General features: G+C 40.7%; 1 protein-coding gene across 1 annotated transcript; it reads right to left on the bottom strand.

Annotated features, from left to right (window-relative positions):
• Positions 1 to 23938: 23938 nt before the first annotated feature.
• Positions 23939 to 105480, bottom strand: tnfsf10l (TNF superfamily member 10, like). Its single transcript, XM_050066565.1, has 7 exons — positions 104932 to 105480; positions 63602 to 63751; positions 30477 to 30513; positions 30281 to 30388; positions 28426 to 28589; positions 28084 to 28194; positions 23939 to 27989 (listed from the first exon to the last, which is right to left on the bottom strand). Exons 1-7 carry the CDS (start codon positions 105178 to 105180, stop codon positions 27804 to 27806), a joined length of 1005 nt encoding a protein of 334 aa, XP_049922522.1. The 5' UTR covers positions 105181 to 105480; the 3' UTR covers positions 23939 to 27803.
• Between the last annotated feature and the right edge of the window lie 3692 nt (positions 105481 to 109172).

Genomic DNA, 109172 nt, shown 5'->3' with positions numbered 1-109172 from the left:
TTTGTAGTCATTTTGTGTCTCTTTGCAGTCATTTTGTGTCTCTTTGGAGTCATTTTGTGTCTCTTTGTAGTCATTTTGTGTCTCTTTGTAGTCATTGTGTCTCTTTGCAGTCATTTTGTGTCTCTTTGCAGTCATTTTGTGTCTCTTCGGAGTCATTTTGTGTCTCTTTGTAGACATTTTGTGTCTCTTTGCAGTTGCTTCGCATCTCATTGTAGTCATTTGCTGTCTCATTGTGGTTGTTTTGACCCTGTATTTAGCCGTAATGCATCTCTGTCTCTCTGTAGTTGTTTTGTGTCTTCATAGTCATTTTGTGTCTCCTTGCATTTCTTTGCAGTCATTTTGTGTCTATTTGTAGTCATTTTGTGTCTCTTTGCAGTCATTTTGTGTCTCTTTGGAGTTGCTTTGCATCTCTTTGTGGTCATTTTGTGTCTCTTTGGAGTTGCTTTGCATCTCTTTGTGGTCATTTTGTGTCTCTTTGTGGTTGTTTTGCCCCTTTTGTATTTGCAGTACATCCCTTTGCAGTCATTTTGTCTCTTTGGGGACATTTTGTGTCTCTTTGCAGTTGCTTTGCATCTCTTTGTAGTCGTTTGGTGTCTCATTGTGGTTGTTTTGCCTCTGTGTGTAGCTTTAATACATCTCTTCATAGTCCTTTTGTCTCTTTTGTAGTCGTTTTGTGTCTTTGTAGGCCTTTTGGGTCTCTTTGTGGTTGTTTTGCCCCTAGTCGCTAATGCATCTCTTTGAATGCATTTTGTCTCTTTGCAGTCATTTTGTGTTTCTTTGTAGTTGCTTTGCTTCTCTTTGTAGTCAATTTGTACCTTTTTGGGGTTGTTTCCCCCCTTGTTTTTCGTAGTTGTTGAGTCTCTTTCTGTCTCTGCAGCTGTTTTCCTTCTCTTTGTAGTCATCTTGTGGTCAAAATTTGTGTGTGTTTGTAGTTGTTTTATGTGTCTTTGTGCTCATTTTGAGTCTCCTCCTTATTGGTACATGTCTCTTTGAGTGACAATTTGCAGGTATAGGCCAGCTAGGGAAATATTTACCATCATACTTATCCACTATGGTAATGGCACTTCTTTGTGGTCCTTTCTTATAAATAAATGCAACTTCATTTTTTGTGATCCTTTATTCTTAGTCATCCCATTGTGAAATCATCTTATTCCCCAAACCCTCCTATAATCTGTTATATTTTAATCAAAACGTCTCTGGGTATCTTGAATGTTCCTCAGCATGATCCCACAGTAGGCAGTACAGTTAATTTATTTCAATTTTATTCTACCTTCTGGCCAACTCACTGCGCTACTCAGATTACAGCTACCAGTCGTATCACATGTTTACATCTCAGTCCAAATGCTGTTTAAGTGTTTTGAACCTACCGTGGAATACAGTTACAAAAACAACCAGTGGACTTTATTTGTAGCAGAATCGGTCACGCTTGTCACTCAGTGCATGAACAGTGCCACAGTGATCCACTCCTTTACTTGGCATGTTTTCCACATCCATTAAGTTTCTGAACACACCCCACATTCATACCGTAATAACTGTCCATCCAAGTATTGACAAGAATTTTAATCACACTTGATTTGTTCCAATACGGCGAAAGTCTACACTAGAGCCGTTTCGTGCGTCACATATTTTTCAGATTTTCTCAAATTTTCCATAACTTGGCCCAGATTGCTATCGCAGTGACCTCCAGTCAAGTTTATTTTCATATCTAACGCCACGCTACAGACACTTTACATGTTCCCCACATATTTATCCCATTCCCAGTCTGGGTGTTATTCGGCCTCTCCAAAACCCTCTGCAGATGTGTGTTTTATGATCCCAAAGTCTAGTCGATATTTGACAAAGGGTTATTATACTTGTCATGGATTTATAGAACCCGTATGGCTGGTAAAGTACAGTCCTGTGCAGTCATGCATGTCCAACAAAACTTTCATCCATCATATTCATCCATCTCATCAGGAAAATCCCCCGCTGTCTCTTTGATGGAAGATAATGTGATTTAAAATTTCTCTGGGGAGTTGTTTGTTTTTGTAAGCAGCACCTGTTATATATTTTGGAGTGGATATTTTTAAGCTTTGTTAACCTTGAAAAAATACAATCAAGCACAAAAGTTGTTTTTCTTCCTGTGTTGCACGTTGGCAGCAGTAGTGTGGCTCATACCAATCCAAAGCATAATCATTATTCTTTCTTTTCTTTATAGCGTAATCAATACTGGATTACCAATATTTGATTTATTAGCCACTTGGGGGCAACACAACACTGACATCACCTTTTTAAAAAGTTGATATGGCCAACATTGAAACAAACAGTTGCCTTCTTACACACTCAGCAGACACAGAGCAACACTAGCATTCACTTGAGCCCCGTTCCCACCACACTTTCGGTATGGTACCTTTGGAACCAGCAGTAGCCCTTCAGACATGGTACCTAGACCCTAGCATTTCCACTGCAAACAGTACCCTTAAATGTGGGCGGGGTTGTTGTCACTCACTGCTCCGTCCAGCTCTCGTTGTATTTCCTCATAGATGGAACATCTGCACTTTGTTTATTGTCCGCACAACAGGGCTGCACGCCGACATTTTCAAAATAAAATAAAACAGGCTGCAGTGGGAGCGTCTCTCCACGGGATATTTAATGGGTTTGTGCATTTAGTCCTTCTCAGGCAAGTGCAGCCGGCTGTGGCCCACACAAACGGCGCTCTGCAATGCTTTTTTTTCTCCAAGTGAGGATGAGAATATATGCAGTTCGTATAATCTGGTCGAAATTAATATATATTTTTAAACGCATATGTCATCCAAGAGAGACAATAAAAGCTAAAGTGATGGTCAAAGTTGTCACGGATTCACGTCGTCAACTCATACATTGAGTAACATTACAAGTTAACATTCGCATTGCATTCGCTTTTCTGAATTTTAACAAGATTTTAATTTTATTAATTATTAATTAAAATGAATTAATCAAAATTAATTAATTTTTCACTCAAGTGAATGTATATGCACTGTATCTGTAGAGCTTTTTGTTTTTGTTTTTTGTTAATTTGTTTGCATTTAACAACTTCCTGCTGGGTCTTTGAAAAAAAGATTGATTTTGAGGCCAGAACCAATGCATCAAAAGAAAATCAGTAAAACTAAACTAAAACTACTAAAACTTAACTCCTTGTCACATTACACACACAGTTATAAATCCCTGTTTTATATAAAATATGGATTAGTTCAGCTTTAAAATATCTGATAATGATACATAATCACACAACATAAACATTTTTGATTAAATTAGTTGTTTGAAGAATATTGATCTTGATTGTGGACTGAGTGGGTTTTACAGTTGGGAAAATAAATGTGGCAGTTCTCTCTCATGGATAAACTACAGCAGTGGTTTTCAAACTTTTTGTGCCCAAAGCACACCAAAGGACAAGCATGTAACAAGAGTATAACGTGTGTTATCACTCTTATCATGGCATAAATGTTTGAATTTATTTGCTGATATAAAATAACAATTGATCATCAATTTAAATGGGAAGCAATGTAAGATAATGTGATGTGTCACACACTTATAATTCCCTCGTGCAAACAGCGACAGAGAGGTTCCCAGTGAAGGTTTCCAAATTAAATTAAGTTAAATTACATTTTTTAGCTAGAGTTTGCCTCTTTATTGGGAAATGGGTGCACACAGCATACTGATACAGTCAACTAAATAGTCTTTCATAACTTTTTGTGGAGGCCCAGTTGAATATTGCTATAATAATGCGTGGTTATCACAAAATCCCACAGCACACCTGGACTAGCATCATGGCGGCACACCATTTGAGAGCCACTGAACTACAATATATAATTTGCTTTTAGGACACTTCACTGTTTATTAACTGGTAACATATCTAAAAGAATTTAACTGAAATCAACATCTCCCAGAGGGATTATTTAGCTTCTGTTCAGTGTGAGACAGTATCCACTCAGTGAAAGTGTTATTTTTGCTCACCAGACTGTCTCCGTTTCCAAATTGGTTGGTGGAATTTTAATTTCGACGACAAACCTCTTCAGACGTGTGTGAAAAAGCGACCGCTCAGAGCCACACGGCTTTTCTTTTTCTCATTCTCCACGGGTTGTTTCCCTCGGCTTCCTGTGACAAACCCCCTTGTGTGCCAAGTGGGGGCTGCTTTTAAGACCTTATCAAAGGCTTAATAATGTTTGTTGCTTTATTGCAGGAATAACCACATTGTTTAGGTGCCCTGCAAGGTATTCTGATCGCACCACTCCCACTGATTCTGAAATTCCCATTTCCAATGGCCGGTAGTCAGGGCCGCAGGGTTTAAACAGTAGTATTGTTCTCCTAAAAAAACTGTGTGTGTGTGTCAGGTTGAGCGCTAGTCTGGCCCCACTTAGTCTCTTCAGGATGTTTTGGGTTTTGTGTGTGTGTGTGTGTGTGTGTGTGTGTGTGTGTGTTTGTGTGTGTGTGTGTGTGTGTGTGTGTGAGTGCTTTGCAGCTTTATGAAACTAATTTCCTGGCTGGCTCTAAGGAAAACAGAGAGTATGTTGGGTAATAATACAGGAGACATGGAGAGAACAGCAGCACTGTTGATATGAGGGTGTGTGACAGCGCTATGATGGATGTGTGTGTATGTATGTGTGTGTGTGTGTAGCATGCTTGTGAGAAAGGGAGACGGAGGGAAAGCGGGTGCAGTATGAGGAGAATGCTGATAAGGAGATAACTGCTGTATGTAGGTGGCTGGGTGGTGGTGTGTGTAAGGAAGGGTGGTGGTGGTGGTATGGGGGGGCAGGTTAAAAAAAACCAATAGGACTTTTGTTAACACTCTTATGAAAACACAGCGGGTCAGAGAAAAGTAGATAACGTGTGTAGTATAACCAATGGCCTCCATTAATCAAACCGTCAGTCTGGGTCCTTTGTTACACAGTCGCATGCGGTGTTTCTGGAGGTGATGGTTACGTTTGATTACAGTGTTGTTTCTTTACTTGCGTCTCTAAATTAACGTCATTCCTTATCATATTAAAGGACTAGTTCACCCCAAAACAATATAAACTGTATCCACCTTTCTCGTCTAAGGTCTAAGGAATAGTAGTGTATTGAATGGCGTTAAGGAAAGCTCAAACAAAACTCTTTTAAAGTTCCTGGGCAGCATTATCCAAGTGTCTTGTACTCATTGTGGTTTCGTGGAAATCCAAACACAGCTATGTTTACTCAACTATCGCTAAACAAAAAGAAGTTTACAGGAGGATAATCCCAAAATGCTCTGTTTAGCAGTAGTTTACCAGCGGTTTATAACCTTTTTTGCTGTCTTCTGTTCGGCCACTGTCAAAATGTGTTTGCACGAGTGCTTTCAATTTTCAGTTGCTCCTCTCACTTAAACTAACCAGACACTCCAGATGGTTCAACCCGTTCTCATTCTGAAGTCAAATACTGCTGCTCGGTCAGTGATTTCTACATCAGACACTGGCAAGAAAAGCCATCCTTTTGCAGCGGCATAATACACGACTGGGCAGCATCAGTTTGAAACGCCACCAGAAAACAGCACGACTTAGGAGGAGCTGGAAAGTCCCTATAGGGTGGATATGATCCAACAACCACTGGACTCTCACTTAGGAACCCAGTATTCACTCCCCATATGAATGTTAAGCCAAACCATGATGTTTTTTTTTCTAAACCTAACCGTGTGTTTGATACAAACGTAAATACAAGGTGTTTTACCAACGTTGTAAGTTTATTTTGAAAAAGGCCGGTTCCATCTAACGAGCGGAAACTGTACATTTCCTGTGAAAACTGAAGTGTATTTTGAAAAGACACAATGCATGTAACAGGCGTAAATCTGACACAGCGTCCCAGAACGTCAACCACAGATGGACCCAGGATACCTAGTGGATTATATGTAGACGGCAAAAGTCCACTGAACAATGCGCCGTTATTGGAAACCATTATATAAAAATACTTGGCAGGTGATTGGATGAACAATCTGTGCATAGTCGTCTATCACGGGCTAACTTCAACCAATCAGATCAAAGAAGAGCGAAAACATCTTTTCCATCAAGAAAGGCCTTCAGTGCCATTCTTTGCTTGTTTCTCAATTAAGAAATATCCTCCAGCTCTGACATAATTGTTGCTATTGCAGCATCTACGCCAGCCTCTTTAGGAGCTGCCATTGATGTTTCGAACAGCCGCCACTCTACATCATCACACGGAGCTACACCTAGACCACGCCCATAGATGCCTTTGTCCAGACACAAATGCTTTATTTTAAGCCTGACAAAACGGATTTCCATGTGATCTCATGACCCTGCAATTCTCGCATAACCTCGTGATATCACAAGGTGACTCCTTACGTCATTCAATAGAAAATAGAAACCCATAGAGAGCCTTGGGAGGTGAGTTTATATTGTTTTTGGGCGAACTGTTCCTTTAAAATGCGACATGTAGCACCTGTAAACAGTTAAGATGTTGTGCACGGTACTTTTTTTTTGTGTATCCAACCATAGCTGTCCTGCATGTGGTGTTTCCTCCTGCTTATTTTCAGCGTTAGCAGCAAAGATAACACAGAGCAGGGTTAATAAAGACTACTTTTAGGGCTTGGTCACACCTGCAGCTATGATGGTGAAACTTGGACCGTAATAATTTCTTTACAGTGGTGAAATACATTTCAGAGATTTTATGCATAGTTAGCTTCAGTGGACTTTTCCCCATTGGCAAACTACAGTAAGAGAGATGAGAACTAGAGAGCACTCATTCTTGAGAGTTGGGACAAAACCTTATTTTTGGGGGTTTAGATATTTGCTCTTCAATTAGGCTGGAAAATATATTTTTAAAGATAAAAGACTTGACTGTTAAACCTTGTAATGGGCCAACCCCTGAGCGATTCAGTATTTACTTGAATAGCATACATTATAGATTTTAGCTGTAAGATCTGACCGAGTTGATGTCTTTTGGGAGCAACCGAAAGTTATATATTTATTAATTTCACAGCAGTCGTAATGAGTAGCCATTTTACTTTTTAAAGTCACCAAGATATCTCTTAGTGCTAATCAAAATACTCATTTTTAAACCAGAATTCTTATTTAGTTTGGATTTAGAAGAGCTACAGAGTTGACCTGTTATGGTTGAGACACACCTGATAGCAATATATTATGTAATGAATTTATCAATAAAAATAAATCTTACCAGTACTTACCCACCTTTCTGGAAAACACGACGTGAGACAGGAGTCCTGAAGGTATAGCCAACCCCTTTTGTGTTTTTGTAGAAATCTGACAGAGTTGATAAAAAAATCTGGGATACATCTTTAAAGGGCCAACATTTTCACAAAAAATATAAATTTTAAAACAAAGATAATTATAACAGTCCATTTTTGTACAGATGTTATCAGTTAGTTTTAGATTTTGAAGTCTTTTAACATGTTTTTTAAAACTGTTTGAAGTTGTGAATTCTTGTCTCTGACGAAGAGCAGGTTTCGAAGTGAAAAAACAAAAAAAAAAAAAAAAAGATTAACCCCAGAAATGAAATTCGCATGTTTAGTGTGTTAAGGTTTTTTTTCTCTCTCTTTTTTTTTTTTTTTTGGTAGGACATGATTTGTCCCAATTCTCAGGAATGAATGAGAGTTGAAATGGCTCCTACTGGGGCTGCTGTGACATTCAATTTTATATAAATTAGGGCTGTTAAGCAATTAAGTATTACATGTTCTATGATTCATTTATCTAAATTAATCGCATACATCAACTTTTGCTGTGAAAGTATTTTTAAAAATTTAATTCAAATGAATTTAGGCAGATGTGTTGTAGTACAGCTGCTGGATTGTGGAATTGTCCACGCATCAGAGGCTGTGCTAGCTCGGACCTCTGGGTTCGCTGCTAAATGCTTTCCATTGAGGTGATAGCTCAGGCTTTGAGTACTCTGCAGGTACGAACATTCCTGACTGCAAAAAATGCAGAATTGTGCTCTGGGCACTTTTATAAATGTAAATGTTCCCTTCAAGGGGCCAAGCAGCGTGGTCTCATCTGCCCCCATCATGTGACAAAGCCACTGTGGCCTTCACTGACACACCAGGTCAAAGGGCACCACAGAACGCAATTAATCAGCGTTAATTTTGCAACACGTTATTTTTTTTGTGATTAATTCATTGTAATTAATGTGTTTTTTGACAGCCCTAATATAAATACAATATGACACGTTGAATTAATTAGATTATTGCAAATGTTTTCTTTTGCACCATGTTTAAAGTCTGCATCGTAAAAACTGAGTTATCACAACATGCACGAAAAGGTTACCTCAAGTGAAAAAGTAACATAGATATTTGGCTACATTAACTGTCTTGAATCACGGTTTAAATTGTGAATCATTCCTACATTTTTAGTGATAGACATAAACCAGGAACTACATACATATGCCAGTTTCATCAAAAGAAAAGGTCTTAATAATTACTAAATTTGAAAAAAAAAAATCCAAGCCATGACAGTTGCTTTTGCACTTTTCGATCGGAAATTGAAAAGACCCTCTCTTCCCTGCATTTTTTTGTCATAGTGATTAAAATATAATGTGTTTAATAGTAAATATTAGGTGTATAATAAAGGCACAAGAGTGCATAAAATGTCAAACACATCCATCTCGTCCTGTAGTGTTGATTCAGAAGGTAAAACTAATCCTGAGCTAAATCAGTCACTTAACTGTAATGACTATGAGACCTTGGCAGAACAGCAGTCACTTTCTCCAGTCGTAAAAATCTCATTTATAAAAATAGTAGCAGTGAAAAATGTAATGTAGTCATATGTCATCTCTTATTTAAACGGGCATTTCCCTCTTTATGCTGCACACACACTTTCCTTGTTCCAGATTATGTTTATAAGTGTTATCATGGCTGTATCTACACGGTGTCCATGCGGCTGAGAGGACACGCACACATGCACATACTCTGCTTAAATTACACACATTCTTACCCCCTCTGCACGATAACGAACCTGAACATTCTTTACGTACACTGTCCCTTTGTCCGCCACATCACGAGGGAAATCACTTTCACAGCGTGTTTGTGAGACTCTCTTAGTTATCTTTCTGTTGGTGTGTTCTGCTATTAGTTGTGTTGCAAGATATGACACGCAAACAAGCCTGTCGTTGTTGGTTAATTTGAGAGGTTCCAGTCGTCCCTGTGTCTTTTTAATGTGGCTGCAGTGTCTGTTAGTGGTCCAAGAGCTGCTTCAAGTGCTAGGTTCTGGTTTATGATAGTACCCAGTCCAGCATCAGCAAGACATTAAGTTAAGCCTCAGCTAATGTAAACTGAATGTGGATCAGCACGTACAATATCAACATGAGTGTCCTTTCATGACCCTGGTGGGCAATATGGATCCACATGGCATTCTTTTTTTCATGAGCAAGAGGAGATGAGAAGAAAGGTACAGGAGGGAGACGGACAGTTTCATCATCGTCAACCTGGCAGCTTTTGTTTATTCTGAATAAACCTGTGGAACATTTGAATTCCAGCACCTGGATGGATCATGGAAACAGATGATGCATTGACAGCAGGTGTAAGGGCAAGAGGCTAAGGGCCTTTTATCTTTCGCTGTCACTTTAATGTACATGTGTGCATCCAATGGAAACCACATTTCACAAAGGAGAAACACCCAGCTGTTTCACAGTTTTAGTTGTAATTTTTTATCCAAAGCTGTTTGTCGGTTAAAAACAATTCATTTCAAATTTTATGCTGACAGTTTGTATTTTTTTATGTGTCCGTGCTGGCAACAGCTGTGGCCGGAGGCATTATGTTCTCAGGTTGTCGATCTGTCCCATTCTCACGAACAAGAGCACCCTGAGGGAATTTATTTAAATTTGGCACAGACGTCCACTTTGACTCAACGATGAACTAAATGGATTGTGATGGTCTATAGCCCCGTTTCCACCAAACACTTTCGGCATGGTACCTTTTGGAACCAAAAGTAACCCTTCAGACATGGTATCTATACCCTAACGTTTCCACCGCAAATAGTACCCTTAAATGTGGGCGGGGTTATTGTCACTCACTGCTCCGTCGGGCACTCCTCTTTTGTCAGTCTGCACCTCGTTTATCGTCCACAGAACGAGGCTGCACTCCGACATTTTCAGAACAAAATATAACAGGCTGCAGTGAGAGTCTCTCTCCATGGGATATTTAAAAATAACAGGTTTGTGCATTTAGTCCTTCTCAGGCAAGCTCAGGAGGATTAGTGTTGCCAACAGGAATAGATTCATTTGTGTTTTAGTGATTTGTTGAATCCAAATTGATTCTAAAACAAAATCTACTTTAATCAGAAGTTGCTCAATTTGACACTTTTTAGGCTGACATATTGTGGTTAATGTTATTAGACTTGCTAATTCTACATCTGGCCACAGGACAACAGCTGGAAATATCTGGCTAACACCAGCACATTTGCAGAAATGTTGATGGATGTTCATTGTCAAAAATAAATAGATGCATCAATCTATTTTCATCCGCTTATCAGAAGCTGGGTCGCGGGGGCAGCGGACTGAGCAAAGTATTCCAGAAATCCCTCTCCCCAGCAACGCTTTCCAGCTCCTCCTGGGGGACCCCAAGGCGTTCCCAGGCCAGATGAGATATGTAATCCATCTAGTGGGACGTGCCCGGAACACCTCTAACGGGAGGCGCCCAGCAGGCATCCTAATCAGATGCCTGAACAACCTCAACTGACATGAAGGAGCAGCGGCTCTACTCCGAGCTCCCTCTGGATGTCTGAGCTCCTTACCCTATTTCTAAGGCTGAGCCCAGCCACCCTACGGAGGAAACTCATTTCTGCCTCTTGTACCCTCGACCTCATTCTTTCGGTCATTACCCAGAGCTCATGACCATAGGTGAGGGTTGGGACGTAGATGGACCAGTAAAACCATAGCTTTGCCTTCTGGCTCAGCTCTCTCTGCACTGTGGCAGTCCAGCACAGCTCCTGGGGATCACTGACTTAGGTCAAAGGTTATCACCTGCATCTGCTGCATCTAGGATAAATGTAGATATATAATCAGTGTTGTATTTAAGCATAGTTTAGCCGCAGGAGGCTGAAAGAGTTAAAGAGTTATAGTGACCGAGCAGGACTGTTTGTTTACAGAGTTAAAATTTTGGATTAATTCATAACAACATCTGCTCTGATCTGCAAACCAAACCCATGATGTCAGCGTTTAAAAGTCTTTGTTAGAGAGAAGATTGCACGTTTTCATTGCATGAGTGAAACTCTTGCAGATGCTTTCCGATCAGTTCACACCCACACACACCCAGAGCAACACACCTAAGAACACACTGACATTGTTAAGACCACTGGACATGTGTTTGTGGCATCAGTCCAGAGAAACACAGCTGCTGGTTCCTTCTCCAACATAATACAGAATTTGACCCATAGACACTTAAGTATTGAGTTTGACAGGGTGATGTCGAGACGGTTTTGGCCTCTGAACCCACTCTCCATCCCTGCTTCTTCCCATTGTTGTTGTCTTGAGACAATTTGATTTTAAACTTAATACTGAAAATTTCAACGTAGGAATTTGTTTTTTTTCAAGCAAATCACTTTATGGAGACTTAAAGCTAGTCTGTGTCTGTTTTAAATGAGGACAAATACCATTCTCTCAATTAAAAGTTGATTTTATAAGCAACCAAATGCACCCATGTTCAGTCCAGCACACTCCTGCTGCTGCAGTCTTATTTGTTTAGGTTCAAGAGTAGCTAATGTTAGCCAGTGCCAAATTCAGCTTGATATTTTTGTCTGACTGTTAGAAGTAAAATACCCATATTTAAAATGTTATGTAAAACTACAGAAGTCTTAGCATCCAAGTATAAGGTGGAGCCAGTTTCAGCTACTTTATATCTGGCTGGAATTGTAGCTAGTAGGTGATTTGAGGGTGGGATACCCTTCCGCTTGTTATAAAAACAACCAAAATGAATCCTTCATTGTTAACCTGCCATTCCTTTCCATCCCCTGGGTCCCGACCAAAACACTGTCCCATCTGGACCCGGACCCACAACCAATAAGTTATTGAGAAGAATTCAGTAATGACAAAGTGTTTAATATTTTAACCAGGTGATGCTACTCAGCCAATGAAATCTGTGCATTTTGACTCGAGTTAGTGATATATACACACATGGGGGAGACATGACAAGAGACAACAGTTTGAGAAAGTCAGATAAGTTAGTTCACATGACTTCACATGACAAGCGGCAACATCCAGAGCTGAAGAATGAAGCCAACATATACCAATGTACCAAGAACTGCAGTTCTTTGAATGGCTACTTAAGGCTGGCTCCAGAAACCAGTTGGTCCCCATAGACCCTCATGTTAAAATGCCCAACTTAACAACAGAAATAAACACGTTTACAGCATGGTACAAAATCTGGTTTCGGTCGCCACAGCTAATTTCCCCCTTTTTTATATAACTCACCTGTTTACATTTCATTAAGACTTAAAGTTATGCATAATAAGGGCGAGCCACTTTAAGTGACAGGTTGTCTGCTGATAGTGTCCTCGGCTTCTCAGTCAGATCCAGATCTCGCTCCTCCAGAGCGCCAGCCTCTTGCCCAACTATGGTCACTTCTGGCTCCAAAAAACCAGGATAGCAACGGCCAAAATGCCAAACTCAAGGCTTCAGAATGGGAGTCCACAAACCAACAGGTGATATAAGGGTAGCTTTTAAGAATTAATAAACTGCCTACTTAAATACAGTACTTGAGAAAATGTTCCTAGTTACATTCCACCACTGATTGTAGCCCAGATCTAACTCAGTGACTCCATATTCTGTTTATTTCACCCAAAGCAAGATGGGAATTGTAGTACCAAAACTAAAAACATGTACATCCCAATTGAAAACAACAACAAAAACGCTATGGGGAATAAAATGCTTTGTTTTTTATTCTCTCTCCATACATTTTTTTTATACAGTACTACTGCATATTGATTCTTACATCTCTGAAACACTGATTACACTTTCCGCTATCCATTCATATTCAGATATTTGCTGTATGTTAAGAACTCATGGACATACAAATCAAGTTTTATCTTTATAAAAACTACCCTTGAACATGCATAGTACCACTGACATACCAACTGATGCCATATCTATGTAGTCAAACATTCCTTAAATTATCAATACATAGTGAGCCTAGCTAAGATATGTAGTGACCATTCCCTGAGCTTGTAAATAAAGTGAGTTAAAACCAGAGAAAAACAGTCCAGGGTTCTAAGGTTTAAGACCTTTAGGAGATATTTATGATGTTATAATAATGATGAAATACCCACTGAACCTGTGGCAGCTAGTTAAAATGGAATAAAGTCTGAAAAACACATTTCATACAGATCATTTGCTTCCAGAGTCATTACAACAGAGTGTTATCCTCTAAGATTTAATTTTATTTGTTCATTGATTTAACATTCTCGTCAGTGGTAGCCATTGTGAGGTGAGGCAGTTGTGAGATTTGTCAAGTAAAACAAAACCCTCCCTCATTGATTTCACTGCTGCTTCAACATTACACAGGATGAAAATGGAAAAAATCCTGCCAAAGCCAGATTATAGCTGTAGTCACCGTGAGCTCAGTTTGCACAAGATCAGTATTATCAGGAGACCTCTGTCCTTCCAAAATTATGGTAGGCAGTTTGTGCTGGAATTTTTTCTCGACAAATTACAGACGCGGTACATTCACATCGGGTCAAAAGTACTGACAGTCTCTGCAATTTTCGCAAATTACTGGATTTCCCCCGATACTCCAATTCCTGCAAGACACAGAGCAAAGGTAAGCTTCAGTTCTGGATTAACCTTTTAACCAGGCAAACTGATTAAAAACACATTTGTTAGTTTAATGGCTTGGGGGAGTAGTTGCAGGTACAGTAACACACGTAATGTACACGTGTTAGTGTGTGATTATGGTGCCAACATTTAAGTTGAGATGGTGTCTGCAGTCGATCACAGCTGCTGCCTAGATCGTTTTAGGAAGCTTGGTCCATAATAAATATATTTAAGATTAAATGGGCTGCTATAAATGCTGCTATAATATATACTATGTAAACAGTATAAATTATAGCTTTAATAAAAAAACTTATTTAACCCAAATTCAGCATTTTATGGCCTCTTGGCAGTAGAGAAAGCCCAATTTTAAAAGTTTAGTTTGCTAATAAATTCCCAAGCTAATGAAACCAAAACATGAGTGTTTAAATCTGGTTTAGTCATGACCTAACTACCTGCAAGTCATTTTAAGGTTATAAGATATTGTACGTACGGACATTTCCAGTCAACTCTCTGTCAGCTCTGCTAAATTTGTGCTCAATTAATGCTCATATGTCTAATTTTCAAGTGTTGGTAATGCTTTTTGAGGTTGGCTTTGGACGGTGGTGGCGTGTGACTGCGAGTCACTTACATAGACTGTAAAAATAATGGACGTAGCTACCATTGGTTTGTGGACTCCTGTACTGAACCCTAGAGTTCGGCATTTCGGCCATCGCTGTCTTGTTTTTGGAGCCAGAAGTGATCATATTTAGCCAAGAGGCTGGCGCTTAGGAGGAGCAAGGGGTGGGTCTCATTTCAGTGGCCTGCCCTTAATCATACGTAACTTTACCATTGAAGGGCGGTGCCAGAGATACCGATGTCGTGTTGGAGGCGATGAAGGAGGATGTGGTGATCAACAGTATCAAAAGCAGCAGAGAGGTCGTGGGTCTCATTTCAGTGGCCTGCCCTTAATCATACGTAACTTTAGAAAACAAAACTGTTTTTTTGTACCAGGTTGTAAACATGTTTATTTCTGCTGTTAAATTGGCCATTTTAACATGAGGCTTTTTGGGGATGGACTGGCTTCTGGTGCCAGTCTCAAGCGGCTGTCCAAAGACCTGCAGTTTTATTTTTATTTTCTGTGCTGGCTTCATTTTTCAACCCTAAATGCTGCCGTTTGGTCACCTATCGGGATGAGGAAATCAACACGCCAGTCTATACACATTTCTTTCCTGCGACTCTGCTACCTGGCCAGGTCAAGGTTTTCAAATGTAAACATCAGTAAACAATGAGGAAAAGATGGTAAAGATGGGCACCAGCTACAGTCCCAACCACATGGACAAGCAAGACTACCTCTGCATCCATAGGCATTGTGGCAAGCATGGATCTTTCTGCCAACTAGCATCCTGCTGGCCCGCTAGCCATTGTACAAGGGTTGAAAAAATACACTGGACAACCTCTGTGCTGCATCAGTTTTCAACGGGATATCAAGATGTGTAATTTGTTTCACCTAAACTTGGCCAAATCTTGGACAGTACCATTCGACCAGGTGACTCTTTTTGTATATACTGACCTGACAGAGGACAGAGGTGCTTTAAGAGTGCTTTATGGAATGATGGTGCCCTGCACCACAAGAGGAATAAAACCTCTGGATCTTGCCATTCAGAGGTCACTGCAGAGGCAGCAGAGCAGTGCTGCATGTGTTCAGGAGCAGCAACCATGTGGCCATCTCCAGGTCAAGATACGTCAACAAAGTACAATGCATGCCTGATGCCAGAGATGTAGCCAATCAAAGTCTGGAGCATGTTCCAGCACACCACCGTCACACAGATGACATTGTTGCATTCACTTAGTCTGTGTTGGATTGAACTCGTAAAACAACAGAAGCAACTGAACCCAAAACAACAATTAAACCAACCAGAAACCATGGATTACCAGAAGCATCCGGAATGCCATAAACATCCATAAACAGGCACTGCAGCCTGTCTGGAAAAATGAACGGCTGTGAAGCAGCAACCTGCAATGCAAGAAGAGGCCAAAAAGGACTGACTTGCACTTCGCAGTTTGAGGGAGCTAATAAGATCGCATTCACTGGAGTTGTACCTTGTAAGATTTCATGTGACAAATAAATGATTGATCTTGAAATTTCTAATGCAAGTGATATTTTCTTTTAGGTTTAATTCAGGCGAAAATAACTGACTTGACACTGACATCTTCGTCTGTTAGGCAGTTTATTTGAGCACGACAAAGGACAAATATCTGCATTCATAGACAGTGTTTTGAAGGAGTGATAAAAAAATGTACAAAGACCTGGAAAAATATAAGGAAGGAAACAATATAACAGCATTATGGCAAGTCTAGATGTGGTGAGAAGATAAATTAAGTGAATTGTGAGGTGGAATTATGCTCATGAAGGTTGTTCATTCAGACCCATGGAACAGCTGAGAACCTTTAGGAGGCCAAAATTAAATCATGTAGTAAAATAGCAGCAAATAAGGTTTGGATGTGCATGCCACAATGGTTTAAAATTGCATTTGTGGCATGTGTTCCTACTCGTTGTGCACTGCACACCAGTCATGGTTTGCCTGGTCTTGCGTCTTAAAGGATGTATTTATGCTTTGGGGCTTGACTTAAGTTTAAGGTTAGATTCCTCACAACTCAATTATGTTTTACTCATCTGAAATAAAAAGTTCTGAAGGGCTGAAGGTCTGGATCGCATTTTCTGTCCCTCGGTTGCTGAACTTTATAAGTTAGCCAAATGTTATTATTCTGCTGCAAACATTGTTTTTCATTTAGTCACGCTCATAAAACTGGCCACAGAAACACATTATTTTCAGGGGAACAATGTCACTAATCTGGTCCGGATGAGTTGATATGTTCATCCATATCAGTGACAGAAGCATGATGTTACAGCATACTTGCTATTGTCCAAGTGTATTGCGCACCACCAACAGTTGGGGGCTGAGTTTTTTACTCACCAGCCCTTTTTACTATTTAGTGACCATAAGTTTTGTAAACCACAGACTTCACAGAGCTTGTGTGGAGGCAGAAATAGTTTAATTGATCCAGTTGCTGTTGAACCATGATGGAGAAAGAAATTTAGCTAATAGGCATACTAGAACGACCAAGCAAGAACTGTGATTAAATTGTAAATACAATATAGTAGTGAGTTTTTAATCCATCCATGAAGCTGGTTCATGTAATTTTAGGACACTAGCTCACTTCCTAACTTGGACAGGTACCAACCATTTTAAACTTGGAGTAAGGCTCGTTAGCTTGTCCCACTTCCTCTGCTCAGCCAAAACTACAATCTGCCACCAAGCAAATGTTGATTAATGGTACCCTATAGAGTTTTTGACCACTTGTGGCACTTGGGAGCAATCTTTTTATGAGTGGGACCAGAACTGGATATTGTTGTACCAATACGCATACCCTTAAAGTGATACCAATACCATAGAGTACTTTAGTCAATACCCATGATGTAAATGCAGTGGCATATAGTATGGCAAATACATCATGCTCAACTTGAAACACCAGACTGCTGCTGCTGTTGTGCCGCGCTGGGGACAGCTGTGAGAGTCCACACACAGTGACAGGGATAACTGTTAGCATCACAGGGCTAATGCTACTTAACTCTTATTAACATGCTCCAACTAAATTTGTTTTCATTACTGATTAATCTGCAGATTATCTTCATGATTTATTATTTCCCAGAGGAAAATGTTGCTGCTCACAATAGTCTTTTCATTGTCTCGACAGAAATAAATCAGCCTCCAAATTTCTGAAATTGTGCAGGCTCATTTATAAGCCAATCAGGTTTTCATTTGGATCTTACTGTTATCTCTAAACAAAGATTACTGCAGTGAGAGAGGAAAAAGAGCAATTTAAGATCCTAAATTTGGATTGGGCTGAGACAAGAGGAGGGCTATTTCTCAGGAACTGGTTTAAGGTCAAAATCTCGTTGATGTTATATTGAGCTCGGTTATGTTTAGGAGAAATAGGCAGGACAAAAAGGAGAGCTCATTATGAATTTTCCTTTCTTCTGGGTTTGTCCATAAAATGTAGGAAAAACTGTGTCTTTGTCCACTCAACAGTCCAAAAGCCAAAGACTTGTCACTGACTATCATAAATGACAAAGAAAAAACGCAAATTATCACAAGAAGAAGCTAGGACCAGCAAATATTTGACATTTTTGCTTGGAAAATTACTGAAAATTAATCAATTGTCAAAATAGTTGGCGATTAATTTTCTGGCAGTCAGCTAAATAATAGACTAATCATTGCAGCTTTACAGCGTAAGTTTGTTAGGACTATGTCATAGCTCAGTGTCTGATGTTAGCTGCTGCTGCTGCTGTATTAGCGCATGCTAACTAGGTAGTCGTAACTGATTGTTCATTAGGAGAAGAGCAGTTCCAGAGATGGCAGCAACAGAAAGTTTGCGGATTCAGCCAGGAGTCGAGACAGTCCAAGAAAAAGAAAAAGGATCGAATGCAGGGTTCAGGTGACTGAAGATGCTATGATAAAACTTGGTACTGAGTTATTTCAGGCGATATCGTAAAGGTGTCGAGTACCAATCCTTGGCCTTAAGTGGGACAAGTGGGGCCACAAACTTCTCTAAAGCTTTTTGTCACTGCCCCCTGCTGCTGCCACTTGATCTTTTCCCCCACAATTTGATGCAGTACACAGACGTGCCCATGGTTTCATTTCATTCAACAACTGGTGGTGCTAACAAAGGAAGGATACTTGCTAGCAATTCAAGCTAGCATACGTGTAAACTTTGCAGGTTTACAGTGTTTCAAAAAAGCTGACTTTGCCAATATTTTATAAAGATGGACAGATTCAGTTTGTCTTCAAAGATACACACAGTTGGGTTAGATAAGAAGCATTAAATTGAAACATAACTTTTGTTTCCAAAAAATCCACAGGGTACCTTTAACAGTTAAAGTATTACAAATAAACTTTGGCAGACAAATCTCTCAGATAAATTTTTAGCACCAGTAACCAACAGTGGCTCGTCGGTGTTTTATTTCCCAGCCTCTCCAAAGCCGAAGCAAAAGAAAGTATTTCTTTTGGACAACCCGTCTGTCAAACTTATAGAGGGCTTGTGATGTATTTCCCTTGGAAATATATAATTATGTTCAGCAAGCCGCACTATTATTCAAAATATAAACACAGCATGGATCCTGGATGGAAGATCAGAACAGAGCAGAGCTGGAAACTAGTCTCAGTGCTGATTTATGTACGATTCACAGTAACTGCTCAGCATCTCTCTCCAGGTCTAATGGAGAACAAATGATGGACAACGTGTCCGACTCATGGCTTGGCAATTTCTAATGTAACGCTTCAGATTGTAGAAATGGGAAAACCACTTTTGTGCAGAGCCACACACACAAGACATAATGACACAGAGAATAGAGTATTTTATAGGCATTATTCAATAAGACAAACAGAACTGCCAAGTTCAGCAGCAGTGGGCTGTGCTCCCATATTGGATTCACAGCAGACCACTAACTAAGTGTTAGTTTCAAATGTCAGTGCGCACACACAAACACATGCACACACACTCCCCTTAACTAACAGAAAAATACACTTCTATTGGCTGTTTTGTCCAGCTGACCTGATTTTAACTGACTAATTAGTTTAGACATGCATTTTTAAGAGCAGCACTTACATAAAAGGAAATCTAATTCGATCACCTTTGTTGCATATATTTTCTTGGGGCTGTACAGTCGCTCAGCGGTTTGCAATAAGAAAGGCTCTGGATTTGGACCCGAATGGCTGGGAAATTTTGGTGTAGTGTTTGAATTTTCTTCCTGTGTCTTTGTGGGTTTTCATGGAAACTGGAGACTTGAGTTCAGTCAGAATGTTTTTAGTGTGTTAACTCTGAAGTTCAGCACACTGAATCTGATATAAAACAGTGACTGACTTTAAAGTCTCAGCTTTAATTTGACAGTGTTTACATCCACATCGGTTGAACACTGNTTGCATATTTTATCTTTTCAGATTCAGATCTTATTTTTTACAGTTTCAAATCTTATTTTTTCACTTTCAAATCTTTTTTTCACTTTCAGATCTTTTTTTTGAGTTTCAGACTTTTGACCCTGATGTGGCGTGGGGTTGCATGGCATCAACTGACAGGGGTGTGGAATCATGAGTGACAGTGTCTTCAGGGAACGTAGGAACTAAAAAAATTCTGACTCAACACTTACATACACCATATTCATGTGATTGGCAGTGTAAAAATTGATGCCAGTGACAAACTTCCATTTAGAAATCTGTTTTAGACAGTACTGAGCACCAATTGCGGTATAAGAGCCATAAATTATGCCAGATTTTGCAGACAGCCACATTTTAAGTGCTGATATGTCCGATTTCCACATAGCACTGTGAACGCAGCGTAGTGTCCGCTTTGCTTGCGACTCAAAAAACAGATTTGAAACTGAAAAAAAAAAAGATCTGAAAGTGAAAAAATAAGATCTGAATCTGTAAAAAATAAGATCTGAATCTGAAAAGATAAAACATGCAACTGAAAAAAATAAGACCTCAAATGTTAAAATATATATGGAAGTGAAAATAAATTATTAATTCAAAAGAATTACCAAAGTGAATCAAAATTATATTTAACCTGAAAAAATGTTTCATATACTTATTTTTATTTTGAATACATTGTTGTATTTTTCAAAATTCAAGATCAACACATGAATTTTCAGTTTCAAATTTTATTTTTTCAAGTACAAAACATTTGACCCTAATGTAGCTCCATACTAAAATTCCAACAGTGTTCAGCCGATGTGGATGTAAACACTGTAAAATTAAAGCTGAGACTTTAAAGTCAGTCAGTCATTTTTTCAAGTACAAAACATTTGACCCTAATGTAGCTCCATATTTTAGCCATATTTATAGATAGTACCTTAATCTTCGCAGACTGAGAGAAATTGGACAAGTTAATATAAACTTAAATGAAGTAATTCCAGCAAATATTTGTTTGTAAATTCTTTCAGTGACTCCCTGAAGTCTCTTACCACCTTGGTGATACATTGCATTGCAGCCAGCTTCACTTTTGCTTGTTTCAGTGGCTTATTCTCTTCACTCTGGTCCTCCGAAAGTACAACACATGGTCAGTTGAACTGGTGTTAAACTGGCACTAAACTGGCAAATTGACCCTTCGCTCAGTCCCGCCCCTGGACACAGACAAGTCAATCATAATGTAGCATCGGACCAACCCAAACCAGGGTCCGACAACAACACATAGTGCTCCTTTGACTCTAATGCAGTTGTTTCAGATTTCCTTCATTTTCAGGCTGGTTTTGTGGATTTGGAGCTAAATGTTGTGCCTGGGGCACGTCGTGTATTAATGATACTCGTTACCTGGAGAGGTTGGAAAAAGATATCGTTTCGTCCCTGTTCCAAAACCAAAATCAAACCCTGAAAAGTGTAGGGTTAGCTAGCTAGCTACTGAAGATATAGCCTACTGAATGTATACACATGCTGCTTTTGCTTTTTAATGATTGTAACAGTGAAACAAAGACCGACCCTGCTGTACAGGAACCAGTGAAGGGAAGCAGGGAAACTTTGCTGATATTGAATCAGCTGTGTGTCATCGGTGAAGCCAAACACCGTTCATCTGCACACACTGCAATGCCACACAGCTGGTTCAATATCGCCTAGTTTCCCTTTATATTCATTGTCTTCTGTGGCGATCAGCAGTGATGTGGTGGTTCATTTTTACCCTGTGATCTGTAGCCTATAGTTCGGCTTTAGCTTCTAACTATCTTTGTCTTTTTAACATGTTGTTGCTGCTGAGTCAGTTTGACTTTTTTCCAAAAATATGATAATATTTCTTCAGGGAGTGCAGTTAGTTACAGTGTGGGCTCCATGCACAGCTTGTTGGACCATCACAAAGGGGTGGGGCTTAGCGAAGGGTCAGTTACCCACAGAGGTCTCGTTCTCTCTAAAACAAACAAAAAAACACTGAATAAAGCAGATTCACAGTAAAAATCTGTGTTTTTCTGACGCTGTTTGCCTCACTGCGGAGGGGCTGCTATCTACTGTGGCCGATGCAAAAATGCAAAAGGCCCTATCTAGAGCCAGTGTTTAATTTTGTTCATTCTGGGCTGCTGTAGAAACATGGCAATGCAACATGGCAGACTCTGGGTGAGGACTTTCTCCCTGTGTAGATAAAAACAACTCATTCTAAGGCAAATGAAAACACAATGATTCTTGTTTTCAGGTGATTATACACTGAAGAAAACATAATTATCATATTATATCCCATTTCTGCCAATATATCCCATAAATCCTACACTCCCATTTAATCCAACTCATTGTTTCCTTAGAAAGCCACCCAATATGCTGGAGTAGAGAGCCAAAGCAATAAAAACTCTATTTTTTATACTCTACTATATATTTTGATGACTGAATTGGCTTAATGATAAACTTTGGCCTTTGCAGCATTTGATTTACACGTCTCCAATTATTGCGATGATTTGGAATGACACGGCTACATACTTTATGTGTTAAAGCGCTAACAGATCGTGGCACTAAAGCAGCATGTGTGCCTGTTGCTTATTTATTTATTATCTAACAGAAAGTGAAGTGTTGTGACAGTGCTGTGGGATGAGGAAGCTCTCTCTGCAGGGTGCTGCAAATGGAAAGCATTTAAGCTCTTAGAAATTTCATTAACCAAGCAGCGGGAGTCGTGACTTGTGTTCCCTGCAAAGAAATGCGAGCTAAATGATCTTTGGACTGAATTCCAACAGAACTGACAATTATTTGCAACACTGGGATACTTTACGGTTCCCTGGAGGTATGCTTTTGCCTTCTGGGCCAACTGCTACACAGGGAGGTCAAAGGTCAGGAGTCAGCTGCAGACCAGAAACTGTGGGGTTCTTTCACTGTCTTCAGGACAGTGATAGTATCCTGGTGAGCATGGACTTAGGCACTGGAGGTCCAACGATGTCTAGAAGTCTAGGTTAAAATAACGTCTTTATAAAGACATTGAGATTGTTGTTCTTTACATTTTGGCACATTACCACCTTAAATTAAAGCAATGTTTACTTCTAAACTGTTGTCACAGGTTAATCCAATATTTCATCACAAAAGTAAGGAAAAGATTAGTGAAAAATCCCCCCAAACAAATACAAGATTGTCTAGTATATGTTCTCTTCTTTCCTTAACCATTTATCATTTTGTAATGCCTCAGATTGATCTTGTAATCTGTTCTGTCACCAGAAGAAAATGTCAGCATTCTAAGTTTCTGCAAACCATGGATATGTTACTTTTGTATGTTTTATACGTAATAAATCAATGTTTCTAAAGTGACGTAGTTCTGATCACATGTGTATGAGCTGACTTTGTCATCAGAGACGGCTGCTAAGATGCAGACCACTGCTCCCCCAACAAACAACAAAACCTGGTGACATCAGGGGCATTTCCAGCTTTGATAGTGGCACCAAAATCATGTGTTCTTTGGTGAGACATTTCCAGCTGCAATTGTGCTACCAAAGTGGGTGGTTTGTTTGCGAGACACCAGCTGCATTTCCAGCCGTGACTGAAGCGCTGAAACTGGGTGTTGTTTAGCAAGACATCGGCAGTATTTCCAGCTCCGATTGTGCCAACTAAACCAGGTGTTGTTGAGGAAGACATCGGCAGCATTTCCAGCTGTGATTGAGCACCAAAAGCAGGTGTTGTTTAGCGAGACATTGGCGACATGTTCAGATGTGATTGTGGCACCAAAGATGGGTGTTTCTTAGTGAGACATCTGCAGCATATCCAGCAGTGTTTGTGCCCCTTGTATTTTAAGCCAAAACATGGTCTTTTCCCAACCATAACCAAGAGGCTTCTGTGCCTAAACATAATCGCACATTAACACATTAAAGTTTCAACATATTGGATACATAATATTGTAAAAATGTTGCATAGCCGTGGTTTGCAGAAATAAAAAATTAAAAAAAAAATTCTGGTGACTGGGTTATTGAAAAACCTGAAACTTTTAAGACAATTTGAGCCCAGTTATAACAGTACAACTGTTGAGCTGTAGATTTCAGCTTGTCCCCAGGTTGGCCCCAAGATTTAGACGCCTACTGTGGACGTCATTTGACCTTCAGATGATCTGTACCATGCTTATTGTGAAGCTTTCACTGGGATGAGTAGTTGAATGTTGTTCTCTTTGCTCACTACATCACCACATTGCGACACTGTAAATCTACACATACACAGGGAAAGTTTAAAAATTTGTTTATTGTTTTAGCAACAATGTGCTACACATGTTCACAGCTACAAAACTGTCCAGTACAAACGCGCCTCAGACAAATTCAATGCAAAAGTTTTCCCAGCTGGACCAGGGATTTAGTGTATGCTGTTGTGATATGAGTGTGTATGTTGCATTACCGTCGCTGCTGGACCTGCTTCAGTGATCTGTTTGTGTTGGTCGGAGTGCAAGAAAGAAAAGGCCGTATGATTGTTGAAGTTTACCCTGGATAACACACTGGCTTAAGCTCAAGTTTACAGAGTGAGGGCAAGCTGTGATGGAGCGTCGGCGGGCTGAGAAACAGAAACGTGACCAGGTGCATGCCACCCAGCAAAAAAAAAAAAAAAAAAATCTAAAACAGCAATCAAACACAAAATGAAATTTGCCCTCAATTTTGCGCTTTGCACAGAAAAATAACCAGGATGTGTTGTTGTATTTTCATAGCTTCCTGAAAAACCTGAAAGCCTAACATAACCTTGCATAGAGTATATACACAGGTGTGTGTGAACCACAGTGTGAGAAGGATGGCCTGGATGTCACCTTCTTAGAGGTGTGTGTGTCAGCGTATGAATCCTTTCCTCTCAGGGAAAACAAATGAAGGAACACAAACAAAGAAATGTCTATTTGTGTGTGCGTATGTTAGTTTAACCTCGTTTAATGAATAGTCCATGTGAACCGAGCCCTTTGAACAAACACAAGTGCACTAACACACACTCCCTGCATGCCTCCTGACTAATCACTGACAGCTACCAGATGGCACAGGGAGGCTAGACAGCGTGGATAAATGAGAGTGTGTATTTGCGCCTTTACATTGGACGTGACATTGGATGATGTGTGTGTCTGTGGAGCACAGACTGGCCTGTGGATGTGGTGTGAGGTGATGTGTGTATCTCCTTTATGTGTGTACATGTGCATGCCAGAGAGGAAAGTGTGCAGGGGTTGAGTCTGTGCTAGTCGGTGCATGGTTTATGTCTGTGAATATCCACTCTGGCTGTCTTAAAAATTTTTCTTTATGTGCATCTGTGTCTTGTTACTCAATCTGCTCTGCACCTTTTCTCTGCCTGCTTGATAAATTTGAAGAAAATGAATCGTGTGAATGTGTTTCCAGCTGCCACACAGGATCAGAATGGCACAGAAATGTTTGTGTGTGTTTCTGTGGGTGTGTCAGTGCCTACAGGTGACTGGCAGCCATATTGGAGCTGTACGTCTGTTGGTCAACGGTTGTTGGAGTGTCTGAAAAGCAACTTGACCATGATTTAGACAGTTTCAACATTAAATCGCCAAATTTATTATGTTCTTCTTGTTAGCCAGATGAAAGTTATTTGCTAACTACTACTATTATGTTAAAAGGCATCTTATTGGCACCTAAATAAATGGCTGGTGTTAGAATATTAATGGGAAACTTGAGTATTTTTAAACTTGGACCCTATTTTCACATGTTTTGGTGTCTAAGTGACTAATGGGAACAAGTTTTAAAATTGCTCCAGTATTTCTCAAGAATGCTGCACAGGCTGCAATGTTACCAGTCTGGGGATATGCACAGTCTATTTACATTCACTGAAAGTGCTTGTTTTTGCCGCTGACAGGCTCAGATTATTCGTCAAAGTGTCTGACAACATTATGGAAAGGATCCCTACAGAGATAGACCTTTCACTTAAAGAGGAAGATCCTTTTTGTGTAATCAGAAACAGCCCCAAAATCACTATCGCCTAACTCACCAGGCTCCATATAAATAAACAGTAATTGTATCATTGTAAAACAACCTTCATTAAAAGTCGACAGAAACAAAATAAAACCGTTGTCCTTCCACTGTTCCAACAACAACCAGCTGTGGTTTGGTTGAAATACACCCTTAAATTACCCAGTTAGACGTGAAAGTATGCGTTTACTTAAATGGGGTCTGGTGGATTTGGCGATAGCGATTTCGGAGCTGTTTCTGGTTAAACAAAAAGGATCTTTCTCTTTAACAAAAGGCCTATCTCTGTAGGGATCCTTTCCATAATGTTATCAGATACTGAGGATAACAATCTGAGCCTGTCAGTGGCAAAAGCAAACACTTGAGTGCAGGTAAAGTGATCGGTCTCACTCAATACTGGACCAGTTTTAGAAATTTTAGTCACGTAGACACAAAAACATGGGAAAATTGGGGCCAGGGTGAAAAATACTTAAGTTACCTTTTAAAGGAATAGTTCAACATTTTGGGAGATAATGCTATTTGTTGTCAGGTAAAGAGGAGGGCTTTAATACCAAATAGATTAGCTTAGCTTAGCACAAAGACTGGGAGCAAGGGTAAACAGCAAGCCTTTAGGAGGATTTTGTCTCTTAGGGACAGAGCCCCTCATTTCTAGTCTTTGTGCTAAGCTATGCTAACTGTCTCCTGGCGTCAAGTTGGTCTTTCCCAAAATGTCACACTATTTCTTTAACTGAAACTAAAGGTAACATTAAAGTACAGCAAGTCTGTTCCCATTTTAGGTCAGATGTTACTTTGGTATTTTTGTGTACCATCAATTCTCCAGTGGACCAACTTTCATTTTCTGGTTTGTGACACTGACGAAAAGCACCGACACCTGTGAATGTCTTTGTGTTTGCGCAATTAGCCTCTTTGCACGTGCTTGTTCCCACAGGTGTTTTCTGGTTGGTTGCTTAACCTTAAGCCTTTTTAAAAATAAAACTGAATGCAGCTTCACAGGGTAGACAAGAAAGACAAGATATTAAAATACTTTACAAGACAAAAGATTGCGAGGGAAAGTGAAAGAGAGAAGAGAGATCAACAACACAGACAGGTCGGGCTGCATGCCGCCCTCAGCCCCTATAACTCTCTTTCCTTTTATCTTCTGCTGGGCTCGTTCTTATTGGCATATATAAGAGTTCTGCCTCTCCTTTCTCCTTGTTTTCATTCGTCCTTTGTTTGTTCATAAGGCACTCTATATTGCTTCTCACAGTCTTATTACTGTATCCAGTACAAAGAAACAATCTCCTCTAAAAATGTCTTTGCATAAAATCCACAGCTCTAGTGTTGTAAATAGTCCTCAGCAAAATCCAAGTGGTTTTAAGTCCAGTCAAGGTAAAAATACATATGAATTACTTTAAAAATCACCACAGTTCATTGTCTACATCTCATTCTCCGCCATTCATATGTACAGTACTCTCATCGCACGCTTTCAAAAAAAAGTTATATTCCACAATTTCTTTGCTTTGGTTTGATCATTTGACTTTCTTCTGCTCCCGTTCCACAGTCCTTCCTCACATCTTCGATGCCGAGGATTGAGTTTTTATTGCGTGTACATTCTTCGGTCTTGAATCCAAATCCGAGGGGTCCGATTGCTTCCCGCAAAAAAGCTGCTGACATGCGAGATATACTGAGAGCCATGTGTTATTTTGGGGTACAGGCAGCAGGGTGGCCTAATTTTGTGGGCGAATCTCGTCTAACAGGAAGGTTTTTTTTTAATGTTTTTTCTGTGGTTTACTTCTCTTTTTGACATCCAAAAGCAATTTCCTTCCCCGAAAAATCAACAGAAAATTGATATCCTCACATTTAGTTTTGTGTGATTGCACATGTATCTTTGTATATCTCGCTCTCGATGGTTGGGGTTGGCTTTGCGGAGAGTAAGGAAGACAAATCCGCTCTTTTCCCTTTCACTCAAGCGAAGCCTTTCAAACCCCAATCCTTCCATCCTTCAGTGTATCCGTCCCAGGAGAGGATCCAAGATCCCGGTCAATATCCCACAGCTCTGCCTAAATGACACTTTTTTCCAATCAACGGATATTCAAAAGGCCCCTAACTCACTGTCTCCAGCCCACCCATTTATCCATCTTTTCCTTTTCTCTCCCATCTTTTCCTCTCAGAGGTCCAGACGGAAAGCGCCGAAGTAGCTGGAGGAATCATCAGCGTTGACCATCGTCGGGGAAGAGACGGAGACAAAGAGCTCGTCGCCGGCCCTCAGCTCAAACAGTCCTCCCTGGTAGACGGAGTGGAGGGCGTACTCGGCGTCTGGAGCCCAGCACTTTGTTCCCACCCCCTTCAGGAGCTAAAGACAGGTGAAATCAAGGTACGAAAGTTATTTAACAGTTCGTATCACTCAACATGACCTTATTATCTCAAGTGGAAAAGGGATAATATACCTGTATGGGGCTGGGGTAGGAGGTTTTCTTGTAGACACACTGCACCAGCTGGTGGCTGACACTGCGCTGGTCTCCGTCACTGGCTGCTGGGGACGGATAACGAAAATACACCTGGAGGCAGGAGAGCAGAGCAGGGAAAGATGATCAAAATAATGCAGTGTTAGGATTGTTCCACTCACACTGTAAAGGCTCCAACACTGAGAGGCACTTTGGATCAAAGCTGAAATAATTATCTGATTTAGATACTCGAAAGTTCAAAACACTGATTGATCGAAAACTTGAATGCATTTTTCCAAAATGCCAACATTTTCGGTGAGGATTGATTGATTGAGGATTGATCACCTGGGAGTACAGGTAGTACCGCCCATCCTGAGGCACTCGCAGCTTCCCATTGGACAGGGTCATGTTGTGCAGGTGAGCTCCGAAGCTCTGGTTGGCCCACGTGCGGACCACATGGCGACAGGACTGGTGGAGACCCGGTGTGGGGATCGGGTAGGGAGGGAACCCTGTTGATGGGAAGGAGACAGGGGAGGTGAGGAACATTTGTAGAGAGACGTAGGAAGGATGATGAGTAGTACACCGCCAGCTCGCAGTCTGTCGCCTGGCTCTGAGCCAGCGAGTCTTTCCTTCCATATTTAACATGCATCTTTTCCTGTGGACGCATGCATCACATCCCATCTTCGTACTTGACGCCTTTATCATTCATACTGTGTAGAATGGCGGATGCACATTTAACAAAGGAACACCTACAGGAGGTAGATCCTGCAGAGGAGTGTGGTGTCGCTTGTATCGCAGCTACGTCTTTGCCGTGTGTGTGTGTGTGTGTGTGTGTGTGTGTGTGTGTGTGTGTGTGTGTGTTAATGCTCTGGCTTGGCTAACACACTATTGTTTCCTTGTCATTTGTTAAGATATTGTTTTTTTTTTGTGTGGAAAAAAACATCAAAAGTCAACCCTCAAAGTTTCTTGCTGCCGTACTTCCTTATGAGAAATCCAGGCCGAATGTGTGAACCTCACCCTCTCTTCCTTCTTCCACACACACACACACATACAGCACCATTCCTACCCTTTGTCAACTCAATGGAAATAGCATCAGTCGGCCGTTGCCAGATTGTTAACACCCTTCAGTTTGCACGCCAGCCTCAGATGTGACGATACAAAAGTCTGGTTAACACACACACACACACACACACACACACACACACACATTCCAACATTTCAAAGTCCATGTTTAACAACACACATATGCTCCATTATTCTTATCGGTGCCGCTGTCCTAATAAATATCCGTTTTACTGCTGTATGAATTGATATACCTCGCCAATCCGGCCGGTTCATGAAGGTTGCTGCTTGTTTTCTCTCAGGAAAAAGCCTCTGGCATGCAGAAGTGATATTTATTTGAGGAGGAATGGTCAGACACATGAATCTGAATCCTTTAATGTACAACTTAATACTTTATATTTGAGATTAAGGTGGAATGTGCGCAGGATAAGTAACTTTAATGGATAAAACAACTGAAGTGATCCTTAATACAGCAAGTTGGAGTCTTACGCTCCTCAGCTTGCCCTTATATTAACGATTAAGGGATTTATTACAGAAAGCAGCCTGTTCCCTGAGGTAAGATAAAAGGATAGAGCTCAATGATCTAACATATCCCGAGTTTATGTTAAAGGGCATGTGCATAGACAATAAGATGACGCAATTTAAAGAATATTTCGGACTTAACATTAGCAACAGCTGCTCCCGCACTTCATGCTCAAATGTTTGCTTTCATGTGTCGCTGTTTATGTCTGATATCCTCTTTTCTTGCAAAAACAAAAAGCTTTCGGCAAAAGTTTTATGACATTTTAGCCATTTTGCTTCTCATTAACAAAGTCCCACCCCCCATAACTGTGATTTATCAGTGCTTTTCCGCCTTCATACTGAAATCTGCATGGTTTGTGCCTTAACGTCCTTCCGTCCAGATGTCTGCATCATTCAAATAGCAAGGAATAAATATTTTTTAGTGTCTCTTTTTATGGTTTTATTGCTTAGCACGCAACAAAAAAGGTGTATTCCAGCAGTCGTAAACATACAGTGATAAACCTCTAACCCTGACATTTATGATAACACACACAAACTGTTTTGATATTCAGTTGACTTTCCTTTTCACTCCTCCTTCAACCCTTGACCTAAAGTAATAGTCCCAGCACTGCCTCACCTTGAGAGCTGGTGTCTCTGAGGGTCAAGTGGGCAGATGGCCTCTGGGCCACCGAGGTCATGAACTTTGACCCCGAGTTGTTGAAGGAGCGAGGCATGGTTCTGGCCTCTGAAGGGGAGAGGAAGTGAAAGAATGTCAGACATGATGTTTGTGGCATTGTTTTCTCTGTATGTGTGTGGAAGAAAGAGATTCTCACCTATGAAGGTTTGTTTGGAGATGATGTTCTCTGTCACCTGGAAGAAAGTGTGAAAACATACAGGTCACTAAAACATATTAAAAAAAGAAAACAGTAACACTTGTTTCTCAGATGGCTCGACCTTTTAGTATTTTTCCTTTCAGTTCGTTGTAGTTCAGAAATGTTGACCAGATTTGTTTGTCCTCTTGTATATGGCTTCACTTTTATGAAAGTGAAGTTAATTATTACCCTGCTGTTGTTCTGTCTTTGCTGTGGTGGTTAAACAGCCAACACTGGCTGTGAGTGTGGTCTTGCAGACTGAAATGGTTGTAATAAACATGGCCGTATTGTGTGATAAAAGTTTTGGAATACAAAGTCCTTCTTAGATAACTTTAGACCATTGATTTGGATAAGAAAATATGCACAAAAAACCCCTTTATATGTAAAAAGGGGAGGGTTCTCGAGAGATCACAACAGACATGCAACAGTAGAGGTCGTATATGCTAACAAGACAGAAGTAGCTGTCGTAAAATCTCACTATGGTGAAGCCAAAAGACCGTATTAGCAGTGTTGTTGTCAAGACCACCGAAACCAAGACCAAGTTGTGACCAATACCAAAGAGTATTGAGACTGAGAACTCTTCAAAGCCAGATTCCATCGAGAAAGATGGTGTTTAACATTGCCGAACACAGGAGCTGCTGGTCTACCGCTGCCTCAGTCAGTTTTGTTTGTGTTGTTGTGTGACTTTGGCATTTAAAAGGGTTAGTTTGGACTCCCCAAAGACACACAATAACGCACGCTAACTGATCAAGGCAGCTATCGACCAGCAGCTTAGTGGTGTTGTTGTCAAGACCACCGAAACCAAGACCAAGTTGTGACCAATACCAAAGAGTATTGAGACAGATTCCATAGAGACAAATAGTGTTTAACATCGCCGAACATGGGAGCTGCTGGTCTACCGCTGCTTCCATCAGTTTTGTTGTGTTACTGTCTGTCTTTGGCATTTAAAAAGGGTAGTTCGGATTCCTCAAAGACACACAATAACACTAACTAACTAACTAACTGATTAAGGCAGTTGTAGACCAGCAGCTCCTGTTTTAAGTGAGCTAAAATGACTGTTTTCGTCAATGGAGTCTGGTGACTGCAAGTGAAATCGTGTTGGAATGAATCTATTATTTCTATGTTTTCTATGTTATTGTTAGACGAGGCTTGATATATTATAGACGACAAAGAAGTCATCAGTATAAGTGTGTCTAAACTCCGTGAAGATTGTTCTTAAAGCACAAGAAAAGTGATGTCGCTCCAGGTTTTAAAGAGTTAATGTTAAAAGCATATGGAGTACTATTTTGTTAAAAGGAAAGACATTACCACACAAACAGGAAGTGGATCAAAGAGCTTTTGCAACATTTTTTCTTTCGATGTTCTTGCAGCTGTGCGTAGCTCCCCGCTTTCTGTTATGTGTTAAATTGGTCTCTGTCAACACCATTCTCTGTCACTTTGGTTTAAAATGTGGGATTTAAAATCTCTTTGTCTTTTTTTTTCCCCTGTGAAATGGGCCATATCATACTCTAAACAAGGTTATAATTAAGTCGCAGATTGGTTTGAAGTTGAAAGACAGGCTGCATCTTCCTCCTCCTCATCTCCTGCCTCCTTCAGTCATCACAGGAATTAACTTTCTCTCCTTTCCTCTCGGCGGCACACATCTCCTCTCCGTCCTGTCTCTGTTTTATTTCCTCCTCCTTTGTGTCATCCCTCGTTCTGTTTCATCTTCCCCAGATGAAGACGCAGCCAAGCCATGGAAATTCAGATGTCAACACACACACACATACAGATGCATTTTCTCAGTCTCACACACTCAATAATTTCCCTTCTTTCACACACTTGCATGTTCTTGCTTTTTGTGCCAACTGTTGCGCCTTGTTTTTGTCTTCCTCACTTTCTAAATCAAGCCTGTCACCCCTTTTATATGTTTTCAGCAATAACTCTAACATCCTGTCTCTCTCTTCTCATCCTTTCATTTTAACTGTGTGGTTTAGCTTTTATCACTTCATCACCCTTCATTCAGATTGGACCAAACCCCAATACACCCTTTGCCCCTATCACTTAGCTCTTACCCCTACGTGTTGTGCCTTCACGTCTAGGGGTAGAGTGTCCTGATTGTTGTTGTTCTTGTTGTTTCAATGTATTTTGGTCCTTTTCTTTATAACAAGCACAACAAAAGATATCACTACTATGCCGATAATTAGCTAGCTAGCTTGTTTCCGTTGCTAAAATTGGTGAAATCTGTCAGCATATCAAACTACTAATGTTATTAATCATAAATAAACAAGTTCCAACCATCAAATGTGATCAGGTTTTGTACCTCGTCCAAGTTTGTGTCGGGATCGGCTGCAGACTGACTTGGCAGAGATGGCTGCCATCTTGTTTTTACATGGATTGGTGTATTGTCGTCTTAATGCCACTAGATGGCACAAAAAAGTGTCTGCGAACGAGGACAACAGCTCTAAGTTAAGCAGAATGAAGTATAAGGTGCAGTAAATCCAAAATGTGATGTCCTTGTATGAGGAAATAGAGTCTCAGGTGATGCCCAAAATATACCTAAAGTCCAGCGGCAAAGGTGCTTAAGTTGTTACAGCTAATCTAATATCGTCTAACATCTAATCTTGTTTCGATCTTGGTTGATTGATCGATAACGTGACACCTAAGTTGTCAACGAATCGTGAGCGTCAATTATAAGTCTGTAGCCCACTCAAGAAATATCACCACTGCAAAAGACCTTATTTGCACTTGTTGCTGTTTACGTAAATGCAAACATACCATTGTAGTATGAGGGTCTTGAAAGGTTGTCCTATTTAAGAGGGGACGTATTCAACCATTACCCCTTTGAACTCTGTTTCGAGGGTCAAGGTGGCATTTGAAAACGTGGGGTAGGTGTAAAAGTTAGAAATGGGATTTGGCATTACTCTCTTTACACGCTAACCTTTCACCGTCTTTGTTCCCTCCTTTTTTAACATTTTTTTCTGCAGTCTGTCTCTTGTCTTTTATATTTCTACCTTTGTCTGTGTTCGTTAACCTTGAAAGCAAAAGGTCAGAGGTTTAATCACCTGTTACTAGTCATGTGGCCTGCCTTAAGTCCCCACAGCAAGGCACTGGAACCCCCTGTGTAATAATTTTCCCTGATTAATTTACCAAAATGCCACAAAATCCTGAATATGATTAATTTCACCGGTGTTTTTAATGGTCATCCAGCTCTAACCATGGTGTTATTCTTGGCAATGGGGCCTTGTTTCTCCTGCATCAAACGCTCAACCCAACCTGCAAATTGGACATGATCGCTCTGGGGTTTGGCGTGTGTGTGCCAGTGTGTGTGCCTGTGTGAGTGTAAGCATGGGCCCCCCACTCGTGTATACCCTATATACTCTGAGGGGAACCCAATACAGTAAAGTATAGAGCATGAAGCGGGCCGTGTTAGCTGGTCTCACTAGGCGTGTCGGGCCTGTCTCTGCCTCACGTTCCTCAAGTCCTGAAAGCAGAAAATTACCCACATGCACACGCACACACACTTAAAGAAAGGGAAAAAATTGGCAACAGATTTCGGCCCTGCATGTGGCTGTAGTTGAACAAGAGAAGTCAAAAGGAAAAAAGATGTGGGGGGAGTTTTCAGACGCTTCGACTCACTGTGAGCTTTCAGGCCTCTGTCAGGGGCCTTCAGAACAGCATGTTTTCAATATACAAGTTCAACATGTCTGCTGTCTTTAATGCTTAAACGCTCACATGGGAAACTGGTGGATGCCTAATGAGTAAAATCAGCTGTTGAGGCTTCATGCATAATTTATGTTCCACACAGCGGTGGAAGCTTTCTGTGGCATCCTTCGAGACTCTGACCAGCTGCGTGTTTAAAGGTGAATGTCATGCAGAGTTAAAGTCCATTTACAGTGTTTCTTTACTCATTGTTTGCATCTGGTTTGTGTTTAGAGCACACTGTATGTAGTTGGATATTAACACATTTAGAGTAAACCGTGTAAAAACCTGCTTGAAATCAATTGAAAAGACACTAAATTTGAGAAAATGAATGTGACACTTTGAGAATTTCTTTCCTGGAGGAGACTTTAATCGAAATACGCAAAAAAACCCTCAACACAATTAATTTAGATAAAACAGACACTCTGGCTGTGGCAAATTACGGTAAGCCGTCATGCAATAAATTGTTGTGGTGTTAATGCTGATCAATAGCAAATGGCTACAAACAGACAGCCTCCTCTAAAGAGAGGAAAATGGTTCCTGATATTCAGAAACAAACATGCCTGTAATAACCTTAAAACATATTTTCAGCAGCACCACTGCACATGGGTATTTCCAACAGTGTACATATGTAGAAACAGTGCACTCTTGATTCTACAGTGTGAAACATTTGGTTCGAAAAATAGTTCAAACTACTTTGTGAAATATTGATCATATTGACAATGTACATGTGATATGAAATTAAAGCACAATGTAATACAAAAAAGTCACAGCAAAGCAAAAAGGTGCCCATTTGCTCAGCGGTCATACACAAACCAAATATATATATGTATATCAAACCACTATTCATGGGAATGTGCAAACGTGGCAAGGCAATGGTAATAGAACCCGGTCTCTCTCCAAACTCCTCAAATATCGGTGCATGGCCAGTAGCCCTTGACGTCCGATACAGATGCACCGAGGCACCCTTTAGTAGCAGTATGAGTCGCACCAGGCAGAGGCATATTTGATGCCCAAAACAATGGAGTGAAAAGATCAAGAAAGTCCACATAGGGTGAGTGGGAGTGGAGGTGGATGGGTCAAACAAACGTTGGTCTTTTAACTAGGAGACCGCTGTTCCTTTCCTGTGTGAAACCAAAAGTCAGTGGAGTTATTTTAGTAACGATGTAGTTTGCTAGTATGTGCAGTATACTACATTGGTGATGTTTGTCATGAAATTAATAGCACACTAACCATGTGCTTTTGTCGCCTACACCTAAGTAAGTAACTCTAAAAACAAAGTTGTTTCAAACTGATGCCGGAGGGGAACCTAGAGTGCCATATTTTGACATGTAGGGCCACTGAACGATTGCCAGGATTGACAAATTGGCAGTGGCATTCTTAAGCCCTGTTTCCACTGAGCAGTACGGTACAATTCAGTTCAGTTCGGTGCACTTTCTTTTTGTTTCCACTGTGAAAAGTTGCGGATGGTACCAATGGATCGATCCATACTGTCCCCATTTTTGGTCCCCCCTCTGTTGGGGTACCTAGCACACAGATCTGGTACTAAAAGGTGGAGCTGTGAACACTGCAGTCTGTTGATTGGTCAGTAGAGGATGGTCACTCTGCTCAGGGCTGCGTTGTGGCTGGTTTTGAGGCTCATGTAACCACTGTTCGTACCATGCTCCTGCAAAACTACCAGCTTTGTTACATGTAGTTCACTACTACTCAGCACTGGGAGCCTACTGGTACTTTTTAAAGTCTTGCCTTGTTTGGGTGATTCCAGCTTGAAGTCATTACTCTGGCCTTTCACTGAAAGGCCAATTACAGCTGACATCATGGGATAATCCCAGATAACAGGGACTTCATTTTATTGCTTGTTGGTGCAGTTTGCTAATTAATGACAACAGCATGAACCAAATAAAACTAGTGTCGAGGTAATAACCTTGTTTCATCTGATGCCACTTATCAGAAATGTGTTCTCTGAGCTCCATAAAAAACAAACCATAAATGTCTGACTAAAATGACTTTTAATTACTTTTTATGTAAGTCTATACAAAGTCTGATAATGTCAAACTTTCAGATGATGCAATAATGGCAAATCACTTATTCATACTGGATATTAAATCGTTGTCTTTGGAAAGGGGAAAATCAGATGGTCGATAGATCAATCAAAGGATGCGTGACAGTATCAGATCCGGCAGTAAAATGAAGACGACAATGGAATTCTCGGTGAACACAAGACAACTTCCTCTACAGCTTAAGAGCATCTTTAGTCTGGAGGGATTACCGGAAAACAGTAATTGGAGTTATACACCACTTCAGTAGATCCCTGCACATGAGCTGGAATTAATGAACGCTGCATGCACTGTTTGTCAACATTTTTCAAGACTTCCTCGTCTCAGTTCACGTTTCATCTTAGATCTCTTACACCTGTGTTTAATATGTAGGTGTCTTTTATTGTGAAGCCTGGAAGCTGAATAAGTTTATGACTCTGTTGTTGGATTTCTTCAGAATGATGTATTCTTGTGTTTGATGCATGATGTTGACGGATGAGTCTTTATAGTTTGCCGTGACCTTTGGTATGGCCCAGATAGCCCAAAATGGACTTAGTGTATCAATCACATATCTCACACTTCGTTATAAAAGCAGCAGCACTGTTGGGATATACATATACGATAAGTCTCTTCAGTGCTTACTGTAAGGATTTCTGAAATCATTCACCTCTTGTTTAAGGATTTCTCTTAATTCCAGCAAATATTTCTGAGGTGCTTCTTTTCTTTGAGACCAAAGAGAGGAAGTTTGAAAAGGTCATAAGCTGGACTGCATGGCATGCATGCCTGTGGGGCACCAAGATGGCCTCTGATAACATCACCACAGTCGCTTTACTTGCCCCTGACGTGTTTCCCGAACACATCTAACTCTCCGTCCTATCAGCAAGCATGAAGAGTGAGCCAACAATAGATTGGAAATTTGATGTGACCTTTCGCTCCTGTAGTTTGATTGAAGCCCTGTCATTGCTGACATCAGTTGTGTCATTGTTCTTGTCTTCATATATGGATGATTTCACAGTGACACCAAGCATGATCCTGCAGAAATTTAAACTCTAACCATAACCGTTACACAATAGCCAAAAGTTTCTTCTCGGTAAAATGTTATCGAACTTCTCTAAAGCAATAAATTCTGCACATCAGACTTTGCCACAGGGTTAATCGCAGTGTGCTCCCATGTAGAGAAAAGTCTTCTTATCCTGCTCTCCGCTACCAGGAAGTAAGTCAGTAAGTTTATGTGTTTTTGAGCTGTGCCCCAAACGAGGGTTTTGGCGATTGTCACATGGCGGTTTTACTGTTTTACTGTGAAAGACTACACCCCTGCCCTCGTTAAGTGGGCCACTTTTGTTTCCAGTAAATCAGCCTGTAGCTTCTGATGTGACAAGCTTCAAAGACGAAGGTCACTGGCAGAGTAACCTCGGAGTGATCTTTATGTGTTGCATCTATAGACTGACACCAGGGCGCTGTCAGTGTGTGTGTTGCTGACTTTATGACTTTATGGCAGCATGTAACACCACAAGTCCAACAGCAATAACACCAACAACAAATAAACTGTGGACTCTACTCTTTTGCCCTGTTTAGCACGAGAGAGTCTGATTTCTTCACATTTTGTCTGGCCAAAAGCTAAAATAAGAAGGCATAAATGAGAGAAACAGAAGGGAAACATGGATGTTTACTGTACAAGCAGAAGAAATATGAAAGTATGATGAGATGGTGTGAGTAAATCCCTGAAAATTCCTTTTTGGCAGGCCTTATCCACTTCTTCATGTCTCCACTCCAAAATACTGATGTCATAGCAGGTGTTTTAAAGATGCACTCTGGAAATTTTGTACATTTTGAAAAGACAAATTTATAAAAGAGAGATCAAAATTGAAGCAGCAGAGGCTGAGATAACTTGACTTAGGGTGCTTTCACACCTAGAGTTGTCTTGCTTTGGTCTGAATCAGGGACTAATTTTGTGACAAAGTTGCATAATTGCCTAGAGGTGGTTCATGTTCTCACAGCAGCATTTACAAGCGAGAAAGCTTCTCTTGATTGGTCAGAATTTCGATGCGGGAAAAGCCATAAAGTAAACAAAACGTTGAAGAAGAGTACACTTGCAAGATAAATGTGACACTTTCTAATGTCACAATGGAGGGACAACTACGCAGGTTGATTTTAGTGCTGGTCATCGTGGACTATATAGCTGTCATTGTTCATTTTAGGCAAACCATACACTGTACAGTGCTAATTGTGCATATTAAGGCAGTACAGGAGGAGGCGTACATCAATAATCCTCCGGGACTGTAACATGCTCATGTTTAACTCAAACAATGCATAAAGCGACTGCAGTTGGTTCGGATTGAGGTCAGAAGACGTTCTCACCACAGAACCAGAGTTCATTTGTTTCAGGACCGAGACCACCTCTTCAAGAAGGTCTCGGTCCGGTTGTTTTGGTGCGCACCCGAGTGTGATTGCTGTGTTCACACCTGCCCTAACGAACCGCACTTCGGGGGCAAACGAACTTGAGTTCTATTGAAACTAACCAAATAGGGCAGGTGTGAAAGCACCCTTAAGCTTCAACTCAAGGTGTCTTTCTTCTGACAAGATCCTAATTGAAATTGGCAATTGAAATCAAAGGATCATGTATCAAATGTCATTGATGGATCAAAATAAACTCCGTTATTTTGCCTTTGTGTCGCAGTTCAAAGTTTAAAAATATCGTACAGAACTTTTCGACTGATAAAGTCATTTTTCCGGAAGAATAAACACAACAGTCAAAGCATGCAGGGTACGTGAGACTGCAGTACCAAAAATCAGATGTTGGTGGGAAAACCAGAGAGCCAAAGATGGACAATTATGGGAAACAAGAGAAGAAGAGGAATGAGGATAAAAAAAGTTGGGGAAACAGAGGAGAGTCAGAGTGGACAAGTATGGAGAAAAAAGAACAGGAGGAGGACTGAAAGAGAGGATTGAGAGAGGAAAAAGAGGGACAAGTATGCACATGAAGGAGCGTTTCTTCTGCAGATTAGCAGTAGCTGCAACCCAATACTTTAATATGCTGCTCGACCCCGGCAGGCCAGGACTGGCAGTGTGTGTGTGTTTCAGTGTGTAGTTCTTTGAGCTACGGCGACAAACTCTTATCGGCACTAATCTGGTCTAAGAGGCTACTCATTCTGCACTGTGTGTGTGTGTTGTCCAGTTCTGGTGTGCATGCAAATGTGATTTTTCGGAAGAAAAGCCACAGCAGTCACTTGAATGTTTGAGAACATGTTTACCAAAGATGAAGATGAAATACCTGCGGGTTTGTGTGTCTAATGGCTAATGTCGCTCGTTTTAAAGCTGGGCCAATGATTAATCAGTAACTCCGACTTTGTTTAAAGCTAGATTGGTATGTAGATGTGAAGAAGGAGGAATGTACACAAAGTTTTTTTTTATATTAGCTTTGCTGTTCTTCCTGGTAAGGCCGAGTCAAAAGGCGCAGTTCTGTTAAGGAATTAGACATCCATCATTTTAGGAAAGAGGCACCAGCTCCGAAGTGATAACACCGTAGCTTAAAACCTTACAGTTGGGTGATGGAAGGGTTATCTACATATTTGGCTTAATTTAAACCAAACATCTCTGTAACAACAATCTGTCTTGCTTTCCTTCTTTCACTCTCTCCTTCCTTTTTAAAATCTCTCCACAAGCCAGACTGGTAACTGATGCTTGACTGGGTAAGCCCCATGGAAAATTTGACCAGAGGTAATTCTCCACGCACACGTCTGCACTGATAAGGCTTATTGTGTTAAGTTTGGTAAGCTCTGTCTACTTTGGGCTTAGAACAATGTTCCAGTATCATTTCATTGACCGACAAGGCTCCAAGGGCTAATTTATGCTCCCTTTTCTTCCGAAAATGGATACATCTGTTTCAGATATTGTGCCCTCATCCGTCAATGTGTCCTTTATGACAGCATAGACATAGATATAGATGGCATCATTATGTACTTTTCAGTGGAGGACAGTGGTGGTCCATGAGGCCATTAAATACATTGTGACACGTAGATGGATGATGCCTTTAACTATATTACTGATTTGTTTCGTTCAGTCATTTTTGTCAAATGACAGAATGAACATTGTCAACATGTTCGTTGTCTCCTATGGTCGTATTTCACTTGAAATACGCTACACTGCCCCCCACTGTCATTGGGTTTCGGGAAGTGGAGAGGATGGTGGATGGCGTGATACCTAGGCCACTGTTTGAACAACAACAACAAAAAAGAACACAGGTGTTATTAACAAAATATCGGTGGCATTTCCAGGGTTAGGGTTAGGGTTAGAACTCTAAACCAAAACATGATCTTTTCCTGACCATAACCAACTGGTTTTCATGCTGAAGCATAACGATAATGTTCATAAGTGCTACATCGTAGGCAACTGGACTTGCTTGCGTTTCTTGAAGACGTTTCGCATCTCATCCAAGAACTTTCTTCGGTTCTGAAGTTGAACTGAAGAAGCTTCTTGGATGAGAGGCGAAACGTCTTCAAGAAACGCAAGCAAGTCCAGTTGCCTACGATATAGCACTTACGATTACCGTGACCTGGCAGACTGAGAATCTTCACCAACAACCACAGTGTTGTTGAAATGTAGAAGAACGTAAAGTTGCAACATATCCCCCACATGATAATGTACAAAAGTAACATATCAGTGGTTTGCAAATCGTACAATGCCAACATTTACTGTGGTGATTGGGTTTATTTTTAAGCCTATCAATGTTATAAAATACTCAAGAGCGCAACATATTACCTTTAGATTGTTTGCTTTGTCTGAACAACCATCCAAAACCCAAAGAAATTCGGTCTGTACATATAAACGGCTCATTCTAAGGTAATGATTTACAGTAAATGGACCTTGTGCTCAGAATTTAAAAAACTGTTTAACTGCTTCATCTCCATAAATGCTTGGACTGTGAAAAACCTTGAAATTTTCTGTTATACCATTGTGTCAAGATGGCAACCTCCTTCTCTTGTTTCACTTATTTTAAGCAACTCTAAAAAGCACAGTTGTCTGAACATATGAAATACAAGATGTGTTTTATTTCCCTAAAACATATGGATCTTATATATTAAGCTTAGAGCGATACAGTCAGTCGCTGTGTGTGCATGACTGTGATTCACTCACTCGGAGACTAAACAGGAGTCGGTCATTAGAGATTTATTGTCGAGAAACAGCCAGTAAAGGTTTTATGACAGGTAACGCACCAGTGGCCGACCCGATGCCAGTCACTGATAACTGACCTGTTTGCTGTGGGAGTTTCCTGCCAGACAAATGTTGTGTACAGCTGAGGAAGCAGTTGGTTTCACACACATGAGAAAGAACAGATTGGTATCACCCCTTTCTTGCTTTTTGACTTCAGCTTCAGATGAGACTTTGGGTTATTAGCTCAGTTCTCTTCCTCTGGCTCTTTTATCGATTCCACCACACAGGATAAAACTGTTTATACACAACAAACAGCGCTTTATTGAGTCGATTCTCACATGTACCTTCCTATATGTGTTTGTTTGTGCTTCTTTCTGCATTGTTCTCCCTGGTTCCTCCGCAGGAGGACACAAACAAACTGCAGTCGACGAGGCCGTTTCTACATAGCTGACTGTTGCGTTAATTCTCAGTCTTTCTCTTCCCTGTCTCTGTCTTTTTATGTGTCTCTGTCTGTCACCCTTAATCTCTTTCACAACATGGGTTTTAGTCCTAAGAACACAAACAGCATGAAACTAGGCCAGGGGCAGGGTTGTTTTACAGCCTTAGTCTTCTGTTCTATGGACTCTCTGTGATTTAAGTTTCGTTTTACACAAGCTAATACCAATAACAATACAGATACCTGTATGTGTATGTCATAATAAACGCAAAGATGCCTATAGATATGTAATTTCTTTTGTCAGTCACGTTCTCTGGTAGATTCTAATGCAAGAATACATGAGTACAGATACCCCTTACACCAAATTAGTGCTTCAAAACCTGGGTTAAATTGATCAAATTGCTAAAATAAGTTGTTCTATTTCCGTCAGACAGCTGTGCAATAAAGCTGATGTTGTAACTGAGATATCACAAAGGAATAACAATACATAATTTATTGCTCATGTCCTAATCTCGTCAGAATACTGTGGCATGCAAACAACTCTCAGTCATCAGTGCTGAGTTTTGCATCGATCAAATTCTGTTCCCAGAAACACATACATAAAAAAACCTTTATGATTCCTGTGTGATCTGTCATAAAAACAAAAGCATCCCAGATGCTTGCCTCAGCAGTGCTCATGTGTGCATGTCAGCGCAATCACTGGCCTCCGTCATACGCTCGCACACTATCGCCAATCCCAATCCCTTTTATTATTTCCTGAAGGACTTTGGCTGTGGCGGTTGGTGCCGACACATCAAAACATGACAGCCGTTACAGGAATGATGCGTGAAAACAAAACCTTTTTACAAGCCTGAAGTGTGGAAAAATTACACTACTTCTGCAGGTCAAGCATTGTACAAGCTTTGCAGTTGCATCATGATATTGTAAACGTGTTCCTTGTGTGCCAGAATACAGGTGCATATATTTTCTGTTTCTGAACATGGTGCAGGGGAAGATGTGGAGAAGTCTGTAAATCAAATCTCTTGACCATGTTTAATGATGTAACGTGGTGCATCATATTAAACAGTATGTGATACAGACATAGTCGCTAATGCACCAGTCTGAGATGTATAGTTTCATTCCACGTTTTATCTTTGTTGAAGAGTTTTGGTTCCTTTTCTGGTTATAAAGTCAACCTCCTAACTCTTCTAACTCTGAAACCCAATCAGAAATCCCTTATATCCAAAATATATGCACAATTAACGTCATTCGATGGTCACTCAGTGACTAAAGCTCTAATGTCTTGGGAACGTGAGTTAGGCCTTGACTTCACAGACCAGATGTGGGATAAAGCTGTTCTTAGTATTCGGTCCAGCACACCTTGTGCCAGACTACAACTTATCCAATTCAAAGTGCTTCATAGAACCCATTTATCGATATCTCGACTCTCTGAAATCTGCCTCTCCCTGTAACCTAAGCCACATGTTTTTTTCCTGTCCTAGATTACAGAAATTTTGGGGTGACTATTCTATGATCATGACTAAGGTTCTGGGGGAAAATATTACTATGTGCCCTTTTATTGCAATATTTGGGCTCTCCATAGACTCCTACTTTACCGTATGGAGTTAGACATATTAACCTTTACATCCCTCCTTGCAAGACGTCGCATCTTATTTTCATGGAAGTCCCCTAAACCTCCATCTATATCCCTCTGGCTTAGAGATGTTATGTTTTTTCTTAAACTAGTATGTGAATATATGAATGTATATATTTCTTATTTATTTATTTTATTTATTTTTTTAAATTGATTTTTTCTTATTTAATGTCTGCTTAGTTATTATTCTCTCATATTACATATTTGTCACTTTTTGGACTTACGTAATTCAGTTATTACTGAAGAGAGACTTTGTTCCACTATTATTTCTGCTGTTGGCCCTCCCCTTAGAAGGCCCTGGGGTTGTTCTGGGTACTGGGATAAAAAACAGAAAAAACAATGTACAATATGTGTAATTCTATTTCTATGTATGTATTGTTGCACTTCTTAAAAAGATTAATTAAAAAAAAAAAAAAAAAAAAGGAGAGGAGGAAGCTGTGTCCGTAGGCAAAGAGAGAAACGACCTCTAAAGGGAACAGCCGAAAGAAGAAGAAGAAGAAGTGATCCAGCATCTCTGAAATTCCTGTACTGCTAATATAAAGATCCTATCAGACCCTGTGGCCTTCAAATTTGGGATTTGGTTAAATGGTCAGTTCATTAACTTTCCAAGCATCACCACATGTCAGCTCATATATATGTCAGACATATCACAGTCCCTTCTCAGGTTGGTACATGCTAGCAACTTTACCCCGACTGCTTTTTTTCACCTGTGAATCACGTCCCATGCCCACACCCCAGGCATCAAATGACACAACAGTCCATGACGTGGCCGGCATATGTTGCACATACAGCGTAACCAACGCTAGCTTCTCTTAAAAATATGATCTAGTGAGTAAATCAGCTGAGAGTGATGAAGTGTTTTAAAGGAGCTGAAATACTTGGCTGCTAAAGAAAGAACAACATGATGATTCAGGTCCAAACTGTATTAGTCAGGGTTAAAACAGAGAGCGAGCACTTATAAATCAGAGTCGTTATTCATTTTCTTTTTTTTTACTAGGGTACTTTATATCCAGGTGTTGGGTGTCTGCAGTTTAGTGTTTCATATCTTTGCTTTTATTTTGTTTGTCTATAAGTATCCTTATGTAGAAATTGTATTTTTAAGGCATTATATTTTAATATTTATTATGTTATTTTATGCAGACGAGATAGTGCAGTGTTTGGTTTCGTGTTTTTCTCGTTGCTCCAGCTTGACTCTGGCAAATGCGCAAAGGAAAAGTGTTCCAACGCAATAAAAAACGGATTAATCTGCAAAATAAATTTTATAAACCTGTCTTGACTTTCTGGGTTATCCAATGACTCCACCCAATCTGCTGCATCTGACAGGTCAAAACAAACTCTAGGGTTTAGTTTGGCCCGGACTCGCCTGTCTGTGGTTCATACTAAATCATCTCCAAGACCACAGCTTCTTTTGCATTTACTGTAGAAAAAAAAAGTGCAGCTTATGAAATATCTTTAATATAAAAACAAATATGGGAGTCTTTCCAAAGCCTGCAAGGTGGTGAGTGTCAAACACTTATTGTTTAGACTGTCAAAACGAGCCCATCTATCACTGGTTTGAGACTCTCTGCTTACAGTCAGTGTGATGACTTCATAGGAGTTGTGTGTTTATTCTTTTATCTCACGGCCGTGTTTATGCCAGCTCTCCCGTCTTATTTTTCATGCTGACAGCAGAGGCAGATTGTGCTCCAGGAAGTTGGTGCACATCGAGGGAACGGCTATAAATAAAAAGAGATAAAAGGCCGAGCCAAGGAGACAATGTGGTCAAGAGATGTTATTAGACATGAACACAACAATTTAAGGATTCACAGAAGCACATCCCGCGGCCGGGGGTGTACAGCAGGGACTTTTTCCCCCAGAAAAGAACTCAATAAAACTCTAATCAACAAAAACATCCTTGATTGTGGTAACGGAGCCATGACTTCATCAGACGCAACCGAAATGTCACATTTTCAAGGTTGCATAAAAGCCTTGTTTTAACCGAGACAATGTTCGGCCTGTTTATTCCAACAGACCTACTGTTGAGTTTTTATCTAAAGCTTGAAGCCAAATGTGACAGTATAACAATATTCCGTCTGTAAATGCCACATGTACAAATATGTCCATGCTGGGGACCAGATCGTTTCTCATCCTTTTAAGGGTTTATTGCAGCAGTGTTGCCTGATTTAACTGAGAAAATCAACAAAATAAAAGATGTTGTGGTAAAAAACATTACAAAATAAGATGATATAACCACTTATGAATGATAACATGAGGAAAATATAAAAACCCAGAGAAGCCTTTAGAAACATCTGAATGGATAAACATTTTTTTCCCTGCATTTCTAAGTCTTAAAAAATAAGAATAAGAATAATAACTCCCTGACAGAGGAGCATAAATAAAAGTGGAAATACGCTGCTTCATCTATTTATGACCCTGGCTTTCATTCCTAAAAAACATCTCTCTTTCACCTATAAGAAACAAAAACCTTAGACACTGGAATTATTTTCGTTTTAGCAGGTGCTAACCGAGTGTGTCGCAATCTGCTGAGGTTTGTTATTGCTCACACGTGTATCGTCAGGTTTCCTCAAGAGCAATTAGACTCTTGTCTCCTGTTTTTTTCCTCCTGTTTTCCACTTTCACTCCGCTTCCCTCACTTGGGTTGTGGTTTCACCCTCTGCACACTCTCAATCCCTTACGTTCTGGCTCCCTCAGCTCTCTTCTCAGTATTTGTTGTTCAGCTATATCCATCTTCTATGTTTTTCTTTTCTGCTGAAAGTATCTTAAACATCCAGAACACAGCAACTTTACAAGAGTTTGAGGGGAGTGTAAGAAACCCCAGAGGAGATGTGAAAAAAGGGCTGATGTTGAAGATAAAAGGAAAGAATAGTGCTCGATGGCAGATTTCACAAAACGCCCAAGAGACGTATAACATCTGGGTATCAAAAGGGAGAGCAAGTTCTGTGTCCTCATGCAACAAATAAACATTAAAGGAACAAATTATATGGTCAGTGGTTGGCAAAAATTCAGTTCATTCAAATTCAGTTCAATTCATCTGATGGCGTTTCAAATGATGTTGCCTGCCCATCGACTTTCGGTCGGCTGGAAAATGCAGACAAATTGCGGGACTTTTGAAAAATTGCAAGCCCCCGCAAATATTGCAGACTTTTGTTGAATTTGCATTAATTATTGCGATTGCAAGATCGCGATTTTCTGATAAAAGTTTCTGTCCCTTCCTTGCTCAGAGTTGCACTGAGAACTTTCCTAAATCACTCCTAAGCTAGAAATTTTGTACTCCCAGAATGTTTGTGAATACGGCCCCAGACTTTCTTTGGCAGGTTCCAACTTCTTAAATTGTTTGGAAATTTTGACTTTGCATATGATTCACAATTTGAAAGTTAAATGAAAATCAATTGAGTTGATGTGGTCAGCAGACAAACCAATAATAACACAAGGTTGTCTACGGGTCCTTAAAAAGTCTTTAAATTTCTTAAATTAAGTTTTCTTATTATACGGCCTTAAAAAGTCTTAAATTGTCTCAAATTCAATTTGATGGGTCTTAAATATTTTTGGTCACATTACCGGGAACATTTCTCCAGCCTGACAGACCCAGTGACTGTTAATAAGTCTTAAATTTAACTTGGTTATATCTGTAGACACCCTGATAACTGTATTGAAACATTTTAAGAAGGGTGAACACCCCTTATTTTAGGAGCCAAGAACTCACCAGTTCACTCAAGGCTACGTTTTATCTTCCAGATAAAATAATGTTTATGTGTATCCAAAAACAAGTGTGTAATATTGGGTACTTGTCATTGAGATGAAGATTAAAACGTCAGGTCAGTATGGGAGTCAAGCAAACATAATAAATCTTGCAACAAGCTAACTGCCAACGCCTGGCCTCTGTTGGTACATTTCCATCTCTGCAGTGCTTGTTCCAAACCAGCAATACATTATAGGACGAGGAAAAGTTGTGGAGAATCATAGTTGCATCAGGCTTTAAGCTGGAGTTAAAGTCGTGTAAATTAAAGCTTCACAGGTGCAGTATTAATGCTGACTGTGAGCTTTACTATGTGTTCTGAAATACCCTGGGAATGTGCCGTGTCAGGCGAAGAAGTTGTGGTTCTGATGGGAGCTTTCAGCTTCGTGGGAATTCCCCAAAGATCATATGAGTCTCGCGTTTAATAAAAGTGTCGTGACAGCAGCACTGAAGCTTCTTGTCTGTTGTATTAAACAAACAGCTGGTGTTAAAGAAGCTGGAGAACGTATCGCAGCGAAGGAGTCGGGATGTGAAGATGGAGGTAGAGGAGGGACTTTTTTTGGGACAGGAACTCTGAGCCTGAGGGATGAATGAGGAGAGGGAGGGTGGTCGACGCCAGACACAGAGGTCTTTTGTGTTTGTGTATCAGCTGGAAATCACTAACACTGCAGCCCTCCACCCCTCCCTGTACGTCGGGGCGTGTGTGTGTGTGTGTGTGTGTGTGTGTGTGTGTGTATACACAGCATGTCAATGACTGACATTTGCTTTTGAATAGCCCACTGTAGAGCAGAATGAGATAAGGAATTGCTGCTCACAGGCCGACTTCTTTCTTTGGCATGTGTTCGTCACTCTGAATAACCATGTTACCACGGTTACGTCACTGCATCTCGTCATCATCACCCGAGTGTGATGACCTTTTGATGAATTTTGGTTACACCTACATTTAGAGTCTGTCCTCACAGGATGGATACATCATTCATTCCTACATATCATGACATATCATTGTGCATGTTCCATTTACTATCCTGCCATTCTTTCAGACTGCTTATTTGTTTGTCCCATGACATTCAGATGCAGGTGTTGTTCATCTGCCGCCTGCATGATTCCATGTGAACGCTGCATAAGTCCGGTGATATTTTATATACTTTTCTTAATACTGTATCAACAAATCCAATGCAAACACCAAAGCTAACAATTAATTGATCCTATTAACAAGTATTGTTAGTAACACATTCTCATCCCTACAGGTAAAAATATGACATGCCAGGTACCATCCTGTTAGTTTTGGACACTCAGGGATGGCGTGTTTATGTTTGTTACTGTACATGCATTGTGTCCTTTTAAAATAAACTTCTGTCACAGAAAATGTACAGTTTCTGCTGATTAAATGTGCGGTAAAACACTTACTTCTTAATGTTTAAGCAATGAAAGCATATGCCGATTGAAACCCCCCCAACATAATTTGGCTTAAAATAGTACAGTTATTACTAATACAATGTAATATCATGTGACATTTGTCATTAGCGTACCATGCTACACATACTAGCGCATTACTTTGTTATTAAAATAACTCAATTGACTTTTGGTTTCACACAAGAAACGAACAACAGACTCCTGGTTGAAAGTCCGGAGTTTGTTTGACCAATCCACCTCACCTCCCACTCGCCTCAAGCAGACTTTCTTGCTCATTATATTGTGGTAGTTGCCCGCAGCGTCTGAAACTGTTGCTACCCAGAGCGCATCATACCGCCACCAAGGGTGCCTCTGTGCATCAGTGTCTGATGCCAAGGGCCACTGACCAAGCATTGGTATTGAGTTGAGTTGGGAGTGAGGGGGTTGTGTCTGTACTGTATATCCTTTTCTAAGTGCCATGGGCCTCTCTTTTTGTCAGTAAACTATTTAACACATCAGTGAGGCATATCTCTATGATAGATGGCATGTTCTTCCATTATCACACTGTAGTTTATTTTGAGTCCCATAACAAGTGTCGTCAAAAGTATGGCTTTATCGATACACGATATTTGAAACAATTTTAATTATCATTTTCCACTGCATCAATACATCAGTGCCAGCTGTGATTTCTCGCTCTCTGCTTTTTTCTCCTACTAACCAAGAAAAGAAAAGTCATATTGTCATGTTTTAATATTTATATTTTAATAAAAAGTTTAAGTGTATTAAAGTTGGTAATTCCAGTATCGTGACAACACTAATCCCAACATCCTGCTGCTGTAAAAGTGTTTTGGTCTGCCACTTAAAACAGCTCCCAGCAAGTGCACATGGGATGGCACTGCTTTTTGGTCATTTCATGAGATTTGCCGACAATAACAAAAATATAGAATAATGGCTGCACCACATACAAGTCTTGTCTGGAAGCAATGGAACTCGTGATGTACTTTTATATAGCACACACCACACAAAAGTGATACCATAATTGCTTTACTTAGCCTTGCTGTGTGTTAACTATACACTGCATTAAAAAATAATGGACGCTGCCACCGTGATGTGATCCATTGGTTTGACGACATCGATGGTAGTCAGGACACCACGGGTTTGTGGACTTACATAGAAAGAGAGGGTGCTGGTGTTCGGATGTATGTTATACTGTGTGTGTTTGCCTATAGTTATGAAAATCGAGGCCTTCACTCTACAGAAATTATGTAAAAATTTGTCCTTGTCAATCTATTCTGTAGTGAGATGGAAAAAGATTGAGAAAAGGGAGACACCACTGTCATTATGTGGAACACACAGTCAAACTAGTGTTTATAGAGAACACTGGGTCAAAGGCAAAGTCAAAGTTTAGATTTGTAAACAGAAAGGTCTTTCATATGACAAACAAGACACAAGCAGAGCAGATGACAGGGACAAAAAATCCACTCAGATTCTTACTATGCAATGATGATGATGATTGTACTCCGGCAGAGGAATGACCCTAAACAGACCCTCACACATCCAAACGCCTCCCCTCATTACGGAGCTCAGTGTGCATGATTTTGCTTCAAAGAGCAATTTCATACTAAATTGCATGGGGCGCTGCTTTCTTTGAAGCCTGCTGCATGTCCGTCCACACCCTGACCGGTGATGTCAAAACAGCTGTTTTGCATCAGCAGTCAAAAGCCCAAATATTTGCTATGACATCACTGCTTCGACGCGGCACAGATTTAGAGATATGGCACCCTCAAAACATCTGGGTTGGACAAAGAGAAGCCAGAGGAGCTTTAAAGTAAGTGACTTTTTGATTGGAAATAACTTACTGGAGCACGACAGGTCAGGAGTCTAAAACACAGATCATCCTCATCTTTAATCATAAGCAGCCGTGACAACGTCCCAACAGCCGGTATTGCTTTAACCTCCTGAGTCTGTGTCTGTGTCTGTGTCTGTGTGTGTGTTGTCATGGTGAAATGAGGTCCTGGTGACGCCTGTTGTAGCTGGAACTACCGCAGAAGCCATTTTGAGAACTATGGCAGGTGTTTATATGTCTGTCTTTGTTTTCAACACGTAAACAACCGTGCAAGATGCAGAAACGAAACTTCACAGATGTGTAGTTGAGATAAAAAAAAAAAAAAGAAAGCCGAGTTCGAAGACTGGTGTGATCTGAGCAAAGGGGCCGGAGGTACAAGGGTAGGAAGTAGGAAAGGGGCCATAAAGCAAATAAGAAATCTGTTCTCAGAGATGTAGAATTGTACGTTGGGAACTTAGGAGTTGAACATCAAAGTTTATTCTTGAACTTGGAAGTAATAGTTTGACGAAACAAGTGGACCTTGAGTTGGGATTGACTCTTTTCAAGATCTGCTAAGGATAATGTACGGTAACGTCAATGTATGTCCACTAAAAGTGCTTTTTTTGTTACTAACAGGCTCACATTATTATTCAAGTGTCTGACAGGCTTATGGGAAGAATTCCCACAGACAGAGATTTGTTTCTTAACCAGAAGCAGCCCTGAAATCGTCATCGCCAAACCTATGTTTAAATAAACAATAGCTTTATTATCATAAAACACACTTTATTCAAAGGTAATTCACACAGTTCGATGTGAAAATTTGCTGGGTCAAGACATGCTAAAATGAGCCTGTTTCATGGCCTCCAGCTGCTGCACTCTTGCTCAATACTGGACCGATTTCAAAGCCTGGTGTTCTCATTCATCATATATACACAAAAACATAAGAAAATAGGGTCCAGGTTTAAAGATGGCGAAATTTCCTTTTTTGTGTCCACGGTGGCAAGGACACAGTATTCTCCTGTTCTGCTGACTGAACAGTTTCACTTCAAAGTCCATTGAGTAGCTGAGGGCTTTAAATAGCATATGGTCTTCATTGACCGATTCAGTTTTTGTCCGTTTTTCATGGAAATGTAGATGTGAAAATATCCTTTATTTCTACGCACTTTAAATACTTATCATTCATGTTGGCCCACGATGAAGATGATGACGATGAAGCTCATTTGATATGGTAAAAGTTCTTGCATCAGCTACTGAGTGAACCTTGAGGCTGGATTTCCAAGGCTAAAGCGGTATTTATACTAATGTGTCGAATCGACGCTGTAGCTACAGCGTAGGCTGTGCTTTGACAAAGACGGCTGAAACCATTTCCCTCAGTGGAAACGAAGCTTTTATTTACTGTAATTTCACAGATAAGAAACAATAAATTGTGAAGACAATAAAGCCTTCACAAAATATCATTTTAAGTCTTGTGTGTGATTTATCCTGGCTTCATATGAGCAGAGGAAATCTCCACTGGTCGCTAGGCTAATTTATACAATGTAAAATGCCATAGGCTTGTGCTAATAACGTTAGCATGTTATGTTGGAAAACATGTTTAGTATAAGACAGTTGTTTTGTCAGTAAACCTTGTGAGTTGTAATGGAGCCGAATTTGTAATGTTACCTTTGTAAAATGTTGCTGTTGTCCCTGGCTTCATATGAGTAGAGGAAAAGTCTGCTAGCCACTAGGCTAATTTATACAATGTAAAATGCCATAGGCTTGTGCTAAAAACATTAGCATGTTGTATTTGTGGGTAAAATGTGTCCCGATAAAGACAAGTGTTTGTCTGTGAATGCTGCGAGTTATAGTGAAGCTGATTTGTGTACTTGTGTTGAAAATTGTCTCTATTAAACCATGTTTAATGTGTGTTTAATGTGTGTTTTGAACATCTACTGTCCCGTAACAACTACGTTGCTCTTACCTGCTGATGAAGATCATGTGATATGGTCAAAAATCCTCCTTAAAATGTACTAAATGGACCTTTAGGTGAGACTGTTTTGCTGTTTCCTTTAAAACTCAAGTGTTAAAATTTATATATTTTATGACATCAGTTGATAAAATACAGACATTTCAGCACGTTGCAGAGAGAATAATAATCCTTTTTATTTTGCTCCGAGGCAGAAAAGTCTTACCTAATAAATTCTCAGAGCTAAGAGCGGGCATGGTTTGGGTTTCATCTGCTATGTCTAAGCCTCATCTTATCCCGGCCTCCCTTAAACGAAAGGTAAATCCCTTTTTTGTGCTTGGGAGCCGGTTTTCAACCTTTGACCTAAACCGGACGAAGGAAAAACATTCTTCTTCAAACAAAATAACTCCTGTTCACTGTGGCATCACGCCATTTCACACTCCAGTACATGTGTTAAGATAGAATAAAAAATCTCTGCCATCTCTGCCAAAAACAAAAACTCAATTTTCATTCAGACAAATACACACGCAGCCATTATTTACCATACTGATCTGTAGGTAAAACAAACCACAGCTGAGACCCAGGAGAGAACATTTGATCGAGCGCTAATATGAATTCCTGCTGTGGATGTTTTAACCCCGACCCCGTCTCAGAGCTTTATCCGTCACAGCAACTGGAAGCTGAGAGCTGATGTATTGGCAGTTTGTCTCAGCAGGTGCAGATGTTACAGTGCTGTCTCTTAAACTGACAGCAGCAGCGCAGAAGGAGGAAAGTTACTCTGGTCTCCACAGGGGCTGAGAGCTTAAGGCTTGAATACCTGAGCTTAGTCTCACGCATGCCATCCTAAATCCCCCCACCGTGCTATCCCATCTGCTGCCCTCCCCCCTGCTGGTTTCCGGCCGTCCTCGTACCCTTGCATCTACCCGATACAATACAATATCTGTACACGTGCAAGAAGAAATGGACATATGTCACAAACATGCGAGCAGAAGATCAAAAGCTTCAGGAGGCGAATCTTTTAAGACCAAACAGAGGAAAACTCCAGGAGAGCACAGCTTCGTCTTCCTCTTCCCGTCTCTTTCTTTTCTTCCCTAAAGCCCCATACTGGTTGTTTTCTAGTCTGAGTCTACCCCATTAACTCTAAACAGTTACTGTTACAGCTACTTAGTAAATTGATGTTCCACCTTGAGTGCAGCATGGACTTTAAATCACACGTGTTTACATTGCTCTCATGCAGGAAGCTACTGAAGTCAGATAAACTTTTGCACAACTTGCAAACTTCGCTACTGGGTTTGATTTCCTGTAGCATACCAAAAAAGTTTTCTACTTTGACGGTGTAAAAATAAGCAGATGTCCATCATGACAGATTAAATCTGCAAGTTTCAAGTTGTCTTTCCATATTGATTTGTAAACTATCATAAAATGAACCGAATCCAACTTCCTCATTGAGCTGCAAATCAGTTGTAACGCCTGTGATTCACAGTTGATGAGTTTAAAGTGTGCGAAATCATCAGTGTAGTGCTTTAAAATGAAGTAAAATCACATGCACAGACACGCAGTGTGTCAAATACAATTAATCAAACTTTATTTTAACTTTAGGATTTGCTTTTTTTGGCGGGGATGTTTAGTTTAACTCAGCCAAAAGGATTTTTTCCTGCCCATTTTGCCTCCACATAATTTTTATTATTAAAACCTCATGGTGAGGAATTATATTCTTTGGTGGCCACTCTTCTCATCTCTCTACTTCTTCTCTGCTTCCCGTCTTTCCCATCATATGTGTTACATGTCGTTCTTTTTATTTTTATTTCTTTACAGGTGCAGTATGTAACTGTGGAGATAGTTGATTGTTGAGTCTCATTCCCACGTCATCAAAGGCCGACGCTTTGAGTTGAGTGCGGTTCGGTCGGACTACCAACCCAAGGTTGTCAGTATTTGACAACATGGGAAAGAGACTCAACAATCAGCTATCTTTCTCCAGACTTACATACTGAACCTTTGATGTTTAGCCAAAGCTTACATGAAATCACGTGGAGTATCTTCTGCAGTTGAAGTTGTTTTTAAAGTTTCTTTTTGTACTTTGTTGTGTCAATGCATGTCAGTACAGTTCCTTGAATTTTCTTTGGGGCTGCCATCGACCATACAAATAATAATGATGTATAAACAATAAGGTAGATGCCAGTAAGATGTTACAAGTCCTAGTCTACATATCCATTTATATTGACTAGGGAAAAAAGAATATATATGAACAATTTGTGCAACACAATTTCATAAAACCTCTTCTTTAAACGTGTTTAATGTTTATCTATATCTTTAAAGATCAAAATCAATGTAAATTTTAACAGGTTAAAGGCAGAGTTCATAGTATATCTATATAGAGCCTGAATCGAAAACCGTCTAGTAGTCGACCGAACATTAGTCGACCAGAAGTGGTCATTAGTTGGCAAGATTTCATTGGTCGCTTAGTTACAGAAAAAAAAACCCAAAGAAATGTGAAACTCTATTAGAAGCTGCAACTTGTCAAAATAAATTAAACCCTATGTGACTGGACCATGTGGGAATTTAATTTGAAAGGACAGACACAGGAAGTGGCCACGCTCAGCAGTCAGACAGGAGTCAGGTTAATTTCCAGGGCTGGTACCTGCGGTTATTCCACAGGCTAGTTAATAACATGTCGGGCAGGAAATCCAAAGTGTGGGATCATTTTGAGAAGGTGAAGGACGAACCCAAGGTGATATGTAAACTCATTTTCATTGGTCGACTACAAACATGACGTATCATCTGAAACATGGAAGTAGCTACATGCCCATTAGCCGACAGCGTCATTAACAGGCGGCTCGCTCAGTGTGTGACGTGACATTTAATAATTAAATTGATATCGACTAGTCCACGAATGACCCTAAATGACGATTACTGGTCGACTAAGAAAATTCTTAGTCGGCGGCAGCCCTAAATATTACGGTATTAGAAAACTAGGAAAACATAGCCTTGTATCACAGTATCAATATAACAGTATGTTGCCCAATCCTGATGTTTTAGAACAAAACCTCTCTTTCTGTTTCCCTGGACTCTTTCACTGTACATATATATGTACAGACTTGAAAACATGAGCCTATCCATTAAGAGTCCATCACACTGAACATTTTATCAGTTATATTTGTATCATACTGGCAGACAAACAGCAGTATTTTTTATTTCACTTCAACTTATTGCCAGTTTGTCTACTGGGTTTGACATTCTCCAGCGTACAGTGGAACCTCAAACTGATGCAAGATAGTGTTCTAATAGTGTAAAAATAAGCAGACTGACTGCTCACTGTGATGGATTAGGTATAGTCCAGACAAGTCTTAAAGGTCTGCAAGTTTCATTCATTAATGAAATGGTCTGAAACCGATGGCTTCCTGAAGGGAAACAAAATCAATCCCCATGCTTGTATGGTTTGGTAAATACTCAGCAGGTTACATAGATCTGATATTTGGTTCCAATTTATTGGTAATAACGTGTAACAAAGCAAAACCACCACTTTATTTAATAAGAATCATTTAATTTTTATTTGGGCATAAACAAACATTGCTTGACTTGCTGAGTTTCTACTCAGCCAACACAATGTTTTCCTTTCCCCCCTTTTTCTCCACCATAATTAAAACCTCATTGTGCTATTTTCTTCACGTTCCTGCTTCATCTATCCTTTCTTCTCCTGCAGCACCTTTATTTTCTGCTACCCCTCTTTCCCTCCTCATCTCTCATCTCTTTCTTTTTTATTTGTTCCTGTCCAGCTGGGCTTCTTTCCTTCTCTCTTCCCCCCTCCGTTCCTTTTCTTTCAAACACTGTTTCCATTATTTTTCCGTTACACTCCCATCGATCACTCCGGTCTACATCTTCATCGCCACCCTCATCATCTCATGCCAAAACCGCTACCGTCACCCTCTTACACACACATCTTTCACATCATTATCTTTATCACTCACTCACTGATCCTATTAGGTACAGTCTGTGTGCCCTACAGAGGAATCTACATGCAGAGCCAACGCACATTTGATAATAATTTCCAGCAGATAAACTGCCAAAAGTCTGCTAATGCTCCTCTTTCTCTTCTTCTATCTTTATCAGTTTTCCATCCTTCTCTCTCCACCTCATTCTTTATACTCTGCGCCTCTCACACTCACTACTTGTCATTCTCAGTTTTTTTCAATAGCTGTCACATGAGGCCAAGGCCGAGCGCGTATCCAAACCACATAATTTTAGTTTATTAGTGAACCAAATGGAAGCATCTGTTTTGGACTTCATGGCCGTCAGTTTTGTGAGCCAGAGCTTGAAAGCACAGAGACAGTGCTGATGTGTGAATTCTCTAATTTATTCCACAGAAGTTCGATAAGTGTGCTGCATTCATGTAGGGTAGTTAAAAGTTCATTTTCACCTTGGATTCGTCAGATATCGTAATCTGAAAGCATTGATACATCCATTAGGAACCAGCCCTCATGCGGTTTGCCTCTTTTTCCTCTTGACTTGAACATACGTTTCACTGAGTCATGATCCTGCCAGCATTTGGGGCGTTGCATTTCCATCCAAGTAATCTAAGTCGAAAATATTCTAAGTTGTTGCAAAGAAGCACTGGCGCAAATGGCTTTAAGTAGCTGATTGAGGAGCTGTGATCGGCGCCTCCGCCCGGCACCTGTTAGCTGCAACAGCTGGGATGCCTGACGTAGAGCAAGAGGCTGCAGCAACAGGCCTGTACAAGTGGTTTTGGTCAGGCTTGACTCAGGAATGTTGCTGCTGTCATGCCAGTGACCCTCCAAACTATGTTCAGGGATTTTCAGATGTTGATTTATTATCTTTTAGAGAAACCTATGGTTACCTCTGTGACCTGGATGTATGCTAATACAGGACAGGCACAAACTGGGGGCTAGGAGATGGTTAGCTTAACTTAAGATAAAAATCCATGAGGAAAGGTGAAAGAGCTAGCCTGATTCTCTCCAAAGGTAAAACTAGAATTCGTAAATACTCATGGAGTTTTGCTCGAATCTGCTGCCATAGCTTTTCATAGACATTACAAGCCACTGCTTGGTTTGTTTCCGGCGTAAGCTTAGTGAGCTGTCTTGTGGCTCCAGCTTCATATTGACTGGACAGAAATGAGCAACACGTCCGGGCAACCAACTCGTCAAATACAGAAGCTTGGTCAGTGGTCCTGGGCACCAATTTGGGACGTGTCAGTCTCCACTTGTTACATCTATAGCGTCCTCTCAAAATAAACTGTTTACAGAAAACGTAGGTTTCAGCAACAAAACTACTGGTTAGGTCTAAAAGAAAACAGATCTTGGTTTTGGGGTTAAAGTAAGTATTGTGGTAGTTACAAAAACTCAGTGATCTCCTGGGAAAAAGTCCTGTGCTTGTTTGACCCATCCACCACCCTGATCTTGTACCTACGCAGTCTTGTTCTTTGTACTACACCTTTTTTTTGAGCATCTGATATTGGAGTACAATACACTGGGGTTAGTCAACAGCCTCTTGTGTGTCATAAAGATGCTAAAGGGTGCCTTGTTTGTAGGTATCAGACGCTGACAGCCACGGACCAAAAAGTCCTATTTGATGACCTGGTAATAAAAAATGGGTTAATCGTGTCGACTGAGCTGGCCACTGTCAGGCCTGTGGTGGTGTAGCAGCCGGGTCCTTCCTTTTGAGCGAAGTTACTCACTCTCCTACAATAGTCACATGCCAACCACATAGAGCGAGGAACCAGCCAAGGAATGCCAGTTAAACGCCAAGTCAGGAGCCAATCCAGTGAACCTGACAATGCGAGTTACAAGGCTCAGCAAATCAATCATTTTCAGAAACTGTCTCTGAGTGGTGCCAGCTTATCAGTGGCTGACTGCCACAGTTGTCGACTTAACTAAAGGCATATTGCAGGCTTCAGTGGCCACTTGGAGGAAAGATTTTTTAATACTTAGACATCTTGAGCTCATCTCAGACCTCTTGTAAAAATACCATCGGGGTATGCGGGGGGATTTTCTTCTTTAGTTTTGTACATTTGTGAGCATTTTAGACTGTAATTGCTATTCATGTGCTTCTAGATAAGGACTTTGAGAAAGCATTAGTTTTTCAACTCCATGTTTGTCTGATTAATGGGAATGGAAAAGTCCCGATTGAGGCCCTGACTGCTACATAGGCTATTCAGAGTTAAACCTTATAGAACTGGTGTAATTCAAACTGCGTAATTGTTGTGCAGCTTCAGTAATTATTTGTGTAAAATGTAAAAAGCCATACAGAACGGTGCCATGGTTTAAAATCTGGATCAACTGTACTTTCACTGAAACATTTTATATGGAAAGAAATGGCGTCTCCTTGGTCTGCCAGCTCGACCTAACCACTATTTTGGCATTTTGACCCAATGGTTCCTTTTTTTGAAAACCTTAATCCCCTGAAATTCGCGGACAATTTTTATAAAATCAGCTTGGAATAATCCCTAAAAGTGACTTTTTAACTGCTAACAGTTCAACCACAGTGTTGTTGATAATCTACTGGAGCAGATAGGGGTTAAAGTGTCTTGTGTAAGGGTGGTTTGTCTTTTTGCCTTCTCTTTTTCAAGCAGCATTAGTTGGAAAAAGAAAAAAAACAAGGTGCTGACATGGAAATGAATGAGATTCGGATGAGCTTGATAATACCGCATGTGTGAATGTTTGGAAAAAAGTAATTGGATGCAAATTTGTTTGGACGATGTGTCACCAGCGAGTGCATTCACTAGAGGAAAACGAGACGTTCGTGTTCCCGTCCACTGAGGACCACAGGGGCATGCAGCAGCTCTCCGATTGTATCACACAAGTAGAGCAGAGAGACAGAGAGGGGTGAGGAGGTGAGGGGTAAAGGAAAAAAAGACTGGGGGAAGAGAAAAGTAAGCCAGAAAGAGAGATGGACTCGAAGAAAAGAGGACAAGAGATGTTTAAACAAAGACAGACGGTGGTTTGTGAAGGAAATGAGGGGGCTGACGATATACTGCTGTAAGCGTCCAGACATTCAGACTAAGCGGGAAAAGTCCTCTTGGCAATGTCTGCAAGAAGATGACTTATATCAATGGAGTGATTCAGTGGGCTTGTGAATGTGTGTGTGTGGGTGTGTGACTGTGCGACAGGGGGATTCTTGAACCACAGCCTCCTGGAGTCACTGGTATTTTCATGCTGATTCATCCAACATATGCACTGAGCGGAGTGTGACCTTAATCTGTGTAAATCTGTTTACTCACTGCAGGAGTGTGTGGGCAGAAGTAACGTGACTTACTTGTGTTTAATTAGTTTAAGTTTGTATGTTTGTGTGAGCATTTCTCAAGCCATGTGACACACGTTCATCCCAGAGACAACCACATATACACAAGCTATTTATTTTTGTGTGTAAAAACACGTCTTTATATGCAATATGAGATATAAAGTCCTGCCTTGGTACAAAACAATTCACATGTCTGATCAGATCCTGCTTATCAATGCCAAGTGATACCAGGTGGTTATGAAGCAGAACAGATGGAGAGGCGCCCTGGGGCTTAAGTGTTTCAACACAAAGATATTATATTCACACTTTTGTCCAAATTGGTCATGTTTTTCCCCCAACACAAACACACATGGGTTCAGTGTCCTGCTCAATTTTCAACCAGATATCTGTGGTTGTTTGGGCCTTATTGAGCGAGAGAGGGGTGAGGCAGAGATACTGTATGAGGTGTGAGGGAAATGTATGCTGGTGCTGTAAAAACAAAATGAAGTCAGTTACTGTTTTGGTTCGCTCTTGGAACTGCTGTGATACAGCTCATGGGTGCAGTTAAAGGAATATTTCACCCCAAAATGAACATTTTTACAATTATTCACCCCATGTTACAGTGAATTTGTGGAGAAATCTTTGTTTTTCTCACATGGCTCCACGGTGAACGAAGAATCCAAAAACTGAGAAAAGTCTTGATGAACTGAAGTCATAGTTGAGCATGTTTAACAACAGCAAAACTATATCAAAACATCTGTTTACAAACTCTCACACAACTTGTGCAGTATAATCCACGTCCCATTTATTCGTCTAATCCTTAATACTTCCTAAACAGATTCAGATTCAGACAACTTTATTAATCCCACCAGGGGCAATTTGTTTGAACAGCTTGACTTGCACACATACTATAACGTACAGTAACATATAGACACATAAACAGTAATAAATAAAAATCAAAGAATAAAAAATATGCCAAGGAGTTCAGTGGAATAAAGGAATCTGTAATAATAATAATAATAATGATAATAATAATAATAATAATAAAAAAGTTACAGACAGATTATCAATAAAAAAGATTTAAAAAAAAACAAATGTAGTAGAATAATAAAAAATTATATAAAATAATTACAGAGAATTTACAAGATAAATGACAGAGGTAAAAAAAAAAAGATTTTGATTGACTGCAAAAACTGGTCAAGTCATGTTGTGTCACTCCTGTGATCTTAGAGCAGATTTTAATAATGCTTTTTAGACCGTTTTGACCGTTTCTGTCAGATGGGACTGATGGAAAGGGAATTTAGTTTGCAAAGGTGAATTCTCTAATGCCCTTGCCTCACAATATCTACAGTATCTACAACAAATTTAAGATGTTCATCAAAAAAGGTACCTAAATATTTGTAAGAGGTAACCCTTTCCACATTATCATTGTGAGTAATGCTTTCTTTGGCTGTGTCTCTGTTATACAGATCAACAGACAGCCCTTTCGAACTTATCTATGCTCTCCTCAAAGCCAGACTCCATCGACAAAAACAGTAATTTTACCTCACTGAACACTGGAGATGCTGGTCTACTGCAGTTTCAATCATTTAGTTTGTTTGAGTTTTTGTGTGACTTAAGTATTTTAAGGGGTTAGTTCAGATTCAGCAAAGTCAAACAATAACACAAACAAACTACGGATAAAGGCAGCAGTAGACCAGCAGCTCCAGTGTTCAGTGTAAAATTACTGTTTTTGTCAATGGAGTCTGGCTTTGAGGAGAGCATAAATATGTTTCAATGCATGGAAAATTTTCTCAGTTTTTGGATTCTTCGTTCACTGTGGAGCCATGCGACAAAAACAAAGTCTTCACGAATTCAACATAACACAGGGGGATTCACTGACATATAAATGGTCATCTTGGGGGGCGAAGTATTCCTTTAAAGTACTTAAAAACATCTCCAATTTGTGGTGAACCTCCTCCTTGTAGTCATTACTCAGCTAAATCTGACACATGCAGACATGACAATTGAGAGAGTGTATTCAAAGTTTCAAGTGGTTCAAAGACAACTTACTCAGAACATGGCATGGTAGCTAACACTGGAGTTTCTCGTAATCCTGCAATGACTCAGTGCCATCTGTAAAATGGGCGTCCACCTTTATCTGAACTGTTTCTGACTGGGTCTGGCACAGCTTACCAGGCATCAGCTTTACAGATAAAGCTGGTAAATGTCAAGCGGGTTCAACCCAAACACCTGGCATGCACACAACAGCTTGTAAACACACACACGCACACACAACTAGAAGAGTATATCCCAATCTCAGTGTGTGTGCCTAAAAGCACCCCAGGGCAGAAACCTGTCTCGAGTACTGACTCATGAAATACACAAGTCAGAGCACATAAATGTAAACATGTAGTGAAACAAGCTCAGTGGTTTTTTATGCTCTGAGGTCTGAGGTTACCGCTTCTCATTAATTACTGATGTATTTTGTGCCTGCTGACGGCCAGAAAGTGCTCACACATGCACAGACCCTCACAGGCTGCTGGGTCAAAGGTCAGGCGAGCCTACAGAGCCATCAATAACCCACATTTTTCACAAATTTGCAAATTTCTATCGCTAATGTTCAGCAAGTCGGGCTGTTAACTGTAAACATCTGTCCGCAGTAAATAGGTGTGAGCAGCTGGCTGAGGTCAACAGTGCTGTGTACAAGTGGAGAAAAATGAGGTGTCCATCTTGTAGCTCTCACATTTTTTGTACTAATAACATTTCTCTTCCACCCAATCCATCATATATCCCAATTTCCAAGGACAGATATACATTCATATGATTAATACTCACTAATACTGACGTATTACGTGTTTCATTAAGTGGTGTCTCGATGGTATACTAAGGGTCATGGCTAGAATGAAATGACAGGCCATAAAGTTAGGATTGGAAAGCGGTGGATTTACTCAAGTACTGCACTACAATTCTAAAATACTTGTACTGGAGCATTCCCATTTTCTGCGTCTTCCTTCTTTTACTTGGTACACTGTGAGAAGTTGTGGATGGTACCAATGGAACCGTTCCCTGCTGTTCCCAGTGTTGTTAACTCCTCTGTTGGGGTACCTAGCACACAGATCTGGCACTAAAAGGTGGAGCTGTGAACACTGTATTCTTAGATCAGTACCCGAGTAAAGTACCAGAGAGTTTCTTCCACCACTGATATGAGTGAGAAACACTGTTACTATTTATATACTATTATTATTAAAACCAGCACATTGGCTGTTTTTAATAATAAGAATGGCACTGTATCTTTTCAATAGCCCATCTGAGTTTGTGTAATGTAGCACATGTGCCGCTCTGTGTATGTATGTATTTATATGATGAGTGTTACTCCCTTTAAACTGAAGGTTTCTCCATTACGATGACAAATATGCCCAATTAGTCCCACCCCAGGAGTTCGGCTCTACGTCAGTCCTCACACATGTTTCTCAGCTCACTGTAACTGAGCAGATTCCTTCACGCCGCAACCAGTCTCCATCTGTTCCTTAACCCGGGGTCAGCAGAGCTGGCCGCACACACTTAATTTAATATCCAAAGTATATCGTTTAGGGATTAGAAATTATAGTCTGAATTATCACTGTTGAGATAAAAAGAAGTTTGGTTTGGTATTTGCTCGGCAGTAATGTGTTTATTTTACCTTCTTCTCTTTGTGTGCAGTTATCTGACATACTGTCAATCATTTTTGTCATCTTCAACAAAACTGCCTTTAAATGAATGTATTTAATCCAAACTTTAGTTTAGAAAAGGAGCAATCCCTTTGTGTGAGTGTGTGTGAGTGTTTCCTCCCAGAATAACCTACCTACTTTACTGGAGACTGGATTACCAATAGCAATACCAATACTCTTATGGAGGTTAGTTATAAATAACCAACAATATAAGGGGGATTTCATCATAAACCCATAGAAATCAAGTAGGTTTTCTTTCTCCAAAACAGATATAAATGTACTGTACCTACTCTGAATTTCAGTAATCTAGTTTCAAGTAGTTTTTTCCTTACCTTGGAGATGTATGCTTTGATGCCTTCGGCCAGTTTGATGCAGGACTCTCCGAAGAGCTGGGCCAGCTGGTCGGGGATGTCCTGGTCCTTATCCAGAGCGTTCAGTAAACTCAGGCACTTCAGCTCCTCTGTGACACCCTGGCTACGCACCTACAGAACAAACACACATGAAAACAATAATTAAACATTTTTACTGCCTTGTAAAGAAAATTGTCGATGTACGTAAGATGTTATAGGGTTGTTAGTCAGTATCCCTGGATTAATTTATCTATCAAGTGCTGAGCTGTCTGGCTTTCAAACTGATATGATATACCGTAAAACTACAATTAAAAGCCCAGTCCCTTTTACTAGCCCGGTGTGGCTATACATTTTGACAAATACAGGCCTGTCTCAATTAGAGGCCTGGTCTGGTTGCCAAGCAGTTCATTTTTACAGAAGTTCTTTGGATGTGTACAACCAGGTTGTTGGCTACCAAACATTATGTGTCCATTCCTTGATTACCCTTCAAGTTCTTTATATACCTTTCGTCCGTAAGGGTCCTCAGATTCACAGCATTCACAGAGATTAAAAGAGCCAAATTTCAAGTTTCTGATCAGTTTTGCATTGTTACAGTGTCCCCTAAGGACAATCATGGCACAAAACATCAATAGAAGTGAAAAAAGCCTGTTAATTTATGAGCCAAATTAGATCAATTGCTGAGTGGAACACCTTTAGATAAGACATATTGCTGTTCTTCTGCAAATATCACTATATAACAATTAAGGATTTTGCTCTGATGATATCCACCAGGGTGGCATGGTCGCAGTGGTTACCATTGTCGCCTCACAGCAAGAGGGTTTCTAGTTTGAACCCAGGGTTTACTCCGTGTACTCCAGCTTCCTCCAACAGTCCAAAGACATGCAGGTTAACTGGTGACTCTAAATTGTCCGTAGGTGTGAATGTGAGTGTGAATGGTTGTCTGTCTCTATGTGTCAGCCCTGTGATAGTCTGGTGACCTGTCCAGGGTGTACCCTGTCTGTCGCCCAATGTCAGCTGGGATAGGCTCCAGCCCCCCCGCAACCCCTAACAGGATAGGCGGTTACGGATAATAAATAAATGAATGAATGATATCTGCCTGCTCCTTTTAGTTCATGCACGTCATTTATTCATTTTAAAACAAACTAGTAGTCCTCTAGTGTGCCATCAGTCTCTCTGCACTTCTCTCATACAGTGTGCTGCAGTATTTCTCAGTGCAACAACTCATTTTGCAGTCTGCTTCCTCCTGCATGAGTTTCTTATTTTCTCTGTTTTTCTTATTTGTTTTCTAGCAGCTTGTTCCTTTTGTCGCATCTGTTTACCTTTTCTGTCCATGTTTTGCCATTTAGTTCTGGATTCGGTGCACATTTCCCAAAAGTAAAACGTGCTTTCACTCCCGCAGTGTAACCGCCCCAGGGGGAGACACTGTATCTTTGTCTTCAAGTTAGTTGTCGAAAGAAAATGAAAGAAAGGAAACACACTGTGGAAACGGGGAGTGAAAGAAGCTGAAACCAAAATGTTTTGGCACGCAGACTGCTGGCTCTGGCAGCTGTAACACAAGTACTTATGTAACACCGAGCACATGCAAAGTCTAAGAGAAGAGTTTCTCCAGGAAATACACTCACATGCTGTGCATCCATATCAAGACGTCTAATAAGAGACAATTACATCCACAATTCCGAAGGGGAAATTGTGTTATTTCCCTTTTGCTACGCCTCCTTTTTGGCAGCGACTTCCATCTGACTTAAGAAATGTTTTCATGTAATTTTGGGGCAGCTCGGGTCGAATAAAACATCTTTGGGAACTGAAAAGTAGACCGAGGCTTCATGTAGCTCAGTAATGTGGGTGTAAGTGTGTGTGTACCCTTCAGGGAGGTTGTAGCGTCACGGTCTGAAAGCCCTGCTAATGACTCCATAACAAGCACTGATGAGGAGGGAGAGATTACTGAGCTGCACTCCTTCACCCCTCGTCTTTGTTTTTATTAATTTATTTCCGCTTGACCTCCGCTTTCTAATGAAACCTGGTTCTTTTGTCTCTCTTCCTTTTCTTTCCTTCTCTTTACTTCCTTTGTCTCAGTGATACTGTTCATGACTCCCTGTTACCAGTAAAGATAGCAGTGTGTCATTGTGTGTGTCTAAGTGTGCATGCAAATTAGTTTAAACCGAGCGAGAAGGACAGGGCGCTTACGGTAAAAACTGGGTTTCGTGGAAAAGAATGGGGCCACATCTCAACCGTCTCAACGTGTCCTGACAAGGATGACTCATGTCTTTAATGGCTTCACATGCATGGCCCAAATATCATAATGAGTCTAATTAGACACACATGTAATCTTTCCAGTCGCTGCATAATTTGGTTACAAGCTTCCACCCAGTTGAGGTCAAAGTGAAATGTCAGATAAGGTCAAATATACAACGTGAGTCAAGATGAGGGAGAGGCGTCCCTTACTGCCTCTCTGAACTGAACTCTCCTCGCTCCAAAAATCTAGAAATAATCTGACATGTCATAAAACTAAACTGTATATGATCCTTTCCAACAAAAACAATGACAGACAAAAGATGTAACCATAAAAATGTTTGAAAAGTTTTCTTACAGTATGAAGATTTGATTTATTTCTTCCTGATAGCAGGAACATTTCTACAGCTGGGATCATGAACTTAAGTTGGGAAAACATTTCACATTTAAATCTTATTTTAGTGTGGATGGAACTATCTTCTCCATAATATTATATCTGATTTGAAATCTTATTACAGTTATGTTTTCGGTTCAGTCTGTTTGTTTACTGGCTTAATTTTTTTATGAAACTCGGTGAAAGGGTGCAGCATGGGCCCAGGAAAATCCAGTAAATATTGAAGATGATCTGAATCACGAGGCAGATACACAAATTATTTTTCATTTTCATTTTTAAATAAGAATCATAAAACAAAAACACAACATTACAGGACGAGGCAGTTGGCCTTGACAGAGGTCTGCATCCTCCGAGTGCACTGCTGGTTCTAATAAAGGACGAGTGGTGTTAGCGTGGCCGAATTATAAGACAGTGGACCCCAGGTCACAGATATGCAAAAGGCTCCACCACCTCTCCTATACAGGAGCAAGACACACAGACTTTGTGGTGGTTTTGCCTCTATATTTGTTGTTTTGTGTCTCTTTGTGGTCGTTTTGTGTCTCTTTTTAGTCGCTTTGTGTCTTTGTGGTTGTTTTAAATTCTCTTCCTGGTTGGTACATGATCAGTTGAGTGACAATTTGCACATGAAGGACAGGAGGGCCCTCTTACACTTTGGGCCCCTGGGCCTTTGCCCTGTAGGTCCGTTTAGTTATCCATTGGTGTAATTTGTATTACATATTGGGATTTGGGTTTTTCTTTTAAGTAATGATACATAATATGTATCATGACTTTTTTTTCCCCACAGTATTGTGATAATATTGTATCGTGGGGCCTTTAGCGATTCCCTGCCTGAGTAGATGTTAGCCCTTGTCACACAGCAATCTTTCTCATGCCACCTTTGCATTTTTATACAGAACCACACAACAGCGGCAGTGTGTGATTTCAGACAGCATGCCGGTATTGCTGAAGCAAAAGAGCCGCGATGGGCGTGACATATAACTCCACAGCATCTGCCTCTAGCATGACAAATAAGATGTGGTTAGCAGCACCTTCTAAACAGTAACAATGTGGCATTAACATGGCATCAACAGTTACTTATCGTCTCTGTTATATGGCAGCTGATCTTGTCCTCTGCTCGGAGGGTAAGGAGCTCCTGGATCTCATTGTTATCTCAGTTTGTGTTCTTCTTCTTTGAGTTAGCTGCTAACTGCTATCAGCTACATTTTCCCACAGTGGGCTGCACGCATAATATAAAAACGTCACACCCATGCTGCCCATCCTGCTGGCTTTACCGTTTAAACAGATGTCATTTCGGTGCTGTTACTACCTCTGATGCCAGCTTGAAGGCGAGACAACTCTGTACCCCTACTCTGCAATTGTACCTTTTATACAGAACAGTGAGGCGGCATACCGGTGCAAAATCCCCGCCTTGAGGAGGCAGTGTTAAAGGGGCTATAAACAGCTCACTCTAAGGTAATAAGAACACAGAGAGTCTTATTTTTGGGTGATTATAAACCAAAGAAAACACAGTTATGAACATTATGTACCGTTTCTGCCAATATATGTCCCCAAATCCCACACATTGGACCTGTAACATATAATATTTGGCTATTATTACTGATGTTTACAAAGCATTTTCTTGTGCTTCTGGTCAGGGTGAAGCTGATTGTAACCACTTTATATACTGTTGGGTAGTTTAAGCATCATATCCTATAGCTCATCCTGTTTTGGATGCACAGTTTAATCTGAAACGAGAGTGGAGTCAAGTAAAAAGTGTCACACAAGTTCTCAAGTGAAATACCTCAAAGTATTTGTCTAAATATATTCAGTTACTTTCCATCACTGCCAAAGACTAAACTAAAACCTCCCTATACTTGTCATTGTCTTTCAGTTTTGCGATGAGAGAGAGAGGGAAGCTCAGCAGGTCATAATAGTTCATCTGCATACAATCAGAACACATCCTAACAAAAACTGCTGACTGTGGCGTCTGGACAGAGACAGTTTATCTATTGTGAGGTGGCTTGTGATTGTGATGACAGCTACCACTGGCAGAAGCATTGGGGAGGTTCACACATGGATGAGTGGATCTGAGCCCGTTCACAGCAGCAAATGCAGTGAAAATAGGCTTCGTTTCTTCCCGGCGCCTCTGCCAAAACACACTCCCTGCTTTGGTGGTTGTGGTTGAAGGAATTGTTATTGAGGAGTGTCTTTTGTATGTGAGAATGAAAGGTTAGGCTTTATAGGGCATTTGTGTGTGTGTGTGTGTGTGTGTGTGCATGAGTGTCCATTAAGTTTTGACAGGGTAGGTAGGGAGTGTCTCATCCATGTTAGTGAGGAGATAAAGCCCATACACATCACTGCACTGAGCTAAAAACAAGATTAGGAGACAACGTTCTGCTCCATTAGTACATGGAGACAAGGCCAGAGGCTAAACCCAGCTATGCAGAGAAACATTATCATCCCGTTGATACTCTTTCTTTTCTCAGGGTTTAGGCTGCACAAAGAAACATCTCCCAAGAGGTTTTGAGAGATAGTTTAACTTCTGAAAGTTGTACATTTTGTTTGGATTTGTTGCTGGTTAGGATCCAGTTTTTTGTTTTTTCCTGCCAGTGACAAAAAAAGCCATTCAAATAAAATAATTTAATTCCAGTTGCATGAGAACATTCGGATATTGCTGAAAAGAAGCAAACATGATTAGCAAATACCACGTGTTAAATGAACTCCCAAATATCTGAACTAACTGGACAGGACTATTTTAGCTCTATAATTTTGATTTAATTAGCTGTACTTGTAAACACGACTAAGAGTTCACGGTCATGCCAACAGCTCTGAGCTAAAGTCCTATGACAACATGCTAACATACTGATTTTAAGCAGATATGATGTTTGCCATGTTTGCCTTATTAGTTTAGCATGCTAGCATTTGCGAATTGGCACTAAACACAAACGTTTTGTAGCTAATTTGTCTTGGAAATGTCAGAGGATCGTCAAGTTATTAGAATTCATCCTGATGGAAACAGGAATGTTGTTAGTAAATTTTAGTGGCAATCCAAGAGTTGTTGAGACGTTTTGCTCAAAACTACAAATATTAAATGAATACTTTAACCCCTGAATGACCATTTGTATATCAATAACTTCTCTCGTGTTACATTGAAGTGATGATGAAAACTTTGAACAAAGAATCCAAAAACAGAGAATATTTTTGACTAATTGAAGTCAAAGGTGAAGTCAGACTTCCAAGTCAGAAACCAATACTTTCTCACTCCAACTGTGTCACATATCGACGTTTGGTCATGGACTTTCCACGTCCAGATACAACTTGCAAGGTACCAAGGGTGCATTGGTTGTTGACGTTCTGGGACGCCGTGTCAAGTTCTGCCTGTTACATGTATTGTCATCTTTCAAAATACACTTACGGTTTCACAGGAAATTTACCATTTACATACAGTCTCTTTCAAAATAAATGCACTACTACCGCAAATTGACTTTTTTTTCCTTCAACAAACGCATGTGGTTACGTTTTGCAAACACACACACGCCCTCCTGGGGTGAAAGTTGGTGGTTGTTGGACCCATCTACCATCCCTCCCACATGCCCTACTCAGAACTGCGCTGCCTTTTTGTTCTTGTCCAAAAGTCATTATGTCGACGTGCAAGGACGGCTTTATTTCTTCGGTGTCTAACGCCAGAAGTCACTGCCAATACAAGTGCCGGACTTAGACGACTTCGGAGTGAGACCCGGGTGCAGGGGCTGCTGGTCTACTGCTGCCTTGAACAGTAGTTTATGTCATTGTGTGACTTAAGTGTTTTAAAGAGTTACTTCAGTTTACAAACATTACATAATGACACAAACAAGCTACAGATCAAGGCAGTGGTAGACCAGCAGCTCCTGTGTTCAGCAAGGTAAAATTACTACTTTTGATAAAGGAGTCTGGCTCTGAAGAGAGCATCGATAAGTTTCACTCTCAGTTCAGTTCCCTGTTGGAAAGGTCTGTCTGTTAAGGAAGTACTGAGCGTACAACTGGATAAATGAGATTTGGACTATACTGCACGAGTTGTGTGAAAGTTTGTAAATGGATGTTTTGATATAGTTTTGCTTTTACTTCGATTCATCAAGAGTTTTCTCAGTTCTTTGGGATTCTTTGTTTACTGGAGGCATGCAGGAAAACAGGAAAGTGTCTTCATGACATGGTAGACCAGCAGCTCCTGCACCCTGGTCTCACTCTGAAGTTCTCAAATCCGGCACTTGTATTGGCAGTGACACCAAAGAAATAAAGCCGTCCTTGCACGTCGACATAATGACTTTAAACGTCACACAGGAAGAGTAACAGATGGTCATGGGGGTGAAGTATTCCTTTAACCTCATGGTGGTGCTAGACGAAAAGGAGAGTTACTTAAGTCATTAGGATTCATCTTCTGGGCACCCTGGACACGTGTACCAAATTGAATGTAATCCATCCAATAGCTGCTGACATATTTAAGTTTAAACTGAAATGGGAGGCAAACCGACACACAGACATCACCTTCCCTAAAGCCAAACAGACTGTTTTAGTTTTATCATGAACCTACTCCTGAGAGAGTTATGGCTAACAGAAACATGTCAAAGTGCATTTGGTTTAGCCTCTCTCTGCAGTTGTTTCTGCTTCAGTAGTGATGTACATCAAAAATCCCGAACTGGATGTAAGCACAACTGCAGAGCCAAGATGGTTCTTCCCTCTTCTAAATTTGGTCTTTTCTTTCATTACTTATCTACCAAACCCTGTGGGTCAAATTCCACATCTTCTATGCAGTTAGCCTTGTCACATTTCGTTGCATCGTCCTTTCATTGCTTTGAAAAATAAGGCCAAGGCACAAAAGCAGATCCTCATATAAGTGATTATATCAGTTATTTCTTGTGTTTTTGGTTTCGTGAAGCTGTTGGAGAGCAGAGAGCAAAGTGTGAGAGATTCTGTAGGCCAGTAGAGACATGTAAGCCTCCAGAGATGGGGGACTCGACATCATTTTCATGCCCTGGGAGCATGCAACTGGAACTGCTCCACAGGTTTTCAACATGAACAGTTATAAGATGACCATCCCCCTCTCCTGAGTGCTCCTTTGACAGCAGTTTGTCTTTGCCAAGTCCTGACTCCACTCCCGAAATTGCAAAACTGGCCCCTTAAGCTACAGAATCATATCAAGAAAACGTTACATCCCAATGATTCAACAATAAAAAAAATCAATAAACTACAGCCCAGCCTTGGCTGTTAGATTCAAATACTTTGTTTTATAGAGATTACTTTTGACAAAGACCTGATTAATTACTTTAAATTCCCAAACAGAAGTCTTCAGAGGAATCGTAATCTTACTAGTAGCCCATAATCGGCTTTGCAGTTGTGCTGTTTTTCCTTTAAAACAACATACTTCTCTCTTCACAAAGGGCATATATCCTTTTTTGGCAAGAAACTCCTAAATTCTCGTCTCTGTAACTTGTCCCCAGAGCGGCGTATTTTCTCCGTGTGTTGACATCGATGACCTTCGCTTGGCTCTTGAGCAACAAGTCCGTCGGGCAGGTTCAGCTTCCAAATGCAGGCTAACACATGCTAAAAACATTCAGCAACACACAAGATCTGACGCAACTCTCTGTTGTGTTGTTAAACTAGACTGATTGCCTGTGTATGATTTTGGCTCAGATGTCAGAAGAAAAGAGGAGTGTGATTATAAATAAGATTTTTAGTGGACATTACTTGTGAAAAAAAAATTTTTTTCAAAGTATCTGCCTTACAGTCATGTCTTTTTATTCACTGACAGAACCGCAGAGCTTTCAGATGATTTCATAGGCGGCCATGTTGGTGGTCTCTGAGGTGAAACAGCTGGCTGAATGTACGTTTTATTAGTCTTTATACCTCAACAATAAAATAGACTGAGTTTCATAATCTTACACAACAACTATACGACTGTTCCAAAACACTTTCTGGTGTGCCATTGATAAGGTCAGGGAAAGATCGCCGTCATGGTTAAAAGAAACCAGCCCTGACTTTTGTTGGCAGACATGATGTGGACTGTGGAAGTCGCACACATACTGTACTATATCCAACCATATCTAATCTCTCTGTAAAGGTATATAGATTTTTGAAGTGGGGTTGTATGACATACTTATCCATAGTAAGTGTATTACCTACAGTAGATATCGAACGGCACAACCTCAGTTTGGAGAAGCAGGCAGGTGTACCGACACAGAAGCTAAGCAATGTACTGCTGTAGATGGGGGCAGCAGCAAAACGTATTTTAGCCACCTAAAAAAATTAATATCGGTTTAAGTGTACGCTATATATGGAATATTTCCATGTCTTTACCTTGCTGTCAGACGGCCCTTTCAGACAGGGAACTGAACTGAAACTGAAACTTGACCATGCTCTCTTCAAAGCCACCAAACTCCATTAACAAAAGCAGTAATTTTACCTGCAGAACATGGGAGTTGCTGGTCTCCTGCTGCCTCAATCGGTTCGTTTATTTGTGGTATTGTGTGACTGCAGAATCCAGACTAACACCTAAAGACACCAAAGTCAGACAGTAACACAAACAAACTAGGAGATTTTCTCGCTGGACTTAGCGACTTTTCAGACCCTCTTTGGGATTTAGCCACTTGCTGCTGCACATATAAACTCAGTCAGCGGGTAGCAACACAACCTCTTACTCTCTTCCTCTTGTCAGCTCATCAGCTTTGCATAGTCGTGGTTCGTTAGCTGCCATTCACTTTCCTTCCAGCAAAGTAAAACTGAAATTCAGGCCACCAAAGAGTGCATGGCAAGTATTTGTAGTAGACAACGTTTCACAAAGTTCATAACGTTTCCCCTAAAACTTTCTGGTATTCATACACCACATTTACATCTGAAAAGTCTGCTTTCTTGCCAGATTGTTTTGCGATGAAACTGCAGAGCTGCTTTAGCCAAAAGAGCGAAAAATTAGACTGTTATTTTTGGGCTTTGAACCCAAACTTTAATCATTTATAGCTAACTACTGCTCTCCAAATACAAGAGCTAAACTGGGATGGTCCCCGTTAGTCTCATCAGCGCGGCAACAAAAGGAAACACTTTTGAGTGATCCGCGCACTTAATTTATCCCTTCCCTTCTTTCAGCCGGAGGACATGTTCTCTCATGGTTGTCCACACTGAAGTGGATGACTGGGCTCCAGAGAGAGGAAGGGTCCAGGCTGACAGAGCTCCTGTGATCCTGATGCCGGCTCTCTCAGGAAGCAGTGAACAATGCTTCACTGTTCCCTCCCCTGTGTGACTGTATGTGTGTGTGCATGCACATATATTATGTGTGTGTATCTGTGTGTGTGGCCTGCCCTGCAATAGAGTGTGTGTGTGTGTGTGTGTGTGTGTGTGTGTGTGTGTGTGTGTATTTGGCTGGCCCTCACTGGACACCAAACCCTGAAAAAGAATATCTCAGAGGGCCACTTGGAAACCCGGCTACAATTTTGTGTGTGTATCTGTGTGTGTGTGTGTGATTGTGTGTGTGCTGGTCTGGGAGTTCCTTGGCAGTCCAGAACTCTCATTTGAAGGGATTAGGAAGAGGAGAAGGTGGCCACGTAACTCAAATCCAGCAGGCCAGAGGTCTGGACCACGAGTGTGTGTGTGTGTGTGTGTGTGTGTGTGTGTGTGTGTGTGTGTGAGTGTTGGGGGATGAACAGCGGACACGGAGGGAAAGAAAGAAGAGAGCTGGCTGTATTTCAGAATACTTTCTCTGCTTTGTGATGAAACTGACAAGACAGGAGAGCAGGGGTGGAATAACAGCTGAGACCTCGCTAGCAGTGGCACTGCACATAAATCGGTTTAACCAAACACAGAGGCAGGGAGATACACAAGTGCAGGAGTGAAATAAAACATGCTGAACGTACAGCACGGTGGAACCAGCTTCATCATGTTGAGTTACACCTCACAGCTCATGCCTCACTGTCTGTGTAAGCAGTACAGGAGAAGGGGAGAAGGGTAAAGAAAAGAAGGTTCATACCTGACTGCATTTTTAAGTCCTGACAAAAACGTATGTGCTCACAATTTGGAGTTCTTAACTGAGTAAATAATGTCTGGTAATGTATGTGCTCTTGTTACATCGTAGCATCTGTAGAGGTGCAGCCCAGGCCCACACACGTACGTGAGATGGCTGCCAAGCAGCAGACCGATATTCGAGGCCACCAAACAACAAAAGCGGGTATTTTAATGACACATCTGGACATTTCCAGGCATTTTTAATGTGACAAAACTGAGTATTTTTTAGTTTAATGGCATATCAGGACATCGTCAATATTGTTTGTTGCGACAAATCCAGATATTTTATGTGACACATTTCCAGCTGTGTTTATTAACACAATACAAGGTACTTTTTAAATGACACATTTGGACATTTCCAGCTGTGTTTGTGGCGACCAAATCAGGTAGTTTAAGCCAAAGCATCACGTGACAACTTGGCGAGATGACTGCCAAGCGACGGACAGCAGCAGACTAATGTTCGAGGCCAACAAACAACAAAAGCGGGTATCTTAACAACACATCGGGACATTTCCAGCCATTTTTAATGTGATGACACACACATTTCTTGCTATGTTTGGGGCAACCAAACCAGATATTTTTTAACAACACATCATCACATCTTCAATAATGTTTGTTGAGATGTAGCCAGATATTTTTTGTGACATATTTCCAGCTGTGTTTGCTTCAACAAAACCAGGTATTCTTTAAATGACACGTCTGGACATTTCCAGCTGTGTTGGTGGCAGGTATTTTAAGCCAAAACATGGTGTGCCAGCTAGACAAGATGGCTGCCGAGTGACAGACAGCAGCAGACCACTGTTCAAGACCAACAACCAAAAAAGGCGGGTATTTTTAATGATGTGTCAGGACATTTCCAGCTGTGTCTGTTGCAACGAAACTGGGTGTTTTTTAATGGCACGTCGAGACATGTTCAATCATGTTTGTTGCGACAAAACCAGATATTTTAAGCCAAAACGTAATCTTTTCCTAACCCTTACCATGTGGTTTTTGTGCTGAAAACTAACCACAGCGTTGCTGGAACATAAAATTGAAAACTGAAATGTAAAGAAACATAAAGTTTAAACATATCTGCTGCATATGAAACGTACAAATGTAACACATCTGTGGTTTGCAACAACATACAATGCCATCATTTACTCTGGCGATTAGGCTCAGAAGTGCACAGTGCAAACTAGAACCAGGGATGCACTCCCGAATCTACCACCCACTTGTGTCGTATGTGGCTCTTTGTTTCTTACGAACCACAACCAGCCTGCTAAACAACAAAGCTCCTCCGTGGTGATTTTTAACAGCACTTCTGTCACTAATAAAATGAACATAAAATTAGATGACATAATATAAAATAAAACGAGTTTGGTGCGTGAGGTGTTTAGAAAACAACCCCCCAACAAAGTGCAGGAAATGCCAAAGTCAAAGACACATAGCCAGCTAGCTACATCCATTAAAACAAACAACTTGCAAATGGTGACCAGAATAGACGAAATAGATGAAACTGTACAGATTATTGTAAACTGACTCAGAAATAACAACCCTGCATATTTCTTCAATCTCTGTGACAAACATATTAACTGCTCCAAGCTTTCAGCAGCCTGCGAGTTGCAAAATAAGGCCCACTCCCACACGGAAATCGGTAAACATGAACACGATGCCAGGTTGAATTAACGTCATGAAATTAAACAACAGCTCGGTCTGATCATTAGGCCCCAAACTATGCAAAATAAAAAATAAGTGCACCACATGTTACCACTTTAGAAGCTGCCACAGGTTTCCTAACATGTAGTGATTATCATGTATGTGAAACATGCATGCTGAACAGATTTAGTTAAAGTCATACAGTCATAAACACCGAAACATTGTATTTGTTATGAAGTGGGTGTGCTGGTAAAATTTATGACCTTTGCACTTAAGCTGCAACTGTTAAGACGAGACTTCGGCGAGTCTGTTTGGCTCTTTGTCTGCACTCTTTTTGAAATCTGCCTCGAAGCAATCGTTAAAAAGTGCACTGCGTGAAGTTTGTCTCACCTGAACCAGAAGACTGGCGCGTCTGCATGAACACACAAGCTTCTGGTAATTGTGTGGGGTATATGTGCGAAGGTGAGAATGAGTGCTTTTGAGTTTTTATTTGAAGACCTGTGAGTTTATGTACTTGCTTTTAAATGTGCGCGCAGTGGGATTATAGCCCTGATTTGTAAAGGTATTTAATGTAAAAGCATGTGCGTCTTTCCCAGTTTATCATCCCTTCAGGGCTCCGGCGTATCTGGCAGAGAGCCAGCGCCATGCCGACATTGATTTATTCATTAAAGCCGTCCGATTCATCCCCGCTATACTTTTAATGATCAACAGCTTTCTCGGCGATCCATCACTTTAAAGAGCGATAAGGTCGGGAAACTTTTTTCACTGCCAACCATAAACAAAGGTATTTACAAGGAAAAAGCAAAGGGCCATTTTGATTATGAACAGTGGATAAACTGTGAGTGTCTACCTCACTTCACGTTGCGGGCCAAGTTTTTGTCTGCACTGAGAAAGACGGACACTCCCCCACGAAAGGCCTGCCAGAGCCCGGCACACATACAGAACAGCCTTCAGGGGAGTATTTTTGAAAATCCGAGCCAAAGGCGCAATCATTAGAGGATTGGGGAACAGAACCCACCATTTTTAACATGAGTTCATGAAACCACATGCGTCCTGGCCTGGCCTCACATGCCAGCATCGGTTTGCTTCAAGGAGCCACACTGCAGACAATGACAGAGACATTATCAAATGAAAAATGTGTACCAGCGTAACTAATAACAGTGCGTACTGTGGGTTTAACTCGTTATACTCCTCACTAGTGATTGCTTGTGACACAGAACTTAAAGGTCCAGTGTGTAGGATTTAAGGGGATGTATTGGCAGAAATGGAATGTGGTTTTTTTAGCATATAATCACCTGAAAATAAGAATGCGTTTTCATTACTTTAGAATGAGCCTTTTAGGGCCAATCCCAATTCTCTTCCCTTAACCTTACCCCTTGGTTTCAAGTGCACTCGCCACTCTAGACCCCCCTCAACAACGAAGGGGTAGTGTTGAGGGGTAGGGAATTTTACCTACGAATTGGGACGCCACTTCATGCAAATTAGCGTAACAGACGTGTTCACCTACGCCACGCGCATCGTCGACGTAGACTTCTTGCAGTCATTTCCAAAATGCCGGCTCCAGTGGTTGTGTTGCCTATTTCGTTGGCTGTCTTCGTCCTTCTTCGTTTAAGAAATCAACGGAGAAGAAAAGCGGCAAATAGAAGACGCCTTTGAAAAACATTTTCGCAGTTTCGCAATGCATCCTGGGAAATTCCATCTTCCCCTCAATTGAGATGGGTTCGTAAGTGTGCATCACACGGCCCTTCAAATTAAGTAGGGATTTTAAGGGCTGAAAAGCACCCTAGCCCTTTGCGGAAACGCGCAAAAACAAGGGCTAGGGCCAATTTTGAGGGGAAGTGTGAGTATTGGGACGGACCCTGAATTCTTTATACGGAGCAGCCCCTTGGAGAAGACAAACCAAATTCACCTTTTTCGCATTAGCCAACATGAAAACGCAAACTGCAAATGTAGTAATGAGCTCCTCTGCTATGAGAGCATTGGGAAAAACACGAATTTTTTTAACGTGAAACTGCTTTATTCAGTGGTTTTACCGGTTTTAATCACCAGGTCCGTTTGATTTGGAGCGGAGGAGACCTAAGGTGAAATAAGGTGAGCACACATTAGAAGGTGCTGGGATAGCAGCCCGTCTGAGACATGCCAAAAAGCATTGGAAAAACACTGATTTGTAATGTGAAACTGCTTTATTCTGTGTTTATACAGATTGTAATCAGCTGGTTTGTCTGTTTTGAAGAGGAAGAGACCTCTTCAGCTCCCGGTAAAAACTTCCCAAACAACAAACACTGAAGGAATTCTGAGCTGAAGAAGTTTCAGCTGGTCGCAATCTGCAGTCCTCACCGCGAGATAACACTTAATCCCCCTTAATCTTACACGCTGTTCTTTTAAATCTGAATGTACTCTGCTGCTCTGGATTGTAAACACAGATGTGTTGAAAAAATGACACTGTGAATAAAAAGGCTTTATACTTTAATCGCTGTTGATTGTGAAACACGAGGACGTCCCGGCCCTGGCCTACAGGTGATTATAAACCAAAACTGATCCTCAGCTTCCGAGCTCAACCTCCTCTTTCCTCTCTCCTCAATGGCTCACTTGTCTTTCCTTGAAACGTCAGTCATCTGGGAATGTATGTTTGGTCTTTGTAAATTTCCCCAGATAACCGCAGCAGGTGAAGGTCGGGACCATACTTCCAAATAACACTCTTCAGATGAGTTAAGTAAAAAGTGAAACAGCTTTGGAATAACTGCTCTGTGGCTGATTTTGATTCCTGCCGCAGGACAGAACAGACTAAGGGGATGATGAAGACATGATGATTGCCATTAAATTTCAATCACATCCCTGCCAGAAACTCACCGATTCGAGACTGCCTTTCCCTCGCAATGACCTCACTCGCTTTGAACTTTGATTTCTGCTCCTCTGACGTTAATGAAAAATGATCGCTTTATACACACAACCTTCAGAAGGCTGCTCTGATTGCAGCGCTTAAAGGCAATTTCAAAATGAGGAGGGAGGTCTTTCAGTCAGTGGGCACAATTAAAAAAAACTTTAACACAACTCTCAAACTTCAAAAGCACATGCATATATCATGAGTATAACAGGGCTTCGCTTCCACAGCATCCATATGTCTCTCAGCATTTACACAGTTACACAGCGTTTTACTGCTGCACACTTGAGCGGTGGTTGCAGCTGTAGCCAGAGGTAAAGCCCTTGTTGGGTGAGTTGTTCGAACTTGTCGGTGCTGGGAAAGACAAAAACAGACGTTCCCTGAAAATGGATTTACTTTGGAACTGATTTATATCTCAACTTCAAAACAAAGACAGAATACACATCGAGAGAAATGTACTCAAATCTTAGAAGCCCACATTAAATACACTTAACAAATATATAAACACATTTGGAGTGCAAATTAAAGATCTAAGACTTTTTGTGCACACAAATAGGCCTATTTATCAAATTTTATGTTAAACTCTATCTGTGTTGGTGAGCAAGGTAATCTATCCACCTGACAGGAAGTGCGGCATATCAAGATGCGGATTAAACAGCATCATTACAAGTGTTCCTTGAGTTGGTCACCACAAAAGGACACTCTAAAATTTGCGGTTTCATCTCAAAAAATAAAAACATTTATTGGGATTTAACATTTCTAGGGTAACAGAAAAACATTTTTGCCCTTGCGTTTGGGGCCTTCATCACCCTGTTGGAGTTCATTTCACAATAATGACCCACTAGGTGTACGTTATCCCTAAAGGCGGTGACACATGGGGTTTGTCCTGTCAGTGTCGGGTAGATGTGGACAATATGGCCCTAAAATAATATCACGATACTTCTGGGTATTTTTGCGATAACGATATTCTTGACGTTATGACAAATAAGTAAGAAAAAAAAAAGATTTTACTAATAACATAAGAAAATTGAAATGCTACATAAGTGATATGGTTTTACAGTTTGCCTTCAAATATTCAGTGAACTAACTAAACAAAAATGAAAAAAATAATTCTTTGGTTTGTAAACAACAACAGTAACTCAGAGTGAGATTCAGATTCTGTATACAATACTAATAGTTCAACAAAATAAAAACTACCAGAAATTACACATTTAAACAGCTCCCAAATACAAAAAATGTACCCTGGGATCTATATATATAAATCAACAGGTGATTTCCTTCTTTTAGTAAAATCCTATATGACTGAGTTGTTATTTTTTCCGGGAACTGCCCATTGGTCCGACAGCCCATTGGTTTGACATCCCATTGTTCCGACCATATTAAACCCATTGTTTCGAAGTCCCGTTGTTCCGAAATCATCATGATGCCCTGTGGTTAAGGTCTGGTTAGGTTTAGGCACAAAAACCACTTGGTTAGGGTCAGGAAAAGATCATGGTGTGGGTTAAAATGAAAAAGAAAGCCTGCTTCGCCTCAAGCCTTTCCCAGCTGACCCAGAGCCGGTCGCGGCGCACCATCAAGGTAGAAATACGCCCGCCGGGAGCCATTCAGCACCGCGGACCGTCGGACTAATGGGATGTCGGACCAATGGGCTGTCGGACCAATGACATGGACCCATTTTTTCCATCTGGACCTTTATGCTCTGCCATTTCTCTTCTGATCATCACACTGTAACCTGTGACAGGCTGTTATGATACCACAACTATCACACATTCACAGTTTGTAGTGGAGCTGTTACATAGGTTTACATTACCAAAGGTTTATGACGAAATCACTTGATGAGGCCAACTTTTGTGTGCGCACGGCGAAAAAGGGAAAGGAGAGACGCTGTGCTGAGTTCCCGCTGAGCAGTAAGTCGTTAAAGGAGTCTGAGAAGTCCGGGGCTGTTCATAAAACATTCAGGACGCCACAGTTGATTCCACACTACAGAAGCTGCCCCTCTTTTTGGAACCACTGTGAAGTCGGTAATACTTTCTCGTCAGCCATGCTTGTTGTTGCCATGGGTAACAGTATGACCTCAATATGGCAACAAGCTGAAATATTGTGAGTATGAATAAAATGAATTTTTCGTATGATATAAAAAATATTATAGTGAACAAGATGACATGGCACACCCCAAATGTCAGGCTGTCCGTGAGCACCTTCCACCCTAGTTTTTGCGGTGTGTCCCGCACGGTTGCTGCTCGGTCCTTGGCGACTTTTTATCAGTCAATTCAGCATCGAATCTGGCGGAGCCTTTTCTCAGCACATGAGATAAGAAACCAAAGTGAGGAAAGCAAACAAACTGCTAAAGTAAAGAGGGGGTGAGTTCAAAACAAACTTGTTATATTAGTTAAGATTCTTTTCAAACATTGAGCTTTTTGGCAGAAAACGGTTCATAGTTGTGTTATTGTTTGCCAGCGCTCAATAAAATAATTTGCTTCCAATGTGCTATCTGGCTAATGATCATCTTGAATCCATCCTGTCGGTCTTAGGGTTTCCCTTTTTGGATGGCGTATACAGACTTCCACCACCTGTTGGTATAGAGTTAATTCTTCCCAGACAGATGCAGAGCATACATACTGGTTGGCCGTTGGTTGTAGTCTTTGTGGTGTGTCAAGTGCTAATTTTTGGCCAAGACACAGGCTACATGAGGCGTTGCAACAGTCGGCCTTTGTCGCAACTAGGTCGTTGATGTTGGTTCGGTGCATCTGGGCCTTTATAGAGAGAAAGGCAATCCATGTTCACTGTAAGATGCCATGGTTTGTCCTGTCTGATCAAATAATTTCTGGTATTTCACACAGACATTGTGGTCAGATTAGTACAAACTGAACACGGTAACAAACATCCCATATCCACTAACAAGACCACATGTAAGTGTAGAGATTTCACTATTTGACACGCTATGGTTTGCGGCCACTAAAGTCTTCAGAGTTCCCCTTTGGAGCCTTAATCACATCAAACAAACGTATTTCTGTACACAATAGAACATTTTCAATAATGAGCTTTAGGTTGTGATTCCTCATCACCAGAATGGACATGAAAAACTTTCCATATGGTCCACACATGCTTTCTTTTTTCACCCAATCCATTTTAAAATCACTCCAGAAGACAGTCTGCTTCTGCTTAGAGGCATTAATGGCATTGCTGGCAAGCAGCAACTTCCTTTGCGTCTTGTTCAGTGTGTGTGTTTGCATGCGTGTGTTTGGTGAGGAATGCTGCAAGTGATCTGACGAGTGTCTCATTTAACCTGCAATCCGCGGCGCAAATCTGTGCATGTAACTTGTTTGTGTTTGCATGATTGCGTGTAGACATTCATGCACATGTTTGCAAGTGGCCCGACCGTGATAATGATAGTGCACACAACTCCACAGCAAGACAGCAGATCGCCACTCCCAGCCTTTGCGTGTGGAACCATGACCTCTCTTTGTCAATTTTGCTGTTTTGGATTACATCCAGTTTAAATAAGGTTTAAAGACATACAAAAGCAGGGTGGACCTGCCTGCTGATACTCCAGTCATTCCTTTTTCTTTAACTTCCTTGTTCGTAAAACAATTGAGAATGTTACTGTTTAGGTGAAAAAAAGAGCTGTAAAAACTTATCTCTGAGTTTATAGTAACTCTGTTTATGGGGGTGTGTGTGAGCTGTGCTATCTAATGGCATTGAGAAATTAAGAGTCACCATAAACTTTCACTCTCGTTTCAAGGGTTAAGTTTCTGGTTCTTGGCATCCGGCTTAGAATGGGGAAGAGAAAAAGAAAAGAAAAGAGCATGAAGAGGTCAGGACTTTCCAGTTTGTCTCAGTCACCTGTGCACACATACCGACGGAAAATGCCGGAGGCGACCGAGTTGAAGTGATAGAGGCAAAGAAAGATTTAAGAGGAAGATAAATGAGCTGTTTTCAGAGGCTGGATCCTCCAGATTGTGCAGACTATAAAAATCTGGACTCTGTTTCCCCATGTTTTTGTGTCTAAGTGACTAATTGGAACAACAGTTTATGAAATTGGTCCAGTGTTTAATGAGACTGCTGCAGATGGCAGCAGGGAAACAGGCAAAAATGTAACCCTTCGGGTAGTGTTCGTACCATCAATCTAAGTCTACTTAAAGTGCTTGTTTGTGCCACAGACATGTTCAGATTATTAATTTAAGTGTCTGACAACATTATGCACAGAATCCCCACTGAGACAGATTTTTATTAAAGATTCAGGTCCGTTTTGTCTAACCAGAAACAGCCGCGGAATCACTATCGCCAGACTCCATTTAAATAAAAAGTAATTTTAACATCGTAAAACACACTTCATTCGTGGTCAACAGAAACAAATTACATTCAAAGAAAACATCTTGTTTCATCTTTCTACTGTTGCAACAAACTCCAGCTCTGGTTTGGTTGAAATAAACTCTTAATTCAACCAGTTAGATGTAAAAACATGCTGGCTCTAATCACACTAAAATGAATGTTTATTTAAATGGTGTCTGGTGAAATTGGCGACAGCGATTTCAGAGCTGTTTCTGGTTACACAAAAAGGATCTTTCTCTTTAACAAAAAGGTCTGTTTGGATCCTTTCCATAATGATATCATCAGTACTGGGCAAGTTACTCTCAAAATTACATTACATTATTACATATTACTGGTTACCTTCATTTTAAAGTAATAAGTTACTAATTACACTACTTTTGTGTTACTTTTACCAAAATGACGTCAGAGCATTTTAAACGGATGAGGGTCAGGTTGTTTTACAGCAGGTGATCGAAGCATGGAAGCTCCAGTTTATCACAGTTAATTTCAAATCCATTCATGCCTTCACATACAGTGGTTACCACTTTGTATTCAAATGAAAAAAAATGATTAAGAATGATTAAATAGCCGAGACATTTTTAAATAAACGAACAGCCTTGGACAGAAGGAGGGTCAGGCAGGGGATCAAAGTCTGATAATTATGAGATATGGAGCAATAAACACATTTTGAGGTTAGCAAAACAAACAGAATGGCGTGTGTCATTTTCTAGGCCAGCTCCTAGGCAGAATGGGATACGTTGTACATCGTTATATTGATAGAGACACACTGAACATGATAACGTACAGTGTGACATAACCCAGATGTGCCGATCACTGGCACCCTTCTATGACGTAGTCTGTAGTGACATGACCTTTGTAGGATGTTTTTTATCTGGTGAAGCAGTGTGGATGAATGAAAAATGAAAGCAATAAACAGTTTATTTCAGGTGGTAAAGCATTATGTGACACTGTAAATGTAATATTATTACCCGAAATTCTGTTGGTAGCATGTTTTATTACTTCGGTACTGCTAAAATGTAATATATTACTGTAATGCATTTCTTTTCTAACGCCCAACACTGGTTGTCAGACACTTAAAATAACAATATGAGCCTGTCAGTGGCAAAAACAAGCACATTTAGAGGACGTAAACTGGCAGTTTGCACATGCCCCAAGTGGTCACATTGTAGCCCATTGAAATGCTGTCATCTGCAGTGCTCTGCCTTAATACTGGACCTGTTTCAAAAGTTGTTGAAATTTGTCGTTTTAACATAAAAACATGTAGTTACCCTCTAGTTACCCTTTAAACACGTAATGGACAACTGACAGATAGCGCACCAAGTTAATAGTAAACATATAGATCTGACCTCCATTATCTGTAATGCCTTGCAAATAACAACATGTCCAGGCTAATATCAGGAACACCCAGAGGTGTTTACACCTGGCTTCCATTTTTCAGCCTTAGGAGGTTTTCGTTGTGTCATCTAGGTCAAATATTTACCAGTGATTGACGACTTGAGCACAAATACCTGGTAAATATTAGCTGGTCACATGATATCTCCCGGCTCTGTAAAGCAATGAGGATGTCCTGAATCCTTGTCAACCCTCCTGAAAATCTGACTGGTATCGAGGACCACACTTCTCGGTCCATTTGGACCCGTTTAAATATTCTGCTTTTGGGACACAGCTACAGATTGAAAATGAGCCCAGTGGTTGCTATGTGACAGCCAATCTAAATTAGGCAAACAACTAGACATCATTTGTAGTCTACAGCTTTACCTAAAGAAAGCTTGGATTATTTAGCTGTAGTTCTGATAGGCTAAACAACTGGTTTTACCTTAATTCAATGCGCCATTTATCAAGTCTGCTTCATGCAAGATTATATTCCCCACTGCTGGATGACGACATTCTGGACTGCATTTTGGAAAATGAACGTGAAGAAAATGATAAAAAGTAAACACAGTCAGGTTAATAAAAGACCAGTGCTCGACCACAGAACACACAATAAGGTTGATAAATGAGACAAAGTGTGGCGGTTTCGGTCAGCAGGCTGCTGTGGGGTCCTTCGGGTGCCTGTGGGTGGGCAAAAGTGTCTGTAAATGTGTTTTTGTGCGAGGAGGTGGTGAGCAAGTATGACTCAAGTGAGGCCTAGTGTTATTGTACTGCACAGATTGTAGCTGATCTGTGTTTTCTCTGGTGGAGGCCAGACAGCTCTATAAGAATAAAAAACACAAGGAAAGTGGGCACTTTGAATGGCTGACAGGTTATTTATAAGGTAAAGGTTGGAATTATTTTTAGGGTTATTGTTAGAAATGTGGAATAAAGGCTGAATAAGAAGGGGAGTGAAAACACCAAATGCTTACGGTGCATTTTTATTTTCATACAATGCTCAACACATTAGAAGCCGCCCAGGGTTAAGAAGGGGAAAAAGCTATGTGAAAAGCTACATGTGTGATTGTGCCTGCCTGTGTTGCTGCTGTTCAGGCTATAGACTGTATATAATCGTGTGGGCAGCTGTGGCTCAGACGGTAGAGTGAGTCATCCCCTTATCGGCAGTTCGATCCCCACTTCCTCCAGTCTCCCACAGTATTCTTGAGCAAGATACTGAACCCCTAATTGCTGAGTGCACGGGAATGTTGAACTGAGCAGCACATGGCACCTTTTATGGCAGCCTCGGCCACCGGTGTACGAATTTGTGCGTGTGAATGGGAGAATGTAACAAGAAGTATAAAAGCACTATGAGTGGATGGAAGACTTGGCGCTATATAAGTCAATTTACAACATCCACCCACTGTACAAGACTGAAGCCAAAATATTCTGGATACAAGCGCTGCCATCTTTGTCATTTTAAGTCAAAGTCAGGGCAGTAGTGATCGGAAAGTGGGGTCACGGTATCAAGTTGATGCCGATTCCTACCGATACCACCTTCCGACCCATTTCCAAGTAGTGATCCATTGTTATCACCCACCTGCACTCGGGTATTACCAAGCTTATAAAATGTTTTGCTTGACTCCTGTCCACTGTTTTGCACCCTAACGAAGGCCTTGGAGTCGAAACTGGTCGGTGTTTAAATGTAAGCTGCCATGTTTTTTGAATGAAGGCTTTTTAATTTAATTCTAATACATTTGTACCTGAAGTTAATTCTTCCCATTTTCAAGTAGCGCCATTGGTCATGAGCAAACCAACTGACACACACAGCTGTCAATCATGATGTCAAGCCTCCTTTATAGCATCAAATAACGAATTAAAACCACAACTATTAGAAAAACAGACACCTGAAGATACAACAACGTTATAAGAACTACCTAAAATTACAGAAACATCTTTGGGTAAAAATGTATTTGATGTGTGCTTTGATTTTTTTAGTTTGGCTCATGTCCTTTTTTTTTTTTGTAAAGATCTTTTTTGGGGGCTTCTGACTTCACCCTCTTTCACCCCAAACACAACTCGTTAACTCTGGCTCTAATACAATCTACAAATGTAGCTTACTTGCAGCCACTGCTCCAAAACGTTGAGAAATATTTGTGCAAAAACAAACCACACGGACCACTTAATACACTGGGAATGTGTCTCTTATGTACATTCACACACTTCATATTCATTGGATGATGGAGGTTTATTGCTTTACCTGCGATGCCTCAGCTGAACAACCACTTCATAGTGATGTACTTAGAGAAGACATCAGAGCTCGGCTATGCAACCCACAGACCAAATGTAAATATTTGTAGAAGGATTTTGATCATCAGTGGTTGTTCAGTGGTTTTCAACTTGCTGTGAGTATAATTGTAGACTTGTAATCCTGGATGCTGGAAACAAATCTACCAAGGTAAACTGTCCACTGTAATGAGCTGTTTAAACATTTATTAGAAATGCTATTACTGCAGATAACACTCTTAATGACCACACACAAACCTTAAACAAGACTTGAACAAGACCTCCTGCATTAGTTATTCCATTTGCTCAAGGTGACAACAAGGTGAAAGGCTATCATGAGCTGTCACTACCACTAAAACTGATCATGAGGCTCCAGGTCTTTGGAATGAAAGCAGATTAAAGGTTCAGAATGAGTTTACAATCATGATAACGGCACACTAGCTGATTAAATGACTCTGACAGGGTGGGAATACAAAAAACATGGTGTGCTTTGATGTGTTTAGTTGCATCACGGAGAGTAAAAACAATGCATGACACTACAAAGGCAGTAAAGGGGTGATTAAGCATGCGATATGTCAGTTTAGCAGTCATTAGTGGTTCCTGATGACAGGAAATTCTCAAGAGGATTGATTCCACACGTTTCCTCCAGAATTTGGAATTTTATATGCAATGTGTTACACATTGACTTGGATCAATCAAACTTTATTTGGTAATACCAGACTGATTGAATTAATTGCAATTCAAAGCCATTCCTGCAGTTAACCGTGAAAAGCCCTCTCTGCGGTTGCTATTTGGTGATGGGTTCTAACTCTCAATTGAAGCCGTCATCGAGTATTTGTGCAGCTGCCCTTGCTTCCAGCTCACACATTTGCTAGCTCTTAAATGCCAAAGAACCTGTTTGTGATCTAAACCGATGGGATTCTTTGCTTCAATTATGCTGTTTTCAAATACCTCCACCTTTACGAGAATCAAAAGCAGGATGGTTATTCCACTTCTTACCGACACCTAAACTCCTTCCTTAACACGAGAAGGTCAAGGTTGTGACTGGAGCCGAGGCAGTGTGTTCGTGGAGTCTTGAAGTTTTGCTGTTTTCAGCCATGTGAGCGCAAAGGCTCTAGGGACGGCCATTGCAAGGTCAGCTCACAACTTCGGTCCAGACCGAAAAAATCAGCTGAATAACCATGAAATTTGGTACAGACATCCATGTGCACTGAAGACAAATTATAATAACTTTAGCATGGCAGAAGACTGTTGTCAAAACTTTCATCAAAGAAATTTGAGAGATTGTTTTGTGCTGTTTTCCATGAAGAAATAAGAGGAAAAGACTAAAACGCTAACATTTTCTGGACAAAATTAGGAATTAAAAATAAGCTTTTGTGACTTCAGTCCAAAGCCTTGTCAGCTTTTAAAACCCTTGTCAGTCACAATCTGAATGGTTCATGATTGTCTCTACCTATAGAGTGGTCCAATGAGTCCTAAAACCCAGAAATAAGTTAGCATTGTAGCACTCCTGGACTAACCCTAACCCCTATCAATGGGTTTTTGGTTGGATGCCTCAAATAAGGTCTAAGGTCAAGCTTGAGAGACTTTCACATTAGTTCTACGACATAAAGTATGTCAGTCAGTACCACACTCATGAATTTTGAAGCTTTTGCTTGTCTTAAAAAAGACGGTTGCTAACTTTCAGCTAAAACAGAACGTCATCACGCTGAACATGGCTTTACAGCTTCACTGTGTGGCAACGTTAAGTCATGCGGCCGTAGTGTAGTTCGTTTACGCCTAACATTAGCTTTTTACTTCTGGCGATTACATTTACGCTTCATAAATCATAAAAGTGGTGTACATTTGGATCTTGCTGAACAAAATGTGTAAGTATCACAAACGTTTGTTTGCCACAGAGCTTATTTTCTGCAAAAATCCAAAATCCAATGGAAAAAAACATTGGCTTTTGGTCGAGGGAACGCTAACTTCCGCGTTGGCCTACAAATAAACGTCATCCCTGCAGCAGTCTTTACATAATATTTTGGAAGCAGCAAGGCCTGAGATCAGCAGAGGAACACATGTCCTAGATCGGACACATGTTTTCACAACATTCATGCAAGATTTTTATCTCCTCTACAAGAGGTCAGCACATCCAAGTAGCTATTTCTGGAAACAGGACTTCTTCGTCCAAACAAGTACAGTCTGTTAGCATTACTTTGTTGCCTCTGGAAAGTCTATTTGATTTAGATCCTTGCCAGCGACAACTGCGCCTTGATTTGAATTCCAGTTTAAGATATTAAGACATACAAGAGCCAAGGGTTGACTTCTTTTAAAATGATGACTCGTCCTGATGCAAATCTAAACATCATCAATTCGATGGTTCGTTTGTCCAAAGTCTGGAGAGCTAAAATGACTAAGGTACGCTGCTGTAATCTAGTAATCGAGCCAACATCTGCTCCCCTCCCAACTTTTAACAGACAACAGTTCTACCAAAAACATACAGCAGTATTTAAAAGTCACAGCCTGAAGGGAAGCTTTGACTGCGTGCCTGACAGGTTCATGATTTCACCTCTTTTCCCAGAGCTTTTCTTATTAAGGTTTTCCATTCGGCAGCTGCAGACAAAGCCAAAACCATGCTCAGTGGTTGACTCATTGATTTGTGGATGACCTGCAATCGCACATGTCCAAGAACCTAACAAGCTTCTAACGAGGCAATGTTATATTGTGAGACACTAAGCCAAACATTAGCTGCAGTCTGGAGCTCAGTGGAGAGCTGAGGAAGTGGAACATCAGCGACAATGTTTTGTGGTTTTTTGATCTACGAAAGCACTAACGATAGCTTACAATGAGCTTTAAGACATGAAAGCCAAACGCACTCTTGTTCCTCACAGTCAGTGAGACATGAGCGAGACAAAGGGACGGCCAACACTAAGGTTTATGGAGGAGGTTGTGTAAGTGGGACATGAGTGGGTGGAAAGATAGAAAAGATAATTTGGGAGCAATTAGAGAAATGGCAGAGAAAAGAGTTCACTGGTTGTTTAATTGGTACAGAAATGAGAGCTGACAAGGGGACAGGAGGGTCTTGTTACTGAGAGTTCTGAGTCAAAACGCTGATATCAGAGAGAGAACAAGTGTGTGTGTGTGTGTGTGTGTGTGTGAGAGAGAGAGAGAGAGAGAGGGAGGAAATCATTGGAGTAGACAGACTTTCAGCTGACACTAACAAGCCCTCCTTCTTGTGCCAGGACAGAGATGTCTGCCCATTCCCAGGGTTAGATCATGGTAGACCAACTTTGAACTTTCCGTCCAATCACCCACTGGCTAGTTAGGTAACACACACACAAATTCATGCATACACACACCTCTTTTTGGGCCACAGCAGTGAATGACAAAATGATTCACTTAAACTTAATTTTCTTTGTGCCGATCACAGTTTGTCCCATTTACAATGGACACACTAAATCATTTCTGCAAAAACATACAGGGGCTGCAAACTGGTTCGTCAATATAATGGGCCATTATTGACGTCATTATCCACTTCTACTGCCAAGGTTTAATACAGTCAAATCACTTTCCAGGACATTTTAATAACTAGGCATAATGTGCCTTTGTTGTTGTAGGGCCAGTCAAGTGCTTTCACTTTTCTTTGTTGCTAAAAACAGTGGTGCTCCTAGAATATTTTCATAGCGGTGGCCAGATGGGGCCACTGAAAATCTTGGGGTGGCACACCGAAACCAAAAGTCATGACCGAATTTCAGGAATTCTCTAAAGCTGTTGAAGTATAGAGAGTTAAAGAATCCCATACTGATATACTTTATGCTTTATTTTCTTATTTTACTTTTGTAAAGATGTTGTCATTTTCCTTAAAAAGACAAACATACAGCTTTAATTGAAGGAGAATATCCATTGTAAGGAACAAGGGGAGACTTGTAGTTACCCATAGAACCCATTTTCATTCAGATTACTTGAGGAGAGTGTTCAAGGGACCCATTTGAAAATGGCCATGCCAGTTGTTCCCTAGCCACAATTTAGCCAAATTTTAGAGCATTATTTAGCTCCTTTACCGTCAAGCCATGCCCACATGATCGGTACCGACAGATGCCTCAGGTTGTCCAGTTTGACGAGATATCACAATCTTTGCTAACTAAAAAATGAGCGCAGCACAGTCTCTTAAAGGCAGGAATGTCTGCCAGTAGTTGTTTTTGCAGGTGGGGCCAGTTGGGGGACCAGCATCATCGTATTGTGTATCATAGGGGCCATGCCACAGGTTCAAAGCATTACAAAACATAACCGTGACCATAGGATTTTAGCTCTTGTCCAAAATTCAACTGCCATTGTGTTGTTGTGGTGACAAAGGCTCTTGATTTATTGGTTAGACGTTTGGTCTATACAATGTCAAAAACAGTGAAAAATGGCCATCAGTTAAGCCCAAAATAATGTCATTGTTTTGTTTGACCAACAGTCCAGAATCCAAAGACATTAAATCTGCTATCACTTCAGACATAACAAAGCAAAGATTCCTCATAAGTGAGAGGCTGGGACCTGGAAATGTTTGGTTCTTTTGCCTACAAGCTAACCAAAATGATTAACATCAAAGCAGCTGCTGATTATTCCACTGTTGACTGACTAATTGATTAATGGACTTATTATTTCAGCTCTACTGGGGATACTGGAGATAAGATATGACATAACCTGATTATAATTTCGTTGCACACCAAAAAGTTCCTCAAGGCAACTCATTATTTAGACATTTCACTCTGGACTGCTGCGTTTATTGATTCCAGGTTTTACAGGATGTATGAGTGGTACATATTTAGAGTTTGGAGACGTTAAATAAGTTAAGTTTTAATAGACTTTCAGTATTCAATATAAAATATTTACTTGTTTATTTTTTTTGGCTTTTGGTTTTTAAGAACTCTGCAAAACCCTTAGAAAAACCTGGACTTTCCCTTTAAAGTATCTTCACCCAGCCCCTATCCTCCTTTTGTCACCTCAAACTCCAGGTTTAGCTATGGTTCTACTGGACATGTTCCAACAGGGCAAAGCAGCGTCTTTTCCGCCTCTACTTTGATATGATCCATGTATAGAAAGTATGGAAAGGATATGGTTTCAATATGATGGGAGCCATATGGGGTGCTTACATGTGGAGATCGGAAATTAGGGAAGATGGATGGACGTGAGGAAGGACATTTCGCTGTAGGAGGTCAACACGGATGTGAACTTCCATTCTCCAATTTATATACATTATGTCTTTAACCATCTGTTTCCTAGTAACGCCGTACATTATAAAATCGTTTCTGGAGCCATTTGTTTACCCACACTGAACCACTCTGTTGGGGCACAGGCATCGTTTTTTGATTATCAGACCTCATGAAAGGTATTTCATCAGCTTTAAAGTCTGTATCATTTCAAAAACACATACTAAAATCAAATTGAACTCTTATGCAGTGCCAACAAAGGTCCATGAGGACCGCATTTTTGGTCCTGTCTGACTTTGGAGGGAGTATTATCTCAATACTGAATTCATTTCATCACATTGCTGACATTGTTGGTCTGATACGAGTATTCTAAGGCTGATACTACATGTGCAAAAAATATTAGTGAACTTAAAACACCTCTACTTACTGTGGATTGACTTTCTTATTTTTGCTTCTTTTCATGTCTCACTGTTACACAATTTCTTGATTTTTTTTAACCTAAACTTTCTTTCGAGAGATGAAACAATTAGTCGATCGACTGTGATCAACAGAACATTAATCTTCAACAATTATGATGATATATGATTTTATCGTGGATCGTGATAAAAACATGGAGTGGATGGCGCCACTGGCCGCGCACATGTGAGTTGTTGACGGTGACAGCGTGTTAAATAGAAATGGTGGTTTGCTCCTATATTAAGGCTCTGAATGTCACATACTGCTTCTTCGGGATTGTTTGATGCATTGTTGTTCACTAAAAAAGATGTGTGTCCTATCTAACATTTGTATCTTCACAAAATGTAAGGCAAAGTGATTTTTATTTCAATAGCTTAAAACATATTTTGATGGTTATCTGGATAATATCCTGATTCACGATTTTTTTGGCCAGAACAATCATGACACAAAGTTTTCATGCCTGGAGTAGAGCTCCATACATTTCCTTGTAACACTATTTGTGTTCATAAAAAGAGATTAAATATAAAAAGTTATAACTTCCTACTATATCAGAAAAAGAAAAGCCGACAGATTTAAAAAAGGAAATATCAAGGCTATACACAGTACGTTAAATCACAACTGAGCTTTATCAGCCAGAGATAGTGATTGCCAAAATGAACAAAAAATGTAGCGCACAAATTCAGCTGAGTCTGCATTCAACATGTTATTGAGATAAAAAAACTAAAACATGATACAACTAGCAGGTCTACAGAAGGTTTAGCAGCACGGATATCAGTCACCAGACGCAGCGGGGATCTGTTAGTGCCCTAAAATCGTACGAACAGCATTTATCAGCCCTTTATTGCCATGTTGACTGAGCAAACAAAGTGATAGCACACACACAACCCCAGCTGCTTGCACACATACACTCACTCACACACGCACGCACGCACGCACACACACCACAGCTGTAGACACATCCTAATGAGCATTCCGACGTGGGAACACAAATATCCTGTTTTCACGTGTCAAGCTGTTAAACCAAGGTCGTGCATGTGTGTCTGTGTGTGGTGAGTATATATCTGTTCTCCCATCACATGACATAATGTACCGCAGCAGACTCCTCTCTCCTCTCCTGGTTGCTTTGAACGTATGAATGATCTCTCTCTTTGTTGCAGCTCTCCATCTTTCATCTCTTTCAGCTTCTCTCCAGTGATTTATGTGACTTCTGAGACCTTTTGTGGTGAGGAAACACGACATGTTTGATAACAAATGAACTGCTTATATTTGTTGCTGCATTTGTTGTACTGGAGAGCTTGTCTCAGGGGTCCTTTAGATATTTGTAACATGGGCAGCTGCAATGAATTTCAAAGATGGCTTTACGGAGAAAAATAGGAAAGATTGAGACCAAAGATAATGAGCCAAAGGTCACACCTAGGGTGCAAGATTTACTTTTTTGCACATCAGCCAAATTTTACCAGCTACTCAATAGATTACCATAGGTTTTTTTTGTTTTTGCTTTTAAAAGTACTTCTATTTTAATATCGCATGTGAAGACTTGCTAGAAAGTAGTAGTGTCATTTAACATAACTGTTCTCACTACTTTTTGTTCAATGCTGATTTGCTTTCCTGCCAAAAATGAGATGAATATATTGATACCGTGCAGATGACTGTATGGTAAATCTGAAAGTACTGCAAGCTGCCGGTTAGCTTAGCTTAGCATGAATAGTGGAAAAAAATGTAAACAGCTGGCCTGTGTCCTTCCAAAGATAACAAAATGTACATAGCAGCACCTCTCAAGCTCGCTAATTAACATGTTATATTGTATATCTGTACAAAAACCTAAGTGTAAAAGCAACACATTGGTTGTCAGGACAACGCAAAGTTAAACTAACTTATTTAATTTTTTTCTTTCTCTTAAACCGCCCTTTATGTTTTTAATTGTATCTTTTAGAAGACAAATTCAACATTGTATCACAAATATATCCTGTATCCAATGCTCAACACAAATAATATTTAAACCCAAGATCCCAATAGCTATACCTTTTATTCAAATTAAAATATTCAAGATTCAAAATAATTTACGTATATCAACATATCGTCATGCAATGGTTTGTGTGATATCTCATAGAAATGCATTTCATACGATATATTACGAATAAGCACCCAACAAGGAGCGTTGTCATGTTACATACTAAATGTAAAGTTACGAACTTTAAGTAAAGTTACGTAGGATAGGTTTGGGCAAGTAACATTACATGTGTTAGGTTTAGGAAAAGAAACATGGTTGGGTGCCATCATGTTACGTATTCAACATAAAGATACGTAGGTGAGGTTTAGGAATGTAATGTTAGATTTAGGAAAAGAAACATGGTTGGGCGTGGTCACGCTACATACTTAAAATAAAGTCAATGTACTAAACGTAAAGTGACGCAGGCTTGGTAAGAAAAGCTAGGTTAAAGTTACATAGATTAGGTTTGGATAAGTAACGTTACATAAGTTAGGTTAAGGAAAAGAAACATGGTGGTGGCGTACTTCAAAATAACTCAAAGTTCACTTGGTTTTACGCAGTTCCAAACACTGGTCTCCAAGGGAAAAGTCCTGTGTTGTTTGACCCATCCACCATCCACGCCTGCCTCCTTCAGGACTTTTATTCTTCATACTACTTCCGTCTTTACTCCTGTCAGCACATTGGTCACGTGATCAAAGCCTTTCCAATTATGTGCGTTGAATATGAATTACTTACTCATGAGAACTTGACTAGAATTTGAACTGTTGTACTGTGGGCTCTGCTGAACAACGTGAGTTTGAAAAGAAGAAGTGAGATAAGAGTTCATCAGAGTTTAAGATACTCTGCCTTACCTCTGACTCACCATTTAAAGGGGCACTCAATTTCACACAATTTCATTTTACCCATCACGAGGAGTACCTCTCAGCTTGTGAAAACATTTTCATAATGTCATCTTCGGCTCTACAGGGAGCTTTCCAATTTTAAAAATACAAAGAAATATAGAATTCAGTTTAGGCATTAAGTCTAATTAAAGAACATAATGTCCGTGTATCATCATCTCTTCCTGTTAACCCCCTTCTCATGCCCACTTTGTCCTCTTCCCCCTCTGTTTTCCTTTTCATCCTCATCCAAATGAACTGGCCATGAAAACACTGAGCCTCCAAAGACAGTACAGTGTCCCATGTGTCTCCTAATACATGTGTGTGCCTGTGAGTATAACCTGACCATCAAAGCATATATCCAATGAAACAGCTCTTTTTTTAGCATGAAATCGGATCAGGATGTGTCTTTATCGGTTTAAATATGACATGTATCATGAATGATCATGGCTAAGAATAACAAAGAGCCAATTCTTCACCGAAAAAAAGGTCCCGAATTTTGTGTGCACTCGCCAAAATGTCAGTTATTCTGAAATTACTCAGTTGACGTCATTTTGGCCCTGTCATCTTCATTGAGTCACGGACACAAAACAAAAAGCAAGGCCAAAATACGTCTCTCACCTCCTTCCATTAACCATATGTGCGTTTACAACAATGCACACGCACACTCAAGCTTCTTGTTTTCTGCCTCTCTTGTTTTTTTTCTGTGTGTTACACCCTTATAAACACATCATGTAACTCTGGAGACGTGCCCAAGGCCTGTTTAGATGCACATGCACGCACGCACACATCCACTGCCAAAGAATCACTTAACGTCTCCCCTGCCTCATAAAAGAAAAAAGAACTGCTTGTGTCACTCCTGAAAAATTTGTCCATCCCCCCTCAAGCCCTAAAACTGACTGTAACTCGATTCTCCGATGTGGACTTGAACCATAACACGCGGAGACTGCAGGGGGGCGAGAGGGAGAGAGGGAAGGTGTGATAGAAAGAGAGGAGGGGGGGTGTGTATTTTGGCATCTGAGTCCAGTGTGGGAGGTTTATATTAATATATTAGTGCCTTTGAATTAAATGTAAATATTTGCAGTGCAGGATTTGATTTAACTTTAAATTAAACTTTAAACTGGTTTCTGATGATGAACATCTGTGTGTGTGTGTGTGTGTGTGTGTGCACACCTGTGTGTGTGCTTTTGTTTGTGTGTGAAGGAGAGGTCAAGGTTCAAATCTCTCTGTCTCTCACACACACATAGAAACACACATTTGCCCACTCACTGACACCGAACCCCCCTGTAATGTACACGTGTTGCATGATCTCCCCCTAAACACACACCACTCATACACACACACACACACACACACACACATACCGCCGTTCTTGTTATGACATCCATTGATTATTTTAATGGTAACCATCAACCTCTCCAATAAAACCTGTGGTGGAACTCTGGGATAAATATACAGCATGGAACAACTTGGCTATACTGTTCTATACTGCGCTATAGGAGGTAGCGTCAGAAATGTCTTGGCAACAACAGCTGAGGCCACACAAGGAGGCTGCACCAGGAAACGTCTGTGTGTGTGTGTGTGTGTGTGTGTGTGTGTGAATGGAAACTATTTCAAACTGTTTTAGTATCTTCACCTGCGTGTGTGTGTCAGTGTTTGTTACTATAGTTCAGCGTAGCCGGGAGCTTTTTGCAGGTGCCGGCCAGACCTCGTGGCTCACTTACACTCACTTAAGAGATGTTATGTCAAGTAGATTCAGTGGCAGGCGGAAACACGTAGACATCATCCAGAATAGCTGAGGTTATGTAAAGCCAGCTCTAAGACTGGAGCTATATGTGGCCTTTAGTGGTTTAGACGCATTCCAGATAACAGCGATGTCCCTGGTGCAGTTCTGGCTGACAGGAATAAAACTCATCTCTTTCTCCGCGTGTTTTTCGTCTGGCTCTAATCTAATAGAGGAAAATCCCACAAAACAAAATCAAGCATTGTTTGTTTACAGACATTATCGGCATGTAAACAGATCATTTTCTACTTTCAGTTATTACAATAGGCAGGATGCTGGACCCATAATTTCAAACACCTCTCTTAGGAGGAGTGAAGAATGCAGTCAGACGGGCACGTTGAGGGCTTTAGATCACAAGCTTCTTCCCGCAGAGAGGAAAGAGACACAGGCTGAAACTGATTAAAAACACACAGGGCCCAGGAATGATCCAGAGGTACTAGAGAGCAAGGTGAGATTTGCCTTCTACTATCAACTATCTTGTTGACGAAGAAGTTGAGGAAATCACCACAAGTATTTCAGGTCTGTGGCAGTTGCTTAGATCGTAAGTCGTAGAGTTATTTCGCCCTCGCTCAGGAGATTTGTAGCTTGTCTTTTCGCCACTTCCATTCAGCCTTCCTGCAGCATTGTCTAAGAGTGTGAGTGGTGTCATTAAGCCAGGACTGACATTTAGATTTAGCTTGTGTGGTTTTAAAGGCCTTTAAAGGCTGCGGCATACTTTCCGCAATGAGAGTCTGCAGACAGCTGTGGTCGCGCAGACGAGCATGCGGTTTTATCCATAGTACCACTGACACTCAGCCCCAAGCAGTAAATGGGACGGCGGGGAGGTGAGCTTACTGTCCTTCTACTGCGGACATCAGATGAAAATGAAACTAAAAAGACGCTGCTACTGTAAGTCCAGAGTGGCTGTCTGTCTATTATCCAACTTAAAGCTGACTTCACCAGCGGCTGCAGCTGGCCTGACAGCAGTGTTTTGGACTGGACTTTAGTGTGGAATCGGAGCAGGTGCAGTGGCCGCTCTTGTTGTGTGTAGAGTTCGCAAGGTCACAAAAAACTGGCTACATGCAGATGTCGTCCATGCAGGCCGTAGCCAACATGGGTGGATGACGACATTTATGTTACACAGATCAAAGCGGACCTTCATGGACTCGGGAACTATGAATTTGCCTTTAAGAGGCGTAACAGCAGTGTTTCCGAACCCGAACCTGCAGCACGGCACTGTACACACACTCAGTGGAACGGAGAAAATTATAGGGAGCAGGTACAGGAAGTAGCTGCACAAGCCTTAGAAAATGTTATGATGGGGAAGGGGTTGATAAGGCAGGTAGAACAACTTGGGACGCATGGGTTAAGCAGGTCGACGGGCAAGCTTGTCATATATATTGTCCTGGATATAATTGCGATTAACGATATTATCGTCAATTTAAGACCATTTTACACCACTGATATAGTGATAATCTAAAAACATAATAATGCATGTACAAAAAACTTTTAATTTATAAGAATATTGAGGCCCTGGAATTGTAATGTGAGAGATAAAATACTAAATTCAGCTTAGGTGTTGTGAAAATAATCACTTCGGCGCAGCAGCCAAGTCTTATAATGGTTGGCTGTTTGTTGTGGCATCATGCCGGCTGAAATGCTGGTGACACTCTTATGTAATCATAGATACATGACCTTGATAATCTTTGCTGATAACCTTGATAACATAATTATCCTGAAAGGCCTGGTGTCAAATATAATGTGGCGGTGGCCAGATCTAACAGCTTCGTCATGGATGACACAGCTGACATTCAGGCCCAGAGTCGAAACTAAATCTAAGGTGTGGTCATGTTCATGAGTTGGCTCAGACACATGTTGAGCAAGACTGTCTAATATTTAAAATCTATGCAGCAATGATCCATGTGAGCTCGGTCCTGTTGGCGAAAAGCCTTCAGGATTCAATTATATGGTCGTCAGAACTGGTGCCCTTTAATATGGCTGGTGGAAGGAGGTTAAATCATCCTGATTACCTTATCGACTTCAAAGTCTTGTGACTTTAACCTTTAAACTACTGTATCCACTAACGTAGGCTAGACATAGCCTACGTAAGACATAAATCGGACATTTTGGGGGGCTGAAGAGACCACACACACATCTACACTACTCTCAAAGACACCCACAAGCTCAAACTTTTGTCTGAATCAGACCACACACACACACACACACACACACACACACACCAGGTGTATTGTTGTCTGTAAGGGTGAGTCACAGCCTATCAGTGAACCCAAACAATAATAAAGTGGACCAGTGATGTGTAAGGAATGGAATGCCAATCACACACACACCACAGAAACCCCCCCCAAATTTCACACAACCCAAATGCCATGAGAACCAAAAATGTCTTACAGCCACAAACAAGTGGCCTTGTTGTGTGGCTTAATGCGTGTTCTCGTCCAGCCAGCAGACATCAAAGGCTTCCCGGGCTTAATTATAACTTTATATGATATAAAATACTGGAACTGTTACAGTCTGGAGGCTCACGTGACCCAGAAGGAAGTCATAAAACATGCGGGAATTAATCAAGTTTTCATGCAGAGTAAAGATGCGACATAAAAACAACTCGATGAAACTGCAACTGAAACATAGCTTATATGGTTTCATTTCTTCTGTCTGGTTTTTCATCCAGAGATGAAGGCTTTGAATGTAAAGATGTTGCATAACAGACTGACTTAAAAGAAGCTTTAAGTCGGGCTGCAACTCATGATCATTGTCAGTTAATCTGCCGAGTATTTATTTAATTAATCAGTGAATTGTTTAGTGTATAAAATGTCAGAAAAATAGCCATCACATCGTCTTAAAGCCCAAAGTGATGCCTTCAAATGTCTCGTTTTGTCAGACCAACAGTCCAAAACCAAGAACTACCAATTTGAAAAAGACACTAAATGAACAGGCGACATGGGCCCATGAGGCCGGGAGCATTTGTTTACATGTGTGCGTGTGTTTGTTTGTGTGCGAATGCCGCAGCACTGAGGCAACACTGGCGCGTTCCTCATTGTGCTGTGTTCATTGTCCCCAAGAATCTTTTGTCTTAACCAGGCTGGCATGGGGTGTAGCTCCACAGCAATTCAAAGAAGGGCCTGTTTCCAGATTAAAAATAGCCGGCCTTCGCATGAGAACCGGGGGATTCCCCGCATGCAGATACATAGCTCCGTGTTTTTCATTTCGGTCTCTGTCCAGTGTCATCTCTAAACTATTCCTTATGTGATTTCCTGCCACCTCTAACGTGTTGGGAAAGACGGACTGAAGTGAGGGGCCGTTGCCGGGGTTTAGAAATGAGTGAGGCTTTTATACGGTATTTCTGGACAAGCAAAATTTTAAAGGTTTGAATTAATTTATGTAAGTGTTATAAAAAATAAAGCAAGAGTAATACAAAAATAAAAAATAGAAGAAAAAAAAACACATCCAGAGTCGGCTATATTCCTAAACTCCTTTTTTGATGTTTCAAAAGAAACCATCTGTAAACACCTGATTAGTTTTACTGACATTCAGTATTTATTATGTATTTTAATATTTAGTTTCGGCCCCTAAAACGATCCATACTCACTGAAGCTATTTCAAGGTACAAAAATAGCACTTTTGAATTTAAAATGTTTAATTTTGTGTCTGTATGTAGTCAGAGATGTCCTCTACTCAGATGTGTCAGCCATTGTGGGAACTTTAGACATTTCCTTCCTAATTTAGCTGTACTTTCTTTTTAATTTATAAGGGACGCAGGCAATATTTTTTATATTTCTTGTTAATATAATCTAATTCATCTTATTTCCACAAACATATTTTGTATATCAAAAATTTGAAGATAGGTGCATAGAAGAGAACTGACCATAGCTGAGGAAAAGAGAATTCCCACACACCGTCCTATTATGTGCAAGTAACAGGACAGTGGTTGGGATTCTGTCTTTTCTTTCTTTCTTACTTTCTTTCTTTCTTCCGCCGCCTATCATGCGGACGTTAAAGGATGGCTTTTTCGTCACCGTCTGAGGCTGAAAGTCACTGCCCAAGCGGCGGATTTCTTTGGCCGTTGTTCCCTCCAGCCTGCTGTCCCCGAAAAAATAACCACATGGGTCAAATGTGCGAGCAACTTATTATGACACATACTTATATTTATTGTACTGCAGTGCCCTCTAGTGGTTGCACTTATTATTACAGGAGCAGAGGAGGAAGTAGCGTAAAAAGTGACAAAGTCTGTGTAATGTACAAAAATCGAAGGAACTCTTCGGGTCAAACAAACACAGGCGTTTCACCCATGAGTCTGGTGTTCGCCTCCAGAAGTCAACGTTGACTTAATTTAGTAACAATGTAGCTTAGTATGCTAATATGTGTAGCATGGTATGCTAATCACGTAACGTTAGTGACAAAAGTACTCCAGGAAAGCTAACCAGGTAATTATGGCGCAGAGCTGTGACTGTTTCATGACGCTAAGGACGCTTTTAAAACTGTAGGTGTTAAAGCTGTAACGTATGTCGATTTAAGGCCCGTTGTATTGTTAAAATAATGGACGTAGCTACCACAGTGGCACCCATTGGTTTGTGGACTCATATTTGGAAGCCTTGAGTTTGGCATTTTGGCCGTTGCCATCTTGGTGACCATATTTGGGTGAGAGGCTGGCGCTGTGGAGGAGCGATGGTGGGATCTGACTTTGAAGCCAAAGACACTATCGGCAAAGAGCCTCTCACTCTAAGCTGCCTGCCCTTAATTATGCATAACGTATAACCTTAATAAAATGTAAACTGGTGATTATGTAAAAATACACCCCCTTTACAGTTGTCATAAAGGGGGGAAATTAGCTATAGGGACCACAACCGTTTTTTGGGACCAGGCTGTAAACATTTTATTTCTCCTTTTTTAAGTTGGGTTTTTTAACATTGGAGTTTATGGGAATCACTGACTGGCTTTTGGAGCCAACCTCACACAGCTGTTCAAAGAACTGCAGTTTTTGGCACTTCCATGTTGGCTTCGTTTTTGCTGCTTGGTGGAAATCCGCCTGTTTTGTTGCTTGGGGTTGAGAGAGTGTTGGTTTCTTCAGATGGCAAAGGCATGACCCGCCTACGTTGCCTCTGACTGGCTAGTGATTGTTGCCTTCGTTGGTTGGTTAGGTTTGAGGAGTGAGAATGGTTTGGGTAAGAATGTCAAGGTGAACCAGTCAGAGGCAGAGTGAGGCAGAGTTGGGCCTTCACCATCCGAGGAAAAATAAATTCGCCTCCCTGTTGGCTCATTCCAGGCCGTTTGTCAACCCAATGATCAAGTTGTAAATATGCTTTGTTACTCACTCATAAATGTACAACACATTATCTATCAATAAAGTGTACAAAGTTATTTCTACGGCTGACTCTGCAGATACAGGATTGCTGCTTTCATGCCAGTAAGAGAATTGGAAGCAGACACAGGCGAATTCTGATACATTTGCCTTTATATCATGTTCCTCTCATGGCAGGACGCCTGTAAACCATAAAGATTAATGGTATTAAAATTTGCACAAAAACGAGAAAGTACAGCGAGTTCTGAAACAAAAGGCAGATGCGGTAATGTACGATTTAAAAATCAGGTTTCATCTCCTTTCTACATTCACATATGCCACGATTGTGTCTTTTTTTTCCTTTAAAAAGCAGAGCAAAGTACAGACACAAATCATTTAACGAGCAATGAAAACAACATTTTGAGCTGTACCTAGATATTTAAGGTCATGATCATAGTATGATATATTATATCCAACATGTTCTTCCCCTGCCTGGGGATTCCCCGTCTTTTTAACAATAAGCACACAAGCATCTAGAGCTCGCAACTCCATGATCACCACATCTGGATTGGCACTTTTAATGATGTGAATGAGGTTACGTGGACTGGCTGTGCTTGTTGCTTACATAATCATACCTATGCTGGCTCGCCCAAAAGTCCCAGATATAATCTTTTCAGTGTACAAATGTTTATCCATCACCCTGAACTCCTGATGCCTCATGCACTGCATGTCACTTTGCAAGAAAGCAGCGGCTAAAAACCTCCAAATATGAACTGTTTAACACCTGATTTAAATGAAAACTGGCTGCTAAATCCTTAATCTCAAGAGGAAATTTGGGTGAAAATTAGCCGTTTCCAGCCACCACACGGTCCAAGAAAGTCAGTCGGAGAGATGCTTAGGTTTTCACTCTCATGCCGTGATGCACAGTACGCCACCGAGGCAGTTTCCTCTCTCTCTCTGAGTAGCGAAGGAGTAGCATTACAGTTTAAACTGGCCTCTTGCTGAGATTCAGACATCGTCGGGCCCATACATCAAGTCTCATACTTCATCCCCGCAGTTTCTTCAAAAGACCAATATATACATTTCCTGTGAAGTGTATCAGAAACCATATGTAACACCTCTCGCTGTTGACCTCACCTAAACATTACACAGTGTGTGTGCTTTTAAATCACAGCGTATCAGACAGGCTTTTCTTGATACCAAATCAATAACAGAGATAACAATGGACCTCTGTTTTCTGCCTACCTACACCGGACTCAGGTGAAGCTTTGAAAATAGTTAACTAATCATGATGTACTTCCCCCTGTTGGGACTCACTGAACATCTCAGTGACAACACCTGAGTTCCTGGTTCATGCATATCTGCAGCGAGACTTATACCCAGTGCCACAAAGATCCCCATTGTCAGTTTGCACGAACTGTAGCAGTGACAGCAGCTCTGCTCGTTGGTCTCTTAAGGAATCAGCTGAGCCGATATCCTCCCGAGACCCTCTGTCCGCATATGAGGACATCACATTTTGGGTTTACTTGCCCTTCTTAACTTGGACCTGATGTCCTTGTTCGTGGACACCTTTCTGTGCCATATCGTGGTAGTTAGAGCACAGTAATCCATGTAAGAACAAGATGGCAGCCATCTCTGCAAGTCAGTCTGCAGCCGATCCCGACACAAAAGTGGACAAAACCTGATCACGTTTGACGGTTGAAACTTGTTTATTTAAGATTAATAATGTTTGTAGCTTTCTATGGCAACAAATTTGACCAATCTTAGCAACAGTAACAAGCTAAGACACCTTTAATAAGCCAGAAAGTATTCGTCGAAGACATTGGGACTTAACTATCGTCTCGTTTGAGGACATCGGGACTTAATTATCGTTGACAATGTTTAGTTCTTTATACTTATTGTGTCCTACTGATCCCAAATAGCTGGGAGATATTATACCAAACTAAAGTTCTGGTCTCAGGAGGATATTGCAGTCAAGAACTGCTGCTCTTAAGATTGTAGGAAGATTTAAAATAGCCTACTTTTACGCTTGTTAACGAGAACTGCAAGCACATTCTAAGTACTTGCAGCAGTATTATCTGTTGGCTTTATGATTATTTCAGAGGATGAAGTTGCTGAAATGAAACCCCAGGGGAGTTAGCCCACCTCCATCACTGACCTGCGTATTTCACCTCTGCGCACAACATCTGTAACCTACTTAAAAGCAATCTACAGCCTTGTGCCTTCCCAAATGGCTACAATATGTTCCTGTGAGCACGCAATTCAACCCGTTTAGTTCGATAAACGCTGCTGGACAGACAGACAGTCTGCTTATTCCCTCTCAGCCTTGATTGCTTGTTAAATTCCGGGTTGCACTGTTTAACAAGTCCAGTCAGACAGTTGTTCTCCAAGTCCGAGCGCGGGGACGATGATCGCCGAACTCCTACAAATGATTTACACCCCTAAACGCTTCATGCAATAATATTTCTGTGATATTTTTATTGTGAAATGCAGCTCTCAGCGTTTTTCTGGCATCACTATAATAATAGAATTGCGTTTAGGACATTCAGACTTGAGTTGAAACTATTTCTTCTGCGCGCAACGGTGGCTTTTCTGCAGCTTGTGCAGCATACAAAGTCTTACAATGAGAGGAAACCAGCTCTTACCTGCGATATGGACATGTTCAGGTAGAGAAAGAGCCCCGTGGTGGAGGCGATCTGCAGCACCACCACCACTATCACCACCATCGCCACCCACATCTTGGACGGCGCTTCCCGGCGCCTCGTCCCGCTCGGCCCGCCGGCCGGGACCATCATGTAGGCGGTGGACTCGCTGCTCACCGATCTGAAATAATCCTGGTGCTGCTGCTGTGCGCTCGGAGCGGCCATGGCATTCCCGACGCATGAGCAGACCATAAAAACCAAGGGAACGGCAAAACAAGACAACCTCCACGGACTGGGACCGAAAATTGGAGCAAAATTAGATCTCCATGCGTCCGCTGCCAATGGAGCTGTTCATGCCGGAGCTCAGCCGGAGAAGCGAGGAGGAGGGGAGGAGGAGGAGGAGGAGGAGAGAGGAGAGGAGAACACAGGACCTGAAAGTTTAAGTTTGGGTCTGTTGAGGTCTGATCAGCGCGCAGCTGCTGCGTAAAGTGGGACTGGGGCTGCTGGAGGAGGCAGCGCTGGACTGGTGGGCTGCAACCGGGAGAGAGCAGCAAAGAGGGGGCTGGCTTAACCTTTTCATCACCCCGGAGCTGGGGAGGAATGCACACACACACACACACACACACACACACACACACACACACACACACACACACACTTTCGGTTTCAACGGTGCTTTCTAGGCACGGCACACTGATGTCATAACTAGATAAACAATACCAGATTGACATTTTCAAAACGCATAATTCACAGCATTGGTCATTATTTGCCCACACCCCTTTAGAAAGTGACTAAAAATGGTTTAAATTGTAGCTGATGTCCCACCATTTATATTCCTATAAAGTATATCACCTCTGTCACTGCAAGGAAGATAGTTTGGTCAATGTCAACCTGTTTCTTCAGCCAGACTGTCCATTTTTAATCAATGCATCAGAAATATTTGATGCATTTATACAGCATTTGTAAAAGGTGAAATCTTCATAGTTTCTTAATAATTCATTTCATGATATTTTTGTTCTTTTGAGACAGTTTGGTTTGTCTAGATGGACTGATTTATGTCCTGAGCGTCAGTTTCAGGATGAGCCAGCAGAGGGCGCTGTCTCTTCTGTTTGCCTCTTATCACCTCAGGACTTTGAGGCAAGTTAGAGTGGATTAAAAAGAAGATGCAAAGCCACCTTAAATGAACCAGCAACAGTTCTGGTAATTGATGACTGTTTAAGTCATTTTCTAAAACAGAAAGTACCCAAATTTAATTATTTTTGCTTCCTAAATGTTAATATTATCTGTCACAATGCTTGTGTAATGTTGTTTATATGCCCAACAACGGACTCCGTGACCCTATTTCAAATTAGTTTCCCTTTCACACATGTCCTCCTGAGACCTGAACTTTTGTTTGGTATGTATTTTTAATTTTTCCAAGCTATTTGGGATCAGTAGGACACAATAAGTATAAAAAACTAAACATTGTCAACGACAATTAAGTCCCAGTGTCCTCAAATGAGACAACAATAAAGACCCAATGTCTTCAAACAAGTACTTTCTAATTAACAGTGTCTTAGTCTGTTACTGTTGCTAAAATTACTCAATTTTGCTGCCACATCAAAGTACAAACATTATTAATCATAAATAAACAAGTCTCAATCATAAAATGCGATCAGGTTTTGGACTTTGTCCACTTTTGTGTCGGGGTCGGCTGCAGACTGACTTGGCAGAGGTGGCTGCCATCTTGTTTTTACATGTATGAGTGTAATGTGCTCTTACTACCACTAGATGGCAAAAAAAGTGTCCATGAATGAGGACAGCAGGTCTAAGTTAAGTAGAATGAAGTATTAGGTCAAATAAACCCAAATGTGACATATGACGACACAGGGTCTCAGGAGGACATAAGACTAGAAAAAAGCAAAAGGGAAAAAAATGTAACGTATATGTATTTAGTGTGACTTGCAGAGGTCCACAGATGTGGAATGAGAATGGTAACGCTGTATGTTGAAGATTTAACACCCTGCATGGCTGGGGACCATTTAAAATGCAATAAAAAACACTGCAAATAATGTCCCTAAAGGAAAACTTTGTCAACTTCTGTTTTATCTGATAAGATAAAGTTTTTAATCTGTTCATCTCACTTCAGCCAATTTTGGCAACAGCAAAATCTATCTAGTGGACTGAAAAAGCAATTGATTATATTATTCTAGTAGGCTACCAAAAGTTTAATTTGTATTTGTCATGTTAATAATTTACATAATTAAAAAATCAATACTTGGCCCTGTGTGATGATACGATACTGCCACACAAAAATAATTCAATACTATGCTATAGCGATTTTTTTCCCCCACCCCTACTATTTATTGTATCTTACCTAAATAACCGATGTTTAGCCAGTGTTAGTGAAGTTTTTACATTCTTGGTTAGGGTTAGGAGTTTTGTAGATCGTAAATTTTCCTCGTATAATACTTTAAATACTTCCTGCTTCATGTCTGGGCCCCTGTTCTCAAGTTGTAGGTATCTGATCAGGGTGTCCCATTCACGTCTCCATTATGTCTCATGAATTGTACTTCTATTTTCAACTGTTTGTTTTTTTGGTGAATTAACTCAAACTGAATATTTACGGTTTCTTTAGTCCTCAATAATCATACAGTTATCACTGTTAAGGTCGGACTGGTCGAGCAATAAAAGCAGTTTCCCCAGTTTTCATTTTAGAGCCAGGTCAGAAGCTTACTGAGAGTATTGTCAGAATGTTTGTGAATACAGCCCCTGATCAATTTAAGTCTAATTTTCACTCTTGTATCTCCGTTTTTGGTCTCAACCACCTCCTGAGGGGAAATGTATGTCTTGAGCTGCTAAATGCTTCACCATGTTTACAAGGTAGTTTCTAACTTTATTCGTCTGCAGTTTGGTGCTTGCCTGGTCAAGTAAAGCAGGTTTATCTAAAGGTTTATCACTAAAAACAACTGCCAAAAAAAACCATGAGAGCCATGAGAGTGAATCAAAACAGTAGGCATTTTACATAATCTATAGACTTATTTGATTTTTACCCTCTTTCTTACTCTTTCGTTATCTGAGCTGCTTCCTCCAGTGTTTGTGTTCATGTCTGTGGTCTTCTTTACAGCTTTACACCACTGGAGAGCAAATATTTGCCCGACCTCCTCCAGTTTATCACTGTGAAACAAGTGTGGCCGTGATCAAATATTTGAATATTCCTTCACTTTCCAAAAACATCACAAGGCTGCACACAGGACACTGCCTTTATTGTTGGTAGATGAGATAAAACCTCACGCAGAGATGACAACATATACATTTCACTGCAACAGACAGCGTATTGCTGTATGCCCCGTAAAGCCTCCTCCAACCTGTCTTAAATCACCGTGAAACAGGGCAGCGAGCATCAACTTTATCATCTTGACTCATCTTTGGAGGCAGAATCACATTTTCTCAGGCAGACTCTGTGTGTTTACAGTATAGCTCTAAACCAGGAGTTCCCAAAGTTTTTACGATCATGGCATCCATTCAGAGGAATGCTTTTTTTCATGGCACCACACATATTATATATGATATATATTATATCATTCGTACGTTAAATAATACGAGCGATAACTCAATAAAAGCCAACAGGTGCTCTGCAGACTTACAGGCGAATATTTAAAGGGATACTTTGCCCATTTGCAGTGTGAGGAGTGTGTGCAGATGAACAGTATTAAGTTGCCCCCCATGCTACCACCTCATGGAGCTCATGGAGTTTTCATGCATTTCTTTAAAAAAAACAAAAAAAACCCAATTAGCTCTTACTTCAGGGCCACGATGAAAAACAAATATAACAAAAGTTGCAGGCACTTTCATGGGGCATGTGCGCTCTGGATCCACTGGTATGTGGTTTCTTGTTTTGTTTTAATGTGTACCAGAGATTACAGATACAAGTCACACATATGATGTCAGTTGACCACAATACCACAATGGGGAGGACATCTGTCTTCTATAAGTAGCCAAAACCTGTCCAATAAGCCGCCAGCTGAGTAGTGTTCGGTCTGACTTTAGTTCTGTTGGTTGGCTCTTGTTATTAAAATCCAACCTAATTGAACTTTTGCTAAGCCACGCCCCTTTGTGATAGTCCAACAAGCTGTCAGAGTAAGCGTGGAGACCACACTGTAACTAACTGCACTCCCTGAAGAAATATTAATAGTAAACAGTGATTCCAGAGAGAAGCAGACAGAGGGGTCTACAGTCTGTGTTTGAAGGATATATCCAGGATG

Source organism: Epinephelus moara, chromosome 17 (genome assembly GCF_006386435.1).
Source record: "Epinephelus moara isolate mb chromosome 17, YSFRI_EMoa_1.0, whole genome shotgun sequence".
Lineage (NCBI taxonomy): Eukaryota > Metazoa > Chordata > Actinopteri > Perciformes > Serranidae > Epinephelus > Epinephelus moara.
The sequence above is the reverse complement of the archived record's forward strand: the minus strand, read 5'-3'. Positions and strand labels throughout refer to the sequence as shown.

Excerpts from the sequence above, each read along its gene's own strand:
- tnfsf10l (XM_050066565.1), bottom strand. The coding sequence starts at position 105,180 with ATGGTCTGCTCATGCGTCGGGAATGCCATGGCCGCTCCGAGCGCACAG. Across the intron at positions 63,752-104,931 it reads TGAACATGTCCATATCGCAG|GTGCGTAGCCAGGGTGTCAC; the intron begins GTAAGAGCTGGT and ends TTTGTTCTGTAG. Across the intron at positions 28,195-28,425 it reads GGTACTACCTGTACTCCCAG|GTGTATTTTCGTTATCCGTC; the intron begins GTGATCAATCCT and ends TCCTGCCTCCAG.